General features: G+C 29.9%; 10 protein-coding genes, 2 long non-coding RNA genes and 2 other non-coding genes across 25 annotated transcripts in view; 7 read left to right on the forward strand and 7 right to left on the reverse strand.

Annotated features, from left to right (window-relative positions):
* The first annotated feature begins 1,947 nt into the window (after positions 1-1,947).
* LOC148227717 (cysteine dioxygenase type 1) lies at positions 1,948-24,047 on the forward strand. 2 transcript variants are annotated; one of them, XM_088202294.1, is made up of 6 exons: positions 1,948-2,065; positions 15,689-15,931; positions 17,104-17,250; positions 18,267-18,349; positions 23,533-23,702; positions 23,781-24,047. In XM_088202294.1, the coding sequence occupies exons 1-6, from the start codon at positions 2,037-2,039 to the stop codon at positions 23,814-23,816; spliced, it is 708 nt and encodes a 235-aa protein (XP_088058420.1). In that variant the 5' UTR covers positions 1,948-2,036; the 3' UTR covers positions 23,817-24,047. The 2 variants fall into 2 exon arrangements, with proteins under 2 accessions (XP_088058420.1, XP_088058421.1); XM_088202295.1 differs by lacking the exon at positions 1,948-2,065 and adding an exon at positions 6,491-6,632.
* Positions 24,048-24,831: 784 nt separating this feature from the next.
* On the reverse strand, positions 24,832-32,528 carry Cdk4 (Cyclin-dependent kinase 4). 2 transcript variants are annotated; one of them, XM_088202292.1, is made up of 9 exons: positions 32,496-32,528; positions 32,289-32,379; positions 32,064-32,205; positions 31,834-32,002; positions 31,634-31,769; positions 26,414-26,581; positions 26,174-26,334; positions 25,982-26,114; positions 24,832-25,057 (listed from the first exon to the last, which is right to left on the reverse strand). In XM_088202292.1, exons 3-9 carry the CDS (start codon positions 32,203-32,205, stop codon positions 24,962-24,964), a joined length of 1,005 nt encoding a protein of 334 aa, XP_088058418.1. In that variant the 5' UTR covers positions 32,289-32,379; positions 32,496-32,528; the 3' UTR covers positions 24,832-24,961. The 2 variants fall into 2 exon arrangements, with proteins under 2 accessions (XP_088058418.1, XP_088058419.1); XM_088202293.1 differs by having other exon boundaries at positions 32,473-32,503.
* Positions 32,529-33,665: 1,137 nt separating this feature from the next.
* LOC148227719 (5S ribosomal RNA) lies at positions 33,666-33,784 on the forward strand. The gene has a single exon (XR_015812156.1). It is a non-coding gene; the product is annotated as a 5S ribosomal RNA (ribosomal RNA).
* A 2,098-nt stretch (positions 33,785-35,882) lies between these two features.
* LOC148227720 (uncharacterized) lies at positions 35,883-38,088 on the forward strand. The gene is made up of 2 exons (XM_088201865.1): positions 35,883-36,154; positions 37,228-38,088. Exons 1-2 carry the CDS (start codon positions 35,986-35,988, stop codon positions 37,863-37,865), a joined length of 807 nt encoding a protein of 268 aa, XP_088057991.1. The 5' UTR covers positions 35,883-35,985; the 3' UTR covers positions 37,866-38,088.
* Positions 38,089-39,235: 1,147 nt separating this feature from the next.
* TRNAP-CGG (transfer RNA proline (anticodon CGG)) lies at positions 39,236-39,307 on the reverse strand. The gene has a single exon. It is a non-coding gene; the product is annotated as a tRNA-Pro (tRNA).
* Positions 39,308-39,889: 582 nt separating this feature from the next.
* pwn (calcium-binding EGF-like domain-containing protein pawn) lies at positions 39,890-73,450 on the forward strand. 3 transcript variants are annotated; one of them, XM_088202949.1, is made up of 15 exons: positions 39,890-40,084; positions 53,767-53,908; positions 65,280-67,049; positions 67,113-67,496; positions 67,566-67,692; positions 68,918-68,991; positions 69,065-69,378; positions 69,454-69,601; positions 70,540-70,618; positions 70,688-70,825; positions 70,893-71,018; positions 72,242-72,419; positions 72,541-72,760; positions 72,829-72,968; positions 73,163-73,450. In XM_088202949.1, the coding sequence occupies exons 2-15, from the start codon at positions 53,833-53,835 to the stop codon at positions 73,283-73,285; spliced, it is 3,897 nt and encodes a 1,298-aa protein (XP_088059075.1). In that variant the 5' UTR covers positions 39,890-40,084; positions 53,767-53,832; the 3' UTR covers positions 73,286-73,450. The 3 variants fall into 3 exon arrangements, with proteins under 3 accessions (XP_088059075.1, XP_088059077.1, XP_088059076.1); XM_088202951.1 differs by having other exon boundaries at positions 72,544-72,760; XM_088202950.1 differs by having other exon boundaries at positions 39,890-40,070.
* LOC148227723 (uncharacterized) lies at positions 46,734-49,144 on the reverse strand. The gene is made up of 2 exons (XM_088201920.1): positions 49,047-49,144; positions 46,734-48,756 (listed from the first exon to the last, which is right to left on the reverse strand). The coding sequence occupies exon 2, from the start codon at positions 48,740-48,742 to the stop codon at positions 47,012-47,014; it is 1,731 nt and encodes a 576-aa protein (XP_088058046.1). The 5' UTR covers positions 48,743-48,756; positions 49,047-49,144; the 3' UTR covers positions 46,734-47,011.
* A 3,031-nt stretch (positions 73,451-76,481) lies between the features above and the next one.
* Positions 76,482-85,982, reverse strand: LOC148227724 (uncharacterized). The gene is made up of 12 exons (XM_088202991.1): positions 85,747-85,982; positions 84,815-85,211; positions 84,612-84,752; positions 84,085-84,246; positions 83,850-84,017; positions 83,394-83,486; positions 82,991-83,329; positions 82,768-82,922; positions 82,506-82,698; positions 82,293-82,440; positions 79,416-79,525; positions 76,482-79,351 (listed from the first exon to the last, which is right to left on the reverse strand). The coding sequence occupies exons 2-12, from the start codon at positions 85,152-85,154 to the stop codon at positions 77,328-77,330; spliced, it is 3,873 nt and encodes a 1,290-aa protein (XP_088059117.1). The 5' UTR covers positions 85,155-85,211; positions 85,747-85,982; the 3' UTR covers positions 76,482-77,327.
* A 1,206-nt stretch (positions 85,983-87,188) lies between these two features.
* hfp (Poly(U)-binding-splicing factor hfp) lies at positions 87,189-96,709 on the forward strand. Of its 8 annotated transcripts, none has more exons than XM_088202994.1 (16): positions 87,189-87,274; positions 88,861-88,945; positions 89,206-89,784; positions 91,151-91,223; positions 91,468-91,539; positions 91,604-91,823; positions 93,233-93,436; positions 93,509-93,649; positions 93,876-94,037; positions 94,098-94,243; positions 94,304-94,552; positions 94,620-94,684; positions 95,620-95,780; positions 95,849-96,026; positions 96,095-96,272; positions 96,348-96,709. In XM_088202994.1, the coding sequence occupies exons 6-16, from the start codon at positions 91,708-91,710 to the stop codon at positions 96,455-96,457; spliced, it is 1,710 nt and encodes a 569-aa protein (XP_088059120.1). In that variant the 5' UTR covers positions 87,189-87,274; positions 88,861-88,945; positions 89,206-89,784; positions 91,151-91,223; positions 91,468-91,539; positions 91,604-91,707; the 3' UTR covers positions 96,458-96,709. The 8 variants fall into 8 exon arrangements, with proteins under 8 accessions (XP_088059120.1, XP_088059124.1, XP_088059121.1 ...); XM_088202998.1 differs by having other exon boundaries at positions 95,852-96,026; XM_088202995.1 differs by having other exon boundaries at positions 89,206-89,251.
* A 7,101-nt stretch (positions 96,710-103,810) lies between these two features.
* Positions 103,811-107,403, forward strand: Trissin (trissin). Its single transcript, XM_088202446.1, has 4 exons — positions 103,811-103,841; positions 103,913-103,957; positions 104,504-104,643; positions 106,936-107,403. Exons 2-4 carry the CDS (start codon positions 103,921-103,923, stop codon positions 107,092-107,094), a joined length of 336 nt encoding a protein of 111 aa, XP_088058572.1. The 5' UTR covers positions 103,811-103,841; positions 103,913-103,920; the 3' UTR covers positions 107,095-107,403.
* A 522-nt stretch (positions 107,404-107,925) lies between these two features.
* Positions 107,926-112,492, forward strand: LOC148227727 (uncharacterized). The gene is made up of 3 exons (XR_015811874.1): positions 107,926-107,960; positions 112,000-112,055; positions 112,302-112,492. It is a non-coding gene; the product is annotated as an uncharacterized LOC148227727 (long non-coding RNA).
* Positions 112,493-112,629: 137 nt separating this feature from the next.
* LOC148227728 (uncharacterized) lies at positions 112,630-116,691 on the reverse strand. Its single transcript, XR_015812055.1, has 3 exons — positions 116,567-116,691; positions 112,829-112,920; positions 112,630-112,767 (listed from the first exon to the last, which is right to left on the reverse strand). It is a non-coding gene; the product is annotated as an uncharacterized LOC148227728 (long non-coding RNA).
* A 3,570-nt stretch (positions 116,692-120,261) lies between these two features.
* On the reverse strand, positions 120,262-128,783 carry CCAP (Crustacean cardioactive peptide). The gene is made up of 5 exons (XM_088202026.1): positions 128,699-128,783; positions 121,134-121,222; positions 120,979-121,066; positions 120,836-120,885; positions 120,262-120,770 (listed from the first exon to the last, which is right to left on the reverse strand). The coding sequence occupies exons 2-5, from the start codon at positions 121,215-121,217 to the stop codon at positions 120,573-120,575; spliced, it is 420 nt and encodes a 139-aa protein (XP_088058152.1). The 5' UTR covers positions 121,218-121,222; positions 128,699-128,783; the 3' UTR covers positions 120,262-120,572.
* A 13,856-nt stretch (positions 128,784-142,639) lies between these two features.
* LOC148227730 (uncharacterized) overlaps positions 142,640-144,179 on the reverse strand; it is a 15,457-nt gene continuing 13,917 nt past the window's right edge. Inside the window, exon 8 of the mRNA XM_088202627.1 lies at positions 142,640-144,179. This exon is cut by the window's right edge and continues 103 nt beyond it. Within this exon, the coding sequence (XP_088058753.1) occupies positions 144,161-144,179 (19 nt within the window). The 3' untranslated portion in view covers positions 142,640-144,160.

Here is a 144,179-nt window from a genome sequence, read left to right on the forward strand (position 1 = left end):
ATATAAAATATAACATAAACAGAAGATAAAAAATAAATAGCCCCAAATCGTTTTGCATTCTGCGTAATTTCTTCTTATCGGAGCAGGTTTTTAGATCACCAAAGCAATGATAAATCCACCAGCCAGTTAGAGTAATAGAAAATCGCAAAAAAATATTGGTCGTTCAAATACTTTCGATCTTCCGAGAAAGTATGCATATTTTATAACATCTGGCACGAACACCTTTGGGAAGGTTTCTTATCTTAATGTCTTCTTTTATTTCTTAAGCAAAAATTAGGCGAGTTTAAGTGTTAAAAATGTATAAACAGTATTTTGTAATTCCCAGACTCCTATTAAATAAATCCTTCCAAGTAGTATGCACATTAGCCATGACCCAGCCTTTAAGTTAAGGCTGGTTCATGTCTATTTTTATAAGTCTGCATAAGTAAACAGCGGTTTTTTCACCATCTACAATGTTTTTATAAACACTGTTCGATATCATATTAACATTCATGTTATCTACATTCCACTCACATATTTGTAATTATATTCTTAATTTGTTGAAATATTTTTTTTTAATTATCTCATTATCATTTTTACTGTAAGAACATTATGTTTTTCAATATAAATACATACAATAAAATGATCAGTAATTTTTAGAGTTGTTTTTAGTTTGCAATGTATTCTTTTACTATCGGTAAAAACTAAATCTATTAATGTGCTCGTGTTATTTGTCCTTGTATTTTCGTAATCCAAATATATTTGTCCGTTTTAAAGTATAAAAATTCTTACATCTGTTCTAATTAAAATTCCAATCTCCAATTAAAACAGTATCCATAATTTTATCATAACTCCATTCTGAAATATTATTTATGATTTCCAATAATGAATTTGGAGATCTAAATCTTTACCGTGATGGACCAGTGTGTATTATCTTTATTATTTTTAAATGAATATATTATAATTAATATATTTTCTAATATACCTCCTGTATGTCTGGAATTAGAATCGCATCTATATATAATTCATGTTCTTTAATATCATTTGTGATATGTTTCTGTACATCCAAAAAGTAGCGGATATTCCTTTTTATCAAGTAATTATCTATCTCTTCTATATGTGTATCTTTATTATTATCACAGTTACACTTATTAATTAGGGTTTCCCATAATAATAACTACTGGATAAATACCATATATATTTGTTATTTTACATGGAAAATTCCTTGCCACATTCTTGCACAATACAAATATTTATTGCCTAATTATTTTATATGTGTTACATGGTTGATTCAAATTTTTATTTGACAGATATATTCTTAAAATGCTATGTTTCATTTCCCCTTTGGAACAAACATATAAAGAAAATTTTCAATGCATGTCTAACTTTATAGGATTCGAGCTATACAATTGAAGATGTTGAAAAATAAATAATTTAGATAACTATAATAAATATATTGGGTTTTCGATATTATCAAAATTAATGAGAAACTAGAAGATCTTTTATGCTTTACAGTATGAAAATCTCAACCACTTGACATCAAAAAGTTTCATTAACTGATTTTTGATGTGGTATAAAAACATAATAATAGCATAGTTCATCATTTCCGTACTTAAATTAAAGCGAATTTTGCTATATAAATCTACAAAAATAAACAAGAATAAATTAGATGACACTCCCAAAAGTATTTATTCACAATTTTTGACAATAAATATTATTTTTTGTTTTGAAAAAACTTATTCAAATAGTTATCGTTTTTTTAATAAGAAAAGAACATTAACATAAAACATCTGGTAACCATAGATTTGAGACCCTCTACAGTTCCATTTAATTTTACTAAAAATCGCGCTAGCGACTTCAATAAATATGGTAAAAATAAGATATTTTTGTAAATATTACGAAAATTAAACATTTATTCAGCGTTGCGATCCATGTTAAGAGACATTTCAGGCGCCGGCGTACTACTGATAGAAAAGTGAGGTTATAAATAAAGCTGGCTTTTACGACGCTTCGAAAATATCAGCTTTCCCCGCTCCTGCATAGCCACAAACATCAAGATGAGACTAGAAGAGCTAAATTGTCTTATGTGAGTATTAAATTGCATAACAAACATAATTTTAATATTCTAAATCGATTTTGACGTTTCTGTAACGTAATTGTAAAAACTGAACACCTGCTGCCATCTAACAGCGAATAGAAAAAATATTTTAATTTGTAAAGTTAATTAGTTTTACTATTTGTCTATAGATAAGGGAAAAAATGTTTATAAATATATTTGTCAACGTTGTCTATTTAACTAAATAATTGAGTTTAACCACAATGTAAGGAAATCATATTAGTTATTTTTATTTAGGGGAATTCCAATTGTTCTAATTTCAGTGTATGCACACATTCAGTTCAAGTAGTTAGAAAGGTTTTTAGAACTGTTTTGTTTTTAAGTAATAAATTATTTGTAGCTATACTGATTTTCTTCAATTAAAATGAGTCAAATAGCTCGTAAATATAAAAATACACTTATCTTACATAAATTTACATATTGAAACGAGTAATGAGTAGCCCATATGTACCAAATATATATTTTTGTCGTCTAATTTTAGCTTGTAAATGTGTGAACCGTTATTCACGTGAATTTTTATTTATCGACAATTTTACGGCCCGCATACATGACCTGCTAACTTGATAAAATATTTATGAAATCGTTTGTAAATGATGTGATTGAATTTTCAACAAAAAATACTACAGCACTTGTAGAAACTATGCAACAAAGGATAATACATAGTTTCATTGTTTGAGTAATTTTATATTTTTATAAGTAGTAATAATATTTTAATAAGTAATTACGAATTTATACGTATATTATGTATACTATAGTTTCTAAGAAAAAAAATCACATTTTATTTTATTGCCACTCTTAAATAACACAGAAAAATGTTTTATAAGTAAAATATTTAAACAAGTAGATACTTATTATTAAACTATTTATTTTATTTTGTATTTCAGATATACTGGCATTCAATTATTATAAAATAAAATTACAATATATGCAATTTAATTATCAATAGCAGGAAACATATGTATATAGGAAGTTATAATATTTATAAACATGTCTTGAAATAAATACTCTATATATAGTGATTATAATATGAAAAACTGATTTATCATTTCCTTTTGGTTAACTTCATTGTTAATTAAAAAAATAATCAATATGCTAACAAAACCGATGTTTAAAAAGGATGGGATCATTTTAATCTGAACTAATTATAACTACGTTTTTACCACATATTTGCTAATTGATTTCCTTGAAACGCTCAATGACACATCAGTAGAGCTTGTTTTTAAGCTAATATGTTTTCTAAGACCATATAGATAATGTGAATGAACGTGCTTGTTGCTTGGCATAATTTACGTAATCTTATAAAGCTATTTAATAATTTATAAATTATACAAATGTCAACAATTCACGACTGTAATACATATGTATTACATTTATTAATTAAATGAAAATGTACGTAGAACAATTGTCGCGATTTACAAATAATATCCTTAATTGTGCATTTCCGAAATTGGTGATGAAGTCATGTTAAATAATGACTTCAGTTTTAATCGGGGAAAACATGGGAATTTCTCTTGTGTATTAGTGTGTAAAAAATTATCTTTCATGTTGAAGAGGAATTGATGTATTTTATAATAATTGATGGAATTGGCTTTTAAATAAAAATGTATGTTCAATTTAAATGCCTGAGAATAAATTAACATTAATATGTTTTTTTTCAACTCGAAGAAAGTCTCTTGAACTATGAATTCTATGACGGTTTAATTTTTACAATAAATGTATGTTATTCATTTTCTATTTATAATCGTAAGCATAAATAATATAATAAACGGTTGCATCCATAAATCTTATCTGTACACTGATTAATTTAACTAAAACACATTTTAATCTGCATTAATATCAAATTTTCTTGCGAATTGTTTAAAAATTTAAGCTAGATACTATCAAAATTTCACGGAACGAAGTAAATAAGTCAATTACCTGACGATTACGTAGAATAAGATAAATTCATCAGTTTTTTGTTAATTTAAATTGGCAAAACGTTATCTGATTAGCAAAACAGATAACTTTTTGACAATTTTGCGATTATGTAAAAAAACATGCAATAAAAAAATTCCACTATATCGTATAAACTAATCTTTATAACAGTTCAAATTAAATATAATTAAGTATATTAGGTTACTCAAACATAGGTTAAACTATACTCTAATTATACAAAAGTATAATTAACTATTCATAAATGAAATATCATGATAAAAAACTTCTATAAATAAATAATATATAAAGTCAAAATTTATTTATAAAATACAATCATAAAATATTAAAAATTAATATTGTACATAATAAAACATTTTTTTTATTTTCTCAGATATAAATTGTACAAGTATAAATAGTTGAAGTGTCTAGAAATTGAATTAAATAGAATAGCTTCAACTATTTTTTAACTATTTATTTTTATTATTATACAGTATTGATAGTTCATAAAATAACATTAGTAAAATATCGATTTAAAATTATAAAATATAATTGGGCAAAAGAAGATCAATAAAACTTTTTAGAACTGATGTTTACGAAAAAAGAAAAATACCAAAATAAAGTTCAATTTAAGTTATTTATAAAAAATAATAATATTAAATATACAGTAGCATTTTTAGAACATGGCAGCTGTTTTTTTCCAAAAAAAATACATTGAAAGTTAATCGATACTTTTTACATACTGATATTTCATGAAAGTCTAATGATAACAAAAAATAAAAACAGAAAAGTACAGACAAATTCTAGTTTGATCATTTTAGGTAGATAATACCATTGTAATGCACACGGAAACCGTTTCAAAAAAGTACCTAAAAATTTGATAAAAAAACATAACTATAAAAAATAATTAGAAATAATTATATTTAGCAAATTTAAAAAAAAAAAAAATTTTATGTATTAAAAATTTTATTTTTCATAATAAAAATAGGCATTTTCATTAATTAACCACAGAAAATAAAATGCTTTTTATATACAGATTTTGGATGTACGAAAAATAAAAAAAATAAAATTAGAGTCTAATTTAAAGATTTTCTATCGACCAGTGATTATAAATACATAGTACTGTTGTAATAGACACGGCAACTGTTTTAAAAATGTACGTTGAAAATCTTACGCACTTTTTATTGAAATTTAATATAGTAGGCCAAAATCTGTTTTTTTTTTAATAATAAATGGAAAAAGAGTACGTACTTTTTGCTGATATTTAATAAACCTTCAATGATATTAAAAAAAAAAAACATAAAAAATATAGAGCAATTCCAATCCTTGATATTTATAATGGATACTGAAGCTGTTTTTTTTTTTAAAATGCAAGATATTTAATATTTAAATAAATCCGCTTAAAAAAATCAAACCTAGCAATAATTTACATTGCTATTTGAGACTTGTTATAAAAAGTAATATTAAAAAAAAATGTTTTTTTTTCATGTCATTTTTATCAAATACCCACAAAAAAATGTACTTTTTATACTGATTTTTCATAAACTGTTATTAATAACAAAAATAAATAGTCCCATTCAAATACTTTGTATCAATCAATGATTATTAATATATAGTACTATTGTAATGGACACGGCAACTGTTTTAAAAAGTACATCAAAAATCTCACTTTCTTTTTATTGATATCCGATATAAATAAAAAATATAGTGATATATGCTATAAACAATGCATATAAAAAGGACTATTCATGATTCTTTAATGCTAACAAATCATTTCTTGACCATTTCTAAACACAATAAAATTTGTTAAGAAATGTTTTTTAAAAAAGTTTGTGGGTCGGTGAAACACTTTTAATATCGCTTGTGAACACATCTGGCACGCGCCAAGTCAAGAACGAACTGAATTCGGAGAAATATTGTGTCAAATTTTAACGTCATTCTTAAATTCGGGTCAAAATATTTCGTTATACTGAGATTATTCTTCGTTACAATGAAAACATTTTGTTTGAAATCTTTCGGGAACAAATTGAAGATTCGTTATACTGGGAATTTCGTTATTTCGGTATTCGTTACAAAGAGATTTCATTGCATATTTTTTTTACTAAAATCGCAATTTCAAAATTTTCTTAGCTAAACTAGTTTCTCGAAAGTTTATATTAGAAAAAAATTCTACAGAAAGTTGTTGATATAAATAAATATAAATATTCTTAAGCTTTTCCAAGATTAAATTTAAAAAAATATTATTATAAATAAAATTAAATGTACATTAACAAAGTATATATCATCCCTTAATATTATTGTAAACATTACTAGGCAATATTAGCTACGCCGTAGTTTCCACAGATCCCATTTCTAAATCTCACCAATAAACCAATTGACAATAAACAATGTGTGTACTTTATTTTATAAAATAAACACAAAACATGCGACGCGATTGGTCAGAGAAGGTCCGCCCCTCCAGCGGCTACGTATAAGTAAAATCGAGCCACAACTCGTATCAAACTCGTCCTAGTTGCCTCCACAAGTGGTTGTGTTGTTGACCTTAACCAAATAGCTCGACACGCACCCCTATCGACGAATAAATCGCTACCCCATTGTGCAATCATCTCTCGATCACACCGCAGGGGTGAGTTTCACCTACTTAACTTTCTAACAATTTTCTAATTTCACTCATATAACGAACGATTTCGCGACCGACGTTTATATAATTAGAAAAATATGCGATCTATTATGCATAACTTGATTTTTGCTAAATTACTGTTTACGACAAACGCGAGTAATTAATGTCAATAGCTGTCACAATATTTACATCATTTATCGGGGGCACTTATTATTTGCTTTATGTAAATTTAATATGCAAGTAAAAGTTAAGCATAACTATGTTATTATCTTATGTTTGCTATTTTATTTTTTTTCGATATGAACTCTGATTTAAAAATAAGATTAGCTTAAACATATTTGTATAAGTTTGTGTACTTATCTAAGTATTTCGAAATGATTTATCATCATTTTCATTTCAATTACATTTTATGATAAGATCCCTTCGCGACAATATATGGAAAATGCGGCTGAGATATTCATCTCATCTTAAAAAATCTTTATATGCAACGTAATAGAAGAAATATAATTAAGATAAAAATACACACACAATTTAACCGAATACTCTATCTATAATTACAAATAGATATTAACTGAAATTTGTTTACTATTTTTTTGAGATTATATTTTAGAGACATAACACACGTGATATTAGTAGTTGAATATGAGCATTATGATTTTTATATAAATTTAAATAGAAATACCATATATTACTAAAGGTTTCAACGGTTTTTGTTACTGTGATAAATGTTGTAGTTTTAATGAGAATCCATTAAATTTTTCTAAAAAAAATATTTTAAAATTAAAATTAAAACATTTTTCCTTAAATAACAAGTTATGTATGACATACAATATAACGGGTTTCGTTTACACGATAACTGCCGTAGTTATCAGATTTTTTAACTTTTCTAAAGAATTCACTTCGTTCAAAAATTATATCTAAATTAAGTTTGTTAGCTAATTTAATTTTTTATTTTGTTTCAAAATTTCAGCTTTTTAAAAAATGTAAAGTGTAGGTTAAAAATGTTTTATAATATATTTATAAACTAAGAAAAAATATTAGGTATATGTTAAAATTGACAAAATACTTTTAAACATTTTAAAGAATATACTTGAATCTTACTTTTGCCAAACGGAATTTTTATATTTATAATAATTCAAATTGCTTTAATACTGAGAAGAGATATGAAGAAAAATTAAAATAAAATAAGTTCAAGATTTAATTTTTGCACAAAAATTCACTGTATTTTTGTAAAAATTATGCAATATTATAATTTTGAATTTTGTTGTAATAAGATATATTATTCTGGTTTTTGAATACAACATAATAAAAAACGCTGTTTAAGTTGCTTATAAAATTAATACTTTTTAATAACTAGCTGAATTTTAATGATTTTCTCAGTAAAGTAAAGGTACATACTTATGTTTAATTAGTGATATTAAAATTAATTTATATCGTTATTTTTATGTACAAAAATCATGGTTAAAACATGTGCTTACATTTTTAAGTACCATTATTTTTCTTAATTTAAAAATTTCATTTGAATTTGAATTTAAAAAATATATTTTATAGATTTTTTGGTATGATGGTATTTTTTTTTTAAATTTCAAAAATAAATTTAAATCACGAATGAAATATTTTTTTTGTATATTTTTATTTGAAATCAGATATATTATATTTTCTCTCTCTGGAAAAGCACTTTTTTTTTTAATATTTCAAAGTAACGAATTTTAAATTCATCTTATAATGGTTATGAACGTTGCTTTAATTTATAAAATATATTTATTTTTAAATCATTAACTGAGTTTTAATGATTTTTTAGTAAATGTAACAGATTTTAGTAGAAACATATGTTAAAACCATAGCATATTTTTTTTTTAATTTACATAAATAAACAAAAAAAATTAAAATTATATTTTAAAGAAATGTTTTTTTTTTTAAATCAAATAACTTGTTTTATATAATATACACTTTTTACTGTTTTACTTTTCTCTTGAAAAATAAATATTATTTCAAACAAAACTATTTTGAAAAAATCTTTGCATTTAAAAAAAAAAAATTAAAAAAAAAAAAATATTATCTAAAAAGCAGTGATTGGGCGTTTGGCATTTTTTTTAGAATTTTACTTGCAAACAAATATTCCGTACATCTTTAAAATGATACTAAAAAACATACATTTAAACTATATGACCAATAATTCATGTTCATCCATTGGAGACCAAAAGTTTTTACTTCTACACTACACTTTTTTGAACACAATTTTTTTTATTTCTACATCACTAAAAAGTTCCAGTAACGATAACTAGATAAGTTCGAAAGACTTATCCTCATTAGTCGTTTCTTAAAATTGTCAAAATTGAGGAGGCTGACTAGATATTGCAGTGATTTAAATATAAATACTTTTATGCTGTTTTTTTTAAAAATATTTATATTGGGATAATATATCCAAAAATTAAAACAAAACAGAGAAATAATTTATTCAATAATTTTTTTTTTTAGTTTTCTTATAACAAATACAGTAATATAAAACACAAGTAATTTTAAGTATGGAGCTGTATTAAATATATATTTTAACTAAGATTATTTTATATATATTTTTTTGCCATACGGAATTTTCATATTTATAATAATTTAAATTGCTATAATAATAAGAAACGAGTGAACATTTTTATGAAGAAATAAAAATAAAATAGATTCAAGGTTCAATTTTTGAAAAAAGACGAAAATTCACTGTAGTTTTTTAAAAATTTTGTAATACTCTAAATTTGTACCTGAGTACATATTTTTTGTAATAAGATATATTATTCTGGTTTTTTGTATATAACAGAATGAAAAATGTAGTTTAGGTTTTAACTATTTTAATCCGTTTTAAAAAGTCATTATTAATGTATAATAAAAGTACATACTTATGTTTATTTATTGCTATTAAAAATAACTAATATCGTTATTTATATATAAAATAAAATTCGCTCGATTTTAAAGAATTTACATTTTTATTAAATTTATTAAGAAATACTGTTATTTTTTTATAGAACAGATTTTTTTACAATACATTTTATTTAAATATATGAAAAGAGAAAATGGATTTTTAATAAACAGCATAGAAAAATAGTTTTAATTAGCATTTTTAAAAACAAAAAATACTGAAATAATACATTCAAACTGATATTTTAAAGAAATACATATTTTAGAAAGAAATCTTGTTTTTAAAATTACTGTACTGTATTTAGTAAAATAACATATGTAAATTTAAATCATTGAGTATATTTTTAAAATTTTTAAATTTACAAAAAAACGACAAGAAAATTGAATTAAAATTTGCATTTTAATAAATAATAAAATACAGAAATAATACATTTAGATCGATATTTTAAGGACTTATTTTTGATAATAATATTATTACTTTTTCGTTAAAATGGCATTTAAAAATATTTAAAATTTTATGTTTATTTAGATTATGTTTTTTTCCATCATCAATTGCATTTTAATTATGTTATTTACAAATTAATACTGTTATCTTTTAATAGTTATATAAATATATATATTTTTTTCAGTATCATTAACTGGATCTAATATAATTTTCCAGTATATGTTTATAATTGCGTGGTATAAATATTTATTTATACATATGTATTTCAATGCAATTAATTTATATAAAGAGGGTTTCATTCAAAATATTGTAAGAGAGATCTAATTCCATTATGTGTAAGAATTGAAGATTATATGATATTTTAAACGCGGCGATTGTGTGTTAAAATAAAATAATTATTCGTACTAAAAAAATCTATTAATATATTTATGACTAATTGACAAACTAAAAACTTGTATATAAATATACAAATATAAGTCGATATCATAAAAAGCTAACTAAAGTGAAATTATAATAAGCTAAGCAGTTTTCATTATCAATTTTCGTTTTATCAAAAAAATAATATAATTTATCTTTAACAATTTTGACTTGCCAATTACTTTACGCTTTACTTATCAATTTATATATGCCAATATTGTGCTATAATCTATAAATTAATTTCAGTTAATACGGTTCTAGATATACTTCCTGTAGATAACTAGATAAAATGTGTACTTCCTTTCTCCACAATCGTTCCTTCATCCTCGTCGATAAGAAGAATTTTTACAAAAAAGCAAAAAAATAAGCCAAAACCTACCAAACGGGTGTTTGCCAATACAACATAAATGTATCTTGTCGAGTCGCTGTTTATTGAACGACATTCCATTTTTTCACTCTTCGCTTCTATACAAAATCATTTCTATAGAGGATTTCCCACTTTTCTTCGCGTACGTGACAGTAAATACAACAAACTTTAATACATGCAATTAAGATAATATATTGCTAAAATAACATTATTTACATATCGTAAAATATTTAATTTCATTTAATAAACAATTTGTCGTTAAAAATGAGAATAAGTTTGACGTACGTCGTCCCCTGATATTATGTCATATTTTTTTGGCCTAATGACCTTCTTAACTAATGACGAAGTTAATCATATGAAACTGTATTACGATATAATAAATTCTTAGATTATTCATTGCTTTAAAGTGAACCAATGCCACAATACGCACATTTAATAATAGATAATACACAGAGGTTAAATGTTAAAACGTGTCATTTAAATAACTAGATTTGTTAACAATTCTTAACAAAATTGATGTCGCACAAAAAAACAAATTGTTGAATTGTATCTTCATAATTTACTTTATTTAAATAAATTATTTTTTCATTGGTTCTCAAACTATGTTAAAAATATTTGCATATCTGTATGTCTTGTATCCATATATTATAAGGAAGGATCCAGTAGTCTCCGAAGAGGGTTAAATTCTGGATTCCGGATGTAGAGGTGAATCAGGATTTAGCGTGAAGAGAGAAGCGGTTGCATCTGTCATTGATCGGCGACTCCTCTTTGTTTCGAGTTCATTGTTTTAAGTTCTTGAGATCATTTGGGTCCGATATATCCGTTTTGCACACATTCTCCCCCAAACTGGAAAATATAATGCTCGCCTACATTTTGCTACAATGGCCACTTACAGAGAACTAGTGGTGTAATTGAATTATTTTGGAATGGATGCAAATTGCTTGAAATTTATGACACCTGTATTTCTAAAATCAACCCCAAAGTTATATTGATGCAATATATAGTTGCACTTATCAATTGAAAAGATTCCAAATGGCTATTGTGTGCATCCATCTATTGTCACCTACGGTCTGAACTCTTGAAATTTACGCCAAAATTTGTATTAATATTTCATAATTTCTTATTTAAATCCAATTTTGATTTAATGAACGATTTTATTCTCTTCGGCAGAAAGCCTAAGCTAAAGCTCCATTAGATGTATCGGATCAGTGATCCCACGTATTTATTTTCCATTCCTTTTGATTTTTATTTGATGATTACTAATAAACCTTAATTTGATGAAGAGTATGCTGTCATTAAAACTTCACACAAATAATAAAGCAATATTTTGCTTAATGCTCTCCAAAGCATTACAATATTTATGACGTACATATGTACATATCCTAAAAGACAAAAGTCAATGCACAGTGCGACTGGTTAATTTTCATATATCCGCATTCCACATTATGAAACTTTTTGTTACTCAATACACAAATACAATATAATATAAATGCTTATGCTAGACATCAGAATGACTTATCGCAGTTATTTGATAAAATGTTATTGTACTACGATGTATATATTTCAATTGGGGTGCGCCCAGCAATCACATTATCATTTCAGTGCATATTCTTACTGAAGAGTTATAGTTTCTACATAGTTTTAGTTCAGTTTCAATTACCTAATAATATTACTTATATTAGTTCCTGTATATTAATTCATTCACACTTACTTAAGTTACTGATGAAAATATTAGTAAAATATTTTGTATTTTGCAAATATTATTCATTAAAAAAAATAATATAGTATATAGTGTCTCCTTGTCGTACATTTGTCATTCTGAAAATACTGAAATTTTTCTTTAGAAATATTCTTTTCTTATCATATGATTATAGTATCTATTGTGTTGCAGTTTCTAGACCATGGATTATCTTACCTGCTTATCTATGTATTCAGCTTTAAATAACGTTGTCCTTCTTATAAATTTTTTTCACAAACTTATACATACACACATATGCACATACATATATATTAACTAGTATTTATATAAGTATATTTTTTATTATTCCTCCTATACGATTTTTATTTGTGCGTTTTCATATGATTAATTACTTTCTTATGTATGTCTAAATCAAACATGGTGTTTCTCTTTTTATGCTATCATACGCAATCTACATTATCGTTAATATTCCTAAGTTTCATCCATTCTTTATAAAAAGTCTTTATAAAAAACATAAAACATCGAATCTAGCCCGAAAATATTTCAGTGAAATCATATCGAAATAAATTTTCACCGGTAGATATATATTTTCAGCCAACTCATTTCTCAGGTGAAAATAAGCAGAAGAAGTACAGACAGACGTCGCATCTCACATATTGCCCCAATGATAGTCTGCATTTCGGTATTTTATTTTTTTTAAATATTATACATATCCTTACAGATATTACTACGAACTTTTGTATAAGAGAGTATTGGTCAAAGTGTATCCAAACCGAATTTTGGTCAATAGAAGGGCGCAAAAACAATTATCACTTCTCAGAAGTCAAAAATCCACGTCAAAAGCAATAAAATCGTGTCGGCGCCGTCGCAGTGGGAACGCTCGGTAACGAGCGTTCCCACTGCGACGGCGACGGCACGATTTTATTGCTTTTGACGTGGATTTTTGACTTCTGAGAAGGGATAATTGTTTTTTGCGCTCTTCTATTGAGTAAAATTCGGTTTAGACGTACTTAATTTAATTCTCACTTATTGTAAGTCGTAATATTATTATAAAAAATCTTAATATAAATACTGGATAACCGAGCGTTCCCAGTGCAACGGTAACCGCAAAATTTTATTGCTTTTGACGTGGATTTTAAACTAGGATAAACCTTGAATTTTCCTAGAAAAATGTATGTCATTTATTGAAAAATACTATAAAACTATTCCCCCCCCCCTGGAAAAAGTTGTAATGACGTCTTTGCCCCTTTGTCCTGTACCAATGCGGTGTTCGCGAACATATATGGCACGCGAATCTGACGTCTATATGAATTCATACTAATAATTGATATGACAGCTTTTATGACATATTATATACCAGAACGATAAACCAGTGGAATAATCTATGACCTGAAATACTTTGTTTGCATTACATATGAATCCTAATGTTTTTAATTTTGTATTGTTTCTGAAGATCAGAATTAGGTTTTTCTAGATTTTCCTATTCTCATGGATGAATATCATAATGAATAATTAAAATTAATATACTGATATATATAATACCTTTAAGCTATAATAATATATATATGTCAGTAATTTACTGGTGTTTTTCTATTTACCATTCTTACCCCATTGTACCGCATTAGAACGGAGACTAATAATAAATTAATGATAATATGCTTCAAGCGCTTAATTATTGTTTTTATCATATTCCTAATTTTATTATATTTATTTATTAATAAAAATCTGGTCAACGGTGAATTGACCCGCACGTACACCAAATTCACCACCTTTCCGCCCTGCATCAAAGCGATGTTCGCGAACACACATGCTAACCTGCTGTCAAAATATATTAAACCTATCACGAATATTTTGGACAAGAGCTTCAATGTCATATTAAACAGTGATATGCTGCTGTAAATAATAAAGATATCATCTACATCAACTGCGTAAAAAATCAACTATATATTAAGCATTTCTTCCATAACCTCAATCTACAGCTTTCTTTGGTTATAAAAAGAAATTGATTTATCTCTGTGAAGGGATGGCATAAGTTTTGAACATTGTGATATTTATTTTTATTTGAAATTTTGTGTGAAAAAATTGAGATATAATTAAACAAGAAACGTGACCATTTGCGATATTTACCAATAAACTCTTATTTTCCTGTAGTGCTAATTGGACACGCAGTGCAATTTTTATAATAAAAAAATGTTTTTTAATAAACTCTTAACACAGTTTATAAAAAAAGACTTAAATTAATATACTTTATACTTCTTATTTTAAATATAAAAAAAAAATTGTTAAATTCTTTTGTCATTTAAAGAAAATTTGTTAAACGTTGCTGGATTATTACAATTTCAAAACTAGTGAAGACACCACTGTGCAAATTTCAATAACTAGTTAGATACTACATAGCAGGCCTGTGGAGTCGGACTCGGAATCGTAAAAAATCGACCGACTCCGACTCCTTTTTAACCCTTTCCACCCCGACCAATATTTTTTTAATTGTTCGTCGTGCGCCATGCGTTTTTATGTCGGTAATATGAAGTAAACAAAAGTTATTATGCACTTAATCAAATCCGACCGGCCGGCGTGGTCACACGTAATAACATACACTGGCGCGGCACTAATCCTAAGAAATATTATTATGATTATTATTTCTTTTTTGTTGTTATTTACATGAAAAATAAATAAATATAAATTTAATATCTAATCGAAATTTTTAAATTTCGATAAGACACAGTGGTGTCTTCACTAATTTTGAAATTGTAATGATCCACCAACGCTTAACCAAGTTTCTTTAAATATCAGTTCAAAGTCGAACTTTGCCGCTATATATAATTCATTGCTTAAACGTATACTGAAACATACAGCTTATTAAATACTATGAAAGCAAAACTTTTATACGGTGAGCTCCGGCGTCATGAATCTATCTTCATCTCCATCATGAGCTGTTACGCAATGCAGCTATCTATAAAATCTATTTAATGATATCCAAGTCACAGGTACGTACTGGTGTTTTAATGTATTATATTTAGGAAGTATTATTAAAGCGTTCGTATATTTTTTATGATATTTTTTGCCACATTTATTTCTGCTTTAATGCTTATTCGCTGACGTGTCGTAGTATATTATGTACACGTTCAGTTTTATGATAACAAGATTGACACGATGTGCAACAATGTCATGTTTTTTATGTACATTTTTACATCTGAAACCGTCACGTTAACGTGAAAACGTTATTGCAGCAACGAACTAAGTCGCACTTCAGCCACCACCAGAAGGCCGAAGATGGACATAATAGAGATACCTACCAACGACCAGACCATGGCCATTCCGGGCAAGGTGTCTAGTCTCGAAGAGCTGATACAAGTGCTACACAAGATCTTCAAATCGGAGAGAATCAACGTGGAGCAAGTCAAAGAGCTCTTGTTCAACTACAAATCCAAAGAGTCCGAGTGGAAGAAATACGCCAAGTTCGACAGATACAAGTAAGATTATTTTTTACTTACTTAAACCATTACCGCTTGGATGAAGATTAGAGTTTTGTGCTCCCGTAAAATTAACGTCTGACGCGTCTCTAACCTTAAAATTTGTGGCAGCGGTTGTTGAAATTTGTTGTCCCACTACAAAGTCTGAAGCAGTCGATTATAACATATTCTAGTTGGGTACAACGAGAATTCCCATATTTATTTTATTGCTCATATATATTTTAGATCAGTAATTGCCAACCTTTCGGACTATAAATTAATTTAATAATAAAATAAATCACATTTCTGACGTAATTATATTGAAATTTTTATTATTAAATATTAATTTATTACTTGTGAGAATCCTGTTATCCCGCACGTGATAAGTGCAGGTGTATTGAATAGCCAAAATTTATCTTAATTATGTTAAGTAATCACAGGATTCAAAAGTATTGTAAATTGTCCGGGATTCGATTCTCTTTCTGCCTCGTTATTAGTTGTTCGATAAAAGGAATGCACAGACGCAGGTAGTGGCACAGGGTAAAACATAGAATTGTGATTCACGTTGTTAATAATGGTTTTATTAACTTACATATCCTCAAATTTATTTAACAAAACTATAGCGAAATAGTGTAAATGCGACACACTTAGTTGTAAAAAGTTCAACTTTATATGTGATATAACTATACTACATGTAGATCGTGTAAATGTTCTACGATTATATAATATGAACAAAGTTCACAGTATTTTAGAGTATATACTAAACCTTGTACCAATTATACTGGTGTTTTTTTATGTTAAGCTCTAGCGGATTCAACCTTATACGATAAAATTTCCCTTATAGTCACTTTTAAAATGTGGTGTTCAGTCCAATGCAAAATCGCTTATTTTTCCTGCTGGATTGGAATAACAATAGGTTACTTGTTAAAACGATTGGGATTTACTGATTCAGTAGCATTATTTAATAAGATATATTAATACTTCGCAACAGGATCGACTCGTGGAACCTGTTCTTTGACCTTGTAGATTTTTAGACAACACACAAACACATATTAGATCCTTGCTAAAAAAACGTTATTGTGAGCACGTAGATAACAAGTTCTCTCATGCTATATTATAATAACATTTATGGAACTAGCTTGATTTTAATTTGTTTGTGTAACAGTATTGATGTTGTTGAATGTTTATGATAGATACACGAGAAACTTGGTCGACGCTGGAAACGGAGCCTTCAATTTGATCATTCTTTGTTGGGGAGAAGGACACGCCTCTCCAATACATGACCACGCCGATGCCCATTGCTTCATGAAGATGCTTAAAGGAGAATTGCAAGAAATAAAGTAAGTATGCATTCGACTTTTTAATGACTTGTTTCAGTATAAAATAAACTATTATTAAAACTAAATGTAAGAAAAAACAGAAAATATAACAAGTCTAAGTAGCAAAAACAATCATAGGATCGAATAAAATAATGTAATGAAATTTATCATTAGTATGCTATTATGCAAAAATAAATGGGGCTGTTAATAGTATCATAACTTTAGAAATAAAGTGCTACAAAAATGATTACTAATAATATATTTTGTCATTTACATAGGATTAAATGCGATTAACGATAAGCAATGAAACACATTTCTAAAAATAGTTCTTGTAAATATATGGTCAGCCAACCTGTTTAACCAGCATATTTCAAAGTGACGATTAATAAAAAATGTTAAAAATGAATAAATACATGCTTTATTCCCATACAGGTAACTTACGGCTCGCGGGCCGGTCATAATAGAATTTCCACAAATTATGCTCAAAAATTTGACGCCGCGTTTCCAAACTAGTCTTGATTTTTTTATTTATTAAAAATGATCTTTAGAGTACTAACATATAGAAAAATCATGAAAAATAACAAAAAATATGATAAATTATTTCCTTCATTTTGCTTTGTAGGTAAAGAAATGTTTAAATAAAAAGTTGGTCATATAATTTAATTTGTAAATGTTGCAAATATTACATTAAATCCTCATTAACTGTATACCCAAATAGAAATAAGAATAATAATGTGCCTAGTTAACCTAACCCTAAACATAAAACTATTTTATACATTTTGAAATTAAGATTTATCTGCTTTACATAATTCATAATATATTATGGCTAATATATTATTAATAAACATTTTAGCAGTGATTTATCATACGTATAGTTAACACGCCACAATAAATTCAGTAGATATTATTGTTATTTTGAAAAATAATCTTCGCAGAGCGATACAATCGTATGCTTGTTTTTATAGCACATGCCCCTTTATTTTATCTTGAAACGATGTCTATCGAAAGATGATTTTTCTTAAAACTTTGTGTTTCAGGTACAATTGGCCAGAAGGGGAAAACGACATGGAAGAATGTGGCAGAACCAGGATCGGAGTGGACGAAGTTTGCTACATTAACGGTAAGTTTTTTTCTGTTCAGTTATTTAGGAGAAGTAATCGCGAGTTCCTTTCGCAATGTTCCCAACAGTCGCAGTTATAATTGCGACGTCCGTCAAGAAACCGGTCGATGAAAAACGAGATCAGATAATGTGCAACGTAAACCAGATAAAATGTTTGCTTTTAATTTTGATTTATTACATTATTGCATGAGGTTTAGTTCGTTTATTGCCATGTTTTGTTTGAAGCGTAACAAACAATTGCAAAGTTGTGCTGTTATTTGTTTTTGAATAAAGACTGGCAAATAGTGACGATTGTTATTTGGTATTGAGACGCCAGATTGATGACGATGGTCGATGCGTGTTCGCTTATGGCCACCGTTGATCCACAAAAAACAGGGTTCGCGAACATATTCGTGAGCACTATTGATAAAAAATAGATGCGCGCACAAAAATATTAATTATTAAATATTCTTCAAAAATATTAGAAGGTTGAATTGAAGAGTTTTTCTTTTATATTTATTTATTGGAAATATGAAAATCATGACTTTGACAGATTTTTCCAATGCGTCATAATGCTTTTATTTATATAAATATTTTATACACACATGTAGTATAAAATAGATCCTTCTTCGCACGTGAATATTTTAGGTTCTTATGGAGACGCAATTTAGTTTTTTAAATTCTACAAAAACATTTATTTAATTAATACCTGCCAGATACATTGCATTTTCACTGGTAAAAAATATACCTACCAGTGAAAATGTATTCCGATGTGATTTCACTGAAATGACATACTTTAAAAAATATTTTCTGGATAGACTCGAAACTGTTATTTTTAGATTTGATTTTGAAGGATAACCCAAAAATTTCCGATTTAGAATCAGGGACCCCAATTCAGCTTTTTACAAGGGGGGGAGGGCAAAGTTGCCCAGTCAATACTCGTTTTTTAATATTTCGATTTAATTAAGATTCAAAGTATTTCATTAAATGACTAAATTTAAGGGGGGCAAATGCCCCTCCTCCTGCCTCTCCAAATGGCATCAATTCTATCAACACTTTATTTAAGTTAAAATTAAATTCGTAAAACTAGAACAATTGTGTAACTTCCCATTGTTTAATTATATGAAAAATACGTATTATGTGTATATTAAAATAAAAAAATCAATACAATTACTTTTAGAATGGATTTCTAATATAAAAAAATCAATAAAATTCCAAAATTATAATTATTATCAGTTTATGAATATCACTGAGCGTTGACTCAGAAATAAGCATTTAATAAATATTAAATGATTAACGAGGTCGAAGAATTTCGTATTGTGGCAACCCTGATTGGACGTAATGTTGACAACAATCAAATTGTGTCCGACTGTCGAACGATTGATGAGAAAACCGGTTAAAACTGGCGTAATTGCCGATAGGGCGCTCTAAATTAGAATCGGTCATGACGGCTAATTGCTTTGATTCACTTTCGAATGCAGTGCGAATTTGAATTAATGCGCCATAATGTTGCCACTATGTAAAATGCACACGTCATTGAACTAAAAAGGGGATATAGTTTAATTTTAATAATACATTATTTATAGTATCTCAGTTTATCAATGGAGTAGTAAAGTTGCCCCGTAACAACAAAATAAGATCAACGTGACAAATATTCGTTGTGTTGACCCCAGATTTAATGACACTATCTTGGCACATGCTTGGAAAACACTGATTGAACTGTCGATTGTCGATCGTATGCACTATCTATTGCTATTTTAATTGCGAGATTATATCTAATTCATAGCATATACAAGATTTGTTTATTATAATATTTTTTTAATTTTCTTAAATAAATATATTTGTTTTAATTGTCATCTCCTTCAAATAAGAAATATTTATGAAAAGCTAGATCGATGATTGATTTTTATTATCGTGTTTTTAAATATTATTCTATGGAGTTTAAGAACTACTGCTTTATAAATGGGTGACTAGGATCTATTTAAGAATGTATTCAATGTACTGTTCCTAAATTTTGCATTGATAAGACTATCTTGAAGTGAATATAATAGACCATTCATGTAAACGTCTTTCATATTTTTTTATACAGTCATACTTTTCCCCATAAGCAAAATTCCATGCACTTTATTGTTTTACGTATCACAGAGATTATGTGATTTGTTTTCGCTTTTTTTAGTGCGTCATTGTATTAACCTATCTATGTTTTGTTATTGTATAAATGCTATTTTCAAACAATTATATACAATATACATATGTATTTAGTCTTATTGAAGATAATACACATTTACTACAATAAGGTGACCAGATTTTCAAGAAATGTTTTGTTAAAAATATTTAGAACATTTTGTTAAAAAACAAAAAAAAAATACCAACCAAAATATTGATTTAGGTCAGTGTTGGTCAAACTTTTTATAAATTACATCCGAAATTAATATTTTTTTATATTATTAAAACAACAATTTTTTTACTGAAACTTTAAATTAATATGTTTTATAATGAACAATAGTTATTAAAAATATTTTATTTTTATATTAAATGTTATGTGTTTGATCGAATGTTGGTATTTTATTCCTACCGTTCCTGAACGGAGTACAATTTAACTTAAAAAATGTTATTTTTACAAGCAAATTTGCAGTCAGATAAAAGCTAATGACTAACTGATAATGCAGTATATAATTAACACATGTATATAGCGAAATGAGTTTCAGTTCCGTTCTTTCGAAGAAGCTCTGACGAGGATAATTGAGAACGAACCACGTTATCTTCTGAAACAAAGCCTCACTATGTTGACATGGATGTTAGTTAAGGTATTCGGCGCATGACTCTTGCAAGTTTGAAGAGGAACTTGATTTGAGGGAGGCAGATGGGGGCATTTGTCCCTCCCCCCTTGAATTTGGTCTGAAAACTCTATCATTTATTTAAATACCATGAATTTGAATTAAATTTATATATATATAAAAAAGTTTGTCTAGCCAAATTTTGCTCCTCATCTCTGGTAAAAGATAAAATGACATCCCTGATCCTAATCAGAAATTCTAGAGTTATCCCTGAAAAAAAATAAAAAAAAAACAGAATTAATCTCGAAAATATTTTTTAAAATATGTCGTTTCAGTGAAATCATACCGAAATATATTTTCACCGGTAGATATATATTTTTACCAGTGAAAATAACAACTTTTTTATACGTAGTAATATATGAGTAAATGGCAATAACTACTAACTAGACACTAGGCTAAGCTGGAATGCTATTTCCATTCCTCCCAGTGGCGAGTGAAGCATAAAATTAATTAGAACAGTCTTTAGGGAAAAATATCTCACTGCACAACCAATTGATTTTTTTAGTTTTCATTTTTAAAATAAAGTTTTTTAAGCGACGATGGCTTTCCGATGATGTATTAACTCACCGGACTGTTTTAGCTATATTTGTGGCAGTTATAGTGTAAAAAAACAACAAAAAAACATTTCATATTTTGTGGAAAAAGTATAAGTTGCTTACATGTAGTTTAAAATTTGTTCGATTTTTGTGGAAGAACTGAGGTAGTGGTTTCATAATAAAAAGCAATATTTTCGCTTTGGTATACCAATGGTTTGGACGGAGCCTAAAAATCATAGTAATGACGTCCTTTTATTGGTTTCGGAGTAGAGAAAAAGAGTTTGCTCCTTTTTTTCAAGAGGGTGATCTTGTTTTTTTGCAAATATATAGCTTTCAACATTGAATATAAACCTGACGATTGGAGCTTTTTATTGATTCATCAAAAATAAGTCTGAAAGCAGTACTCTTACAGAACGATAATAAGTATGCATCTTTGCCTGTGGGATATTTAGTTCATTTTAAAGAATGCTACGAAAATTTTGAGTTGATTCTTAAAAAACTTTCATATCCTGATCATATATGGACAATTTGTCTCGACGTAAAAGCAATATCAATTATACTTGTCAGCAGAGTGGTTACACCAAATTCCCATGTTTTCTGAGTGAATGGGACAGTCATGCTAGAGAGCAGCATTATATCAAAAGAGTATGGCCAATCAGAATTACATTACAGCCTGGAATCAAAAACATTGAGAGAGAATGTCTTATTGATCTGAAAAAAGATCTACTTACAACACTTCATGTTAATCTGATGAAACAATTTGTCAACGCTAGTCTAAAAGAATGAGAATGTTTTACATAAGTATATCTGTGACCAATTCCCTAGTTTGTCAGATATATGGTATTGATTAAATCTATAATAGTTTATATTACCTTTTAGATTTTCTTCGCTCGACATTAATTTAACGAAACATATGTATCAAACAGGCGCGGGCGGTGACATACTTTCCCTCTCGCTCGCTCGCGTGTGACGAGACGAGAGTGAGTGAGAGATAAGAGCATGAGATTCACATGTCTTTATTTCTCACTCACTCTCGTCTCGTCACGAATGTATGTTACCACCCACCCCTGGTATCAAATTATATATGAACATTTCTAAAACATATAATAAGGTCATAAGAGCAATATAATTTGTTTGTTATAATTAGTATTATAAGGGTAGTAAATTTAAGTGAAAATTAAGTTTAAATGCAAATGTGATATTATTTATTTTATTAACAGTGATGAAATATATTTTCAAATTCGTTATGCTACTAATTGAAACGTAAGATGAGTCAGTTTAGTGAGATATTCTATTACACAATTCATTGCAAGAATTTTTTTAAAAGCATGCTATTATATTTTATTGAACTGAATTCACTTAGCAACATAGCAAGATATCCTATCATTAAAAAAAAAAGTTAGTGAAAATGTTGTTATTTTCATTGATATACTTTTATTTAGTTCGTAGTGGAAAACAAAGACTTGGATTATACGATAAAAGACAATTATTAATGCAGGAGAGCACTTTTAAATCCTGCAATATCTGTTCACCATTAACTGCAAAACAATATCGTATTACTTGTAATCTTGTAACCAGTGGACATTTTATAAGTTTGTGTTAAAAATCAGTTTATTCTGGTTTATCATAATTTACAAAAAAAATATACATTGCATCTCACTGGAAATATTAAAGTTTATTTATTATATACGAAGGTTATCAAGTAGATAAAAGGAGTCATGTTTTTTTTTAAATATTGCTTTTATACGAACACTAACTGTGTTCAAGAACACAAAAACAAGAAATGAAAAGAGTTGATAATTTGGCATAATATGATTGTTTATCGTTCTAGATTCGATCGGTCTCCATCGAGTGGAGAATACTTCGAATTCAGACACAGCCGTGTCCTTGCACTTGTACTCGCCGCCGTTCGACTCGTGCCACATTTTTAATCATCAAACCGGGCAAAAGACCAGAGTTCCGGTGACGTTCTGGTCCAAATACGGAGAAGGAAGAGACAGGGTTAGTAATACACGAAATCTTCAACTATGTTGTAATATATTTAATGTATATGCATATAAACAATTTTCAATATTTCAGGAAGTACAAGACAGCAGACCGCCGGAGGACGTGTAAACTGTAAAAACATTTTTACAAAAGATATGACAAATATTAACATGTGGTACATATCACAATTGGTTTTAAACCGTTAAGTGCAATTACACGTGCCATACGCATATGATACATTATTCATATTATGTAAATTTATTGGAAAATGTATGCTTTTATTTTATATACTATTATTATATTTTTTAACTTATGAGATTCAACTAAATATATAACAATAAAAAAATATATTTATTGTCATTTGTTTTTTTTTAATGCGACTTTAAAATATGCACATATATAAAATATATTATAAACAACTTATATTGTATAAAGGCACAGATTTTTAATTCTAATGTAAATTAAGCTTATTTTTTTAAATTAAAAAGAATTGTGTACAACAGTTTTTAAATAATAAAATATCATAATTAGACAAAACGATTGAGATTGCCATATATTTATATTATATAAATTAAATAAATCAAAATTAAATTGTACGCATTGGTAAAATCATATTAATATTTCTTATACATATTAAATTTAATTTAATACGCACATTAATACTGGCTTCAATTAATATTATAATCAAAGGTATCATTTTTTAACTAGGAGCAGTCATATAGTTGTATTTATGCATCTTTTAATTAGACAATATTAATATAAAAAATATATAATATTATACAAAAGTACAATATATTAATGGTGAATAAATAAATAAACTCAAGACACGTTTTACTTGTGAGGATTCTTACATTATACTTTGTTAAATTAAAGATTAAAGGGTGTAGAAAACCTATTGTAATTTATCATGGTGATATTTTAAGTCAATAATTCGCCGAAGAAAGCACTTTTAGCAACAGGGGCGTGATTTTCTACGTTCCAGAAATCGAATATTATATATATGTTGATGTTTATTAAATAGTTAAATATTATTTACATGGCGAATAATCATCGACAAAGGGTTCGATCGTGATTTAAAAATAATATATTCTACACCCTTCAGTCCTTTATATATCACCTAGTAGTTAAAATGAAGTCAAACATATATAAACTAAACTGTATATTTATGGCGATTTGAACCAATTCCAAAAATCAGAATTGGTCATTAAGATATGTAATTTGAACGTGAGATCTACTTTATTGAGATCACTTAGTTATGAATTTATTTAATTGATTTATTGTGAAATTGGAATAAATCCATTCTCAAAATAAGGATCGTTGAAGCAATCTGCAGCCATGGGTCTATCGGTGGGGTCGAAACAAAGCATCCTCTGTAAAAAAACGAACATTAATGACTTACAGTTCCTAAGAATTACACTACATAACAAGATTTTTGCCATAAATATAAGATAATTTAATCAATACATAGAAGTATTGATTTTAGATGCATCACTATTATTTTATTATCATAAATTAACCAAAAATTATACATGATAACAAATCGCTTTATGCTCATATTTTTGCACAAAACAAGAAGACACATTTTTTAGTTCGATAAATAAATCAATGCTAGTTATACTTGTAATTAAACATTACAATTTAGTATTTTTTGCGATTCTACTACTGTCAAGAAAATATTAGTAAAAATTACTACAAAAGAAATCACACATAAAAACTTGTATCTAATATAACAGACACGTACAACGCCTTTTCAAATTGTATTGCCTAAATCTCCACAATTTACAAACAAATGTGAAATATTGATAAATTTAGATGTCATGAAAGTTACCATAAAAATAATTCAATTATATATAAAACACTAAATAGAAAAATGTTTAAATCTCTTTTAGAGGAAGTCGATACGATGGTTTCTAATAAATATAGAGAAAAAATAATACAAGTTACAATTTCTGAAAGTAGCATTCCAATGAATATCAAGAATCTTTATAAGCGTTGTTCAATTAGTTTCTTTTTAGCTACATAAATAAATCTGTCAGTTTGGAATTAGATCAAAAATTATTGAAAACTTCTGTGAATTTTATGTAATCAATTATGTTTTGCTCAATATTTCCCAATGCCAAATATCTAATCAAATTCTTGATAAAATATTAATAAAAAAATCTTGAAATATACGAATTTTAATGTAATATAAATATTATATTTCTATTACGTAGTAATAGTGATACATACACTTGTTCAGTCAAATTATTTTGTGGCAAAAATAGCTACCTTGATGTAATGACTATTGAACAAACCTGAATTAATTCCTTGGCACGTGGATCTATGTTGGGACATTTTTTAGATAAATCTCTCGGTAAGTAAGCTCGGAAATTTTCACGAGGAAGCGTATTAGCAGGCCACGATTTGGCGTCTGGCCGACCGATGACACTGTAATATATTTAATTGTTATTTACACAATATAATCAATTTGGATAATTTTTTACTACCTAAATATTTTATCTAGTTGATCAGCTTCCGAATGACCTGGAAACAACGTTTGCAGCGAGTGCAATTCATACAAAACTGCCCCAGCTGACCATATATCCACAGCGGAATGATATGCTAGTCCTAATAATACCTCAGGCGGTCTATACCACAATGTTACAACCTGAGAACAATACAAATCATAAGATAATCCACGGTTAAATAAAGTATAAATTAGATCGGATTAAAAAAAAATAACTTACCACTGTAGTCAGCTTCATTTCGGAGTCGTAAGTTTTGGCTAAACCGAAATCTGCTAGTTTAATATTACCGGATGATGTAACTAGGAGATTCTGCGGTTTTAAATCTCGGTGTATAATCCGATGAGAATGTAAAAAGTCAATACCGCTGAGAATTTCTTTTGACATGCTCTGAAAAAATAAATGATTGTTAGGAAGATATAAAATCACCAGATTACAAACACGTCAATAACATAAACATTACGAAACATCGCTCAAGATAATTTAGCATTTTTCACAGTAATATCGACTCAACCTGACTCATACGTGTAGAATTCGGTAAAGTAATTGGACTTATTTGGGTAATTTAAATCAATATCTTTAGAAGAAATTCACAACATTATTTGTAAATTAAAAAAATCAACCAGTATTGATGAATTGGATGTAAATATATTTAAAGAAACATGGGTAAATAAAGTACTGATAATTTAAAGATTGCTACTGTTATACCCATACATTAAATAAAAAATAGTAAGTAAATGAGACCAATTAAAAATAGCAATCAAACAATTAAAAGGTTTTTATTATTTCACAAAACATTCTGCCTGAACAACAATCGGGATTCAGAGAAAAACATTCCACTGAGACTGCAATATAAGTAGTGATAAATGATTGATGGCCAAGGATAAGAACAAAATCACTATAGCAGTTTTTTTGGATTTCAAGAGAGCTGTCGAAACAATAAACAGAAGTATAATGTTAAATAAGATATAGATTATAGATTTAAGTGAAATAGTTTTAAGATGGTTTGATAATTATTTAAAAAAAAGAAAGTAAAAAAATGCTTATTCTAAAGAGAAAATAATCTTATGGTGTACCACAGGGGTCCAAATTAGGACCATTGTTGTGTATAATATATTTAAAGATATATTTAATAATAAAGAAAAATGTAAAATACATCTGTATGCAGACGACACTTTAATTTATTGCATAGGTGATAATGTTAAAAAAATAATGTACGTAAACTATAATCTATTTATATTATTTATTTTCAAGAGTCAGTGCGCAATAACATTGTTTAACGCGTAATCATAATGTGCTCTTAAATTTCTGCCCCGTGATTGGTCGTTCACAACGAATCGATTCATCTGATAAAGAAACGACCAATTACAAGACAGAAATTTAAGAGCACATTATGATTACGCGTTAAACGATGTTATTGCGCACAGACTTTTGAAAATAAATATACTATAAATGAATGTTTATTTATTATAAAGATATGTTAGATAATAATATAAAATTAGTTATAGAAATAGTTTATAATATAAAATATTTAGGAGTAATTGTAGATAAAAAATTAAATTTCAAGGAACATTGTAAATACATCCTAAAAAATGAATAGAAAAATAGGTATATTATCTAGGATGAGAAATATGTAAGCAAAAAAATAATCTACAATAGTATTATAATGCCCCACTTGAATTATTGTGCAACATAATTATATATTTTTAATAAATTAGATAAAACGATGTTACAAAAATACCAAAATCGGGCAATGAGAGTAATTTTAAATAAAAATAGATTTACTAGTCGTAAAAGTATGATTGATAGATTCGAATACCTAGTTGGATATTTAAGAAATATTGAAGATTAACGTTTTAGTATTTTTATATAAGTTAGAAAATAATATGTTACTAGAGTATTTAATTGCGGGCTTATTTGCGAAAATTAGAACCTAAACTTATTTTTTTGTCTAATTTAAAATACAGTTTCGTAATGATAGTTTTTTATATTCACAATGGTAAAATCAGTAAACGATAAACTGTGGATCGCTAACCAATAAAATAAAAAATAAATTTATGTTTAGAATCATCAAATATACATATTTTAAAAATAAAATCGATACAGATTATGATAAAATAATAATGAAATATTAAATAATGACTTATTTTTAAAACTACAAATATCAATCTCTGAGACCTCTACTATAATTACTTTATTTTTAACACTTAATGGTCGATTTACGCGGAGATATTTGCGAAAAAATGTTGATACATCGTTACATATTTTGATCCCAATTTCTCATGCATCATATCAAAAACAATGAGCTATTTCAGTGACTTCCAATCGGTGTTATACATAGGTCCAAGTATTAGCAACAAACCTCATATTAGGGATTAATGAATATGTTCGAAGGTCTTTAGTAATAAAAAAGCAGGGACGTCATTGGGGACATTTGCCCCTCCTTAAATTTGGCTAGAAAAATGCATGTCATTTAATTAAATACTATGAATTCTAATGAAATAGAAATATTTAAAAAAACTGAAATGACATCCCTGATTCTAAATCAGAAATTCTTGGGTTATCCCTAAAAGAAAATCTGAAAAAAAACAGTCTCTAATCTCTCCCGAAAATATTTTTTAGAATATGTCATTTCAGTGAAATCATATCGAAATTCATTTTCACCAGTAGATATATATTTATAATAGCGAAAATATAATTTAACTGATAACGCTAATAAGCTGCTCTAAAATGAAACTAAATTTGACAGTTGCGAAACGTCCATTTGCTGTTCAAACCCAAACCTAACCTAATAAAAGTTATAAAACTAATCATATTTCAGAACTTTCATTAGGTGAAATACATATTACAACTTAGCCAACTTATCTCTCAGGGGAATAAGCTGAACAAATGTACAGACAAATGTCACATCTAGCATATTGCGCCATAGTTTGACTGTACTTCAATATTACACTATGTTTCATAAATATGATAGCTATTCTTATCGATATAACTACCGACTTTTAATATAAGAGTATTGGTTAAAGTATATTCAAAACAAATTTTGGTCAATAGGAGGGCGCAAAAAGTATTATCATTTCTCAGAAGTCAAAAATTCACGGCAAAAGTAATAAAATCGTGTCAGCGCCGTAGCAGTGTGAACAAGCATTCCCACTGTGACGACACGATTTCATTGCTTTTGACTTCTGAGAAAGGATAATTGTTTTTTGCGCTCTCCTATTGGTCAAAATTTGTTTTAGATGTGCTTTATTCGATTCTCACATATCGTAAGTCGTAATATTGTTATTAATATTGTCGGCGACGGCACGATTTTATTGCTGTTACACAGGAGAAATAAGAAAAGGCAGAGTTTAATCTTATGAATTAGTTGGTCTAAGTAAGCTTTTTTCATTCATCTTGTGAGAGAAGCATACAAAAGGGTAAACACTTGTTCACTTAGACATACTTATTTCCACACACACTGATAAACTATTCTACTGAGGACTTTTTTGAGGATAAACTATTCTATTGAGCTTTTGCTTAACCTGGAATTTTCCGCATTTAACACCGTTGTCCGACACTGACACCTGATTTAATTTGTATATTGGTATAGATAACTTGTGCAATAAAAATAAATACCAGAAATATCTAGCCAGTTTCTCATTGCCTAATAAAAACAAGTTCATGCTATATTTGTTGTTTTATGCTAAAGAAAATGTAAATAAAACCAAGGTTTCGCATACATATAATAAACTAGATAAACATTGCTAAATGATTCACTTATTGTGCCTCCTTTGGAGAAAATGTGTTTAGGATCCTTACTCATGTCAATCCCTTCGTAATTTATCCAGAAGCATCCGGAAGCGATCGATCAAAGACAATGTTGTTCTAGATTTATTGTTCCAAAAGAAGAAAAATTTGCCACCCGTACTTTCGAAAATATTTTTTTTTATAATTAATGAGTATTTTAATTAAAATATTTAATATATCGAAACAATAGATGTCGGGGCATTCGAATGTTTTGGTTTTGCTAATCAATAATCATGGTGAATCATGCGAGCGGTACTCGGGATTATTTTTTCGGTTAATTAATTAAAATAACAATAATAACGCCAATACGGGTATTGACAATTTTTTTCTCGGTAATACTGGAATTGAAAATTAATCCCTAATAGTGAGTATGCCTATAAGAGTACTGGAAGTAATAAAAGATAAAGGTGATGTTACTAGATATTATATTTTTTTAATTAAAAATGTGTATATATCATTTTTACTTTCTTAAATTACATAAAAATAATGTCTGGTTCAATTATTTTGGCACACCACTGTATATCTATCGGTGAAAATGTATTTAGACTTCACTAGTGAAAATATAATATCACTGAAAAATACACATTCACTGTAGCATTTATACATTGCATGTATTATGTAAATGTAGACATCAATTTAATAGCAACTGCCAGATAAATTACATTTTTACTGTTAAAAATATACACATACTGGTGAAAATGTGTTCCGACATGATTACACTGAAATGACATATTTAAAAAAAAACACTTTTGGGATAGATTCGAATCTCTTTTTAAATTTTTTTTGAGGGATAACCCGAAAATTTCTGGGTTAAGAATCAGGAACGACATTTAAGCTTTTTCCGAGGGGTGGGGAGGGCAAAAGTTTGCCAGTAAGTTGTAGTTTCTTTAATATTTCGGAAAATGCCCCCACATGTCCGTCTATCACCCAAATGGCGTCCCTGGGGATGAATAAATCCAGGACGTCTGGTCACTTCAGACTTGCAGCCTACAAGATGCAAACATAGTATGTTTAGCACTTTCTGCGCATCATGGCGAACAAGCCCAAGAAGCCAATGACATCAAATTTTAAACCCTATATCAAAGCTGTTTCATATATGTTAGGGTTGAAACGGAATCTTTAACTAACGACATCTCTTGATGTTTGTTTAAAAACATTTGTAAATACATATATTTAAATTAAATATTTTTCAAAGAATTAATGGTGTTTCCAATTATCACCACCGCGGAGCTGCCATCGATTTATCATAGAATTGTATGGAGCATGAACGTTTTTTACAACATACACCGAACATTCGACACATATTCTTACTTTTATGAATTAAAAAAAAAAATTTAGATATATAATATATATATATATATATATGTAACAGGGTATGTTTATGTACAAAAAACTCATTTCTTAATTTATTAAAAACAACGCTGCACGCGGATGTTGTATGGAATTTTTTTGAACAGGGCAAAAGGCAAAACTTTGTATTTTTGTTATAAATTATAAAAAATACACACCAATTTTTAAATATCTGCGGTATTTAAAATTTCATTAAAGTCATTGATTTAATTATATTTATAGAGAAATCGTTAAGTAAAATGTTTTATATACAATAGTATTTTACATAAGTAAAAATATTGACATAGTTTGTTAAATATTTACCCATATTTTCTCCGGAGCTATTCCGTTTGGACGCGAATTTTCTATATAAGAAGCCAAGTCTTGTTCGCAATGCTCGAACACCAAGTATAGTATCAAATGTGTGGGATTTAGCGGCCCGTGACAGACGTCTAACAATCTAAAAAGCAAATTGAATAAAAACGTTCACAGATCCGATCAATCGGATAGCAATAGCAACTCACTTGACGACGTTGGGATGTTGAAAGTTCTCCAATTGCTTCAATAGCGCAATCTCTCTCAACGTAGATAAAGGTACTCCGTCTTGAGACTTTGGTATTCTCACTTTCTTCAAAGCTACGACGTTATTGGGGTTCAGCAAATCTCTAGCTTTGTACACCGTTCCATATGCACCTGAATTATGAATAAATTTGATGAAAATGCGTTTCTATCGATCAATATAAACACAATTTACCTGTTCCGATGACATTTAACTCTTTGTAATTACTCATGGGTCTGATTAGCGCGTTGATCGGCTGTTCGCATTCGCCGGGTGGTGATTTTGGCGATGCATGGCCAGAACTGGCTGTGGAAGAACCCGTTACTTCATCGGCCATCTAATAATAATAATAAAGAGATCAAATCTATAAACGAATTTGTCAGCAATGCCAGATAAGTACGCTTTAAGCGATTTCCTTACGACGGCGACGTCTGTGTAGACTGTAGACAAACTTTCAAATTTGACATTTGAGGTTATGTATGTTATTTTGCATCTTGTTCACGTTTTAATACTAAAATGGTTTATTCAAATGTGAGATTATCACAAAAATGGAATTGTTTACACGAAACTATTTTTAAAATGTAGTCAAGCTAGTAACACATACAAACGAAAACAAACTATTTTTACCGGTAATAACAGTAGGTATACAGCGACGGGGCTGCCACTGATAAAAAACATTCATTCATATTTCCTTATATTTTATTTTGCAAAATTAGTAGATGTGTATTTTTATGATTTATATTTTTCAATTTTGCACTTATATATAACTTTAAACAGGGAGGCCCAAAAATATGGTTATTTCGTTATGGTTAAAAATGGTTATGGGAGAGCTACGTCGAAGCGCAGAATATTAATGCGCTTCCCAATTATTTTTCAAATAAAAGTATATTTAATATTTTTACTTTGTTAAATAAACTAACTTCGGTTTAAATAATATTTATAGCGATGGCCGAAAGATATAATAAAATCCGACGAATCGAAAGGTGTACCGTTTTTTTCGGATAACGAAAACGTCGTTGAAATGTTCGAATCAGACAAAGTTTATTGCAATTACGAAGTCAGTACTTTTCAAATTTATATTTTAAATTAGTATTTATTATAAAAGCAGCAATAACATATTTTCATTATTTACAGTAAAGTTCATATCAAATATGTCATATTCATCGGAGTGTAACGAAAATACGTATAATGTTAGTATGTTATCAACATTTTATTATGATCAAAATATGTCAAATATATATTATCTTGCAGGGAACTTTTTATATATCGAAGTCGTATAATTGAACGACATGACAGAAGGACGTTTATTTGCATAAACCCCAAAAGTCAGCGATAAAATTCGTAAATTCAAGTAGACGTCGTATATACGGATTTTGAGAAGGCATTCGAAAAAGTTTGTCATGGGTTATTATTAAAAAAATCGTCGGATGGTTTAGATATCATTTTTTTAATGTCATTATTAATTCCATACGTCCCGGTTTCACAAAATTTCCGAGATGACTTTTGTTTTAGCTGTCCCAGTTTAGAATTTCATGATTATGGTAAGCCTATGTATCATATTTACTTATAACGACTTAGTAGTGCTCCAGAATTTAGGGACGAAAGTTTTTAATTTTAAAATCGTTTTATTTCGTATTTTTTAAAACAAATTGAGTTAAAAATCGTAGATTTTTTTTTTAATTTGTTAAAATCGTACTTGTATTGCGAATCGAAGTCAGTTCAAATTTTCTACTTCATTTCTAAATATAATCACTTGATTTACTGATGCGTGTGTTTCAAAAGTAAATTACGGCTCTCGCCAACGACCATACCATGCTGAATGCACCGGTTCTCGTCCGATCACCGAAGTTAAGCAGCATTGGGCCTGGTCAGTACTTGGATGGGTGACCGCTTGGGAACACCGGGTGTCGTTGGCCCCTCTATTTTTTTTCTAGTACCACTATTTCATAAGGCATAATTTTATTACATACAGTATCATAATTTTGTGAACATATTAAGAATTTTTCAGTTTAGAGATTACATCTATGAAAAGTATATTGCTATAATATATGTACATATATTATGAGCAGTTTTGTTTACCAGCAAACGCTGAATTATTTTAAGATCTTCGCCCGAGTCTCGACTACCTCATAAAGAAAATACTTTTTTTTCGTATCTATAAAGTTCATTAATACACCTGGATGCTAGAGTTTCTATAGTTCTCGCTACTTTTTCATTCCCGGCACTCGATTCGCAGCTCTGGATCATTCCCGGGATCCCGAGTCTCGTGATATGTTGATAAAAAAAATTAAAATCAAATATTTTATGATTGTTTTTTATAAAGATTGTTCATTTTATTTCAATTAAATTTTTAATATAAATTAAACATGTATCGACAAAAAAGTACTATTTATAAATAAAAATACAGATATAATAATTTTTTAATATTAAAAAAAAAACATCTATAAAATCAAATTTGAATGAAATATATTGTATGTAAATATTTACAATTAATCTATTATATTACAAAAATATTTCAATTAAATACACACATTAAAACAATTTAAATAGCATTTTAAAAATACTGAAATGTTCAAATTTACATCTAATAGCCTGCTTCTCGATTTTGTACAGGTATTTCAACCAATTGAAAAAACTTTCTCTGTTTCAACTGATGTCGGTTTGATGGTCAACAGGGAAGCGAACAATTTTTGTAAAATAGTTGTTCGCTCTCGTATAGATTCATAAGCTTTTATTTATTTTTTAAAACTAAAAATATTTCCTTGTACATTTTTTCGTTGTGCTTTAACAGCTACCTATTTAATTCCTGACTCATTGTCAGACACTCTGTAATATCAATATCTGAATGTACAATAATTTCATTTAGTGTGCTATCCTTTGTAATTAGAGTTGAAGGATATAATCTCTTCATCATTGTTTCTCCATATAATATATAGGGTGTCCCAAAATCAACGAACGAAATTAAATTTAGCGAACTCTCTTCGCTGTGCATGGTCATTAGGCTTCAGTTGTTGTGATAATTTAATTTTGTAAGCATGGAGACAGATCTTTTGTGAGTATACGCTGTAAAGAGCTTCTTGAAATTTGCAATTCTTGTCTTGTTCCGGGATTTTCACCAACACTCTAACGCACTGCTGCGATATTGACATTTCCAGTCCAGTCTCTCTGAATTTTTCAATTAATCTCTTCGCAGTTGACGAACTTAAAACACTATTCCGACCATATTTTGTGTCAAATTTTCGAATTGCAGCCGCCAAACTTTCATTATTTTTCAGATATTGTTCAATAATAAAATTACGTTGTTGTATCATGTAACGCTTGATTTTTCCTAACCCTAACCTCTCAGCTGTCAAATTTTTTTTCAGGGTTGCCAACATTTACTGCACAAATGAAGGCAAATTCAAATCTTACGTTAATTTTAAAACACCTTTACATTCACCTTTGGTGCAACTTTTAAAATACAATGTATTATTTGATTTGAAATTTGTGTTAAAAATATTCATTTTAAATTTAATCTTTTTTCGATTTTACATTTTAATTCGTGAAACATTTTTTTTACAGAGAAGTATTTATTGCAGAAATCTCTTTCATTAAAAATTAATGATTACTTTCAGCTTGTAAAATATTTGTATCTCTTCTAAACTTCAATAGCGGTTTCTATAGGTTTTAATATGTCTAATATTTCCTTTAAAATATAAATATTTTCATCGTTCCATAATAACTCTAATTTAATATCGATTAAGCCTTTTTTGTGCACCTCTGTATAGGGTTAAAAATCATTTTTACAAGTGAATTCTACCTTGTTTTATTAATGTTTAAATTCTCATTTGACATAATTTTTCAGTATTATATTTTTGGCAGAATTAAATAATTTTTTACTTTTCTTATTTTAAATCCCGGGACTCAATATAAGCATTCTTCGGATTCGATGTATCGAAAACCCTATGTATTCCCGGGTTGACCCGGATCAGAAATACAACGCAACGTAAGTATCCGATACTCGACGACTATTGCGGTACGCTTGTTCCGAGCTACATACACACTCGCGCGTCGCCGACATTTTGTCGACTGTTCGGTGGCGCCAGTCTCGCGCGACCAGTCGTATGGTATCGTCGCTATGCGAGTCGCGATGATTTTAAAGATGGCGGAGCAATTGATAAATAAAAATTTTGTTTCTGAAGTGGAGAAATATCCATATTTGTATAATTATACGCTGAAAGAATATTCTAAAAAGGATGTTACAGAAAAAGCGTGGTCGAAAGTAGGGAAAACCGTTAATTTAACAGGTAATTAAATTTATAGGGATATTTTTACGATTTTTTTTATTAGGGTTACATTAAATTATGTAGTTATACAATGTTATTTTTTATTGTCACTGCATAAACCATTTGATAAGTAGTAAGTCCAAAGAAATAACTTTTGGCAGGTAAAAAATAATTGGTCAAACGTTAACCTATAAGTTGTAAAAAAATAGTGCCGTTCCAATTATTTTCAAAAAAAAAAAATGTTATATTTAACAAACAGCTGTTGTTATATTCTAACAATTTTATGAATTATGTCAGAATTTAAATGATGAAATGAAATGTTTTTATGATTGGGAATTTGTACCAACATGCACAACATTACTTATTTAGTATAATTATTTTGCAATGGAAGTGCTGCCTGAGGTTTCAGAAAGTAATTAGATAGTTTCTTATTCGGTATTTGGCTTAATATTTTGCCGAGGTTGTATGATGACAACACATGCACTGGTGAAATTTTCTTCATTTGTACGATATGGAATATCTTCTTCTACTCTTCGAATATAGTTATGCAGTATGCACACCGACTACAATATTATTAATTTTCTCATTAACAAATAATGTAACAAAGGGATTGCTTCATCTCCAACAAAATAAAATGGGAATTTACAATTATTGTCGTCATTCGATTGTGAAATATCAAAGCTGCCTCATTCAACAAAATGTTTGATTGCAGAAGAACGGAATATACCACCGTCACTGTTTCTGCTAGCAAATCTTGTTTCAATAAAAATAAAGAGGCCATAAGAATAATATAATGGATTGACTTATAATTTTAGTTACTAGATCCTGAGTTGGGTAACTTTTCTATTCTTACGTGCTTCCCATCTAGAGCACCTAAACAATTGGGCAAATTCCATACCAAATTATAGCGTTATGCTATTAAATACCATTGATTTTTATCTGGGGTTATAATAACCGTTGTTTCTGCGGCAATTTTTGCTACTGTACAATCTCCTCAAGCAGAATATAAATAAATTTGGAACCAGTTGCTAAATATCTGAAACAAAATAAAAACAGTAGTAAAAATAAACTAAAATTATTGTATTTTTTTACAGCACCTGAAGCAAAAGAAAAGTGGAAGAACCTTCGTTCTGTTTTCGTGCGAAACTTAAAGTCTCAACAAAGTGGGTCGTCAAATAAAAAGATATACTACTTGACAGATGCAATGCAGTTTGTGATACCGTTTATAAAAGCAAGTGCAGTATTATCCTGCAATTTACCTAATGCTAACCAAACCAAAGAAATAGAAGCCACAGTTTATAATGATAAGGAAGAAACAGATCAGGATGTATTACCTGCATCACCAACACAATCAAATTTATCATTAACCGAAGACCCTTTATTTACTCTATCATCAAATACATGCTCTTCACCATCACTAAGTCCACAATCAGAATCGTCTCAGCGTATTACAAGGCATAAAAACAAATTAAATGAAGTTGATAAACGTTTTAATGAATACTTAAAATATAAAATGAACAAAACTGATGACTCTACAAGTAACGCTAATAAGATGTTTTTATTAAGTTTACTGCCAGATCTAAATATGATGACACCAATACAGATAAGATCATTTAAACGACAAGCTATATGTTTGATAGAGAATTTACTAAACCAACCTACAAACGCATCATCCTTGCTGACGTCACAAATACCCAATACATTACAATATCCAAGCACATCATTCTTATAGACATCTTAAATACCCATCACAATACCATATCCAAGCATATCATCTTCGCAGACGTCACAAATACCCAACACAATACAATATATTCAAATAATTCAACGAACTCTGGGTAATTAAAATTTTAAATATGATTAAAATGCTATGGTCAAAATACATTTAATTTATAAGATTTATTATTGTATTTTGTATGTGATTTTTTTTAAAATAATAAAAAATTGTGAACTTACCTGAGTGTAATTAAAACCCTTTCCTGAGCTCTGACACATTCCCTCATGTGTGCGTCTAATGTGTATATGCGGAATTAGTAAATTCACTAAATATGTATAGCACTCTTTGGATATAGAAGGCTAGGAATTTAGCATCTGTTGCAATTTTTGTGCTGCAACAAATAATCTAGTTTATATTTCTTTCTATATAAGGATGAATCCATTATTTTGCTATATTTATATGAAATGAATTGCCCTATGCCTCCGTCACGTCAATGTTACCAGTGTAGATTAGGGTTTGACAACATACAAAAACAGGCTTAGAGATATGTTTTAACAGAAATTCAGGGAACCTGTACATACACAACAACATAACATATCACTTAATATAAGGTGACCAAATTTTGAAAATATCAAAAGATGACACTATAAATAAAAAGGTCATCATAGAATTTTTCGATTTTTTTTAATTTTTAGGGACAGATTGCTGCAGGAACTAAAAAAGGTCATTTCGAAAACTTGTTCAAGGAGTACAAAGCAAAACAAAAAGAGAACAACATTTTTGATGAGGGCAATCCTCAAAGGAGGACGTCTGGTCAAACTACTTAATATATTGCAAATACATTTTATATGACAAAAACTGTGAATTACTATGGGTCGATATATCCTTGTTAGAAGTCGATTCAGATTCGATAGTCGATGAAAAAATGCACCAATATAATTATTACACAGATATATAAAAACATTTAACATAAAATTATTCTTTGTCATATCAATATTTAGCTTGTTCGTGTTTTTATTTGGTAATAATTAGTAATCGCACGTATCATACATAAAACATTTTTGTAATATATTTAGTTCTGCTTTTTGAACGCAGATGTCACTTAATATTTAAAAATAATTATTTGTGGTAGTAAATCAAATTTTAATTATAATAATGCTGTAATATTTGCAATAATTATTTGTTAATAAATAATTATTTCTTGCACAAATTTTACGTGTATTGATTTTGTTGTCGGTAAAGTAGATTTCCGTTGTTTCATTGTATTTCATTCTCACTGAATTGCTAAATAATTATTATAAATAAATGTTTATATGAATAAATAACAAGATAAAACAGCAAAATAAAATAGTTTTCCAATAAAAAAAATTAAAAAGAAACCACTTGGGCTCGTCCGGGATTTGAACCCGGGACCTCTCGCACCCGAAGCGAGAATCATACCCCTAGACCAACGAGCCGTTGTGACTTCGGTCTTAAATTTGGACATCTGAGTTGAATGTTATAATCATTCTGTTTTAAAAAATATTGTTTAATTTTGTATTATTAATGATTAGGTCCTCATTATAAACTTAAAAAAAGACTTTAACCAATACTCAAACTTTTTGAAAAAAAAATATTTGCAATATTTAAGCAGCAAAAGTGCTAACCTCAATCGCAAAACACTCTCATGAAAAAAGTGGATAAAAACACAACAGAAAAGGAAAGAAAGTTACGCATTCAAATCTATTCATTCTCTACTTAGTAACCGGTCATTACCGCTATACAATACTAATTTCAGTATCCCAAAAGCGGTAAGCGACGTCCGTTTCGAAAAGGCGAATGCGCCTTTCGAAGAAGAACCGTAGATATCTTTCTCCATTTATTCGGACCGTTTATGTTTACTTACGAAAAGATGTAACCGCCAACACTAACAAGCGATTATATTATTTATATATCGTGTGCGTAAGATTTTTATTTCTATGTCGCAGTCAGAAGGTTTACCACTCTTGTAGTTGGAGGTGGAAAAAGTACCGCTACCCAACTGGTAACCTCATACCGTTGACATTCCACGTTTACAATCCGTCTTAGAAGCTCATAGGATTCTCGCAAGACGTTCTACAAATAGTGTATATTACGAATAGGATAGTTTGTTTTGCTGTGTTTGTGATTAATTGTGAAAGTGCCGCAGGAGGGAGAAGGAGAATCCTTTCAAGTGTTAAGTGCCAATCCTGGAATTCTCGTGTATGTAAATTATGGTAAATATTTACGAAAATTAATTGTTATCGATCGATTACATATTATGCCACTTTACATCCGCTTTTAACACATCTTTGTAAAGTATGACGGTGGATGGCGTTCACGTGTGAAAAATACACACGTTAGACATAATAAGAGTTTATAATACGATCGCGTTCCATAAAATTATTGCTCTAAATACATAAACTCATATGATTATATATGTATATGTGCAACAATAAAGCATATTATGGCCAAATTAAAAAAATAACAAACGTTAAATATGAAATTGGTCTGAGAATATAGTTGATTGAGCATTGATTTTAATTTATAAAGTTGAATCGATTTAAAAACTGGATTAATATTTCAAAAGCTTCAATCATAATTCGAATTAATACCAAATTAAAAGGGCAAACCTAGTATTTAAATATATAATTTTTGTTCTAAGAAGGCAATTTATTGAGCATTGATTTTTATTTAAAAAATACAAGCAAAGTGTTACTGTTACCCAAATAATATTTTAAATTGATATTTGATATTTTTATATGCACATGTAACACACCTATCTATATATTTTTTAATATATAAAATTTATACAAAAGGGTAGAGTATTTATATTGTTTTGTTTTTTCATTAATAATATATGTAGATCATATCGAATTCACTTTATCATAAGAAATTCTAAATTATTGCAAGCGATGCACACATGTTGTACTTTCCAAAATTCGTTTACTTTCTAAAGTGACCGTCGATCACATTGGTGATACTATTACAACCCCGACTAATCGCGATTTTGTGCTTTCTTCACCCCGCTCGCATCTCATTCGATTGTAACAGTAAATGCAGACATGAATAATTCATAAGTGAAAGAATTTCGCCCGTGCCATATTGTCTGCGTAGTTACGTGTACATGAACGTTTCCGCGACAGCTTCATAGAAGAATAAAAAACGTGCATAGAAGTAGTGAATGACTCGCGATCAACCCGGATTTTGCTACGTGTCACCGCATCGGTGAGTTTTGATCCATTGAGTAAAAAGTGTTAAAAATTATAAAATGAAATGGTGGTAATTTTGAAAAAATGAGATGACGCATGTTTTATTGATTCTTTTGTCTCCAAAAAATAAAATGGTTAATATTATATATTATATTACAATACAACTCAATACCCAGGTTTAATGGTTTAAGTCAAAGAACAGAAAAAATGTGTTAGACACGAATTAACTTTTTTTAAAAGAGACATTAAATATGTTCCTTAATGTTTAAATACAGCTTTTATATTTTTATATTAGATATTCTCATAACTAAATTAGATGAGGTCGGCTTTAGGTAGATTTCGATAGAAATACAATTAGATAGATTCCAATCTACCTTATTCTTGCGGCCAGTGCCGGAGGTATTTTTTTAATAGGTACAGTAATTAACATTATAAATGTATTTAAGATAATTTTCATAGAAAAAAAGCAGAGTACAAAAAAAAATATTGTAATTTATTTTTGCAACCAGTGCCGGAATGAATATTTTTCTTTGCGGATTTTTTTATATACATTATACAAATCTCAATCAAAGAGCGTCCCACCTCCACTGTCCCAAAGCACAACTGAGCATTAATTTAAAAATTACTTTTTATTTGTTTGCTAATTATTAAGTAATTTAGAAATATGAATTCAAATACAAACATTACTAAGCAACTAGCATCTTTTATTTTAAAAATGATTATAAAAAAAATATATGTTAGTAACATAGTTTTGATTATAAACAACTGATAAAATAATGTAAAATATTATTTATTTGTGAGTTTTTGCATCCAACATATTGTTAGAAAAACATATTATTATTTTAAGCATATCTACATATATTTTTTTTCTGTTCAACGCTAAAGTTTGACAAAAACCCTAAGTCGACTTTTGCCCAAAACGGCAGTTTTGGTTGTGTATTAAATTTTTAATTCTCACTAATAAAAATTACATGAATAAAAATCGTATGCGCCAAATGCTCACGAATTGAAACGAAGACAGATATAAATCCTCGCGGCGAAAGTGGCGTTCTTTCTACCTTCTCTAAATCTTTTAATTGTTACTCCTACAAAAAAAAAATAAGCGACGAATGTAAATGTTTCAGACGGATTTAATTTCGCGGTGGAAAATCATAAATTTGCAACGCGACCCAAATACACTCATGTGTTTTTTCGGACAAATCGAAAGTCCGATTTCTAAGAAACGGTTTGGCAACGAAGAATTTCCCGCGAGATGTCGATCGATCGATGCGTTTAATTGTATCGAAGCACGTGGGTCGTTATGTGGGTCGATGTGCGTTTTCACACGAGATGAAAAGGTTTCGCATGACTTAGGAGAATTATAAACATTCCGAAGAAGCGGAAGAAAATGGTGTTTCGTTTGACACTGTCGTTGTCGCTCTAATAAAAATATGATTTACACCGATTTATACAATATATTTTAAATGGGTTACAAGGACAGCAATAAACTTCGTTTTATTTTGCTGTAAAGCTTGAAGAGCACCTTAGCTTTAAGGCAATAACACTAAAGTTTTCTATTGATTAGTTAGAAGTTAGAGAAAGACCTCATAGCTGCATATAAGTGTGAATCATTAAACACTTACAATGAGCAGACGTTGTAACAATTATCTACAAAGCTATGCTTTCACTTCAATACATTCATACTAAAGCTTTACATATGTATTGATATGTAACAACGAGGATGAATATTTTTTTGTACTGCGACCTTGGGAATTCTTCTATAGACGCTCATCTGTAATTTCATGATAAATATTTACTATTTAAATAAATAATCTGCCCTTTCACTGAAACACAGTGGACTGTTTTTTTAACTAAAGCAAAGTCAAAGAACACACATTTTAATTAAACTAAGGTTTTGCATTTTCGAAACGCTTGGATAACGACGTCTTTCTAAATCAGCTTGAATCGTTTGTATTCTGTCTATATATCTATAGAAGATCGCTATGAATTGTTCTCTAGAGACAGTTATCAAAGTTCAGATATATTTTGTAGTTGTTTGTCATTGTGTTATTTGACACAATATAATATATTAAAACATTCGTTAATGACTATATTAAAACAAAATAAAAAGCGTTAGAAATATTTCATGATGTATATAATCTTTCATCTCTAAATATATATCCTATATCCCGTTAATTTCTGTCTATGCTGCACATACACCGTTAAGTTTTAAATCAATATATGAGAAAAATCAAAATGAAACCTCAGTTATAAGTCAATATGGCAAATCAAACATTTTACATTCTTAATACAATTTTATGTATTTTAATATCAATGATAATTTAATCTAAGTTAGGAATTCCAGAATATAAAACATCGTTTAACATAAAGTAGTTAGCACTATTACAGGTTTTAGGTTTAGCGCTTGTCTGAGTGTTGATATCACTTGAAAATATCGCTTTGCTTTGAAGCGCTCGCCATCTTAAAAAAATAATTATAATAATAAAAATATATTCAACATGGATCGTATTTATGTGATATATAAACTAAAACGCTTTCTAATTTCTTCTCATTATGTTATAGCCATACTTAAAATACAAATGCCATTTGGAATAATTATATATTGTAGATAATGAATTTAATTCTTACTTTTATTAAGAATATTTATAGGCATTGATTATTATTTATTTATTTATAGGTTTGACTTACTTAAAAAATGTATGATATGCAAATAATAAGTTATTGTTTAATAGTATTATTTATAATGTCGAATAATGTCCATTATTATAAATCAACGGGCACAATACTTCAACACATGCCTTTCGTTTACCAGTCTGTGACATTTCCGACTTTTCCCCATTGTCAGTGATCGGCAACAATGGCGAACGTTATCGTTAATTGTCGCATTTTTGTATCTACCACGAGAAAATACTAGTTCGATTGTTCAAACGACGAAATAATCGTCTCTAATCGCTAATCTCTATGCCGTTCCATGAAAAAGTCAATGAAGTGATCATATTTTATTTCTTTTGAGTCGCCTAAGAATAATACATATTTGATCAAGACAATGAAAAATATTTAAGTAATTCTGTTTAGATTTAAAACCATGCAGATAATTTACTCACTATTGTCACTATTGGTCATATTAAAATACTATATAAATGTCACAAGAATATGTTTTCGTCAATCACAATAAATATTTTGTTTTAATATACAACTTAATAAATTAAAAAATTACTGAAACTATTACCGAATATCTTTATTAATAATTATCTTATACATCGTATATTCTACATACGATTCTGTGGTTGTGCATAAATGCTATAGAAACGATCGAACTAATTACAGAAACTCATTAACGGTAGTTTTAATTTCTGGCGGTGCTTCAGTGAGTGTAGATAAAATGATCATAAGCTGGTTGTTACAATCTGATTAGTATTATGTTAAGTTGGTTATTATGGTATATTATGGAGTATTCTAATACAAAATCAGCCTTGGATCTTTGATAGCTTTTTATTCGCATTACTTTTTGTTTTTATTGATTGCTTTTTATTCATTATGTGTTTGTCTGCATCTTCTTATAAAAAATCTTTGATCAATACGAAACTATCACTGTCTTTTATTATGGTTTTAAGATTAAGAATAATGTTACTATCTATTGTATTGTCGTTGGTTCTTCTTCATAGAGTTTTTGACCATTAACGATCGTTTTTATATATTATGTTTTTATATATGATTAAAACATGTTATAAAATATTTTTTTTTTCATACACATACATATGATTATTTCTCATATTAGCTCATTATTATATTATTTTTATTTAAAATGTACGGCTTAGCTCGATTTTATTATCACGCTATACATCTGTGAGATTTGGAAAATCTAGGAAAACCTAATCTGATAAATAAAATGTAAAACATAAAAATTGTTAATAATAACTAAAAAAGATACACAATTTCTAGTTCACCTATTATTTTACAATAAAAACGATAAAATAAAATAAAATATCAAAAATGTTTGTAACGTATATATAAACAAATTTTAATCTCTATAATATAAAAAAATAAATAAAATAACATTTTTTTTACCGTAAGGGGAAAACCTTCACTTTACAGTAAAAAATAAAATGCGCACTCCGGTGATGTATACTCAGTGTACATACCGAAACGTGTTAAAATGAGCGTATTTCTATATAATATATGGTTTTATGATAGGAATAATTTGTGCCAACATATTTAATTTTCATAGAAGGCAGTCATTAATATTATAAATTGTTATTAAATGAAAAAAATAATACACGTTTTAAGCAATTTGCGATAGATGCAAAATTTTAAAGAAAATTACGTTTTTATAATTTTTCTCAAAAGTTTATTTTGAAATTTTGCATTAAAAGTATTGACTTTTTTGAAGGTCACTAATATTTAATGCAGGTTAATAATGAATATTTAACAACAAAAATAAAAATAGCCCTTTTTTAGACTATTTACATGAAAAAAAACAAGTTTTTTATAATACTAAAAATAAAATTGAACAATAGAAATAATGATTCATAATACATAATTCCATGTATAATAAGACTCTTTCTTAAGCGGTTTAGTTTTGCATAATTTTGCACAAAATATGCATTTTTTAAGCACTATAATGTTTGCGCTTATATACGCTGATTGAGATAGAGTATGTTTTTTTATTGCCTATTCCCAACGTTTAGACTAATGCGATGATTTTAGGGTAGAAACAGATTGTTTTTGTCTGTTCCCTTTCTTTTTTATGACATACACACGAACACAATTTGAACAACCGGAGCATAGGGCATTTTATATCCGGGTAGCAAATTATACCGATTGTCGGTACTTATAAATATGGTATAGCGTTCCATTGTATTTGTAAAAATACCAACTTTGTATATGATTCATTTGAAAAATGCATTTACCTATTACGTCTAAATTTCTGATTAATATTATGTTTGTCGACGCAACGAATACACTTGTTCGGTAAGTCGCAAATATGAATAAACATATTTAACGCGTATTCTTGACAAGTTAAGTTATCGTTCGACAGAATGAAATGTTTAATTCGTGTTTTTTGTCTTTAACAATCAAGAGTTTTTCTCTTTTTTAAGATTATTTAAACAATGGTAAAACTTGACTTAAATCATTCTGCTTTCGTCTTATGTTCAATGAAATTTTATTATTAAAACATTTAAAATGGCTTCAGAATATAGGAAATATATTGGGCATGACATAGATGCCTTTGAAAATTTTGCGCATAACATACATGTCTCTGGACTTCTAAAGGTTAAGCATTTTATGTTTACATATACTTAAATTTATGTTTGGTCTTGTCATAGTCGCTGATTCTGTAGATTAGTGGGTTAAAATAGTCTCGCGAAGAAGACTGACATAAACGTTTAGTTAGACATTTGCAAATTGACCTCTATTTTAAATTTTTTAACAGAAATAGTAAGTTTCATATTGGAGATGATGATAAAAATGGTAAAGAATTATGTTTCATTTAGTGTATTTTCGTCTTCGACCGAATAAATATAATAGGCATATTTAAGGTTTAATTCATGCCACAATTAATAATGAAATATTTGACATAAAAAAATGACACGATTCATTTCTGATCATGTAAGGTAGGTGCGGGCATTAAGGCCTAGCTAAGGGAGATTTGAAATAAAATAAAAACTATATATCGAAATCAACTAATTTTAATGTAAAGTATACCTATAGATACATTACTATAAAATAAAAACAAAAAATGGCAACTTTTGCCGTAAACAAAAACAAAATTAAACATTTTGTAAAACTCTATCTTTAGGCCTTATTATACTATGGTCGGGTAATAAGGCCTAAGGCTTTAACATACTATAATAATCAAAATATGCATCTTATATTTGGTAATTATGATCAATAATCATAGATATGCATTATTCATGCATGAATTCTTAAAAAAGCAACAAATTCCGTTGATTAACAGCCATCAGGACACTCAAAAGTGTCCGTATCATCTGCTGACAAACCAACGCACTCCTCGTGATACCACTTGCCGCATTTAGCACATTGCCTCATATCTGCCATCTTATCCTCTTCACAACCATGACAATACCAGCTCACTTGTTTCTGCTTAGTACCACTTCTACCTTTGAGATTCGACGTCTTTATTATATTCTTTTCTTCTTTGTTTTTGTCAAACATATTTTTAGTGACTGGAGTTCCCCTATAATTTAAGGCTTTTCTCCTAACGATTGGTGTTTTTTCAGTATTTTTGACTGGTGTAGGCATAAGCTGCTTAAATACTGTTCTTTTTATTTCAGCGAGAGGCACATGATCTTCATCATCGTCCGAACTAGAACTACCGTAAACCATAGGGTAAAACCTTCCAGGACGTTTGTTTGGGGTTTGACCAATTAATTCTTCTTCAATTCTTGATGTTGATGGTCCCGATGTTGGTGGCCTAGGGTAGACGAGATATGGCGAATTTTCTTTGTTAACATCGTCAGATACAGGAGGAGCTGGTGCCTCTGTCAGTAAAGATGGTGCAAAAGCTGTTTCTGGAATAGCCTGTGGATTCAATGGATACAAACCAGTTGCCCTGAAGCCGCTTATAATGTTATTATGGGTCATAGATTTCGACCACACATTTGAGAGAATAATATTAAATCTTGCCTTAGTGAGTTTTTTATCTGGGTTTTGTTCCATAAATGTTATAACTTCAGCATCCCAATGGTGCTCAAATGATCGAAAGACGGCTTTATCAAGCGGTTGGAGTTCATGAGTGGTGTTTGATGGTAAACAGTATAATGATATATCGAGTGAATCGGCAACTTCAACTATGGATAGGTCTAGGTGACAGGCTGCTCCATCAAATATTAAAAGGCACTTTCCTGTACTTTTGTACCGGGCTAAGTGTTTCAAGAAATCCTTGAAAAGTTCATTGGTCATATAACCCTTTGTAGATTTTTGAACTAATGTTCCCGGTGGAATGTTGTCATATAACTCTGGTTTCAGTCGTTTACCTTTGAAAATGATCATTGGTGGTATTGCAATGCCAAGTGCATTTATACATCCGGCGATTGTGACACTTTCAGCGTGTTCTGAAGACTGTAAGTGCACTCTTTTAGCTCCTTTCTTTGCTAAAACAGTTTGCTGATGATGGATCGTTAGACGGCAACCTTTCTCATCCATATTGTAAATTCTTTCAGGATGACTTTTCAAGTCCAAATTATCATAAACTTCACTCAGTCGCTTGAAGTGATCATCAACAATAAATTTATTAAGCTTTTGAGCTCTGGCAGGGTTTATGAATTGAGCTTTTCTTCTAGATATTTCTGGATGTCTTTTCATGAATGCATTAAACCAATCTTTACCAGCAACTTTATGAGATGGGTTGAACTTATGATTGATGTTATTAAGTTCGCAAAATTTAAAGACCAAGCGTCGGAGAATCAGTGGTGTCACAGGCAATCCAATTTCAGCGAACCTTATGATTCTGCTTACAAGTTCAGTTTCCTGGTCGTCACTGAGTATGGATTTTCGACCTAGTGTTTTTTTTAAACTGCCGGTCTGAAGATGATTTCTAATGGTTCTTCTGGGTACTTTATACCTCTCAGCAGCTTTATAGGTGCTCAGTATTCCTCTTTCTACCGCTCGAACAGCCGACACCAAGTCATTTTCAGACCACAATGCTCGTTTGGGAGGCATTGTGATTGCTGTCACTAAAAAAAAACAATAAACAGTTGTCATTACTTTTTATAACACTCCTTGCATTTTAAAAAATATACTAACTAAAGCTGTGATATTGATACAAAAAGGAGGATAATAAGGCCTACGATCAAATTTTGTAGGCCTTAATAACCACCGACAACATGTGTAAAGAAAAATAAAAATAATATGATTCGGATCATGATATTATAATTTAAACTTCTAAGGTCATAAAAGTATGAAATGATAGAAATCTATAAAGTAAAATAACATAATTATGTGAAATATTTCAAAAAATACTTACGTTTGTAACGGACGATTTTTTGTTATTAGTGTTGCGCAACCGCTTCCCACAATGAACGACGACGCACTGGCGAAATCGCGCGAGCTATCCTGTCGTGACACGTTTGAAGGGCCATCTTTGAGTGTTAGCTACTTATGTTTGTAACCTTGAGTGATTTAAACAAGCTTAAATTGGATTTTTATTACTTAGGCCTTATTACCCGACAGGCTTTATTACCCGAACCTACCTTATATGTATACGTGATAAGAAAACTGTACAAAACTACAGTTGAATCATTGTTATTTTTTGTGGTAAATATTTCATTATTAATTGTGACATGAATGATAAACCTTAAATATGCTTATTAAATGTCTTACCTGATTCTCTTACAGATTCGTGAAATATAATTCATTGAATCTACAATGGCAAATGTTAAGGCACATTTCTGACAATAGCATGTTAACTATGTAGCTTAGCATATTCTTGTTGTCAATTATATATTGATTGCTCTCAATAAAACTGCAATATAAAAGAATATCTGATGTATTATTACAAAAAATATTTCCAAATGTCTTATCATATCATATAATACTTTCGCGGACTTTATATTGCTAGGAATATAATATACGACATGCCGAAATTATCAGAGCTGATATGGCCGCTTCTCCTCATACACTTATACCGGTATAAGCTGAAAGAATTGGAGCGAGAATCGAGAATAAGTGGCGATTGCAAAACTTTTAATGACCGACTGGGGAAGTATCGCGTCGATCCGTTGATCTAGCTGCACTTTTGAAGCATTTCTGCCAAATTGTGACATGTATCCTAAAACCGGATTCGATGACGCGATGTTATTTAAAATGTTAATCGATATTACGGCGCCAATGTGTTACGTTAGACTCGTACCCTCATAGTGAAAGTTATTAGTCAAAAATCGGCAATCGAATGCAAAAATGAGGGTACTACTACCATCGCAGAGATAACGCAACGTAAACTTTCTATTTTATTGCAATGTCAATATGCGTATAAATAATATATTGTCGCGTTTTTATTCGAGAATAATGTTATGCGTCATAAGTTGTAAGGCTTTTTCCATCATATGAAATTTACAAGAATATTTCTTTGAATGAGTAATAAAAAGATTGACGTTCAATGAATGAATCGAGCATGAGCTTGATATCTAAAATACTCTTGTTTTTATTGATTTTCTAGATTGAATGTTATTACAATCGACTTATTTATATGTATATAAATAAAGTTAGAATTTAGTAATTACTACCAATATAAATACGTTTTTTTTTGTTCCCTATTTTTATATGGAAATTTATTGATTACATTATATCGTCAACAAATTATGGAGAGATTGATAAATCGTTCTTGTCCAATTAACTATCTAAAGTAATTCTTAACTTCTCTCACTCGAAGCAAAAGTAACGGAAATAGTGATTTATTGTATCGTGTTTGTGCCGAGACTTGAATTTTACATTTTAGCTCATATCTATGATATATGAATATAATCTTATATTTTCACCAAATACCGTCTCTACTTGCGAGTTTTCATAAAAATTAAATTTTCCAAGCATAATATTTTAGCTTCTGAAATATAGTGCACTCTAAAATTTAGTGTTATATTTGATTTATTAGATTATAGTGCATCTTTATATAAAGAGCTTAATATAAAGAAAACAAACAGTGAAAGAAAGCAAATAAATGAGTCATGTTACTTCCTACGTTTGATGCTTTTTCTACTTCAATTTTTTATACTCTTTCGTTGATTAATATATTTTTGATCTTGTTAAATAAAAAGTAATTAATTAAAATATATCAACAAAATAAATTTAGAGTTCTGTGTGCAAAACGTTTTTTTTTTAAAGTAAATATGGTATGGAATACTTTTGAACCATTAACTTTTTTGCTTAATAAATTTAATAACGTTTCGACTGATTCAATTTACTGTACAACCCTTGTTTTCAATCAATATTAGGGATTTTACCTTTTGTGTATTTGACTTTTCCAAGTTTAAAAAACTATATTGATTAATTAAATATTAAATAATATATTATATAAATAGTTTAAAAAAACAGTTTTTCGTTTATTTTTTTTTTGACGTTTCAATCTCTTTGTGTTATTATGGCTCAAGTCAAGTTCCTGAAAGAATTGTATTCCTGTTTGGAGGTTAGTTTAGTACGCTGTGTCCGTGCATATATACTATTTTATAGTTAGGTCCTTAAACTCTTCCAGCTCTCGATTCTCTATCCAATGTTTTGATTCAAGAAACGGATTATTTGTTATTTTACTAAATATCTAATATGAATTCCTTTTTGCGTAACGGCCATAATTCAAACAGCCATCGATCTAGCAATACGGCACCAGCCGCATATTTCACCGACTGTATCCATTACGCAAGTAATGTTGGTTCTTTTTGGCAAAGTGCATTTCAATCCGCTCAAATATGCGATCGACACGCGTGCTTATTTAATGATGATGAGAAAAATATTCTCAGTAATTCGCAAATAATTAATGCGATTACAGTTATTATGCTTTGAACAAACTATTACGAACATTTTAGCTTTCATTTCATGATCAAGGGCAAATGTTAAAAAATAACGTCGATTCGATATATTTAGATATTTACAATTCGATTATTTATAACAAAAATAACATATTTTTTACTTAAATTTTCAATCAGAAAACTGTAGCTAATTTTAAAAACGAATGTTTTGTAAATTATTTTTTTTAAATTGAAAAGACCCAATATTATTAGTAGTGACATAATCGAAAATATCTTTTAATTACAATTAATTGCCTTTTAATTACCTGCCTAAATTATTTATTTTTCATTGCTTATTCTGTTATTATTACTTTTTAATTACCTAACTAATTTCATCTACAAATTCATTTAAATTTACTGATTCTTGCGGCCACTTTTTATCGAAAAACAAGGTAGATTTATGCATGTGAAACTTTTCACGTTTATCTCAATGAATTTAAATAATTAAGTTATAAGCTATAAATTATAAATATTTAATTTATAGATTATAATCTTGTCCTTTATTTACTACTATTAGCTATAGATAATAGTTATGTTATAATTAATCATATAACTATACCCTATTTGGGTTAACACAGTCAGTTCGAGAGCTATCCATTTCATTATTATTCATAATTGAGTAAGCTTGGGTTTACTCATTTTCCATTAGCACTAAAACACACGTTCGATATACTTATCATTACTCCTATTTATATTTTGAACAAATTTATAGAAATTAAAAAAAATATTATATTTTTTATATTTATCAATCAATGTGAGTAATGATAAGTATATCGAACGTATATCCCTATCGTGTGATTTAGGGTTAATAGTAGGGGCGTAAACCCAAACTTACCATCTCTATCTCAATTATGAATAATGATGAAATGGATAGCTCTCGAACTGACTGTGTAAACGCAAATAGAGTATAGGTAAATTTATCTATATAAAAAAGTTTTTTATTTTATTATTTATTATGAAACAATTTTACTTCTTTACTTTTTTCACAAAGCTATGATTTTTTAATTTTTAATATCTGCTATTTTGAATCAAAGCGGATCAGGCTGGCTTATGATTTTTGCCGAGATATTTAAAAGGCCTCTTTTATAAAAGTGTAATGGTGATATTTTACATAGCTATTTAAAAAAATAACATTTAAAATAAATTAAATATCAATTGTGACCTCTTTTCTTTTTTTCTATGATTTTTTAACTGAGCTACAAATTTTCCATTTTTTGCTTAGTTGCATGACTTTTCTGATTGAAAATTTAATTGACTTTTATTGACTTTTCTTCATTACCGTTTTTAATTTCAGCATCAGGAAAAGTAGTTACTCTTAATTAAAAATTTAGGAGATGCTTGAATTTTTTTGAAAAAACTTTGTTTTATTCTGAATTTTAAAAAGAATTTGGAAATTTATGTAATAACTTTACATATAAATATTGGAGTAAAACTATGGTTCGACTTCTAGTTTTAAATGTCATTTTTATATGAATTTTTATGTTGAATTTTACATTACGATTTATCACTTAATTTTCTATATAATTTAATGTATTGCCCACATTCTTAACAGTAAATAAATGTAGTTAATCAGACTCATTTTTTTAATTATATTACTTTGTAAAATTTTCGTTAAAATTATGAATTTCTATTATTTTCAAAACAATTTACATAATAAAAATAGTGTTGAGAATTCCAGTGGTAATTTTATTAGTTTCATAAATTATATAAATATATAAGTAGCCCAAAAATAAATTTTGATTACAATTATTTAGATACACTTTATTTTTTGTTAATACAAAAAATACTGTAGTGTGCCCATAAGTTGTTTGTCTTTTTATGTACGGGTTTTTACCGTAACAGTAGTACGTACATATATACATACATATGTACATGTGTAGTAAGATAGATACCTCTTTGCGGGCAATAAAAATACCGTAACAATGAACCTATCAAAAATACGCGCGATTATCACTTACAAAATCGGAATTGCGCTTTCTTACAAAGATTTCAGATTTAATAAACATTAATATATTTATAGCCATAGAAAGTACAGGTAGTTAGAAAGTGTTTCTGAAAACACTTTTCGCCTCTGTTGTAATATTCAAATTATGCACGCTTAAATTGCAATTAAGACCAACTCCAAAATTATGAACATTCGTCGGCGCCATATTGAAGCTCGATTAAATTTGATGATTATTTATTTTTCAGATTTTGGCCATAACCGTGCGAATGATGAGCAGGTGATGCAAATGCGGTGACCCGGCCGCAGACAAAATGGAGGACAGGTGGTCCTTGGCTCGAGCCCTGCTTTTTGCAGTGGCGACGGCAACTTTAGTATCTTTAGTTAACGGTGAGTAATATAATTAATTTTGTATTCTAAAATTTAACAAATCACTAGTAAAATAGTAATTGGTAACTAGTTATTAGAATTACACGCAGGGACGTCACTTCAGCTTTTTCCAGGGGGAGAGGGGCAAATGTTGCCCTGTCAGTGGTTGTTTTTTTTATTATTTCGATTTCATTAGGATTCATAGTATTTCATTAAATAACATGCATTTTTTGACCAAATTCAAGAGGAAGCAACTCATTTCACATGGGATATTTGATATTACACTATGTTTTAAAAATATGATAGCTATCCTTACCAATATTACTATGGACTTCTGATCTAAAAGTATTGGTTAAAGTATATTCAAACCGAATTTTGTGTAATAGGAAGGCGCAAAAACAATTATCCCTTCTCAGAAGTCAAAAATTCACGTCAAAAGCAATAAAATCGTGACGTCGCGAGTTTTGTGTTCTGAGAAGTGATAATTGTTTTTGCACGCTCCTATTGAGCAAAATTCGGTTTGAATATACTTTAACCAATAATCTCATATCAGAAGTCCGTAGTAATATCGGTAAGAATAGCTATCATATTTTTAAAACATAGTTTGATATTGAAGTACAGAGAAACTATAGAGTAATATGCGAGATGCAACATATCTGTGTTTCTTCTTCTGCTTATTTTCCCCTGAGTGATTAGTTTCTTGGTGAGAAGTTTAGTTTGTATTTTGGACTTGACCTAATGAATGTTCTAATACTATAATTAGTTTCAGAACTTTCATTAGGTCAGGATGGGTTTGATTAACTTGTGTAGGTTAGGTTTGGGTTTTAACAGCAAAGGGACGTGTCGTCACTGTCAAATTGAGTTTAATAGACATTTTAGATTAGCATATAATTTTACTTCTGAGAAAGTTCAAAAACTATAATTAGTTTTAGAATTTTCATTAGGTTAGGTTTGGGATAGAACAGCGAATGGACGTTTCGCAACTATCAAATTGCGTTGCATAGACATTTTAGAACAGCATATAATTTCACTAGCGCCTATCAGTTATATTATTCTTTCGCCAGTAGAAATATATATTTACTGGTGATAATGTGTTTGGACTATACTAGTGAAAATATAATTTCACCGATAAATACACATTCACTGTAACATTTATACATCGCATGTAAATAAATTATGATGAGTATGTAAATGTATATAATATATTACTACATATGAAAAAGTCATATAATTGTACTATCACATGCTAAATAAATAATATTTTCACTAGTAAAAATGTATATCTACCGGTGAAAATGTATCTAATATGATTTGTGACATATTAAAAAAAAAATAGTCAATTTATTGAAGGAAACATTCGATGAAAGCATAATTTCGCGTAATGAACCTGGCTTCCAAGATCGTGTGATTTAACACATTTGGATTATTTTATAATATGTGAAGTCGCTAGTCTATGTCGATAAACCAGAGACGATAGACGATTCGTAAAGACGATGGACGATTCATAAAGTAGTAAAACTTTAAAAAATTTAGACGTTGGCGGCAACTTTGTCGCAAATTAATAAAGACCCGGGTCATAAAATTATTTAAGGGACAAATTTTAACAAAATACACAGTAAACGGTCATTTACGCGAGCGCGATCTCTGCTTAGATCTGCTTGTCCGTGTCCGATCCGTTCGTTTTGAGCACGGACAACAGACAGATCTGTCCGAGAGTTTTAACACAACACACTGGCGGATTTGTCCGTCGGACATCCATTTCGGACAAATCCGGCGGGCAGATCCGCCCGTGTGTGGCCAGCTATTGCTAATATACGGACCCAGCTGCTCGAAAAAGTGGTTGAAAATTGGACTTCCAGATTGCGCTTTATTCGAGCCAGTTGCGGCGCCCATATGCTCGAAATCATATTTAAACGCTAATGGTATAAAATTATCTTTCCAATAAAGCCAATACCGTGGCCATTACCATGATTTTTATGTTTTATTTCATTTTAAAGTAAAAAAAGCACTCTTTATATTGCTGCGTTAAATTCTTCATATTTGATTACAAGTATGTTTTATGTTCGAGAGCTTCGAATGCGTTAGATTAAAATGAAAATCCATGTTCATAATGGTATAAAATGATATCATTCATTTCAGTTCATGGGAACTAATGGTCTTGGTTGATGACTTCATGGGAACTGATGGTCACGCGCGAATAATCGCCATCTGGATATGAACTTCGTGTGTTTAACAAGAAGCGAAAATCACAGAACTCGCGTGGTAATGACCGCTGTTAGAGCCGAACCGAAGTTAATCCCTAACGGAACGAATTAATTTATTCAGCAGGGTGATTAACCTGGAGTCGGTCTTTTTAGCGCGATAATTCATTGCGTTCACTTCTTGGCGTTACTTTCGATGCTTAGCTGGAATCGCGACCATGTCCAATTGCCTGCAGTCGTTCGTAGGATGAATGGCAACCTAGTGTCGTCACTGACACCAAATTCCTCGCGACAGGTACGACGTAACTGTAAAACCTAGGCGTGATGGCGCTTTTGTCAAGCTAGGCAATGGAATTTGCGAAAAGCGGCACGTCCATTGTCATCGCCAAAATAATGGCGACTTTTCTATTTATGCTTTTTAAATAGCAAATGATCCAAAAAACAACTTGGAGTACAAAGCAGTTAGTCGCTAACGAGCGTATTATTCGAAAATAGTGTGTAGAATATTAGGGGCGAACTCAACAAGATGTTTTTTTAATAAAATACATATTTTGTATTTTTATTTTTTAAATCTCGAAAAAGAACACAGTAAAAATTAAATTTTAGAATAAATCTGTAAAGTTTGTATACTAAGAAAAAAAAATTGTATTGTACAGGGTGGGCTATAAGTTTTTACACTTTTAAAAATTCAGAGATGTTGGCTATCTCTTGATGAATATTCGAAGTTGGGTGACTGTAACCCCATAAAGAAATCGAGAGTTGCCAAATCTGGGGAGGGGGGGGGGGGGCATGGAATGTCACAATCAGTTTGTTAGGAAAAAATTCTTTCACCCACTGCAACCGCACCGACATGATTTTATTGCTTTTGACGTAAATTTTTTACTTCTGAGAAGTGATCTGAGAAATGATTTTGACTTATGAGAAGTTTTCCCCTTAGAGATGAGTTGGTTAAGTTTGTATTTTGTACTAAAACTATAATTAGTTTTAGAACTTTCATTAGGCTGGGTCGGGTTTAATTAATTCGTGTAGATTATGTTTGGGTTTGAACAGTAAATAGACGCTTCGCAATTGTCAAATTGAGTTTCATAGACATTTTAGAACAGCAAATAATAACAGTAATATTGGATTATATTATCGCTAGTAAAAATATATATCTACTCGCTAAAATGTATTTGAACTTCTCTAGTAAAATATATAACCTAACTGAAAAATACACATTCACTGTAACATTTATAGATCGCATATAAATAAATAATATGTATATATTACTATTTACTATCACCTCTCAGATAAATTATATTTTCACTGGTAAAAATATATATCTGCCGGTGAAAATGTATTCGATATGGTTTCACTGAAATGATATATAGTATTTAAAAAACTATTTTCGGGATAGATTCGAGACTGTTTTTTTAGTATTTAATGTAAATGACATGCATTTTTCTGGTCAAATTCAATGGAAGGGGGAGGCAAACGGCCTTATTTGCACCCCTCCCCAAATGACTTTCCTGTTTGAAGGAAAGTTGCGACATGTGACTGCAATAGGACAAATTTCTATCAAAATCTACAAAAAAGGATGCAAAAAACACTAAAATAAACTCGATGGTCATCCACTATCTATCGCCCATCATTCACGCGAAGATAACGGGAAGGGTCGTACTCTTGCGTCCGTTTTTGTATCGACCGCCGTTCAGTCACGTCCTGTTGTGTCCGACAATGAGGTCAAGGAGGAAGGTGCGCCGGTGACCGAGAGAACAGTTATGTTTTTTTCTCTCCCCGGCTGCGAGTGCACGGCCACTACTGGCCGACATTGCGGCTTCGCGGCCAACTCGGCGTGTGTCGTAATGGAGGTTGCGTAAAGTGACGCAAAACAATTCGGTCAGGTGTCGGGCACGGGCGGTTTGGGCGGCTTCTTTTTTCTTAGCGATGTGTTCGCTATGCGAGAACCGTTATCCGGCCGTGCGACCTATCGCGTGTGCGCATGCGCATATGTATGTAATCGAAATCGCCGCCGAATACTGTGGACTTGACCGCCATGAACTTGCGTATACAAACAATTTTATCTAGCAAATGGATCATTTTTTTCTTGAATACATGTGTCTTATAACAATTTTATTTCAAAACTATATCATATTATTTATAACATGCGTATAACAATTTATATGAATTAAAATCTTTTAAAACGTTCAGCTCGGCTTGATCCGTTTCAGTTCAGCTACTTCAGATTCCTCAATAAGCTTTAGTGTATGAACTTATATAATATCATCTGAACTAGTGTGAGCTATTTATTATTGATTTAATTGCTATCCATAACATCTTCAGCATCAACTACTAATCACCAAAAAAACTTTTATATTATTATTCCAATAATCTTTTACGATCATTTTATTGTTATGTTTCATAGCTAAATTCAAGTTTAAACGTTTTAATCACACTTCATTGGTAAATCAAATTTGTTGTATTTGGAGATGAAAGTTAAGAGTGTATCACTATAGGTGGGTTTTGAGAGCGGCAGTAACTCAAAGTGCGTTGGATTTCACCTGAAGATCTACTTTGATCTTGCTTTCAAAGCTTCAGGATTCTTTAATTTATATCTCAGAAGTGCATCTTTTGCCGTTTACATATATTTTTTAAATGTTTTTTTTCCAAAACAGCACCGTTTCGTCAACATTAAAAACGGGATTGGTATGTCCTCTATAATATTTTTTAATTATTCAGGGTAGGGGGGAAAGAGTGATTCAGTAATAGTAAATATTACATATAATTAAAATAATTACAAACTAAAAATATCTGAAAAATTGAAAATGAAGCACATAAATTCAGCTTGTCCAGTACCCGTACGCCACTCTACTGTGGTAACTCGTGATAGTGAGAAACACACAAATATTAATTTTATTAACTTTAAAATAAGCGCTATTGTTTTAATTAGAGAGTGCGTTTTAAAATTAGAAAATGTTTATTTTTCACAAGTTGACTTTATTATTTTCTTATGCCGTATTAAAAAAAAATGCTTTTTATGAAGCGTTCTATGAGAAATACGCTAAATATCTGGACTATATTTTTTTCTCGAATTATATATGCAATTATTTAAAACTGCTTTTAATGATAGCATATTATTTTTTAAAACGGTTAAATTGTTTATATATTTTATAAAAAAATTATATTGAATAAAATTGATTTTCATATAATTTAAGTAAATTTAATTAATATGTTTTAACACAAAACTATGCCACAAAATCTTTATATAATTAGTGACACCTGTTAAGGACATAAACATACTATATTCAACAAAATATTTGTCTAAAAAATTAATCCTTAATTTGAATATTTATTTTAAAATGAAACAAATCACACGTCGCACGGTGGGGTATTTGCTCGATCTGGGCGGCCAAAAGTCGATTATGAAAATTTAAGCGCAGGTAAAAAAAAATAGTTGCTCTGTAAAGCTGATAATTTACGCATAATAATCAACAATTCCCCCACTCCTTGCATAACGCTAGCGCCCCAATGATGGGTCGGAAATCAGTCATCCCTTCGAGTGCACGCATCGTTTTCTCGGCGTCGATTACATACTCGTACATTGGACAATTATTATTATTTTATTTGAGTACAGTTAAAAATCCAAATCATGGATTGTGATAAGGGCATGTAAGTGTTTCTACGTTTCATAGCTCTTTGTTGCAGTTGCTGCCATATTAAACACACAATATTGTTTTGGATAAGTACCATTTTTTAGTACTTTTTCCTATTTTTTTTTAAGTTTTGAGTTCATTAGTTATATTTCCCTCGACTTTTTAATGTAAATTTTATATACAATATAAAGCTTAGGTTTTTCTCTTTATGATACATGTAAATTTGGCTGCAGATTTTTGCGGTTTTTAACACATTGCATACCATTATTCTTAAAAATGGGGCGGGGCTTAGTCGCGAAAGTTAGGACCTAAACGTTTTAAACTATTATACGTCGTGTTAACGTCAAGTTTAAAATACAGTTTTATAATGATTGTTATTTTTTAATAATATGATCACCATGGTAAAATCAGTAAACCTCAAATTGTGGATCGCGTACTAATAAAATAAAATAATAATTTGTTTAGAATCACCAAGTATACACATATTTAAAAATGAAAACGATACCGAGTATGATAAAATACTAGTCAAAACTTGTTAAAAAAACAGCAAATATCAAACTTTGAGACATATACAATTTATTTTTCATTTTAACACTTGACGCGGCGAAATTCGCACGACCGTTCAACGCGGAATTCCTCTTTCTCGGGCCTACAATTTAAGAAATACTTATTAAAATAAAATTGCATGAATTATTTCGTGAAAAATATTTTTTTTTTTTTTTTTTTTTTTCTTTAATGTATTTTTTAACACTTATAATATTATATATTTGACTAAGAGCACTTATGGAATCAACTAAAGTGGAGAAATAATTTTGGCCGCCCATATCGGGCAAATACCCTACAGTGCGTCGGCGCACAAAAAACGCATCCTGTGTCGGTCTCTTCCACAAAGGTCTCTTCCACAATTCTTGAGTTTCTTATTCTTAAGTTTGGTTTTATAAATTAGTGTTGTGATTTTTAGAGCATATATTTAAAATACTTATATAAAACATTTTAGCGAAACACAAGTAAAAAATATATGCATGTAAAATCGCTTGTAATGATTTTTGTAACATGTCTCATTTATTAAGTTAAGTCATTAGTGACATTATTGCGTTGCTTGTGATTTTTAAAATACGATTAATTGTTAAAATTATTTTATTTTATATACATTTTTAGTATATCAAAGTTATTTAAAATCAGATTATAACAACCATATATAAGATTTTTATATTTTAATAAAATACTATACAACGTCTGTATAAATATGATGTAATATTCTATTTACTATAGAATGGAATTTGTTTTGTCGGATTCAGTCAATAACCTTAAAGAATCTTACATTTTCCCGTTAAATATTTTGATTTCTCTCCAGAACATATAATATAATTTGCCATCAGTTAACTTTACGATTATTTTGGAACTACAATACTTACAGAGTATTAAGCACAGATTGCCTTTGGGTATAAACGGTCTGAAGTTGTTTAGTGCGGTTGGGAGTCCCGCAACTCTTGGCCTGTCATTATTTATAAATGATATTCCTATAATAGTTCATGATTATTGGTCAATGAAGCGCTATTTTATGAATATTGTTTCTCTTTATAAAAGTGACCAGACGTCCCGGATTGTGCGGGATTGTCGCGGATTTGAGTTGTTCGTTGCATTGAACATTGCACTTTGACATCGTCCCGCATTTTTTTCAAATTTCCGGGATGATCTATTTTTCATGCATCCCGCATTCTAATCTAGCAAATCTGGTCCTTTACCCTTGATGTATGTATCATATAATGACCCAGTTACCTAAGAACTGTAAACAGTATAATCATCATCATAATTATCATCATCATATTTCTTAGAAAATTGTCGACTTTCCGCTGAGCACTTCATAACAATTAAATATTTTTATTATATCATTTTAAGTACAATTAGTATTATATTTTCACTCTTATTTGATTTGATGCATCAAATTAAACTGGATTTGGGGTTGTTGCACGACTGAAGACAAAACGAAATTTACTTGGAGTTCATAAGCAGAATTCAGGCAACTTTTTTGATATGAATAATATTAAATAATAAAATTAATGGAATATTTTTGTTAGATGCATATATTATAGTAATGTATACAAATAAGACATTTAAATAAATAAACATTTTGTAAATAAAATAAAATAATAATCAAATCGTAAAGATATTGAATAGTATGTATTATATTAGTGTTCTTTAATCGATTAAATATAATGAAAGCTATATCTGAATAATTAATTGATATCGTTGAAAATCCATATTTGACGTTAATGATTCTTATTTAATTTTATACGTTTATAAGTTACAGCTTTCATCTACTACTAACCTACTTGTAACTTGCATGTAGCTTAACATTATAATACATTTTACAGTTCGAATTAATCATGCGATGATTAATACTTGTAATTTTACCCAAAATTCAAGATTTACCGTGTGCTTAATTGTGCGTTTATTGGATTGAGTTGGAGAATCGTTTCAATCGCTCACGCGGCACTGCAATTTGGCAAATCACGACATAATGGCAACTATTATAAGTGTATACTCTGGGATCGAATCTCGGCGAATATACAATTGTACCACAAAGCGCGGAGAAAGTTTCTGCCGATCACAACAGTTCGGAGGACAGAGAAATCGCACACGAACAATGGACGGGCACAATTTCGCAAATGCACAATATGGTGATGTCACACCTAATACCTCGATCATTTTTTCTGCCATAATCGCGACACCTTTGTCTCGTCGTTGAACATCTGTGTTACGCAACTGTGGCAACTCAGCAAGGACGTCACAGTTTCGTAACCATTTGATTGGATCCTGTTCAATGCACACCTTTGATTATGATCTTTGATTCCGGATCAATAAACCTTTGGGCACTGACGTCAAGGCTGTGGCAGGCGGTAGTGAAAGTTCAGCATCCGCTTTGACTCTCAGCTCCGTGAAAATGGGTCAGATTACACTTGGAAGGTGGAATTTCTCGTGTTGGGTCATTTAGTTCAAGATTTTTGTTATGACCAATAACTTAATTTTATTGTTTAAATAACTTGATATAGAAACGCAAAGAGAGAAATTTTGTGATTTTTCTTTTAACGACACAAACACTAAACTAGATTTGTCATAGAAAACTAATTCCTTTAAATATATGTTTAATATTTTCTCCTCTTAAATAAAGTGAAACGATTCTTATTGGCTAAGTATGTGATACATATTTGTATTAGTTAAAAACTATAATAAATTGTACTCGAAAATGTAAAAGAAAATCGGAATTTGGATACAGAAATATTATCTGAGATCCATAATATAGTTTAACTTTCGCTGAGTAACACTGTCACACACGTTTTAACTATTATGTTGTTTTACCGATACTCACAGTGCATATTTAAGAATACTGATTCTGTATCCAAATGTATTTTTATTGCTGTGTCTTGCTTTCTAAAAGCTTGAAATTAAATTTAAAGTAGGCGCTCGGTAACGATCGTTCCCACTGCGACGGCGCGATTTTATTGCTTTTGACGTGAATTTTTGACTTCTGAGAAGTGATAATTGTTTTTGAGCCCTCCTATAGATCAAAATTCGGTTTGAATATACTTTGACCAATACTCTTATATTTATTTTAGATTAAATTTTATTTTAGATTAAATTAAGACCATCGTGGCCTAACAGGTTACCCCAATGCGCCACGATGGTCGAAAACAAATTTTAAATTTATAAAACATAAAAAAAAAGTATATATACATAAATATAAAAATACTTTAACATAACAAAAAAATTATAAAATATTAAAATTAAATGAAATAAACCGGATCAGCTCCTCGTAGCTGACATTAAATAGGTCAATATGTAATGCCAGCATATTAAGGAGCCGGATGGCCACAGCCATAGGCGAGTCGGCAAGTGCGGATGTCCTAGCCCTAACGGTCATCAAAAGAGGTCTCGATCGTGATTCTCGAAAATGTTCAGGAACCCAAAACTGGAATTCCTCGAGAATAGCTGGATTGTCGACAGCACCTTTTAGTAATTTAAAAAAATGCTTAGCGATATACAGCTTTCTGCGAGAACTCAGCGAATCATATCCCAACGCTCCTAAAAGAAAGGCGCTGGGATATAAGTACGGATAATAACCAAATACGGATAATAATCAAAAGTCTGTAGTAATATCGGTAAAGATAGCTATCATATCGAAATAATATCCAAGTGCAGACAAATTATGGAGCAATATGCGAGATGCGACGTCTGTCTGACTTTTTTTTAAAGTTGAGTTGACTAAGTTTGTATTTTAGACTATAATTAGTTTTTGAATATTAGGTCAAGTGTAGGTTAGGTTTGGGTTTGAACAGCAAATGTACGTTTCGCAATTGTCAAATTGAATTTCATAGACATTTTAGAGCAGCATATAATTTCACTAGCATCTATCAGAAAACTTTTTGTGCTACGGTGTATTTCGTAATACACGACCCCTATGCCAGCTATTTTTAGAATTAACAAAAAAAATATATGTCATGAGTTAACGACTTTCCAAGTACTCTTATAACACAAAAGGGCCTTCGGGTGCTGTTGAGCTAACTCAGTTTGCATTTTGAACTTGACTTAATGAAAGTTCTAAAACTATAATCAGTTAGGTCAAGTTGGGTTTGATTAATTCGTGTAGGTTAGGTTTGGGTTTGAACAGCAAATGAACGTTTCGCAACTGGCAAATTGAGTTCATAGCAGCATATAATTTTACTAGCGCCTACCAGTTGAATTATTTTTTTGCTAATAGAAATATATATTTACTGGTGAAAATGTATTTGGACTTCACTAGTGAATATAAGCTCACCGAAAAATACACATTCACTGTAACATCGCATGTAAATATATATTGATAAGTATGTAAATATTAATATTAATACGTATGAAAAAGTTGATATCATATAATTTTACTAGCACCTGCCAGATAAATTATATTTTCACTGGTAAAAATATGTATCTATCTACATAAATGGTATATTTTAAAAAAAATTTCGGGATAGATTTGAAACTGTTTTTTTTAAGATTTTATTTGAGGGTAACCCGAGAAATCCTGGTTTATAATATTTTTTTTCAGAGGGGAGGGGTAAAAGTTGCACAGTTAATTCTTAGTATGTATTTTTCTGGCTAAATGCTTCCACCTGTACCCCTCAAATGACGTCCCTGAATACAGATCTTATTACATATTGTCTAAGTCATCGATTTGCTGTATTTTCTAGGTGATATTAAGCATTAGCGATTCGTTTCATTTTCTTCGTTGTTGTCCAATTCTTTTAAGTATAAGCTTCTTATTTTCTAAATTTGCAATTGTTTGGTCCGGCAATCTTTCTCTCTGCGTTTGTAGGTGTAGCAAATTTCACTTCTCATTCGCCACATCTAAAATGGGTTGACCACCACCACCATAGTCTGCATCGGACGAAAGTGAAATTCACGATATTGTCACGCTCGCTGACGCATTTGCGAGCGCAACTTGGGATTTACCGCGTTGTGCAACTCCACCGTCTTTGAAACTTCTTTACATCATAGTAACTACTGCATTTTCTCTTGTTTCAGCTTACCAAGATCAGTATTCGATATCACAGATTTCGCCCAACTCTGCCAGCGACTTCGAACCGGAGCTCTACATCAGTGAAACCGGTGAAAATTTTGAAACTAGTGCTACGTATCATCAAGACATTTTAGAAATTAAACCAAGTGCTAGTTTAGACTCTTTACAATCGGACGATAGTGGAAAAGATGATTTATCTCACGTGCGGGTGGAACGATCTGCTGCTCCCATATTGCGCGATTTGCATAAAAAGTCAAAGTCGTACGATCCTCTCTTTTCTTCCAACAATGTAGAAGAATCGTTGGATTCTAATGAAGTGGAAGTGCATCATCATAAGTATTATAATCAAATTCAACCCACAAGAACGTTGCACCGTGCTTCTAACGCGGTCAACGATATGGCGTCTTCTATGACTCCGAGAAGAAATATCGAGGGTTCGGGGGAAGCCAGAGGGGTCCCCCGGGGCAGAGCTTTGACCCCGAAGGGACCCCAATCGATACCGATTGCGATGATGCCGCCGATGTCTGCTACGCCCCTCAGGTATGACTCTGTAGGCCGACAGTCCAATCCTGACATTCAAGATATTATAACAGGAATAGTCAAGTTGCTCAACGGCAATGTTAACGTCCAAGCCAACACGCAGCCGGCTAACGGTAGACCGATCAGACCTCCGAATACCAGAATCAACAATCGGGGTCCACCGAGAATATCGGACGTTCCGCCATTACCTCCAGATTTCGACACTCCGGGTCCGGGAGGACCTTCCCAAATGATGCCTCCGCTGCCGCCTCAACCTTCGACCAAAATACCTCCACCCTATCCCTTCGATAGACCTCCATCGCACGAGCACACGCCAGTTAGACCATTCATTAACGGTATACCCATTCCGGAACAGATCGTACCTATCACGAATAATCAAAACTACAGGCCGATCAGACCTCAGAGTATTCCACCGTGGCAAAGACCCAGACCTCCTAGACCGCCGCCGATTAATAGAAGACCAAATCCTAACCTTCCCATGTATAAACCTCAACCGTCAGCTCCACCGCCCACTCTCACGCCATACGACGGAATCGACGAGGCGTTTACGACCATACCGAAAACGGACGAAACTCTCATCAACCACAACATGGACGTCGATGATGAAGAACGCGAGGAAGAAACACCGACTCATAATAACGTCAACGAAGAGATCAATACGACAGTTAGCGATAGCGTTACTCTGAAGCCCATAACCATAATAAACGACGGCGAAGGCTTCGTACCGGCCAGAGATCCGCCGACATCTACTACGACAGAATCTACGCCAATTACAACTGTTAAAGAAGTAGAAGAAAATACTACAACTTCGACAACGCCTACGCCAAACGTAGAACTACATACTATACCAACTAAACAAGAAGTTCTAAAAGATTCCGAAACTGTCGATAAGAAAAAGCAAACGAATATTAAAGCAGAAAAAGAAAAACCAATCAATAAAAAACAAGAAGAAAAGAATAAAGAAAATGAAACCATTATCAAGAATAGTATAAAATTGGGCGAAGAAGATGCTATTAACGATCCAAGTACAAGTGTCATATTAGAACCGACACCGATATTAGAATCATCCATTATAGAACCGACTAAAGATAATACTACTGAGTTTGTAACAACCGAACCTGTGAGTATTTCATCTACACCCACTGAAGCACTACCAGAAATTAAAACTACAGTTAAAGCTACATCTGTAATTGGATCAATCGTTCCTACTAGCATCAAAACTCAACCACACAATCGTATGTTTTAATATATTATATAACAATAACCCAATATCTAATATTATTTTAATATTATTCCAGCAACTCAACAAGGTTTTCCACACAACCCTTACAAACCAAGACCAGGAATCGTATTAGACGACACCGAATACAGACCAGTCGGTGGTCAAGCTCCAGTAAGCTCAGTCCGCCGTCCAAAACCACCACAACGACCAGCTTATGGAGAAATATTCGACGTCACTGTATCTGCTATTCAAGGACCAAACGGTGGAGGTAGCGGTTTAGCTACAGTTCAAATAGAAAGCGTCAATCCTTTAACCGGACAATCAGAAGACATTATAGTGTCTCCATCTGGTGATCAAGGATTTGTATCGATCGATGGTAAAAGGACGTATCTTAATCTCTTTGGTGATTCTTCAACTTCAACGACAGTTCAACCTACGCCTGTGCAGAAATCTACAGTTGGTCAGTTACGCTTTTAAACTGATTGTTATGTTGAATGGGTTGTAGATTAATAATTTGATTGTATTTTAGCTGTTACTGGTACGGGATATGTGGTCCCAGAAGTGCAAGAAGCTCCTAGACCCGTGAGACCTCAACCTTCAAGACCGCAGTCTAATTCTGGTGGACCTCCGAGACGACCACAACAACCTCCCGTTCGGTAATTATTAAGTTTATTTATAAGAAAATATGGTTAATCCATGCGTAAGAATATACATTTGCTGTATTTTTGCTCCTATGGCAAAAACATATAAATATCGCGTTAAACACATATATTTGGGTACCGACTAGGGTTCTCAATTATTCATAATTTTCAACTAAAAATGGATAAGGTATTCGAATATATTCGTAATTTTTTTTCTGTTTTTATCGATATTAATTTATTTAACCAATTAGTGCAAAAAAATAATTAATTGCCGGTAAAATATTATTTAATTAAAAAATAATTAATGGTTTTTGAGGTAAAGGGTGGGCCTTTCCGACATTTTGTGTCATTAAACGAACGAATTCTTTGAATTTCAGTCATAGTAGATACGGACATTCTGTTCATTAGTGTTTTTCGAAGGCGTAAAAGCATTTTTTGTTGAAAAGGAGCATCTCATTATTTAGCATTTCGAAAGATTATGCATTTTAATGACCAAATTTAGGGTAGGGCAAATGCCCACCTCTGCCTCTATATCGTTATGATTAATTAAAACCGAGCTAGGTCGTACATATCTGGTATTGAAAATTCTCTATTAATGAGCTAATACAGCTCAGAGAATAGCTTATATAAAAATATCACCAGAATTAGGATCATATTGAATTAATTCAGCAAAATTGATGGAACATTTTAAATACATAATTTTATCGAATTTATTGTATATACACTAGCTAATAATGTTTGTAACGAATATTAATATTATTATTTAACTTCAAATAAAAATTTATAATAATTTGTGACGCATACCTGTTTTTAAGATAAGCATTAAGCGATAATAAAGGATGGGCCTTTCCAACATTTTGTTTCGTTCAACGAACGAATTCTACAAATTTCGGTCATAGTAGATACCGCCGACAAACATTCTACTCACAAATATTTTTCGAAAGCGTAAAAGTATTATTTTGTTGAGAAGAAGCGTCTGTTAATGAAAACTGTTAATGAATCTATCCGCTCGGATTATTATTATTATTAATTTATTTAGCTAATTGTTTATACACTTAACAAATACAGCCAAAACATACATATAAAATATAACATAAGCATAAGCAGAACTTAAAGAAAGACTTTCTTATTATACTTTATTTCTTAATGCACGAAGATGTTTTTTTATTCCATTGAGGATATCTTATTTCCAATATCTAATTTCTTCAAACCTTATAATTGTAATCAAACATATTTATAGGATTGATACATGCATAGTCGGAGACGATTCAACCTGTGATCAAACTCAGTACGAAAGATGCAAAACAGAATTTGGTAAGTTCACTTCATTTACATTTTATCCAAATTTATCCAAATTTTTGGTAATTATTGTGTTTTTTTTTTCTAGGTATATCCAGCTGCAATTGCAGACCTGGCTACGCAAGACACAATCATAGAGATCCATGTAGGAAAGTCGTCGCTATGGTGTTCAGTTTGAGAGTCGATAGATTATACGATAGGAAGATAGCGTGGGACGATAAACTGAGCAACAAAGAATCTGAGCCTTTCCAGAAACTGAGCTTTGAAGCAGTCAAAGCAGTTGATTCAGCGTTCTCGATGACGCCTTATTCCGACGAGTTTGTCAGCGGAACTGTGAATACGATTTACAAAGGAGATCCTACTAAATCTGGACAAGGCGTCTACGTTAATGTTACAGTTCTTGTAAGAACATAAATCTATTCTTTTTTATTATGATTCTTAAATTAAATATTTCATAATGTTGTTGTTATTGTATAGCTTGAAGAAAGTAGCGAGACTTTAAGAGGCAGTGCCGGGGCCGATATTACGAGACACCTGCTGGGTGTTATTCAGAGGAGGAGTAATAACATCGGTTCTTCGGCTCTCTGGGTAGAAAGACCAACTGGTAGCATTTCTAGATTGCACGGTAAGTCCATTATTGTGAAAGTAAAATAATGCATCAGGATAAAGATTGAATTTGTACGATGATTGTTCATATTATTTTAGAAAGTTTTAATGGTGTGTTATGAAAGTGATTGTAATAATTAATATTCTGTGCATTTTTTATAACTTTTACACGTTTCATATTTTATACTGATGCGATAAGTGATCTGTTTCTATAATATTACTGGTGGATATAAATAACTGGTTTTTCACTGTTATCGTTCGCCAAATTCCAGAGTAATTCTGGTAGATAGGAACAGCGAATCTGTTATTGTAGCAAGGCAGTGTTCACAAACTCACATAACATGCAACGTATGTTCATAATATAAGCACATTAGCGAATTTTGTAAATGTTTATTCTCACAATATGTCATTATTTATTGAACTTAAATTATATAATCTATTCCTTTTAACATACTACAAAAAAAATAATCGAATTCGATCCTAAATAAATCATTATACTAATTACTATACTATACAAATTTTATTTTTTGATACATAAAATGGTTCATCAAGCAACGTGTATCACTCAAACAAATTATTAGCAGTGTCTCATCAGTTACGAATCTATATATGTAGCTATACAATATTTAAATAGTATATGTAGCATTTTTACTCAATTTAAACTAAAAAATAAAATATTACATTCACTTTTAATCATTCCATTACAATAACTGCAAAAACAATGTTAAGGTCAATCATATACAACTGAGGGTTAAATACTTACTCCAAATAAAAGTAAACATTTATTAAGTCATTTGGGTCGTTACTGACTGATTAATATTTTAATATTTACATAAGCACTGATACAGTAGTTTAAGAATAATTGTTAAGAGACCTTCTTTAATTGTTAATATAACTATATATGAATTACTTTAGATTAGATATTTAAAACAGTTTATAAAACAATCAAACTTTCAGATCTAGACGAGTGTTCTACACCCGAATTGAACGACTGTCACGAAATAGCAACGTGCATCAACGTCTGGGGATCATTCAAGTTTGTTTTACCCATAAATTGTTCTGATTTTATCCGCTTTCATTTCATTAACGTTTGATCTTTCAATAGATGTGAATGTCCGGGCGATACGAGAGATGCTTGGGCTGAACAACCGAACAGAGCCGGACGACAGTGTCACACGTGTCCGCCTTCTCATTGCAATAACAGAGGCACTTGCTCGTATAGAGGCGGTCAACCAGTTTGCTCGTGAGTAATTTATCTTTATATAAATACAATTTTAATAAGTGTTATTATAAGTGACTTATGTTTACAGATGTACTGGTGCATATTACGGCTCTCAGTGTGAAGTCGACGGTGAAGTCGTAGGTGTGGCAGTCGGCGCAAGTTTAGCTGCTTTAGTAGTTATCTTGATGACTTTAGCTTGCCTAGTGATGTGGAGGTATTGAGTCATTACAATTATAGAGTAACAAAATATTAAGATTGTCATTAGTGTAGTACTAAAACCATACGTTAACATATATAAGATCTTTTAATACAAAATAGGGAAGATTTATATATAAAATTATATTCTGACTACAGTAAAGTTTACAGTTTTTATGCAAGTGCTTTTGGAAATGTTAATGGATGCCTGCTCGGACACGCAATAATATTTGTTTATGCCGATAGTGAAAAAAAATTGAATTTATAAATAATTCACGTGTCAATATGACCCCTATTGCATGCATGCCTTAAGTTCGTCACCCCTGCTCTGTCTATGAAACTCAATTTGACAGTTGCGAAACGTCCATTTGATGTTCAAACCCAAACCCAACTTAATGAAAGTTCTGAAACTAATTAAAGTTTTATAACTTTCATTAGATCAAGTACAAAATACAAACTAAGACAACTCATTTCTCACGGGATATTTAATATTACACTATGTTTTAAAAGTATGATAGCTATCCTTACCGATATTACTATAGACTTCTGATATAAAAGTGTTGGTTAAAGTATATTCAAACCGAATTTTGGGCAATAGAAAAGCGGAAAAACAATTATCACTTCTCAGAAGTTAAAAATTCACTTCAAAAGCAATAAAATCGTGTCGGCGCTGCCGCAGTGCGAACGCTCGTTACCGAGCGTTCCCACTGCGACGGCGTCGGCACGATTTTATTGCTTTTGACGTGGATTTTTGACTTCTGAGAAGTGATAATTGTTTTTTGTGTTCTTCTATTGGTCAAAATTCGGTTTAGATGTGTTTCATTCAAATCTCACTTGTAAGTTGTAATATTGTTAAAAAAAAGTCTTAATACAATATGGGGGGGGGGTATTCCCCCCCTTGAATTTTGCCAGAATAATGCATCTCATTTAATGAAACGGTATGAATCTTAAAAAATATTAAAAAAGCGAGCTGACTTGTTTACTTTTGCCCCCCCCCACCACCTGGAAAAATCTGAAATGATGTCCCTGAAACAATACCTTATAAAAACAGTAATATGGTCAATAGTATATATTATAACTGTGTAAAAAAGTACAAAATCAGTACTTATGCGTAGGTATTGCAACAATACCAGGCTCGGAATCATTATCATATATTTTTACTATGGCATTCTAACTTTAATTATAATACTTATTAAAAGCTTTGTTATAGATTGATTTATGTACAATATAATATTATTTTAGTCGGAGATGGTCACGCGAGCAGAAGAATGCCGCCGGCATGGGTTCGCCTGTTTTCGGCTACATGAATACCGGAATGAAAAATCCAAATCTTGGACAATCGCCATATCAAGTGACTCTGGAAGAACGGATGAGATGGGCGCAATTGGCAGACGTGATGGCTCAAGCTAATCACTATGCGGTAATTAAATAAATTAATATTATAATAGTATATGTAAATATGAACATAATTAGCAATTAAAGATACAGTATCCTTTAATAAATAGCACATGACTAAATTAGATGATTATTTTTCTGCACAGCAGCCAGAGCCTACTCATCCTGGTGCTCGTCCACCATCGGCAATGTACGGTGCTTATCCGACTCTATCGATGGCCGGAACATTGCCACCGGTTCCTCTACCAAGAATGGGTCTTCACATGGGATCCACTATGCATCTGGTTCAGCAGGATAATAATACCAACACACCATCGAGAGCCAACACTCTGAGCGGATTGGGAAATGCTTTCAGTGGTTTTTCAGGTTTGTGGATTTACCATTGAACGCAATGAAAATCTAACGAATCACACAATACAATTCTATCATTATAGGCATGTCTAATAATCACGGCACAGAATCGACGAGCTCGGAATCAGATAGTCACGCACAAGATCGAGCAGATCTTCTCGGATCGAGGAGCTTCCACGTTCCAAGGCCCAAATCTAGATCAAACGCAACTAATAGTATAGCTGTGAGTAATTAAAAATATTCAGTTTATTCATCTTGTTTGGCTTCTTATTTGTTTTACGGCACACAACTCAGGTAGTCAAATAGATTATAATAATTTTAATCTTTTATTATAAGTAAATTTTAGTATTATAATTTAAGTTGTATATGAACAAAAACAATACAAATCAATTTCATTGGTGATTTTTATGCTTTCAGAACCAATCGGGGATCTATTACGATGTCGATTATGAAAATGCTCCGGATCCGATCTATGGAACAAAAGGCATACCACTATCGACTTATACAATGAATAGGGGAATGCCATTTTATCGGCAATAATGTGAACGGATATTTATATTTTTGATTTACTATTATAAATTGCTAAATTAGGTTATGTCAATCGTCATCTAATCCAAAAATTTATATATTAAATCAAGTATAAAGATTTTTTTGGTATATGTAGATTGATTATAACCGATCATACCTTCCGAATGTTTTATTGAAGACTGAGTATTTTTTTATTTATATATTTTATATCTATCTGTTTTATTATATGATATTCAGTGAATTTGTGTAAAATATATTATTTATTGATTGTGATGAGTCATTGTCGTTGCTAAACCGCGTTTAATATAAGTAAGCTTGTATATAATTTAACGTTTAATATTATTTTATTTGTAAGTTGTAAATAATAATATATTTATATATACGAATCCATAGAAATATAAGCTTGCACGTAATATTTATATTCAGATTCACAGATGAGTTTCTTAATTTGAAATTTGTGATAAAATTGCATTTTTAAATATACGTTTTTTGCTTATGTAGAAGTGGTTACCATCAACGAAATGAAACATTAAACATATGAGATATAAATCCTGTAGATTGAATACTTTATAATAAATATGATAGTGTCACAAGTACAGCTCGTTATTCTATTAATTAAAAAATGTTTTTTTTTATGATTTAGAATGTAAAAAAGATCTTTATTTTAATTTATAAATATATTATAAATAAGAATGTAATTAAAATAAATTATTGATTTTATTATTATTGATATATATTATACAAAATTAATGTTTGTATATCCTGTCAGTATAAATAATATGATGACTATACCAAAATATCAAAATGACCAACCTCCTTAGACTAATAGCTTGGAACGCCAATGGTTTGCTTAATCATAAGCAAGAAATAAAAACATTTATAAAAAATGAACAGATAGATATTATACTGATCTCGGAAACCCACTTTACCGACTAAAGATACTTAGGAATATTAAATTATTATATATATCATACTAATCACCCAGACGGTACTGCTCATGGAGCAGCATATAATTTCAAAAAAAAACAAAAAGGCAATATTTTTAGTTATCAATAAAATTATAAACACAAAATTAATGAAAAAAGTTAAGAACTAATAACAAAAAACAGGGACGACATTTCAGATTTTTTTAGAGGGAGGACGGCATAAATTGGCTAGTTAACGGTCGTTTTTCATTATATGACATGCAATTTTATCTCTGTTTAAAATCCATGCTAAAACAATGAATTTAGCCTAATAGGAGAGCCCAAAAAACAATTATCAATTCTCAGAAGTCAAAAATTCACGTCAAAAGCAATAAAATCGTGTCGGCGCTGTCACGGTTTTATTGCTTTTGACGTGAATTTTGGACTTCTGAGAAGTGATATTTGTTTTTGCGGCCTCTTATTGACCAAAATTCGGTTTGAATATACTTTGACCATCACTCTTACATCAAAATTTTTAGTAATGTTGATAAGGAGTTATCATATTTTTAAAACATAATGTAATATGCACATGAAGCAATATGCAAGATGCGCATCTTGCATATTGAAGCCAGCTTCAGCTGGCTTTAGTGGACCAGCAACACGGATTTTGTCTACCTCGTTCTAGTGTTATTATTTTTTTATGCTTATTGAAGGATGTGCCAAAAAAATCTAGGTTAAATATGCCAAAGTGTGCGATATAGTGTCTGATATCCTAGGATGCAGAATTCTCGAATATGGCTTCATTGTCTGGAGCCCCAATGAAGCACACATTTGTTAGAGGATTTAGAAGAATTTTCTGTCTGCAAAAGGGAGTGCAGATTAAATCCATATTTCGGGACATTTATAAGGATAGGTGTGTTTAAATGTGTGAATAATAAATAAAACAATATTTTTATAATAATAATAATTTATATTGTTCATCATTTTACGAATATATCGAATTTTGACCTTACAGTACGATTATGTCTATCAATTAAGTGATTGAATAATATATATTTTTGTAAATGTATATTTATATATACATATATAAATATATTATTTACGATGGGTTATACACATAAATACATTGGTGCGAGAGCGTGAGCCTTTTTCAGAACGTTTCCATACAATTTTATTCGTTCTTCAGCCAATTCGTATCACAAACGCCGACTTATTCCTATTATTATTAACCTTATCATATATGTATATGTACTTACATATACAAGTTTAATATACATATTATATATATATTTGTTGAGATCATTATCTTATATGATTTAACAATCTACATACATGCTGTTAACACAATTTAATATCATAGTGAAAAAATAAAAAAATACATAATAAAAATATATATATTGTATGTATACAAAGAAATTATTTAATGTATATTGTTAATTTCGATTATTATACGTATTCGTATTAAAACTTGGTCTAATTCAATGGTCGGCGACCTTTATCGATTCATAATGAATTTATCTTCATTGTTGTTCCTCAGCACAATCTATAAAAGTCGCCAGCTGTAGATCGATCAAAATATTCTGGCGGACCATATTTTTACCACTGGTATAAAATTATAAGTTGCTGTTGTTACATCATAATATAATCATATAAAAATATGAGTATTCTAAAACTTATTATCAGTGTTATAAACGAAAAAAACTTAGTAAATAGTGTAAAATTGAACTACATAAAAATTTCAATACGGTTTATCAATCATATAAATTATACACGTAGAGGCACAAATTTCTGACTCGCAGTCAAATTTCCTAAAAATAAAAATTGCAAAATTAAATGTTTGTGACTTGTCTTCTTCATTATCCGAATTCTATCACATTTGCTAAGATTTACTTAATAAATTTTAAAAATACGCGCGCATAATATAAAAACTTTATAGCGCTGAAAAATTGCACGTAACGAAATGTTCTAATAAAAGAGAAACATTATGTAAATATATAGATGGGCGTTTCTCACAATGAACGAAAAAAGATAACGCGAATAACGCTGTTATCATTTAACTGCTATATTAAAATATTTAAAGACGTGTTCAACGAACAAAACGACGTCTACGCCGAATCGTATCTAAAAACAAAATTGGACTAGATCGTTAAATTTTTTGCCGAATTAACGTAAATTTTGGACTAAAAACAAAACTGTACCTTGTGCTAAAATATAATAATTAACATTGCATGTACATAAATGGCTGTGTTAAATTTAAATATTTGGCTAAAAGCGAATATATAGCGAAAAAATAACATAAATCACACGTCCTATGAGGACATGAACTAACTCGAATGACTTAGAGATTATTCGTTTCGTTTGCGTTCTATCTCTTCTTTAATATACTTTGACCAATCACAAACGAGCTTAAATTAATTATAAAATAAAAATACAAGCACAAAAGCAACATCTGCAAATCATGGCACTATATGACTATTGATGGTTATGAAAATTGCCATTCAACAAAGTTCATGTTTTAATACTTGTGCATTTAAGTCACGGAGTTAAAAAAATTGTTTATTTTCAAGTTTTTAATTCTGTGCAGTCTAAATTGCTTTTCAGAACAAGATAAGAAATTAAACTTGCCAATGAAAATTTCCGTGAATTATTCAAATTAAATAAAAATGGTTCTGAGAACCCCCTTCCCTCCGTCAGATAACATATTTAAGCCACGATTGGACAGGTAATAGCTGTCTTTGCTAAGGAAAGACGAAATCGTGCACCAGAGCCCACAGAGATTGCAAGAGTACCTGCAACAGCTCACTAAACACATTTGGTAAACGTATTCTTAAGGCGTATTTAAAGATTGATTTGACAAAGAAAAATAATCGGTGGTCATTACTCGCAATGACTTAGTACTCGGTCTATAGAATCTTAAACAAATTAAATTTTAAAACTCAAGGTCCTATATATTGCACAAGTATCCGTATTTAATAATAAAAAGTCATTTTTATAAAATAACATAACTTATAAAAAAATCAGCACCTGTTCATATACTGGCCCTGACTGACGAATCATTAATGTATAAAAAACATACAGCCATGTTTTGTAAAATATCAAAGTTAAAAAAATATTCGATTTATTGTAATATCTCACTTATTGCACACCATCTACAAACTATTTCCGAACATCATTCTGTCGTCGTACAGACTCAATCTGTTCGAGGAAGTTTTGGAAGCTCCTTTCGTCGAAGCTGTGCGCCTCACTCTCGAGTTGCCCAAACTACCTCTCATCCTCCTCACGGAAGGAGGCACATCTCCCGGCGTCTTAATTCTACTAGCTGGATCCTTGAGTCGAGTTAAATCAGCCGACGATGAAAACAACTCACTGACCAGCTCTAAAGAATGTTGTCTAGATAGATTATGTTTGATGCTCAACGGCCGGAAGCTGTTCGAATTCTTTTTAGCGAAGACTTCGTCAGTGTACGTTTCGTCGCCGCTGGACGTGTCGTCATTTTTGGTATTCGGCGGCTTACTAGGACCGTCTAAATCCAAAATACTGACATCCTCGTCGCTCTGTTTACAAATCGATAAACTCAACTTGCGATTCTTTATGATCGCATTATCATTTTGTAGATTCTCGTATTTACCCTTAGCACCGTATCTACCGCAGATGCTCGATATACTCTCCGTTGCTATCTTTGAAATACCGCTTCCGCTCTCTTGCAAAGGCAACGACGCCGATAGTGGACGATTCTTCTTCGGAACGTCATATCTCTGTCGCATCGTTATTTTAGAACCACCATTTTCAGACAACAGTAACATATGTTCATCTTCACTGTTACTAGAATAGTCGACTTCATTAACATTTGCAGTTTCATACTCTCCGCTATATGAAGATCTATTATACTGATTACGAACACTGTCCCTTTCGGATAAAATATTACTGTCGCAACTATATCGTTTCGGAATCGTCACATTATTTTTTTTATCATCAGACATGAGCAACTTATCGTCGATCTTGAATATCTTATTAGTAGTTATATCATTAGTGTACAATTTATTAGTATGATAATTTGCATCGAGATTTTTATCTCTTATTAGAGAATTTCTTTCAGAATTATTAGAAGACGTCTTCGGAACGATCACGGCAAACACTTGATTGTTTTGCTTAGACGTGGATGCGTTATTCGGTAATTCTCTAAAACCGGAAACGCTACATTGAGGAACTGTACGATTCGGCGGTGATAGCGTACAAGTTGTATTTTCATTGTGAATCCTATCGTTTTGCAACTTTATCTGATTCAGATCAACTCTAATATTACTCTCCTTCACCGACAAATCAGTCATATCGGTATCGTTAGAAGCGACGGAATCGAGGCCCGGTAAACTCGACGGCCTATCGTTATTTCTGACCGAGTCGTCTCTATTCAACTTATTAGCTTCTATGATGGAAGTTTTAAATCTTCCGTTCGAGTCAATCAATCCGTTATTGATCGGCTTTCCATTGGACAAGACGAGATTGACTTCAGTTTCTAAAGGCACAGGTTTACTTTGAGAGTTTTTCCTCTTGAATATCTTGGAGCCGAAAAAATCTTTGAAGCGCTTGCTACTCCAACGAGGTTGACTTACGTCTTGCTTAATATTACTGCGTTTTGCTGGATATCCGTAAGGATTTTCGCTGTGCGATTGAACGATTCCGTTCAAATCGCCGCTCACGTCGTTTTGAACGTAACCGATTGGTGTTACGGGTCTTGTCAATTGACGGAAGTCACTCAGTAGTTGATCGTCGCTTAAATTATCATTATGATTGGTTTGCAAGTTAACGTTTTGATTAGCAGCCCTATTGGCGTTTCTAGGTATGGTTTGTTCTTCAATTCTAGAGAAGTCTTGCGGTAAATTTCTGATACTCTGTTCAGGATTTACTTGTTCGGGTCTGATATAATTGTTCGAACCGTGATTTGATAAAGACAACGAAACGTTCTGAGGCATATCTTTAAATGACTTATCGATCATTTTTTCTGATTCGTTTTCACTGACCACAACTAGATTACGCTCCAAGCAAGGATTTCTACCTTGATGTGGTTGTAAAGGCATTTTATTTAGAATATTAGCTTGAAAGTCTATTAAGTTAGATGTTACATTGGAGTTTTTATCTTCGCATGACCCAGGACTATGCCAATTAGTACCTCCATCTGTAATGGCATGTAAAATATTTTTTATAAGCAATAATTATTTTAAAACAAAATTTAACTATACCTTGATTTTGTGAAGGTGGCCTTAGATTATTACTATTTATTGTAGGCGATGATGCAGGCTTCATATTTTTGAGTTCGGTCAATCGCTCAACGACACAAACAGCAGTCAATCTGTATTATTTAAAAAAAGCATAAGAAACAGATATATCTATGAAGAACGCTAAAATATTAAATATTTACTAATTAATTTTATATTGATTTACATATAATAACATACTGTATAATTTTATAAAATATAACAATATTAATTAATTAAATTGTTTTCATGAAATACATCATTAGTTTTTGTTTATAAAATTCCGTTTGTTCTCAAACTGCGTTCTGCAAAATATTTTGGATTTTTTTGGAAGCTATCACACTCGTCTTAATTCTGTGAAGTTAAATATTTATTTTTATGAATATTGTAAGAATTCGATCTTCATAATTAAATTATTTTTTTAGTATAAGTTTTTTTTAAAAAAAAACAGTGATAACTTTGAATGTATTTTAAATAATATTTAAATATCTAATTATTAATTTATAATGTTAGGTGAGTTTAAATATTTGACCACAATACTTCTTGCACGGACTCACCCTTTCCTATTCCATTGTAAAACATTTAAAAATATTCGTACAAATTTAATTTTTAACAAAAAAAAGGCTACGATAATTTTTTCGAGAAATTTGCTGATTTTTGAGACGATAATTCACAAAATAAAAATTTTGGGTTAACTAGGGCATGAGTTAACCCAAAATTTACGAAATCCATCAAACTGACAGGTTTTTTATTTATATTCTGATTTGATTTGTATCCGACAGTATTTTTGTTTTTGTTTTTTTACGACTTTTATATTTGAGCAATGCAAATATATTAACACTTTATTTTTATTTTTGGAAACTTCTTATTTTTGAAAATTTGGTTACTATATACCTATTTTTAATGACACCCGTAAATCTAGTGTTAAATAATATGATCTCTAAGAGGCCCTGCTGCTGTTTTTATGTGGATCTTATATGGTGTTTGTGGTTGGGTGATTTTTCTGGACACGAATTTTGTGGACATATTTTTTCGGAGTTTTGTGGACATTCGGAGTTACGACGAAAAAAAAAGTTGTAAAAAAAATTTTTTTTTTATGTCATATACATAATTTCAAGACTGGTTTGATAACTGTTTCATTCCAGAAGTAAAGAATAACTGTGATGAAAACGACATAGCCTTTATTTATTCTTGACAATGCTCCAGGCCATCCTCCACACTTAGGGGAATCACATCCAAATATAAAAGTGGTTTATTTACCTCCAAACACCACCAGCATTCTACAGCCGATGGATTAAGGGGGTATTGCTAACTTCAAAGTCCATTATTTAAGAATCACTTTTGCCCAAGCAATTGCAGGAACAGACAAACATCAGACATTGAGAGAATTTTGGAAAAATTACAACATCTTTCATGCAATAAACAATATCTCAAAAGGATGGTCCAAAGTAACGACGAATTGTATGAACGGCATATGGAACAAACTCTTAAAAAGATATAATGACAATATGTATTTTAATAAAGAAGGGGAAATAGATGAGATAGCAAATATTATTGTAAAATGTGCTCAACAACTTAATCTGGAAGTTGATAATGAAGATGTAATTCATCTTTTGGAAAATGATGTTGAGGAACTCACAAACCAAGATTTGATTGAGATTGAGGAACAACGAGTTGCAGAATAAAATGTAATGGAGCTAAAAGAATTAGATGAACTCGAAGAACCACCAAAAAAATTTGTGTTAAATGACATGGCTGCAGCTTTTAGCCAAATCAATGATGCTATTAAAAAATTTGAAAATATGGACAAAGACATCGATAGATCTTCGAGGGTACACGGCTTTATTCAGCAAGCACTTGCGTGTTATTATGACATTTACAGAGAAAAGAAACAAAAAACTGTACAAACAAACCTGGACTTTTTTTAAGAAAAACAAGCACTATCACTGCACTCGCTGAAAAATCTCAAGAATTAACAATGGATATCAGTAGCACAGATGAAAAAATACTCTAGATCAATTCTTATAAATAAATTATTTATGTAGATATTTGCTAAAAAGTATTTAGTTAACAACTTGAAGTCAGCAATAAAAGTGGTTTTTGTATTTCGCATGTATGCATTGTTTTTAATTATTTTTTGTATGATTTTCGACTTACGACCTTTTCGAGTTACGACCAAGGTGGTGGAACGGAACCCCATCGTAACTCGAAAACTGACTGTATATACAAATATAAATAAATTTGAGTTATTGTACATACTGTGTTGTTATTTGGAAGTTTTAAATAAAAATATATTTTTCTATTAGCGAATATTGAAAATATGATGATTTAAATAAAACTTTACAAATAGTTTAGAGCCACTAGTGGGTAGAAAAATACATACATTTATAAATTAATTTGAATAAAAACTATTTAGTGAGCAACCATAATCGAAAATATAAGCAAATAATAAAAACAGAAATATAAAAAGTTGAAGAAAAACTGGTAAGTAATAAGTAATATAGACACATAAAAATATAAATAATCTTTCAAAGATTTAAACTACAAAATAACAATGAAAACTTACATAAGGGTAAATGAAATTCGAGTATGTTACAATAATATTTAAAACAATATTAACAAGTTCTGCCACCACTATTAATCATATTTTATGAATTTGATATTGTAATATAAACGAGGTTCAATGTTATATTTTTTTTGCATAGTCAAGTTTCATACAACAAATGACATGGAATAATCGTCGCCCACGATCATGCATAGAATTTAATCGACACAGATTATGCGCGACCAGGAGCGAAAATGTTAAGCAATAATAAAATAAAATATTATTTTAAATGAAGTGAGACAAGTGGAAAATAATACCTAGCTTCAGCATCATGATCCCAGCAATCCTCACAAGTGTCTCTTGCCAATCGAGTGGCTCTTACGCTTAACAAACGTGGCGAAAACAGAGGACGAGATTTATGTCTTGCCACGACAACTTGCATCCGTTCCAAAGTCGGTTGATTGCCTAAAAATATAATTTCATGATACCTCCATAGTTTCTAATTTAATTTTGAACTGGTGGTTACTAACCAACTTCAGTTTCATATGGAAGAGCGTAAGGAAGCGGTCCAGGAGCACGATGTAAAGTCATACAACGCGATAATAACTCCCATAAAACTAGCGATAATGCATACACATCAACGGCACGTAAAGACGCTGCACATCTGCGTAAATCTAAAGAACCTTCCAATGCTTCCGGAGCTAAATATCTCAAAGTACCAGCCTAGAGAAACAAAATTTCATGTCATACTACAAATCTATCTGGATATATATTGGGAAAAAAATAACACACTTCTTGAATCCTATAATTGGGCTGCAAAACTTGCGATTTGTTATCGGGTAGCGGCATGGCCAAACCGAGATCTCCGATGCAACAACTCAAATCAGCTCTTACCATGATGTTGGTCGAGTTTATGTCTCGGTGAACGATACACGGTTTATATTGACCTGAAATTTATTATCATAGTTAATTAAAAATTATATATATATACAATACAATCAAATGTTATACATACCATCTTTATCAATATGCGTATGCAGATGAGCTAAAGCCGATGCCACACCCAGCGCCATGTTTGTGTAAGTCTCCCAGTCGAGGGTGTGATCTATTAAATAACTCCTCAAAGATCCTAGCGGAGCTAACTGCAGCACCAGAAGATGTTCGGGTGGGCCTTCAAACGTCGGCCTAGTGTCACAGCCTAAATATTGTAATAGATTCGAGTGCTTCATGTGAGGCATGCAGTAAAGATCTCTTTCGCGAGCCCATAATGCAAACTGAGACGAAGGTAGGGCTTTGACGGCTACAGGCATAGCGCCGAGTGATCCTCGCCACACCTTAGCATACTTTCCGGAACCTATAAATTTTATTATTGTTAGTATTAGTAATATAAATTTGTAATAAATTAATAAATTAATTACCAATATTATCGTGAAGTTTTAGATTATCGACACAAGTGGTACTGCAAGAGAATCCTGGTCCTCCTGTTTCGATATTGTTTCCAGGATCGCGAGCTAAGATATTGTGTTAAAACTTGTATTACATAAAGTTAATCTAATAATATTTTAAAATGTACCGAAGCCAAAAAATTGGCTTCATATAGCCAAACTAGAGCCAATTATTTGGCTTCATAAATGCAATACATTTGGCTCCTTATCTAAGCTAGACAAATAGTTAATTTTTGGGTTCAACTTCAAATTTTTTTAAAAAATGTTTTACATTTGTGAAGCCAACAAATTGGCTTTAGATGAACTATTGGAAGCAATTTTTTCAGCTTTATATCATATAATTTTAGAAACCACTGGTTAATGTATTTTCATCAGCATTTGAATAATAAGCAGCAGACCCCAGTAGTAACGTGTTAACATAAGACTTACTTTCAACACTCAATTGCTTCCCTTTCACTGTGTATTTGAAAATCTTGAAGGCCACTATGAACATGAGCAATCCAGTAAGGCAAGCACCGACGATAGTCACAATGTTTCCGTATCCCAATGGGAAATTATCAACCGAAGGATTAGCTGCAATGTCTGTCGCAGATATAACTAGAAAAATAACATGATTGACGATCAACCGTACATTTGATAAAGAATTTTAATTATGGTTAAATACCCGTCGAGTTCGACGACGAAGAAAAAGACACGGGAGATGCATTGCAAAGAGAAGATTTGCAACAGCAGAATTTCGTCGGTCTATTGGATCGAGGAGACGACCTATCAGTGCGACACTCAGAGCTGCCGCACACGTTTTGCTTATCGGACGATTCCCAACAACCTTTGAATTACGAAAATAAACATAGATAATAGAGCATTGATCATATTTGACGGTTTGTACATAAGTGTAATATGAAATCTTTAGATATTATAAAATTAAACTGTAATCGTCTATGTTGTATTTTAAAAATAGTTATTGATAAAATTAAGCAATTAAAAATATGCTTCACCATGTAATGCACCGGCTTACACCGCAGCATAGATTTTTTGCATTTAACATTTTCCATATTCGCATTATTTATATACAGTTCTAACTTCTTTCTGTTATCTATAGTAGAAAAACAATATTGAAAAATGTTTACCGCACACACAACATAAATAAATTGTTATGTAAAATAGTGAATATATTTGGGTCATTAAAGTCACCTTGTCCAAGAATAGTGATTTGCCCATTATGATCCTCGACCCAAAACGCATAGCAAAAATCAGTGTGAGGCGCACAGTGTTCCACTTGAATAGTGCCGATCTCCGGTACAGTTTCGTTGGTCAAAATCGGTTCTCTGTCGACTGTAAACCAAAATCATGTTATAAAGCATCGATCACAGTATTATATGTTCAAGATAACGAACCGTATTCCTCGTAATCCAGTTCGTCGTCGCCGTCATAACTAGCTCCATCAGTCAAAGCGCGAACTTTTTGTTCCGTGTGATATTTGTAAACGCATATCTGCTTGGCGTTTGTGGTGACTTGCGAGTTGCCATTATCGTTGCTCTTTTTCTTTTTGGATTTAGCTAAGTATGTTTCTTCGTCTGTTTTTCCTTCTCCAGAGTTGTACGGGGAAACGATATCGCCGACCAAGTTGTGAGATTGCGATATTATTTTATCGTCGTTTTTGGGTATGGATTTCGCCGAGACGTAGATTATATTGAATAGAATGCATAATATAAATGCAGTATTATTTAGTAACATTTTTTAATGTTTATTGATCAAAACTCTGCTTGTTCATTATTCTTTAGCGTTCAAAATCTGCAATTAAAAAAAAATGATATATTGTAATAAACATCGTTTAATTATGAGTGCCGTAATGAGTCTATTATCAATAAAACAATTCAAGATTAAAGTTTTTTTTTATTTATTTGACATCGTAATAAATTCACTAGAATTAAAAAACTTTTAAAAGATTGTGGACAGCCGTTCAATATCAAGTTGGCATGTTTGTAAATGAGTATTTTTCCAACGAGAATCTAATAGTAGTAGTTTTTTTTATTTATATACAATTGTAAATGACATTTTTGAAGTAGTAAGGTGTTAATAATAAATAAGTAAAATGATTATTTTTATGCAATGCCGCAAGTAACGATTTTACATTTGAATCGCTGATATCTAATAGACTGAAACTGGTAGCCAAGTGAAATTTATATAAAAAAGAAGTAAGATCAGAGATGTCAAACACCGCCTCCAAAAGCAATGACGTCGACTCGCAAAGCAATTAATGCTGAGATTAATGCAATTTAATCTGAGCGCATTCGCTTCGAAACGAGTAATGGGAATGCATATTGACCTGTCGACCGCGCACATGACGCAGCACAGACTCCGCGCTCCGGGCTCCCGGCCCCAGCATACAGCTCAGCCACCCAGCGCAGCGCCTCGCTGACGGACCGCAGGCGGTCGCGAGCTGCGCGAGAAACGCAGACGCCGCCGCCGCTCGACCAATCGCAGGCGAGCTTCCGTCGGAATGCGTTTCCGCGGCAGCTTGCAACGCGGACGTTGCCGCTCGTACGACGCTTATCGCCAGATAACGATTATTTCGCGTCGACCTTTCATCTTCATTTTTAAATGCTATCTCGTCAAACGTCGTTGTGAAATTGATATCTATTCGCCCACTTTTACACTAATTTCGGAAATTTCAAAATATAATATTTATCACTTTTAACAATTGGTACAAGTTGTAGTATAATATATACAGTCTTCCAAAACGCAAAAGGCTTTCATCACTTATCAGTAATACTGACCCATTAGTAATACTGACAGTGACCCTTGCAAGTGTAAGTGTAAAAACGAATTGGAACAAATTTAGATGTCTAGTAGAGGATTTAATATATCATTAAATACGGAAGAATAAATAGATCAAGTTGTCTCTTATGTCACAGTCGCTACACAAAACGCAACTCACGGTGCCATCACGCAACGTAAAGAGCAAAATGCCAAAGTTAATATTCCACTGTTCGTAAATGAAGACCAAACACAACCAATTAGGATGTACCTACAAAAAAATTCTATTGGCTACTAGGGAGAAACCCTCAGTTGTCATCATAAAACCGATATGTATGTATGGGATACAACTATGGGGTTCAGCAAGCAACTCTAATATAGATATAATCCAAAGATAACAAAATAAAATTCTAGGGGTCCTATTTATATTTTCATATAGGGTTTATTAAGAATTTTATATTTGTAAGCTCATAAAAATATGATTAGTTAATTTTTTTATACAAAGAAGTAGATCGCCACTACTAAAAGGTTGAGCTGCCCTGGTGTATATGTTTGTATATGGTTTGCTTCTGGCCAATCTTTTTAAGTAATATTAATTTGGTTGACTGATAGTGGTGGGTGGCAATTACACACACATTGAGCCGCTGCATTAGTATTTTTATTAGGAATTTATAATATTATAATAGTTTACAATATGTTACATGATAATATATGCGAGTGATTGGCCGTTATCTTCCTGTCGAGGTCCACCAATATAATGTTCTGCCCTCTACCACTGTCACGTTAGTGTTACCAGAGTGCCGTCAAGTTTTAGCCCTAATGAACGAATAAATACAAAGGTCCACACAATAGTAATATTATGATAAATGTGTAAAAATATTCTAGAATATGTGTTAAAAATAAATATTTATTTATTATGTTTCAATACGTTTTGTGTCGAAATATTTTTTTATTAATCTATTTATAATGAATTATTTAATTTGAAGTGGGCGATATGTTTTTTTCAGTGGCAACATTGTGTAGCGGAACGCTGCGCGCTGCTGTCGTTTGACTCCGCCCGCTTCTTTTTTGCCAACATGAACGGTGCCAGCGATTCTGTGAGTTATTCCTAGTCTAATATCCCACGTAAACTGTAAATATGACCTATTAAAGACGTTCAAATTATCATTGAAAATGCAACGTTTTCCAGAACAATTCTCAACCTAAACTATGCTCAGAATTGACGTAGGTCAGTACTGACCGAGATTTGCATATATTTTTGGTTATATCTTAATTTTCAGAAAAACCTTTTTAATTTATATTATAATCTAACTATATCTTCTACATTCTTACAAATGAAGAGTGTATATAAAATAAATTCACAATTTCCTTTACGTTTAATATATACATATATTTTTAATTTTAACTTCATTTTTTTAATTCAATTATTTTGAAAATGCGTGTTTTGTAATATTGCATTCAGTTTTATTGTTAATTTTGAAATAGCAATCCAAGTTTTGAACCATTTACCAACTAGGAAAATAAAAATGCTTGAAAAATGGGTGCCGCACAAATTTAAATAGAACAAAAAAATCGCCTATACTCGAATGTTATATTGTAATGTCTGATGAAAAATGTATGTTATAGTTAACCATTATAACTGAAAATACGCATTTTTAAACCTAGCGAAACCATTTTAGTTTAAAAATAAATTGATGAAATATTGACTCACTGATTTGGAAATCTCGCCAACAGATTATTAATCGTTTAAACATTTCGACAACTTTTCATTTGATTAGGTTTCCAATGATCAAAAATAGCGTAGTAACATTATCAATCTATAAAATGTGAAATCTGGATATGCACCAACGTTTTTGACCAGTTTTAGCTCTTTGGCATTGTAAATCAAATATCGGAAGTTTTAAAGTCATACAATTAGTTAAGCTCGTATTTTTTGGGTTAGAATTTTAATAAGATTATGTTTAGAATTTATATTAAATGGTAAGAATTATTTTGATAGATGGTCATAATAATTTTTTTCAGTTCGCAATAGTGTTATTGCTTATGAATCATTATTTTTATCGTTAAATTTTATTATTATTATATTATTAAAAAACCGGAGCAATTGAGCAGGGAATTATTTTTAGAGATATGCGTATTTAAATAAATACTTTGTTCCATAAAACGAATTCTTTGTGCAAATATGTAAGGTAAATCTTTGGAAAAGGATTCATTGCAGAGTTATTCATGGGGTGTTCACTGTTCTATTCAATGCTCGCTCGCACCTAATCTGACCAACAGTAATGCTCAAACAATTCGTTTTATGGAATAATTATTTTATATATTGCTCATTTAAATTGTCTTCTGAAAGAACGTTTTTTTATTTTAGTAAATGTTCTAAAAAAAATATTTTTTATTTTCCTATTATATATTTATTATTTACTCAAAAAAGAGATAAGAAAATAATATCGGTTTTTGAACAACTTGAAACATATTTTAGTGGTTAAATTATTGTATATGTAACATTGCTGCTAATTTGCAGAATAAAAGAGAGGTGTTTTGAATTCCACATGTGAAATAAAAACTCATATGTTTGGGATAGTCTTGTTCGAGATCAATGATATATCTGAATTAGATTCTTAAATGAGATAAATAGTTTAATTAATGTACCATTACAATAACACATGTTTATATATTACTATAGGTCGCATCTGATTCTGCACCGATAGCTCCGTTGCCTACTGAACCACCTCCTCTGCCGGATTCTTCGACAGCACCGCTGACGGAAGGCAAGTCGCTTAAAACTTATATTTCACTTCCCTTCTCTTTTTTTAGTGTACATAAAGTAATATCATAGCGTAAACGTAAGCGTTTGAGTTCTAAAAATCAGTTTTATAACTTAAGTTATTAACATTTTTGTCGATTTAAAATAAGTACGCGGAGAAAATGTGCAAAGATCGTTGTCGAATAGTTTACGGGTAGAACTTTGAATATTTGAGTATACAAAACTTCTAATAGAGGTATTTGTGGTCTGCTTGCGATGTTCCAGTGGCTGACGTCGGGCGACCCAGACGGCGTACGAACGACACGAGGATGTAGGTGTAACAAGAACCACTGTGATTGTAATAATTTTAAAAAAATACGCACGCACTTACACACCTTCCATTGATACGGAAACGTTTTGCTTAAATAGTAAGATTGTTCAAGAACTAACTGTGTATAAATGTTGTTATTAATTCGATGCGTAATCTTTATCGTGTCAAATTGTGCGATACGATAAAGATACGTAGAAAAGTAACGAGTTAGGTTTTAAAGGTGTCGACAAACGTAATGTTTTATTATTTAATGCTTTCAGTCTTGTATAATCTATGCCTGTTCCTTCTGGGCTGTGCGTATCTTGAAAGGCCGACGCGCTGAGATTAGCCGAGATCAAAACGACTACACCCGTCTTTTCTTTTTCCAGAAAACGACATTATCTCTGTTTTTTGCTTTCTGTTTCAGGATTGGCCAACTTATGTATTAAAACAATATAGATTTAATATTCTTTTGCTTTTTGTTTCAGGATGTAGTTGCGTATTTTTACGATCTTTTCTCCATGCGTATATGCGTGCTTATAGGTTGTGTGTATGTGCGTACATATGTGTATATTTGTGAAGAAAAGCTTCATACATAATATGTAATGTTTACGTGTATAGAAATTAAATAATCATATAATATAAAAAAAGTTGGTAGATCAGATCACTATACATATTATTAATTTAATTGTTTTGATTCATTGTAGACCAACGAATCTAGTTTATACATAATAAAGTTTAATTGCTATCTATTAAGAATACTGTCATTGACATGATTCAAGGTATCTACTGCATAATTTGATTGTAATCAAATCGTAAAACATTTTTTTGTTTAAATATAGCTATCAACAAACTAGATTTGTTGGTCACCCTAAAACTCTTTCCAATATTATGTTTTTAATTAAATGATATCTAGAGTGTATGAAATTAAGCGTATAAGTCGTAACATGGGTTTTTAATGTAAGTCGGAACAAACAAAAACATATTACGAGATATTTGAAAGGTAATGAAGTTGAAAAAATATTTTGCTATGCCATTGTATCAAAATGCATAATAATTGCTATTGCTATTGATTATTATTTCAAAGAAAATTGCATTAATTGTTTTGTCAGATTTTCATTCCATTTTTCGCATTCATATGAGATGATGAGTTTTCATTTAACTTGATTCATGCTCAGGTATTTTTAAGACCAATTTTTCCAACTTAAATCCCAGTTCTACAGTTATAATATAAATATAGCATACTATAACCAGACGTGTGTTATTCAATTTTTCTTTAGTTAACTGTGTTAACGTGTTAAAAATCAGTTAACTGTGTTTAAGTCTAACGAATCCCAACGTTGCATTACATAAAACGTTTCGTCCTCTTCTCTCGCTTTTAACCGATAAACGTCGCGAAACGTAGATTCCCATCACACAATATTAATTTATCAATTCATAATTTCTTGATAACAAAAATTTAATCAATGAAAAAAAGGCAACTTGAGTATAAACTTCGTCAAAAAACAATTAAGATCAACTTTTAAGAAAAATGATTCTGGACTGCTAAATTATCAACCAAGGAACAATAACTTGATTGAACTTATATCCAATACAATAATATAGAAAAATATGCTAGTGACTTTTACTTAATTCCATTTGCTTTAAATATTTAAAAATGATAAATACATTATTTAGTGCTAAAAAAATCTCTTAGTAATTACAATCAATGAGGTTTATATTACATTGTAATTTTGGGAAATATTCTTCGGTATTAATTGAACAAAAAATAAGTTAAAACTAAAGCAATACCGAAGGATAAATAACAGTTTTTCCGTTATATAACAAAATGAATAAATATATTTTAAGATGGTTAATACGAACAGTTTCCATGATGTTATTATTGATTAGGTCTTTTTTGTTTTGCTCTTGTGTTGGTAGGAGTGCTGAAGGTGCGCGTCTCCTCCCTTCGATCGCAAGGTCCAACTGCGCCGCTCGACTGGGAAAACAAAATGTACAAACGCACTTTCGTACATGCAAGACTATGTTGCATTAAAATTATTATTTTGCATCGCCCGTTGCATTATCACGATTTAACTTTGACACCGATAATCTAACCGTAGAAATGCTTTGATATGTTACGCGACAAAGTTAAGTCATGAAATGGGGTATTTTTATTTATATTTAGATTCATTCATTGAAAAACCATCTCCGATATCATATAAACATTTTTATAACGTTGCACATGGTTGTTGTAGGTGGAGAGATTACAACGGCTTACATTACTACACCAATTTATGATCTGCAACAAGTCGGAGATGTATATACAGGTTTGTATTGAAATATGCTTAATCTATGCGGGACGATATGATTAATGATTAATGCGAATTATAGGCCCGGGAGCTAAAAGCACATCGTTACCGGCGATTCTGGGTGGATCGCTTTCGCGTCTTACTTCAGAACAAGCGGACTGTGTGGCGAGAGCGAAGAAGTATGCTATGGAGCAGAGTATAAAGATGGTACTCATGAAGCAAACGCTAGCGCATCAACAACAGCAGATGGCCAGTCAGAGGACACAAGTTCAACGGCAACAGGCGCTCGCTTTGATGTGCCGGTTAGTGTTTTTATACTGTAAATTATAAATAAAACTATATGTGCCTATAATAGCTGAAATGATTATGAATTTAATATGCTATAAAACTTCTGTATTTCACAAAACTAGTGAAATCGGAATTTCATAACAACATTAAATCTCTACAAAACCTTCAGACACGCCTAGAAACAACACATTGCTATTGTTGTATTTATCCTTGGTAATTATCAGATGATCGCCGACAAATGGCCACCTGAAAGTTACTGTGCAATGTACCAAAGTTTGAATTAAACAATAACACCATTGGTCCTAAATTTGCTTTGTCTCCCATTTATACAAGACTTTTTTACTCTGTCCCTTTGATCATCATACAGCTAATCTCTACTTTATTAGCAAATATCCTTATAGTTAGGGTGACCATATTTCTCAGGATGCTCTGTAAAAATACCCCCCCCCCCCCCTCCTATATAAAAAAGTGTTGCACATCCAAAAATTTCACAATTTTTCCTTTGAAGAACCATTAATATCATCAAGGAAATATAATTTTTTTCAGAATGTACAATTCTTATGTACAAAGATTAATGAATGAAACATGAAGATAAAAAAATCATGTTTATACTTATAGCGCTGCAGGCGTTTTTTATTAAATAATTTTTGGTAGCAGTTTTTGGTTTTTTAACAATTTTTAATGTCAAGATTTTGCTTGAAATTATCTAAACATCCATACTTTTTTTAATTTTAGCTTGAAATTATTAATTGGTAAATTAATTCAGAAGTCAACTATAATTAGCTATTAATATTATTAGCATATCAAGAATATTTCTCTTTGTAAAAAATTTTTGTCTTCTAAACAGGGCTGTGGAGTTGGAGTCGGAGTCGACCGACCGATTCCGACTCCAACTCCACACCAATCTTTTTTTAATTGTTTGTCTTGCGCCATGCATTTTAAGTCGCTAATATGAAATAAAATTTAGGTTATTATATCAATTTTGGGTTGTCTCCCAATTATTCGGAAAAGTACAGTCAACCCCCCTACATAGAGATTGGGACTTCGTTTTAGGAATACTACGTTATAGGGGAGACTAGGCACCCATACAAAATTTGTGGTTAGGTTCTTTCAACTGTATTTTGTGAATTTAAAGAAATCAGAAAATAAAACTTTTTTTCCCATTTTTATGTATTAAATGTTGATGGTTTAAGGTTTATGGGCACCTAAAGGTGCCATAAACATTTGAGCTTAATATGTTTATTTAGTATAATTTAAGGCTGTAAAACACTTACATTTATTGAACCATAATATTTAAAAAAATATGGTATGAATAGATGCCTCCCCACACATTAATTAATTCGAAATTCCACTGTAAAAGGGTTAATATTTGAGAAAATCAAACTATATGAACGATCCTAATTTATGTGTATTTTTTTAACAGAGTATACGTTGGAAGCATATCGTTTGAGTTGAAAGAAGATACCATTAGACAGTCGTTCCTACCGTTCGGTCCGATTAAATCAATAAACATGTCTTGGGATCCTGTCACCCAAAAACATAAGGGATTCGCATTTGTCGAATACGAAATACCTGAAGCTGCTCAACTCAGTCTCGAGCAGATGAACGGTGTAATGATTGGAGGAAGGTATGTATTTTAAATTACAAATATGACTATCATATATATGATACATATATAATGCTAATAAAATACTTTTAGAAATATCAAAGTAGTCGGACGTCCGTCTAATATGCCTCAAGCTCAAGCCGTCATAGATGAGATTCAAGAAGAAGCCAAAAGTTATAATAGGATTTACATAGCCAGTATTCACGCCGATTTGACCGAAGAAGATATTAAAAGGTATGCAAGATTCTCTTAATAATACTTTATTCTAATGAAAAGTAGTGATGATCAAATTGTTGGAAGAGACGTTTTGTGTCGAGACGCCGATTTCCGGTAGATTTCCACTTTCAACGGCAATGATTATTCAAAAAGCTGATAAGATCTGAACGTCCTAAATAATTTAACGTTTCATTATTGCTTTTTTTTATGTACATATTTTTAACAAAATGTTTTTTTATTCTAGCGTATTCGAAGCTTTTGGTCCGATTACTTACTGTAAGTTAGCGTACGGTGCATCAGCTCATAAACACAAAGGTTACGGATTCATAGAGTATGATACGTTACAATCGGCGCTGGAAGCTATAGCGTCCATGAATCTATTCGATCTTGGTGGACAATATTTGAGGTGAGTTTCGTGGTTATAATGTGTAAAATGCATGTTTATTTAAATTAAATGCATTTATAGGGTCGGTCGCGCTATAACACCTCCGAACGCTTTGATGGGACCTTCGACTAATTCGATGATGCCAACAGCAGCGGCGGTAGCTGCCGCGGCTGCCACTGCGAAAATACAAGCTATGGATGCCGTAGCCAGCAATGCGATGGCTTTAGGTATGTTTTTATGAAAATAATGATATAGATGTTGTATTTACATTATTATTTTCAATACAGGACTTGCTTCATTACCTGTCGGACTTGGAACAAACTCGACTGGTATGCCTGTTTCTGGAATGCCAGGTGTTGCCGGCTTACCGACTGGATTGCCTGGTGTGGGAACGATTCCGGGATTACCAGGTGTTGCCGGTCTTCCGTCTGTCGCCGGTTTAGCCGGATTGCCTACGATGGCAAACTTACCCATAGTATTATCCAACTCTATAACTACAACTGCCAATGCATCACTACCAGTGACTGGGATACCGGGTATTTATAAAAAATCTACAAATGATTGACATAAAATAATGTAGGTGTTAATCAATGGTTTATATAGCTGCAGGTATGGCCGTTCTTCCCAGTGTCTCACCAGTAATTCCGCCTCCTGGAATAGCACTACCTGTAAGTAATGAACCATATTTTTTTTAGATTACAATAAACCTAAATAATAAAAAAATATATATAGTACTGCTTAGTTGGACCAGATCGGACAGTTTAAGTAAAAGCAGCTGCTTTTCTCGGGCTTCTAAGGGTCGTCTCAGTCTATTCAGTGTATCTCTATTTGATGCATGTTAGGTCTTTGTTCCAAGTCAAAAGCGAAGTGGTAGAAGTGTCTTATCGTATTCAAGTTTAGAGCTAGGGAAAATTCATCGCCCTTTCTGTCCAATACAATGGTTCGGGGCGGAAAATTTTTTTTTGTTATTGCCAACTAAATATCTAGTTAGACCTGTGGGCCCCATACTTTTTGAGAACTGGGCCAGATCAAAACTTTGAATTGCTTGGGGGGTCAGTATAAAAAAAATCCAACAACCAAACCAAGATGGTGCCTAAAAATAATTTATGTACAGAATCAAAAATAAAAATATGGCTAGTAATAAAAACTTTATTAGAATTACTTTTAAATTTTTTTAATTTAAATAATTAACATACAACAAAGCTTTTCTATCTTATTAGTAAGCGGAATGTAAATATTATTTCGCGATTAGTGAAATCCTCCGTACTTATAATATTATATTGACATTCCATAAAAATATCACAATTGTAAATTACAGTAGGTCCCCCAATAACAGGGTAAATTGGGAACGTGCTATTTGGGTGCGTGTAGTTGGGAGACTAGAAAATACTCATACAAAATGTTTTAAATACGTACGTACGAATCAGTCACGTGTGGTGAGATATCCTCCCTTTAGCTCGCTCACACATAAAGTAATGAGCACCCAAATAGCACGTCCCCAATTTACCGTGTTATTGGGGGGTCTACTGTATTTGCAGTTAATTGTAATAATAAAATTATTAATTACGATATAAAAGCACTAATTAAGATGTTTGTGTTACAGCAACGTCCGAATTTGGGAGCTGCAACTGCTTCGACGGTTGCTTCCGCTTTACCTACCCCTCCATCGATGACATCGACTACAGTATCACAATCGTCAATGTCAGTCAGTGTCGCAAATTCAAATTCTTCGTCCACGAATGGAAACAGTCAAGAAGTCGTGAAGTGAGTCATTCATTTATTGAGATGAAATAGTTGCTTTATATCAAGTTTTAATATATTTATGATCATAGAAGAATGGAAGCTGCACGACAACAAGAGCAGTTGCAATTGAAGTTATTAGCCGGCGCAGAACCACAAACTTTGAGTCAGCAAGAGCATATGAGCATCAAAGGACAGAGCGCCCGACACTTGGTTATGCAGCGTCTTATGAGAACTAAAGAATCTAGAGTTGTCATCCTCAATAATATGGTTAGCTTTTTATTTATTTAATTTAAGGAATTAAATCCGGATGATTCATTAATATATTTTAATTTTAGGTTGGCCCTGACGATGTCGATCAAAGTCTACAAGAAGAAATCCAAGAAGAATGTAGCAAGTTCGGCACTGTCGGTCGCGTTATAATCTATAATGAACGTCAACATGATATTCCCGCAGCCGAAGACGATAGTTCAAATATAATAGTGAAAATATTTGTTGAATTTACTACCATGGCTGGTAAGATTCAATTACTTTTAGCGGTTATATTAGATAATGCATTGACACTGAAAATATGGATTTTGTTAATAACAGAGGCAGAAGGAGCCGTAGAAGCTTTGAATGGCAGATACTTTGGAGGAAGGCAAGTACGAGCGGCGATCTATGACCAAGATCTGTTCGATCACGGCGATTTGAGTGGATAGGGGCGTCTTTGAGGACCCCAGGGGTCCCTCCTCTCTGAAAGAGTTATCAAGTTTTCTTAATTACTGATTCGTATCCATCACTGTGTTATTAAATGGTAATGTTTTCAACAAATTGAAAAATGTCTTCATTATATTAATAAAGAATTTAAGGAGCTTACGACGTATTCGAACTTGTTTATTAATTATATTAAAGAGAAAGCTAAGTAATCGGTATAGTTTCAGTAGATTATTTAACGTAAATTTAACCAAAAAGTGATATTATTGAATAAATAGTTTACAGAATTTTAAGAATTGTCATACTGGACATTTTTTTTGTATAAACATAGGTTTAAATTGCTGTTGTGAATATTTTGTATCGATGTTTTTTTAATTGCGCTTTCAATTAAAACCTTAAAATTATTTATGCAAGTATGCTTTGTACACGCAACGGCTTTGTTTTCTTAATTGTCTTATGTAAAATGTATTCATGTACTTTTTAAAAGCTGTGTATATAACGTAGATTGAAATTTGTAAATATTTTCTATTGAATGATTGACACTTTGTGTATGTTCAACGATATTGTGAATCACTACTGTAATATGAATAAAGATGAATTGAAAAAAATCGATTTTTATACCTAAATCCGAAAGAAACATTTTGATTAAAATATATATAACCTGATGCGAGGATTTTAGGCATAGGTTATTAAATATTCATTAACGGATCAAGTTTGATATATTGGTGATATAATTTCCTAGTATACGCGACAAAGGCAGCGATATGAGGTACGACCGTCATTTGACATAAATATGGCGTTGTTTTTTACTTCTAACGTTAATCGTAAATTATATTATAGAAAGCTAGTAATTTTTACAATATGTTATGATATGGCTTATCTATCTATATTGGTGATATTGTGTTTATGGTATGAATATATGATAATTTATGAATGAATAGCATCAACTAACGATCAGAATTTTATTTATTAAATTATGTACAATTTTAAAAATACAGTTTTAATAGTGCACACCAAAGCGCAGTAGTAGCTTAAAATGGCCACCGCTCTTTCAACATAAACCAAAGTAGAGCAGCTATCATTCATTTGGTTATTTGGATAGTGAAATCCATTGAAATTCAGTATGGGGATGCAAGTCTCATTCCAACAAGTGTACTGTTGGACTAAAAATTCCAAAACGGCGTTACATTTATCGACCAGTAGTGATGTGTAATTGCAGTGGTGAAGGCGTCGTGCAGAAATTTTTGGGTTAAAAAACGAAAAATTATCCTATGTGATCAAAAATATATTTTTATGTTTTAAAATAATGTGAAAGAGGTGATAATCTCGATAACAACAAACCAATAATACCCCGTGCACTCACACGCAAGGCCGCTGAAAGTGATCCCGGGCCCTGAGAAGCCAATAATTCCGGGCCTCATGACCAAAATGGCACTTTATATGTATTTGACATCGTAATATAATTTCTTGAATAAATAATAATAGGTATGGGCTAACCATTTTTATGCTACAAATAAATATAAAAATTAGCCAACGTTGCGACATATTTTCTAAAATCATATTTTATGCAAAATATTTTAATTAGGCATTAAAAAAATCTACTCATAATATTTAACAGATAATTAGTCGTGTTTTCTGTGCTGTTCAGTGTTGCCATATAGTGAATTTCCAGTCCAGGCCAAAAGCAATAAAAGTGTATATTAATTTTATAACAATATTACGAGTGAGAATCGAATAAAGCACATCTAAACCGAATTTTGACCAATAGGAGAGTGCAAAAAACAATTATCGATTATATATCAACACCATTTTATTGCTTTTGACGTGAATTTTTGCCTTCTGAGAAGTGATACTTGTTTTTGCGCTCTCCTATTGACAAAATTCGGTTTGAAAATACTTTGATCAGCCCTCTTATATTAGAAGTCCATAGTAATATAGATAAGGATAGCTATCATATTTTAAAACATAGTGTAACACTAAAGTGCAGACAAACTATGTTACAATATGCGAGATGCGACATCTGTCTGTACCTTTTCTTGCGCTTATTTTCCCTTAAGTGATGAGTTAGCTTAGTTTGTACTTTTGATTTGACCTAACGAAAACTTTCGGGTTTAGAGTTTTGCGTATTCATATCAAGTCGGGGTCCACCACTGTAGACTGTTTTTAACCTTGATGGGTGTGTGACTTCGCAGCCAGTAAGATGCAGGTATAAAATAGTGAGAATGTTATTAGATTATATTACATATTGCGACAGACTATGATGGGCGATATATATGTTTTCTCCGAACAGTGGTGGAGAAGCTGGCGCAGGGGTGCTGTCGGTGGAAGATCCTCAGAGGTCTTGCAGGTGGCGTGGCAGCGACAGTATAGAGAGGGTTGATACCTCTCTGCGACAGTGCTTGAATGGTGGAGTCCTTGTTACGATGTAAATGTTCATGACCATTTGGGTCAAATTGAGTTTCAAAGACATTTTAGAGCAGCATATCAGTTAAATTATATTTTAGTTAGTAGAAATATATATGTATGTATCTACTGGTGAAAATGTACTTAGACTTAACTAGGGAAAATATAACATTACCAAAAATACACATTCGCTGTAACATAATAAGTATGTAAATATATATAGTACTCAAATAAAAAATGTTGAAATCATATACTTTTAATAGGATCTGCCAAATAATTTATATTTTCACTGATAAAAATACATTTTTACTGATGAAAATGTATTCCGATATGATTTTTATTGAAATGACATATTTAAAAAATATATTCGGGATAGATTCGAGACTCCTTTTTCTAGATTTTCTTTCAAGAATAAACAAATGAAACTAAATGTATTATTTATTTATTTTGCTGCTTTTGTTTGTGTATATCTAGTGGTCAAATTACTGATAATACAATCTATAAAAACATTAAATTTATATAATTCACCTGGTGCTATTGTTGATTTCTCGTTATTTTTTTGCTTCTTCCTTAGAGATTCTTGAGTGAATGCTTTTGAAGGCAATGCTCCGCTTCTTTTATTTCTTGTATGCATAAAAAGCGCTAAAGGAACTTATACCTGAAATACATCAGTACATGCATTTCAGACAACTGTAATTTAGTTCAGATTCATTATTTTAGGTTGGTTTTTACTGTTTTTATAAATATATTCTTGGTATGATTATTTCCAGAGTTGGGTTCCTCAAGAAGAACGGGCCCCGGAAATTTGTCCCCTCACACCCCCCTCTCTCAAGGCCTGCTCACACGTGTCGGTACATCCCCCACGGCGAATGACCAATCACAGGGCAGAAATGTAAGAGCACTTATTCTAAAAATATTTTGGTTGAATTAATCCTTGTCATTATATTTAAATTAAAATAACTCATTAATATTAAAATAATTTAATAATAAATAATTTAATAATTGACATTAAGAAAAATAGTAGGTTATGAGTTATATATTCCATATTTTCTTTACGGAAAATTAAAGAAAAAAAAATTGTTTACTTCTGTGTATAACGTGTTCAGAAATCACAATCAGTAGGCAGAGCTTAACAAAAGCATTTCATCGATCCGCTTTTATCAAATAAGTTCATCATATATGTTTAAAATAATATATCATTGTTTTATCGATACTTTCCGGGTACAAATGTCTTTCTAAAAAGGTGCATATTTGAGAATACTTTTTGCGTTATTTCCAGATGTATTTTTATTGTTAAGACACAGCTTTCTAAAAGTTGAAATATAATAAACGCGATTTTGTTTATGTAAAACTGGCAATGATTATAATTTTTTTACCATTGAAAAATCTGAATATTTAAGCATTATAGATAGTTAGTTCATTGGTTAGAATAATATTGCTTCTTTTACTATGTAATTAGGTGCTATATAATGCAGAAGTCTCATGACGCGGCTTCAAAACACTGTTTACTAAAATAAAATTTATTTCTTATGTATTTTTATAAGATAAAGCGTTTTTTGCGGACATAATTACTGGATTACCATGAAAATATTTTTCTGGACTGGCTTTGTTCATTAGTACAGCCTGATTGTTTCGAAATTGTGGCCATTTAAAAAATAAAAATATTTTTTTAGCATGTGTTTTATATGTTTTGTACTTAAATTTTATATTTCATGTATTCCATTTTATGTGTTACCCGGATAATTAAATATTTAACTCATTAACTCTTTCACAATGATGAAATTATTTAAAAATAATATTTTTAAATAATAATAGATAAATATATTTTATAAGTAATTACTTCCACCGTATCAAGAAATAGATTATATCAATATTTTTATTTTTTTATAAAATTGTTGTAAACATAAAAATAAGTTATGGCGATCATATTGATTTTATATACGCGTCTTAACTTGCGAGGTAAATTATAGAATAACCCAAATGTTGTCGTCTCTTTCTTAGTTATGAAAGAATATTGCTGATCGAGATTTCTCTACACTGACTGTGATTTCTGAATCGAGTAATTTAAGAATCTTTTAATTGCGATTTTTTAGAAAATTAAAAGAAGTAGATTCTTTATTTATTTAGCTTCGATATTATATTATGTTAAATTTAAATTTGCTTTCTGAAAGTGTCGAAATATTATTCAACGATTCTACTCGAGGCGTAAAAAAAGTATGGCTTATTCATGGGAATAAAAAATCTCCTTTTAAATTTATAAACTCGATATTTATTCGTCACGAATTTCTTTTAAATGTAGATATACATATGTTAGTTAAATACTTCAAACCCCAAAAATAAACACGAATTAAAAAAAATCATAATTATATTATTAAATATTGAAATGATCAATGAATTAATATATATTCATTACTGATGCGAAATCAGTTTGATCCGCCATCTTGTTTCAAAAGAATGGCTACTAAAAATTAATAAGATAAAATGTATTTTTATTTTATTTTTTTACGTCATGATTTTTATGTCATGTTTTTATGATTCTCAGCTAAGTTCGTTAACTAGCTTGTTTCAAAATGGCGGTTTCAAAATATAATATAATAAAGACCTAAATTTTTAATTTTCAAAATATTCTATAATAAAGACCTAAATTAATATTGAATTTTACCTTGATACTGTGTTTAAATGTACTGATTTTTTTAATTATTTTTATTTAAAATGATATTTTATGCTTATTCACCAAAAAAAAAATTTTTTTAAAAAGCATTTTTTTACTGATTTTTACGTAAAGAGATAAAAAATCAATTGAACGACTTTCGCGTTCAAAGGGTCAAGTATCTAGGACTGCAAAGCTTTCTGACCAATCACAATTATGTAGCGATCATCCATCCAATCGCTGCAGTCGCTTCTTAAAACGGCGAAATAGATATACGCCTTTAAAAAGCGACATTCGCTTGATGGGCATTGTCCAAATCTTGTAGATCCAGTGATTTATTATATCCGTGACCGTTTCGCAACAAAGAAATAGTTTCTCAATGACGGAGAATATTTAAAATAAGAACAAAGTGCTATTTGTATGATTTTCTGGTCGTAACGAGGGCTTCGTGTGCGCTATTGTCTTGTTTCCTTGTTGATGAATGATCATTTTGGTCACAGTAAATTAACGCAAATTTTGAAAAAAATAACCTTTTAAACGTATGCATCTGTGTGTGGTCACCACACCTGATTTTTTGCCAATATATTTTCGGATTTTGAGGCCGAGGGGGTGTGACTTTGCAGTCTTAAAAAGCCGGTAGCAAATTATTTAATTAGGTACAATTTACTACAGTATAAAAATAGTCTCGTATCAAGAATGGGCTTTTGGAAGTCAGGTCACACACTTCTGTCTCAAAACCCAAAAGTGGTGACCCCGAGGTGATGTTCTCTGGATGATCCGCTGATGTCTCTGGTGTCAATGTGTGTCTCTCTTGTTCTGCCTCGAGTGCCGTTTGCTTATCTGCTGTTTACCTGAGCTTATCTGTCTTCTCAGATTGTTTCTAAAGACAGACGAGCCTAAGCAGAAAGCTGTCTGCCTAAGCTTGTCTAGTCTCTGACCGTTTCATAGCTTATATTATTTTTTCAATTGCAATTTCAAGGCGGCTATTTTTGAGGTCGTTACTAAAAGGAGTAGATGACTAAATAGTTTTCATCCTTATCTCTTATCACTGACTGACTTATGTATTTTATATTAGGCCTTTTGTCAAGACAAGCTTGTATTTTCTTTTCATAATATTTGAAATGATCGTTTGAATGACCTCAGGGTTGACGGTACAGCTGGTTGGAAGCTCCACAATATTTATTTTTGTATAATAATATCGAATAATTACTCATATATTGTGATTATCTAATTTAATATGCAAGTGTATTACGCATAAATACCTCAAATATGAACATTTTATTCGACATACCTATTTTTAGAGATATTCCCACTATAAAATTACATGTACACTCGGTGTACATCACAGGATGGCAAAGGTTAAAAATATTTTGTATGGTTATTTCTTTACTTAGTTTTGTTTATAATAATATTATTCAGCTAAATTGGTTAAATTTTATGATTATTTTATAGAGAGTGGGGCAAAGTTTTCGCACACGTTATTTTACATACTTAGATATCGAGTAAAACGCTGTTCTCAAAAGTTTAGTTATTTTTGATACATACCAGTTTATTAGTTATAATAATGAATAATAAACTCTTTGCAGAACCTTCATTATATCTATTAATAATTGTTGTCTGATTCTTCTTTTCCGGTTCAATTCAATGTTTATTTAGTTTTCATGATCGCAAAAATAAAATATTAAATTTATATGACAAATTTAAATACATACATAAAATATTGCATACTTATGCCCCACTTTGCTATAAAGCTCAATAAAAAGCTTTACAATATAATAACAACGATTTACATAACAATATAATATTCGCAATTTGACCATTCAGTTATTAAATTTTCATCATATTTTTGTGCCCACGACCGTAACGAACATAAAACCTCATGCAAAAATCAAGCTTTCGTTTATTATTCTAAACAGGTATCGAACTCTAAATTAAAAAAGTGTGAAAAATCGAGTGATTTTCAATTTATATTAATTTGTTATTTTGAATATTTATTGAAAAAGTTGCCTTTATATTGAGGTTTCAAAGATCGTGTTCTGCATATCAAAAAAGTCAGGCGCACACAACATTTTCACCAATACGTTGCAACTCTTGAAAGCTCGCCAGAATAAAGCATTTTATGATTAAAATTATAACATTGAAATAAATGTTTTTAACAGTATCATTGTTAATGTTATAACATAAAAATTTGAGGTAAATTAGAATATGCAATTTATTGAAAACAGCACCGGTTTATGCGAAAATGTTGTACATCGCTGAAAAACGAAGGTTTATAAGTCGGGAAATTCTGATAGCAGGTCCTCAAACAACAGGTGCTCTCCAATCGCCCTGGACAGGTACGGTGTCCCTATCGATAAATACGTTTTATTTAATAATCCATAAACAAATTTGTTTAATCATAAAATAGATAACAATATGAAGTCATCCATTGTGGTAGTGCTGTTTCTAGTAGGTGAGTTCAATTTAAATTATCTGATTATAATAGAATTTCAATCTAGAATCTATGTATATTTTTATTTCTTATTAAATATTTGTTAAAATATTCTGGTAACATATGATTTTTTAACTAATAAAAAAATATGAAAACGTTCGTATTTAACATGTTTTATCTTTCAATAATACTTCTACAGGTATTAAAAATATTTTGGTTTAAAACTACTTTCATTGACATATTTTGTATTTTTTTCAATATCCTCTTATTTTTTTCAAACCACCTTAAAACCATTTAAATTATACATAAAATTTATATTTTTTTAAAGATTTTATATCTTTTTACATTGTATTAATTAAAATATTTATTTATAAAAATTAAGCTTTTGCGTAAGTTGAAAAATGGATAAAATCTGAGCAAATTTCTACAAAAATTTCAATTTTCTTTTAATAAAATATATCATATAAAAAAAGTCATTGATTTCATTTCTTATTATATATAAAAAAATTGATACTGAAATGTGATAAGGTCGTTTGAAAAATAGTGATGCATCTGATATGCTTTCAGCGTTTATCTGGGCTTCAGCGCAATGCTGTTTGGAGTGCGGCGAAGAATGCAAACAGCTGTGCGGTACGAAACAGTTTAAAGCTTGTTGTTTCAATTACCTAAAGAAGAGAGCTGCTCCTCCCTCGGGACCCGATCTTAAGGTACGTACATGTCTTTTCACTTAAGAAATCGAGCTAAGAAAACAAAGTGACGATCGCAGTCTAATTTTTTTTAAATCGAAGCACGCACTCCCACTGCTCAAATAGTGATTTCAATTGGGTCACTGAAAAGCAAAATTCTTTATCTAGCCTAAAGTAAATTATTCACCACTCAAAAGATTTGAAATATACGTATCCTATTTTAACCCTTTTGATGCCAGAACTATTAAGGTGGTATACAACAAAATGTCCAATTCGCTCTTTTTAAATATATATTTTATTAAAACATTTTATTTTTTATTGTGGATTGTCAGAATGAAATAAAACATATTTTATACCATTGAAAATACTAAAACATAGTATACAAAAGCATCTCAGTGCCATGTTCTGTGTTATTAGTTTTATCATTTGCACAATTGTTAGGAAAATGCAAACCTATAGAAACTTTCATACATGTTTTTGATGATATGCCGTCAGCAAAAAAGTAACTTACTTTTCACTAAAGTCAATAAATCTCACTCAACATAGATTTATAAATCTCATTTTTTTATACGGGAATATCAGTAGCATCAAGTTACATGTGTAGGCTAATGAATCGACGTCCTGGCACTAAAAGGGTTAAGCAAACCATATTATTTTTACTACACGACAATTGCCTATATTACTTAAAAAAAATTATATATAATATATACATATGTATGTAAATATATTTTAATTACTTGGTTTAATCTGTGTAAATACTTATTGTATGTTTATAATAAAATTTAAATATATTTTAATACTATAAAAATATATTTATATTTTAACATGGTTTTTTAAACGAATTTTAACAATTTATTTCAGAAATAAAAGAAATAACTCGTATAAGTCACACGCTTTAATTTTATTATTTTAATCTTGATTCGAGTCTTAGTTTAAGTGTATGTTTAAAATTAAGTTATATGTCAGCGTTTTAGCATATTTACGACAGGGAAAAAGGAAGGAGACTAACATCTCTACTTTCCAACGATCTATTGCTCCAAATGATTAGGGATGGAACTAGTTTTTTTCATTAAATAAATATTTTAGTTGCTGGAATAGGTGCACTTCGTTGAAGATCGCTCAAGTTTGGCTACCTGCTTGCTCAGAGACGTTATTTTATGAATTGCCTGCACGATAAATATCGGTTTAGCGTTAATCGATTTCAGCAAAGAGATGCAGTTGTTATTTGTCCTGTGAAGGTTGTTTAGATTATTTTATGACCCATTTAACCAGGGCTGTGGAGTCGTTTAAAAAAAACACGACTCCGACTCCGACTCCGATTCCGACTCAAAAAAGTTTAATTTTATTAGGTATTTTTGATGTTTTTCTACGCGTTTTATATTCATACGCTATACACATTCATCATTACGAAATTAAAATTTCATAATTTAAAAAAATGCATTTTATATAAAAAATGTTCGGGGTCGCTCATTTTTCACGACTCCGACTCCGACTCCAACTCCGGCCAAAACACCACGACTCCAACTCCGACTCCGACTCCACAGCCCTGCATTTAACTCAATCTAGACGAAGCGGGGTACGTTAGTACCCCGTGTTTTAGCCATGTATTTTTAATTTATAATATTATTACAATAATATTTTATTGCCAATCGTAAAAAATAACAACTAATTAGGGCATAAGTAACGAATGATCCAAACCTATTTTTGTGTTAGGTTAACAAGAAAATAGTCAAAAATACTACTAATTTAAATGTTTTTTTATGCGTATTTATAAAATAATTGGCAATAGATCACAATCACAAATCTCAGCTTTTATTTTTCGTAAAATAAAATAAAATATAAAAGTCCGCATATTGAGATTTATTTCAAAGTTCTTTAAGCGTTTCTAGTTTTAAAGTCTGTAGGGCGAGTGAGAATTTAATGAATATTTATTTGAAAAATATTTAAAGCGCAATGGTACTTTGTTTTCGTGGCGCAGCTCTAAAAACTAGTCTCTTTAATAGCGTTTTACGACGCGTGGCTTAGTGAACCATACCAGACAAGTCGTCTTTGAAGTAACTCAACTGCCACTATATTGCTCAGTTACCTTTCCTGGCTTTTATCTTCTAGCAAAGTATTTGAAAATGGAATTCGGCTGTTCGAATGGGTAATTAGTCGTACCATAAAATTGCATTATTTTTTCTCGTCTGTGTGACACATGTCGGCCGCCAAAACGATTTTTTTTTATTATAATTATTCAACATTTTCATTAAAAAGTTAATGAATACTTATTCTAAACAGTATCTTATTTAAGAATATTACTGTTTTTTACAGCTGGAAGTATCTTTGGCAAACTCAGCCATAATGAGAGGCTTGAGCAACGGTCAGATATCTCCATACGGGCAATACTCGCCATTGGCAGCTGTATTTGGACGTCAAGCTAGAATAGTTCCATCGGAGCAGGAAAGGCTTCAACTTATCTATGACGCCTGATGGTTGTTGGATCCGGCCTCCTTGGAAACCTTGTACGACAACGCCGATGAATAAATTTTAAGACATCTTTTTAACACAATAAAACACTCAATCTAACTCGTTCTTATTGGCTGGAAGAACGATGAATAATTAGGGTTTTATTGTGCTTTTTACAATGATCATCTTTATCGTTTTCCAAAATACAAAAAAACGACCTATTTGAATAAATCCATCGGTTATTTATTATAATATATTTAATATGTATGTACAAAGCGTATTTTTAGATTTTGTGTATGTATAGATAAATAAAAATCAATTTTATTATTGAAAGTGTAGTTTTATTTACTTTATTGTAATTGAAAGAGCTTAGTTTACTGTCTGACTATGTAAAAAGCTACTAGAGTTATTCTTTTCCGTAAAAGTTCATAATTTAAAAAAAATATTGGACCTGCAATTTTATATGCTTATTTGGTTTAAGGAACATTAACATTATAAGTATTCAATAAAACTTCAAACCCAGCAAATATTTAATTCAGAATCTCAGTAAATGCTCCATAATTGTAATAAAAAGACACCAAGGGAGAATTAAATCTCACTTATAATATAAATAAATAATTTAATGATATTTTATAAATATATAATATGTATTTGTTAATTCTAAGTATATGTCTAATATCCATAGTAAAACACTATAAGTGTTTTACTATGGATAGTTGCATAGTAAAACACTATAAGTGTTTTACTATGGATATTATATCATGATTATAAATTAATTGTTTCGTCATGGTTATTATATACGTATTTAATGGTAAATATGATCTAATATACAAAACGAATTATATTGATTAGTACTCAAACAAGAGGTGCTATTCAATCGTTTTGAACAAGTATGGTAACACAATCAATTATTGCATAATTTTATATAATAATGCACTAATAAATTTGCTCTGTTAGAAAATATATAGATAACAATATGAAGGTTTTCGTCATTATAATGCTGTGTTTAGTGGGTAAGTTTAGTATTAACTAAACAATTTTATTATCCCTTATTAATTTTATTTATTTAAATTACATAAAAACCATCGTAACCTTACAGGTTACCCCAATGCGTCACGATGGTCGAAAACAATAAGTGTATTATTTCAATACATACAGCTTAAAGATCACTTCTCGTGGTTTCAATTGTTTTAATATTTGTTGTTAAACTGACGAGTTGAATCTTTAATCTGAAAAATGTCAACAACCGGTTCTAAGGAACCGGGTAAGCTGGCTACCAACTCACCACTGACTATATATACTAATAAAAATCTAACTCTACTGAATAATACACAGTAATTTCTATAATGTTTCAAAATTTAAAATAATCTTTTACCTATTTAAGAAAAGGTCAAATAAAAAAATAATGTTGTGAACTATATATGGGATATGTGAAATTTTTTCAGGTCTTGTCTGGGCGCAAAACGATTGTGATGCGTGCGGCGACGATTGCAAGGCACTGTGCGGCACGAGAAGGTTCAGAGCTTGTTGCAACGATTTCATGAAGAAGAGGTCCATTCCACCAACACCACCAAAAGGCAAATAAACCTATATCAACAATATTGTGTGTATTTTAACAAACATATGTATAATACAAACGATAAGGAAACCAATCAAATAAAATAAATTGGTGTAGATTTTGTTAATTAATATTATCAAGTTTTTGTTTCTTTTGAAATAATAAAACCAAGTTTGCTATTAACGTAATGCTGTTAGACTATGTTTTATATTTTGAAACATAGCTTATTAAATAATTAAGTGACTAAAGATAATAACACTGAACAAAAAAAATCACTGTAGTGGGAAAAGTATATATCATTTTTCCACCGTTACGTAATAAAGAAACAAATATAATTCGTGATTAATCGGACAGAATGTTTTTTTCCACTGCTGTTACCAGTACTTGGGCCCTACGAGTCCAACCCAATGGGCGGGCACCCAGATTTTGACGGCCGGATGAGCGGGACCCACCCCCCGTAGTACTACATATTTTAATGGAGTTTCATTAGTATATCTCCCGAGCGTGGGATCGGTCTCTAGTGCTCCCGTTAACGATCTACATTTCATACAAGTAACAGCGCCACCCCCCAATATCTCTGAAGGGTGCATATGCTGCCTCAGTCGCAGCCTCGGCCGTCGGTCTCCCTGCTTGCGTTATTTATAATCAATAGATGTCACTGCAGCTGGGGCCGGTATGTTTTTTAAATAATAGCACATTTTTATAAGTAAAAATTCGAGTTTCGCTGCTGGGGCTCGAACCCGCAACGTCTGAGACGTTACGGACTACGCTATTCCATCCTTAATTCGTCCTTTTATTCGCATATATAAGAACAACGTGTCTGCAACATCGTAAGCCAATCGCTTTTTGAAAAGATGGACTAGGGTTGCTGCAACGAAAAGAAAAAACTTACCGTCAGATTCAACATCTAGAAAACATTTAGTTCCGATAGTGCTGTAAAACAGGACTTACTAGATTTCATTGACTCTCGATTGCTAGACTCTTGAGCAAACAACCACTGAAATAGATGCATACTTCAATGAATAAAACCATTCCTTGTAATTATAAAACATTAACAATTTTTTTTCCTACAAATTTTATACTTGATGACCTAATATTTTTTTATTCAAATAATAGCAAAATTTTAACCATGCCAAATATCATAGTAAAACATTTATTAGTCATGGTTATAAATTAACTGTTTAGCTATGGTTATTATATGTATTTAATGGTAAATATGTATATTTAATACAATAAATAACGAAGGTTTATATGTTGACGAATTATATTTAAGCAAGTATGGTAACACAATAAATTATTATTAAATTTTATATTTCAATGCATTAAAAAATCTATTCTATCAGAAAAATATAACAATATGAAGGTATTCGTCATTATAATGCTGTGTCTATGTGTAATGGGTGAGTTTAGTATTACTTAAACAATTTTACATAGCAATTTTGCTTAGTGAGGAAATACACGACGATATATTATATATGAAACGCTTTCAGGTTTTGTTGGGGCACAAAATGATTGCGATGCGTGCGGCGAAGAATGCAAGCCACTGTGCGGAACGAAACGGTTCAGATCTTGCTGCTTAGATTATCCTGGAAAAAGGTCCGTTCCAGTGCTGGAACCTGATGAGGTACGTAACTTGAGCGAACAACTTCTATCTTCTTCGATATCCTCTGCATTATTTTTGTCTTCTTCAACAGGATTTTTATCAATAATTGCTATTAAATCATTTGAATGTAGAATTAGCTCATTTTCAATGAATTATTTATTTACAAAAAAATATAAAAATAATTTAAATAATATAACAAAAGTTTTTCTGCGTTCTTCAAAGTTCTGAGAATTTTTTCATCAACATCTATAGTAGATATCAGTTGGTTCTAATTTAATAATACTAATTAAATTACCAATACAGTTTGATAGATGAATGATTCATGAAAGCCTAAATATAAACAGATTTTTATATTTATTGTATATCACATTTCAGCTGAACGTCTAGCATGAGAATCTCTACCTCGTATTTTGGACTATGGCGCACGACTATAAATACCGCTGATAATGAATAATTAGGGCAGATACATTTTTGATAATGTGTGTGTACAGAGAAATAAAAAATACAATTTTTAGCACTGAAAGTACACTTTATTTCATGAGATTTCACAGGACAATATTTTTTCGTTTTGAGGTTGTGAAAATAAATGTGAGCTTATACAATATATGTAAATAGATCGATCATTTTCTGACATTTTTACAGCAATCATTGGACGTACTACTTAATTAAGTATTATTTAATTTATATAATATAATATATTTGCATAAATTAATAATCGGCGTAATATATAAAAGGTAAAGGTAAGACAAGCAAGACGGCAATATAATAAATAAAGTACACATCTGTGTTGTCGTGTCCTTAACTTTCCTTTTACGGTGCAAAAATCTTCGCTTTGTGTTCGTGCACAAAGGATTAATATAATTATGTACTTGTTACAATTTTAACTCTTTTTTAAGACCATGCTGTAAGAATGAATAGAGGTTAATTGAGAAGGAACTAACCGTTGGTTCAGTGAACGCCAAGGCTTCCAATTTTTACACACATACATTCGCGCGTACTAGAGCCGAATCACAAGAAGAAAATCGCACGAAAATACGATTGTGTGTTGTATTTATTTCTATCTGTGATGCAATAATGGTTATTCTCGGGAAACGGGCGTTCTTCGGCGAGTTTATACAGAGGTAACAATTTTACATGTAAGAAAAATTAAAAAAATTTTTATATAGTGTTACAAATTACATACATATAAAAGATAAAAATTTCCATATATATAGAAAATATACACATTTTAAAATACAATTAATTAAATTTTAAAAATAAAAATTTAAAATAAAATCACGGTTATGTTGGAAATAAAAAGTCTAAGAAATTACAATATTAGTATTGCTAATTTTTAAAATAAAAAAATAATAACAAAGAATATTGGGTGCATACTTTGTTGCAATTATTAACATGACTTTTTAGTAATAATAAAAAAATACATAGATTGAATCAAGTCTCACTTATAATATAAATAAATAATTTAATGTTATTTATAAATATATAATATGTATTTGTTAATTCTAATTATATGTCATGGTTACACTTATTTGTCATGGTCATAAATTAACTTTTTAGTCATGGTTATAATTTACGTATTTAATGGTAAATATATAACATATAAAACGTTGTTTATTGCTGAAAAACATAGGTATATAAGTCGACGAATTTTATTAATTGGTACTCAAATTACAGGTGCTATTCAATCGTTTTGAAATCGAGGTATGGTAACATAATAAATTATTATTTAATTTTATATAACAATGCATTAATACATCTGCTCTGTTAGAAAATATATAAACAACAATATGAAGGTATTCGTCATTATAATGCTGTGTCTAGTGGGTAAGTTTAGTAGTAATTAAACAATTTTACTATCTATTATCTGAACTAAATAAATTTATTAAATTTTCAATCTATTTAATTATTAAATTTCATGAAACACGTGATAAGAATTTCATTGTTCTCTTATCAGTTTAAAAACTATTTAATAAATAGTCTATGTGCAATAGTTTATTTTGAATGGAAAATTATATTAAATAAAAAATATGCCTTAGATATATACATGATGAGATATGTGAAATGCTTCAGGTCTTACATGGGCAATAAATGACCAACAAAAGAAGTCCATTCCTAAGGATATGGTACGTAACTTTAATAAGTGATTAACAACATTTTATTATCTATAAGGGCAACGTGTCGCAAATAATGATTTAAATTTATGAAATAGTTTTTGTGGTTACCATTTGTCATAAAATTGCATACTACAGCACCCTGCAATCGTTTTTTATCATTCAATACGATTTTTATCAGTATTTTTCATCAGAATGTAGCATTATTTCTTCGTCAAAATATAGGGATAATACATTATTAGTGTATTTAGCCAATATCTTAAAAACATAGTGAATTTCTGAAACATTTTTCTTTAATGTTTATTAGTAGAAGTCAGTTAATTCTAATCTAATAATAATTAGATTATTTTTAGGATCATGTGTTTGAAAAATTATGCTTTCTGTATCTACTAGCGATCCTTCTCTCATGTCTTGAAAACGAAAACCTAAAAATAAACAGATTTTTACATTTATATTATATTTCAGCAATAAAATAAAAATTTCTACCTTGGATTTCGAACTATATCACCCATATTTTTTGGAATTCACTGGTTAATAATTTTGAACAACGCTGATGAATATTTTTTCGTTCTTATTGGCTAGAAAAATAATGAATAATTAAGACATGCATCTTTTTGATAATGTGTGTGCATGAAAAAATATAAAAGGAAAATACATTTTTAGCGTTGAAAGTACAAGTTGTGAAAATAAGTGTAAGCTGATTCCAAAATCGTCTTTGCTATTTAAAACAATATACATAAATCTAGCACCTTCTGACATTTTTACAGTATTTTTGTCTAAGCTCTTTCATTGAACGTGCTCATATTTTTTTCGTACAATAGTAATTAGTCGCAGTAAATAATGTTTGCAAATTTAGAAAGTCATCATTTAAAACCACAACGCTATTGTTTTCACTACAAAACAAGGCGTTATTTTATAGTGAAAACAAGATAATAATGAAGTTTTTTCTTCAAATACAATCTTTATTTATCAAAACTAGTGTGTGTACAAAATAAGAAGCAAAATCAATGTCAGGTATGAAAAATGGTTTTGTAGCTATATTATTAAAAGCAAAGTTTACCCCATTTAGTGTATTTTATTTACCTTCTGTATTAATCCATAAGTAATTATTAAATGACATGGTATAATATTTATTAATTTTTTAACATTTTTTTAATGTGCAGTTGGTTAATAATCACGAAATACTTGAAGAGCTTCCATCGAATGTAGCTGGACAATTCTGCAACGCGTTCTTAGGTAAAGCAAAAAAATACGAAAGCTAGTCATGGATGTTTAAATTATTATAGTTAGATAAATTATTTAGATTCTTTTTAATATTTTTATGAGCTTAAAAATATTTTTAATTATAGGATGCCGAGATGCACCAATCACTAAAATACCGAAAAAAGGTTAATTAATTGACACCAAAGTCAACCTAGCTTCCGACTTAATCAAAGCAGAGGAACGGCTTTCCCTGATATTGAAACATATCTACATGATACTATCGACTCACTTCTAAGATCTCACCAATTTGGCAGGAACGTCTATTATTATAAAACAAATAGTTAATAAACATATGTATATTAATCTTTTTGTCATCATCAAAAGCGACTACAATGGTATTGCTTATTAATAGCCACCCGGAAGACATACAATTGCTATATTTGATGGGTTGTTTCATAATATATATGATTTAACAATGCGTTTAAAATTATTAATAAGTTTAATACGTTAAAATGCGGTACTAGGCAGTAAAACTTTTTCCTGAATGATCTATATTAATAATTATAAATGATTATGTGAAATATAATTTATAACCAATAGATGTCACTGCAGTTTTTTTATAATAGCGCATTTTTTATAAATAAAATTCGAGTGCCGCTGCCGGGGCTCGAACTCGTAACCTTAGAGTTACTAGTCTGAGACGTTACAGACTACGCTATTCCGTCCTTATATGTATATGTTTATCTTAATTTGTAACTCATATGCAATCATTTGATCATTTTTCTTAATATTTTAACGAGAAAGTAATTATAAATCACTATATACAATAATTAGTATTTTTCAGCTAATTTAGGGATGCAAGATTTTTGTAACACATGTATCGGAATAAAGGCATTTTCACCTAAAAGTTAAATTAGATTATTTACAAAATATATTATACTATTCGTTTAAGTATACCGTCAATAAACAACATTTTATTATTCTAACTTTATGTTTATATGAATTTTGTTGTTCAGTGTCACCGAGAAATCGATTTAAGTTCTAGACGAGAAGCAGTAAACATGTCTCAAAAGATCCATCATTTTATAAAGATTGATCTCACGAGACACTTTCCTTGAAACATCGAAGGTGTTGATTGGTTGGAATAACTGTTGGGTAAAACTATAAACAAATAAAGTATGTAGCATAAATTTTAAGAATTGTGCTTTATAAACATACTCTCGATATTTTTTACACATCACGAAAGTTGTAATCTAAAGGTAAAAACAGGTTTTTATATATTTTTAGCTGAAGGGTTTTGATAAATATATGAAAACTATTTGTTTAATGTTTAAAATATTCACAAGTGATTTCCAAACTAAACCACATACATATGTATATTCGTTATCAATACGATATACTATTCTATAATACTTTATGTAGAAATCTCATATAAGAGATAAGCTAATTCAAAGAAATTAAGCTACTAGAGTTTTTTGCTGTAAAAGTAAATAATTTGAAAAATAAATTTAAAAATTATTAGATATGCTTCTTCAGTTTAAGGAACATAAAATCGTAAGTATTCAATAAAACTACAAACACAGCAAATATTTCATTAAGAATCCCAGAAAATGCTCTATAGTTTATCTGCAGCTAAATTTTGTAAAGTGACTTAATTTCTATTATTGTAATAAAAAAAAAACACCAAGAGAAAATTAAAGCTTACTTATAATATAAATAAATGTTTTAATATTATTTTATACATATATATTTGTTAATTTTAATTATATGTCTATATATATATAATATGTATATATTTATAAATCGAGATATTATATTGATTGGTACTCAAAAATAGGTGCTATTTAATTGCTTTGAATAAGTATGGTAAAACAATAAATTATTGCTCAATTTTAGTTAATAAATCATTTAAAAATCTACGCTATCAAAAATTATCTTAATAATAATATGACTTGCACCTTGTATCCGTTGCACTGCCCTGGTGACCGCCTCTATGTGTAACTGAAGGTATAAAATTGAGAACACGTGTGCATAAATTTATATAGTTAGGCTAGGTTAGGGTATGATAAATCGTAGCCTAACCTAACGCAACCTAACTCAATTCCTTATAAAAACAAATTTTGCATGAAAATGATGTTGATATATGGAATTTAGCAAAAATTAAGGACAAGATAACTTCCGCTACTTTGATTATATCAGCATAATTTTTTTGCCAAAAAATAGACCTTCTAAACATTTTAGATATATTTGTTAGCCATTTATATCCACCATTCAAAAAATAAAAAAAATCATATCTTCGTTAAAAAATATTTTCGAGAAAAAAGTAAAAATGTTTTATATTAAGAATAAAAGCAAAATAAAAATTTAAAAAAATGCTTTTTTTACATTATTGTCAATTATTTGTTTTTAAGACACGATCACTGCCGCAGTTTAAAACATTTGAATTTTTTCTAAAAATAAATTTTGAATTTATTTATGCTCAGTTTGTTAACCATGTTAATTTTTTTTATTTTTTAAATGAAAATTACGACCCCTCTTATAATATGGAGCAAGGGTGCCTTGCCTTAAAATGGCGTGTTAAAACTTTTTACAGGTTGTTAGTCTGACCGAAATACTGTAGCAGGTAGTTTTAGCCGTAATTTTGAAAACTAAACAAAAGAATTCATCGTTTTTTATTGCTCAAAATGGGATTGCATGTTTTATCGTTCAGTTTCGCCTATGCGACCTTTATGTACAGTTGCGCGATTTCGGCCTTTATTTGCCGTTATTTTTTTTATTCAAAATTTGAGTTTGGTGGCGCAGAGTGATTCTGTCATTGTGCTTCGCGATTTTTTTTACGGCCATAGCGCTCGGGCGTACAAATTTGGTATCGTGTAGTGCGGACGCGTGTAGCGGTGCCGGATAAGCCGGAGCCATCCCGGATGGCCGAGGCGCAAAATTCGTATCGTGTGTAGCGGACACCTGTGCGCGGGCGCCGATGCGCGGTGCGAGCTGTCACTTTTGGGGTTTTGCAATAATTACCTCGGTCTCCTTCGCTGTCTTCGCAGGATGAGCGATCTTTGTTAGTTGGCTGGCACTGAATTAGGACTTCCGGCATCAGCTCCTCACGAGATAGGCTTGTCTCCAACACTTGGGCGACGGAACACTACGGAGCGTCCGGAGACGATCCGTACCGCTCGGCCGCTTAGCTTCAACCAATGCTGTCTCAAGTGGGTGAGTTTATACATTATTAGTTAAACTATTTTACTATTTATTATCTGAAATAAGTAAATTTAATACATTTTCAATATATCTCATTTTTAAATTGCATTAAACACATGAAAAGTTTTAGACCAAAACTGACTTAAACGAATTAAACAAATTTTATTTATTTTAAATATTTAAAATATTTTTTTTTTTAAAAATATCTCGTATGTACGTATTGCAAAAAATTTAGTATTTTGTAGTCCCCCAACTACACGTTTCGTGTTATTGGGCGGTTACTTCACATAATAATACATATTAAAAAGGTCACATGATAGAATTATTAAGTGAAAAAATACACGATGATATATAATATCAGAACTGTATAACTGGAGAGACAATACTGATTACGTTTCAGTCTTTAATAAACAAAAATAGTTTTAGTCAAGTTCTACACCAATTATTGATTATTATTTAAAAAATACTTTTTATATATTACAATAGCGCAATTGCCTAGTGTCGACCCTGGTGACGTTGAAAAGAAGAACGTTTATTTTAGCAATTTTTAAGATAGATATTCAAGCAGTAATAATTTTAATGCCTGCACTACACTCTCTGGAAGTTGGCCATGGTTGGCCGAGGACGGAGAATATAGTGGGTTACTTCGGTGCTACTTTGGTCGAGTTCAGTTGTGCCCGCTCTAAAATCTCTCGGAAGTTGTCCGAGGTTACCGAGAACAGGAGGTAAAGTGGGAATAATTCAGTCGACTTTGCCAGCTTCGCGCGCTTCCGAACATTGTCGGCAAACGAACCGAAGTCAAAAAAAACGAAGTTGGAGCTGCTCTTTCGAGCGCGAGTAATGAGATACTTCCCCTTTCGCTCTCTCGCGTGTTAAGTGACGACAGTGAGAGAGATAATGATATGGTTTTTCGCAAACTGAGATAGAACGAGTAACTCAGTTCAATTTCAGTATGCACGTAGGCGTCCTATGGTCAGCACGTATGTCGAGCGCTGCATCGTGGTTACGTGGTCAAGTTTATCGGGGCACTTGAACATAGTCTTACTGTAATCTTTGAATATTTTAGGGCACCAAAAGGAATTAATTATATTTTTGATAGTATATTCTTCTAACATATATCGTTATTATATTTTTTTTCATATAAAATTAAATAATTAATAAATAATTAGTGGTACTTGATTTTGCTTAAAAAAAGTCGTTTCGAATATCCTTATGTATTTTCCTAGATCGATTTATATAAATGTCACACCATAACGAATTCTTATTTAAAATCGATGGCGACAAATTCTAGGATAGTCACAGGTGTGGTGTTCGTATTCTGAAGTATCATTTTTATGCCTTATGGCATTTTGCAAAAGCCGACAAAGATGTTGCGTAAATTGAATGTTTACGACCGAAAAGTTTTCACTGATATTGTATTGGTGAGTGCCCACATAAACTTTTATAATTATCAGTAGCGTAATTTTAATAATATTACAATTTAAAAATTGCGATTATTTGGCACATTTTTCTATCGCGCGCAAATATGCCAGCTGTACGTGACAGAAGCCGCCGTCCGAACGTCATTCACGACCGCCGTCTGGACGGCATATGAAATTTGCGGCAGTGTCGTCGCTTACTCGTAGTCATAGGTCTCGGCCAACTTCAGTTGTAACTTCGGTTCGGACAACTTTCAGAGAGTGTAGTGCAGGCATAAAGGTTTCTCTATAGGTGACTTTACATACATAAAATATTTTGTAGTATTATTTCGTAGCGTAAGTAGCAGATTCTGTAAATGCCCCGTATGTGGCTCTTGGCATTACAATCGCGTAGTCACTGAGCCCCGAATGTGGTGCGTATTAAATATGCAAATGGTGCAAATGTATTCGGACTTCACTAGTGAAAATATATCTTCACTGTAACATTTATACATTGCACGTAAATAAATGTATATATTACTACGTATGGAAAAGTTGAAATCATATAATTTTACTAGCACCTGCTAGATAAATTATATTTTTACTGGTTAAATATATATATACCAGTGAAAATATTTTCCAATATAATTTCACTGATTTAAAAAAAAAATTTTCAGGATAAATTCGCGATTGTTTTTTTAGATTTATTTTGAGTACACTGTTTTTAGATTTTTTCGGGGGGGGGGGGGGGGGGCAAAAATTGCCTAGACAGTGCTCATTTTATTATAAATAAAATAAATATGAAAAGTAAATATATAAAACGTATTTTAAATATTTCTTTTAGTATATAAATATCTCTATGTAATATATTATAATAAAGGAACTCCTGCGAGAAATATTTTGCTCTTGCCTCAATAAAAGTTTTAAAGCTATAATTGGTTTAAGAATTTTCATTAGGTTAGGTTTAGGTTTGAACAGAAAATAAACATTTCGTAACTGTTAAATAGAGTTTCATTGATATTTTAGCGCAGTAAATAATTTCACTAGCGCCTATTAGTTAAATTATATTTTCGCTAGTAGAAATACATATCTACTAGTGAAAATGTATTTGGTTTTCACTAGTGAAATCATAACTTCACTGAAAAATACACATTTATACAGTGCATATAAATAATAATAATACCTACGTATGGAAAATTTGAAATCATATAATTATATCATCAGGGTTAATTTGTAATTTTTTTTTATATAAATGTTTAAATTAAGATAAAATTAATCAACATTTTGTTTATCTATAGTTAAATCTCCATTAATATTTACAATATTTTTTTCTCATTTTATAATAATTTTGATATTTTTCCGTATTTTAAATTGGTTATTATTAACATTATTAAGCATTTCATTATAGTAATCTATTTTTATTTTTCTTCGATAAGCAGATTTTTTTCTAGGTTAAAATAATATTAGGTTCTAGATTCCATTTATGATGACAAATATTAATATATTTAATTAAGTTATTTATTATAGATTATCATCAAACCATGGAACGTTTTCTATTGTATATATATTTATTATCTAAAGGATTGATATCTACTTTAACATGAAGCGTTTTAATTTTATTTATAAAATTAATAAAGTCTTCATTGACATTTTCTTATAATTTAAAATTGCAAGATTTTATTTTGTTTTGTAATTCTTCTCCCTTTAATTGGTTTCCGATTGTTGGCTATTTTTTTAATATTATTTAGTCATTTTATAAGCAATATATTATGCTCATTATACATTCCCTTCCGCTCGCTAGCCTGTTAAGTGACGAGTATTTAAAACAAGTATTTTAAATTTTTCTCTTTATAAATTTGTCATACGACTGTAGATCATTCAAGAAAAACCTTTACCTATAATTGTATAATCTATCTATTTTGATACAATCCGTCCAATGAAGCAATAATATATCTTCCGGGTCACCTTTAATAAGCGATACCATTGTAGTCGCTTCCGATGATGACGTATCATCGGAATGTAGTCGCTTCCAAGATACGTATCACGATACTTTTGGTGTTACGATTCTTTCTTTGTGTATTAAAGATCATAAATTAATTAAAATAATGATTGCGATTGAGTAGGTTTTATTATTTCTGTCGTACTAGGGATTTATGTACTAAAATTGTTAACAAATACTTTGCTTAAACGTTTAATTCAAATACTCTTACAACACTTTTAATTATTAATATAATGAAATTTTTATACAAAATAAACTAAATAATAATATGTTTTAATAACTTCATAATACTGATTAAATACGTACCATTTACATAATAGATATTTTTCAACAAATACAAAACAAAAATACAATATATTAATGAGTACGATATTTTAAAATTATTTATTAATTAATTGAACTTTTTTAGATAATTATTCGTCTTGTTAGTTTACTGCATATTCATGGAATTCATCGATAGAGGGTAAGGCAAGCTCTTGCTCAGTTGTCTCCTCCTCATTAGCTCTGCTCCAGCTTCTTGGATAGCTTCCCAAAGTTTAGCCTCTGACATTATTTGTCTTGATATATCATCGCCAGCTGAATCTGCCGACATATCCAAGAAAGACTCGATGGAATCGTCCATAGGGATCTAAGTATAAAAGTATAGTTTTTATATGTTATATTAATAAATAAATAATATTAATTATTATAAACCTTGCGAATCTTCTGCTCGAGTGGCGGCGATGACCTCTTGCGACCGCATCCTATAATTTAAAAAATATTAAGGAGAATCTAAGTAATTTATCCTGCTACAATAATTTTAATATCCATTCTAATTTTTGTAGTTTTTGACTTACCTGTGAATGCGTTGCAGAATGGCCTCTTGCGTGGTTCAGATACAATCTCTGTAGGAAGGTCTTCAAGTCTGTCGTAATTTCTGCCCAACTGAACATTAATACATATATTTTAAATATCATTAGATATTATATGACGCTATTCAATAATTACTTACGGATCTCTGAGATGAAACAATCCGAGGTAACAGCGCGAAGCAAGTTACCAACAGACATGTGAAAATAACTGTCTTCATAGCCATGTTATCTATAATAAAAAAATACAATTTAAATACGTCTTATATTTGCTTATTATATATATTTCATTTCATTTAAACTTTAATTCACTTCTGTGAATTTTGGTCTATTGAAAAAAAAATAGTACAATGTAAAAGTTTTAAAGCGAAATAAATAAAGACATAATTAATCAAAGCGCGCACAATGAAAGTAAACGTTCAAAGGCGAGAGAAAATTAAGTGAGATTTCGAAAGGGATAATTGAACCGCAAATTTTAGACTCTTGACGTTTTAGTTAAAATTTCCCTTTTATTGCTGTGCTACGTATGTCAGAAATAACGCTGATTAATTATATTTATATGACATAAATCGTTAGCTTCCAATTAAACGATTGGACATATTGTGTATCAGCTTAAAAGGTTGTCAAATATATTAGTTATTAAAAATACTCATTTAACTAATTTCAAATGATAAATTGGATTATTCATAACATGAATAAAAACACTTTATGTGATTAAAGTTTCGGTTAAAGGTTAAGCAATACAATTATAAACGAAAAATTAGGTTATTAAGTATGAACGAGCAGGTTTTTTTTTATTTATACATTAGTTTGTATAATCAGTCACGATAAAAATTGTTAAATACCATGATCCCAGATATTATAGGTACTAGCTATTAACTTATAACACTGATCTATCGACATAGACCATCAATAGTTTCAATATATATAATATATTCAAATACAATTTTGGCAACTCCTGGTATATACCCAATAAAGATATTCATATATATGTGTTTTCCTTAACCTCTCTATCATTTAAAGTGACAGGCGCCTTAATTGTATTAAAAGTTTGTTCAGAAGCGCAGAGAAACACCCACATATGTAAAACCTGAGAGGCACATAATAATGGATTCCAATAAGAATGTACGATACTGTTCCTTCAATATAGACTCTTTTGATTAATTAGAATTTACGGCCCCTGATTTATTTGTGTGGGCCACTTGAAGAGACTAGTAAATGACAACAATATCAATCAGAACATTCATACTAAAATAATAAATTTGGAGCCAAAAAGCTGTATTATCGTAAAAATATATTCTCGCGAATTTCTTGCGCTCTAGAATATCACTTACTCAAATCAATGTTACATGCCAGATTTTACGAATACATCTACACTTGATAACTTGCCTAGGGCAGTAATCATCCAGCTTCTTAATACGCTGTCATTGTACGTCGGACTGTTAACCTAAATAATACATCGCAATTGTATATTGCGATGTATTATTTAGGTGGCCGATGAAGGTTTGAGCTCTGATAAAAGTAAAAGCCGACGATTACATTGAAAAGGTTAACCTTGTCTTCGAATCGACAGGTCATCGATGGGGTGATAACGATGAACATTGGCCATCGACGTGGTGATAATGCCCACCTTATCGCGTGCGTTTTTCCAATAAGGCCCCCAGCGGGGGCAGAGTGGTGCGTCGGAGTGGCGAGCAGCGGGGCGCTGCGCCCCCGAGCCATTGCCGGCCACGACCTACACGATTCCCGTTTTAGTCCGACACGACAGCGATAAAGACTAATAACCCTTCTCGCACAGCAATAACTGTTTCCGCAGCTGTTCTAATTTCGATTGTGGGTGCTTCTGCATTCTTCTCGGAACGAAGACCGATTGACCTTATGTGCTCGCTCGATAATGGCTATTATCTCGATGGCCAATCATCCCTTAAAACAGAACGACTCTTCGGAAAGTTTTCTTTTGCTTGGACTTCTTTGGGATAATTCAATGCATATACATTTCTTTTGTTTTGCATTTACATTATTCGAGGGCCTCGTTTCAAGTCCTTTTTATTGCTAACGTGTATGTTTTATATTGAAAATCTGTTAGAATAATCAGATTGTATTACCAGTTTCAATTACTAATTAGTGAATAAATAATATCACGGATCTTACTTATGATAAATGCTGTTTCATTCAATTTACATTTAGTTAAACGTATCAATAGTTATTATATAAATTTTAATTAAGAGCGCTATATGTTTGTTGAGCGCAAAAAAACTCTTTGAGTTTGAAACATATAGATTCTCATTAGATTAATCTCAACTAGGGATTCCGTTTCGAGACAACTCGGAAATTCAGAGAATCGAGAAAAAAATGAATACAACTTTATCACTAAAAATGTTCACAGAAAAAAGAAGAAATAGGCAGCTCATTGGTTTAAAATATTTTTTACAGATGTTCTACCATGTTGCCAATTAAAATTATTTTCGAAGTTACTCTCATAAAACATATTTAAATATTAGGGAAAATTGATTAGAACGACATTTTCTAATTTAGATAGTTCGGAATCATATACAATAATAATTAATGAAAAAAACATTAATAATCATATAGACCACCACAATATTTTTTTAGTTAAAAATTATACATGTAGTCGACAAAATGAATTGAATATTTTGCAACCAATCAGATAGCGGGCTCAAAGTCTAAATTTTCTATTTAAATATTTGCTCACAATTGAGCCAACATCAACGGAAAGCGAGCGAGTATTCTCACCCGCAGATGTAATTATACAAATACTGTTTTGTATATATGTAAATAAAACTGCGTTTTTTATAGTTGTTATATAAATAATAAATAAATATAATAAAATATATGCCTTTAAATATTAAAAAAAAAAATGCATTTATTAAAAAAAAAAAATTTAATAAAGCTTTATTTAACATATTTTTGTACTTTGTCCTATCATGTGTCATCTGATGCGTTTCGTGAAATTTAATTTTTGTATTTTATAAACTTATTTTGATATATTTATTTTAATAATTAGAATATTGTAATATAATTATAACTTTAAAATATATAATTTTAAGCATTATTTTTTTTTTAGTTTGAAAGTTTAATTTTTTATTTAATACAATAGAACATTTATTCTACAATAAAAATTAGCACAAAATATCAATGTTAATTAATCAGTGGTTTGTAAATTAGCGTATTAAATCTACAATCATTGTATTATTATTGGTAGAATACAATCGAAAAATCCATGACCCATTCAAATAGTTATATCTTTAAAAAAATAATTATAGACACGATTAATAATATTATTATATAATCTTTTATTAATTTAATGTAATTTTTTACTAAATTTATTGGTTCAATTATTAAATAATTATTTTTAATCAAATAGTTTTTTATTAAATGATTAAGCATTTATCGAAGGGCACATTAGAGCAGAAAATCGCTGAATTGGGCTTTAAAGGCTAAAAAAGCCTCTTTTATCCACAACAAAAACAGAATAAGGGAGCCTAAGTAAATTCAGATAAAATTATGTCTATATTATACAGTAATGAATGGGAAGAAGTAAATATTTATTTACCTAATATTAATTATAGCACAAATTCAGCTTTTCTAATCAGATAAATTGATTTTGAAATATTAATTAAAAGGAATAGATTTAAAAAGTTTCACTTTCATGTAACAGTAAAAAAAACAAAATTTTTGTGACGATTTGAAGTGCAATTATCTGTTTAGGTCTGGAACCCCAATACTTTCTAAATTAACCTATGAACCGAATTAAATATTTAAATGTAATAAAAATACTATAGTACCTTAAATAGTAGAAAAAACATAATAAAATCAGTCTATTTTTTTATAAATATTAATAATCTACCATCTTCCATGGCCTTCCAGTTCTTCTAAATAAAATTCCATAAAAAATGTTTAAGACGTAATGAATAATAGATTAATATAAAAAATTAAAGAGATTAGAAATTTGAATAAAAAATTAATAATTTTATACAAAAATGCATAGAATAGGTAAATTAATGCCGTTTCAAAGGTTAAGGGCAGTTTCACTAAATACTAGATTAGTAACTATGTTTTATGCAGTAATTAATAATGTATGCGATAGTAATAAATTAGTTGTGTATAAAAGATTTTATTTTATTTAAAAAATGACTAACATTTTTACTTATGTGATTGAGGGATTATTTAAGGATATTTAATTAGTATTATTTATTGAATTTTAATCAGTGATTTTAAGTTATATATAAACAAAATAGGTTTTAACTCTATCTTATGAATGTGTGGAATATATTTTTGTATATACTTTTTAAGAACAAATTGTATTAATATCAATTACATGTTTTTTCCATTTCCCACAGAATGATGTGCTTAATAGCTAAAAGGGCTAGATCTTATTTTTTTCTGAACGAAAAAACTTACGTGTATAGTAAGAAAGTAAACAAATAAAAAAGTAAACACATTTATGTAAATAAGCATATTAATATTTATATAACTTTTGAGTTACGTGAGTTTACACCATTAATACTAGTGAAGACAATATATTTTAAATATATACTGAAAGCTTAGTCGTAGTTAAACTACGTTTTTTTAAATATATTTAAAAAAAACTTAAATACGTATTGTAGTATAAATTAGTTAAAAGATTTTCTATATATTATATTTTCATTAACAGCTAAATAAATATTTTATTTATAATAAATTGTTATATTTAAAAAAAGTTATTCTAAATATTTTGTAGTCAACTACTAACATAAAAATGTTATAGTATTTTATAAAAAATAGACTATTTCTTATGGTAAAAATGTTACATAAACAAGTAGTTTAATGTAACTTGTGTATTTCAATATACAATTTCGTAATTAGAAAAAGCTAGAAATAGATCTACTATCACTAATTTAATCTCTAAGATGCAATAGTAACTTGAAAAACATTTGAACCCAGATCTTTCAGGTATTTGGTTATTAACTTTAACTACTGATTAAAAAAAATAATATATTGAGTATTTTTTCATAATAAAAATATATGAAAATAATAAATACGAGTTATATGTTATTATAATTTGCATTGAGAAAGCTCAAGGGAAAAAGAGACATGTATTTGATTGACACATTGATAGACTGCATATGTTATGTCTATATATATATAAAGAAAAAATATTCATCTTAAGTTATAAATCATTATTTAAGTATATATCATTAGTTTCGAGGAAATTGTTAAGATCTCAGTTTATTTTAAATAAACAATCTTTTAACGACGTGGTTAATTCATTAGTAAGAAGGTGTATATGTAATTTGAGAGAAGAAAATTGAACGTTATTCAAAGTACGTTTTGAATTTTCGTTACAGTAATGGGTATGCTATTTTTGAATTATTGTAAATTCCTTATAAATGTGTTTCGAAATAAATTTAACTTAAAATTTAATTTAGAATTTTTCTCAATAAATATCAATTTCTTGATGTTAAGTAAAATGAGATTTATACAATACATATCTATAAGTACTTACATTATAAAAATAATTTTCATTACCAAGATACAGTAAAATGTAATAAATAAAATAAGTACATAGCTTTTCACAATAATATAAATAGTAACGTCTATAATATATATATATTGCGTCCAGCTATTTTTGTTTGTATGATAATATCGCAAATGTATTTACTATTATATAATATATATATTTACATATAAGAGTTCCATATGTGGAACAATCGTCTGACTTTTACGAGATGAATTTTAATAAAGAATCGTTTATTCCTAGAGCCGGAAAAGTGCTGCGTGAAATTCTTTAGAAGTATGGAATGTGAATTTTTATGGATAACTAAGTGCTTGCTGTCGCTCAGACAAAATCTAGGCCTGCCAGTAGCTGATTCGAGCTACGTGCTCATAATCTCACGCTATGCACTCGAAACCTTGCATATTTGATAATAAAACTCACACTAATTATTTGTATTTATGTGTATTATGCATTATTTTTTGGTCAACCAATTAAAATATTTATTTATCAAAATTATTTTTGATTTTGCTCCATTTAAAATTTAAATATTTCTAAAATTAATATTATTTATACCAATGTAATGATCGTTAGCAATTATTATGAATCATTTTGAATCATGTTCGTCATTATTATAAAATTACAATGCAAAAAGTAATTTATAAAATACGATTTAATTGTGTCATAAAATTATATTTTAAGCCGTAAATCTATGATACTAAAAATGATAGCAATTCAATAAACTCTTGAGTGGATTTATTATAATCGCAGTAGTATTAGTAATAGCAAATAATGCTTTTTAAAAATTTAACACTCTAAAATTTATAAAACGATAGCAAAGAATTATTTATATTTTTTTAAAAAACCTTTAATAAAATTATCATGTAAAATAATTTTAAAATCTGTTAGAATAACTATATTTAAAAAAAATAATGCAATGAAATTTAAAATAAGATAGTGGAGAATTATTTTATAATTGTTTTTTAAGGCTTTATAAAAATCAATGTTAAAATAATTAAAAAATCTGGTAAAATAACTTTTTATTTTTACTGAAGATTTAATACAGTGAAATTTTTAATTAGATTGCAAGGAATTATTTCATGTGTGTTTTTGAAAATCTTATTAAAATACAAGGCTTTATAAAAACTTCTAATTCTGTCGAAGACATAGATAGTGTTTAGCAAATGTTATCTCATGTAAAAAAATTGTTAGTTGTATTTCTGGTTAGAAATAGTGTGAAATTAATGCGTAATAATAATACGAGTAATCAATAATTTTTTTGCAAATTTAATGGAATTTAAAAATGGTGAAAATGTATTATTTTTATCTAGTGTACAGTACATAATTATTAAATATTATTGAGAATAAAATCATTAAAGAGGCGATAATCGATAATATAATTTCACTGCGGAGTGACGAATTTATTGACATATATAAAATATTACTGGCATATAACTGCGAAATAAGAGATATTTTTTTATATAGTCAAAGAAATATTAAGGTATTTATTTAAACTTAAAATAAAATTATTGTAACTATAGAAATATCTAAAACACTTTTCATGAAGTCCAACATATTTAAAAGCATAAAATTTGATTTTACTTTGGAGAAAAATTAAATTTTTAAGAAGCAAAATTGCACAAAATTAAGCTAATAAATGTATAGTAAAAAAACGTTAATATATATGGTTTTGAATATATCTGATATACAATGGTATGCATTATAACATATTTAACCAAATAGTTATATGTATCTTACTTTATTTGCCATTATTAAAATTTAGTTAGTAAAATTAATTTTCTCGAGAAATTAAAATAGGGTTTAAATGCAAAGCGAAAAACTTTTCAATCATAAAAATATATTATTCTTTATATATTAGGAGTTGAAAAAAATTGTAACAGCATTTTATTTATATATTCTCTATTATAAATTAAACTTGATTAATGCGTACAATAAAAAAATAATGCTAATATTCAATATTGAAAGAAATCTTTGGAATTAAAAATTCAATATTGAAAGAAATCTTTGGAATTTTTATTAAAACTGTAAATGATTAGATTCAAAGCAGAATTTCAATACATTATGTAATCATAAATACACAATACATTTATTATTATTTTTAAATTTAGAATAAAATTAATTGTAGAATAAATGTATACCATTCGTTGTAAAATTCAATATTAAATTATTAACCACATAATAACTATCTCTCACCTTTGATCAAGCCTCTCTGGAACACCAACCGGAAGCTCGGAAAACGGCGGAAGTGTAAGAGTGTCGTCTCGCGTATCAGCCGGTGCGGTCGAAGCGTATGAGAACAACAACGTCCTGTTTTGCCCTTATATACAAAACGCGACACCCAAGGGTATGGGGGTTGAATTCAAACACACCCACACCACTGCACAGCGAGAGCGTGAACGTTTTCTCTGTTAAACGAGGGCAGTTTTTCGGACAATTACGCCTAATGGATTTAGGCACGTACGTGAAAAAATAAAGCCCTCCTATGAAGTTTTCAATTAAATTGGCGGCGAAGGTGAATTTGACAGGGCGTCAATCGAGTTATATCATTCACACGCTCGGATTAGGTACATTTTTTACTGTTTTATTTTAAATCGAGCATTGAAAACAACGGGGAGCTTACTCTTTTATTTGTTTTATATTACACTATACTCTTTTTCCAACAATGATAAAATAACTCGATGTAAACGTAACACGCTGATTTCAGCTGTTAAGTTACATTAGGTGTAATCGAATTTATTTTTCCTTAACAGAATATTTTTTATAAACTGTTTTTATGGTAGATATACGTATTGAGTATATATTTTATTTAAATCTATATTTTTAACTTTAATTTGTAATTAAAAAAAATTAAGTAGAAAAAATAATGTTTCTACATATGTAAAAATCTCAACAAAATTATTGTTTTTATTGTATTTTTTATGTATTACAATAACTATTGCTAATGGGTTTTTTTTCTTGCTAGTATTCTTCATTATCATAACGCATTGAGAAAACCTGTCAATTATTCGTAAAAATATTTATTAGTAAAAAAATAAATAAATTTAAAAAAATTCGAGTCTGCTGCTATGGTTCGAACCTGCGGCTTCTGGGTTACCAGTCTGATCCATTACGGACTACGCTATTCTGACCTTTGTTGTTGTGTTGATAATGTTTACTGACTTGTTATAACGGAAAATTTAAAATAAATTAAAATAAAATATAACTGGCATCTATTGATTTTAAGTTATAATAACAATTAAAATAAAAAAATAGTGATCTATTTTATAGTCTCCTATCTATCCTATTGCAATGCCTTACATTTACATAGAATTTTAACGAAATATTTTCACTGATAAAAATATGTTATTATTTATCACTTTATTACTCTTCAATATATTAAAAATATACTGAAAATATTAATTGTAAAAATATGCCGTTTCCAAAACAACACACAGCACATAGCAAAAAAATAATATTAAAATGATTTCGCGCGGCTGTTTACTTGAAACATGTTTAACATACCAAAAAACTATATAGCAAATTCATTTAATTTAATCTTATTTCTTTAGTAAGTTTAAAGTAAAAGTAAGAATATAGTAAGCATACCAGAATTTTATCAGTTAATACCGTTAACCCGTATAACGAATATCGATCTTCCTGTGTATAAGATAATTTTAAATACTGAAACAGTATTTATATTAAATAAACTTCCCTTAAAAAAATATTTCTCGTTATACTCAGATCAAATCTGAAACTATTTTACTTTTAGTGTGTGTAGGTTTTTTAAGCAACGATTTTATTCAATAATAAAATTTATAGTCGATATAAAACAACAATAAAATATTATGATTTTAGATAAAAGTTACAAAAAAATGTCATTAAATTTAATCGAAGTAAAATTATGCTTATAAGTTATAACTATGTAAAATATGATAAAAAACTAAAATAAAATATATTCTACTTCAATAATTTATAATTATAATGTATTACTTAAAATATGTCTCTTTAAATTAAAGCATAGTATATTATATTTATTTATGAATATACTCTTTAAAATGAGCTTAGAGTATTTTGTCAAAGTAAAATTGTTACCTTTTAGGAAAGATTATCAGTGGGTACAAAATCTAACATATATTTGTGGTAAATGTCATATTGTATTTATAAACAAATTTGTATTTTAGTAATATTGAGAGTCTATTATTAACACAAGTCTAGTATATACTTTTATTTTTGTAGAACAAAAACTCAAGGGCGTAAAATATACAAGGGCGTGAAAATTGCGTTTTATATATAATAAGACAAATGTTTATTTGACTATATATTATTTTTAATTGAAATGAATATATAAATAATTTCAATGCACCGACTTAAAAGGAAATTCAATAGAAGATATTGTTTTTGCTAAAGAATAAATAGTTCTCTTAAGAAAACCATAAAATTTATTATCACATTTATATCACAATATTTAAAAAAATAGAAGGTTAATCTAAGAACACTTCACCTTTATATAATATTTTCTTTAATAAATTATAATAATAAAATAAACATGCAATACCCCTCGATTATCTAGTTAATATTTATAGCAATAAATAAAATGTACGTTTTTAGAAAAGTGTGTGTATAAATTATCATTTAAAAAAATCAAAACCTTTTCTTCTCTCCATAAAAACGTAAAGTTTCTTGTTACGCTTTCCTACTATACATACATATATTCAGGAACATAATTTCAGCTTTTTCCAGAAAAAGTTGGCTAGTCAGTGGTTGTTTTTTTTAATATTTCCGTTTCATTAGGATTCATAGTAATTCATTAAAGGACTTGGTCTCTGTTTTGTCTACGTCAAAAGCAATAAAATCGTGACGTTACCATCGCAGTTGAAAAGCTCGGTTATCTAGCGTTCATATTAAGACTTTCTATAACAACATTACAATTTACAATAAGTTAGATTCAAATAAAGCATAACTAAACCGAATTTTGCCCAATAAAAGAGCGCAAAATACAATTATCTCTTCTCAGATAATCAATGAGCAATCGTGCTGGCGCCGTCGCAGTGGGAACGCTCGTTATCGACACAATTTTATTACTTTTGACGTGAATTTTTGACTTCTGAGAAGTGATAATTGTTTTTGCGCTCTCCTATTGACCAAAATTCAGTTTGAACATACTTTAACCAATATTTTAATATCAGAAATTAGTAGTAATAGCGATGAGGACAGCTTTCATATTTTTAAAACAGACAAACTATGATGTGACGCATGTCTGTACTTCTTCTTCCGGTATTTTTCTCTGAGAGATGAGTTGGCTTAGTTTGAATTTTGAACTTGCCCTAACGAAAGTTTTAAGACTAGGTTCGGTTTGGGTTTGAACAAATAGACGTTTCGAAACTCTCAAATCGAGTTTTATAGTAATTTTTGAGCAGTATTTAATTTCACTAGCACCTATCAGTTAAATTATATTGTCGCTAGTAAAAATATATATATCTACTGGTGAAAATGTATATTGTTGAATAAATCGTATTAATTAAAATAGTTTTAAAATGGTTTAATAATTATTTAAAAAAATAAAGCAAAGCTAAAATAAATTATGCGTATTCCAAAGAAAAAATAATATCTCACGGTGTACCACAGGGGGCTAAATTAGGACCATTGCTGTTTATATTATATATTAATGATATAAATAATAATATAAAAACACGTAAAATACATCTGTTTGCGGACGACATTTTAATATATTGCATTTAATATGTTTAAGTTGTAGATAATTTAATAATGAATTAAGTATAGTATAAATATGATTAAAAAATAAAGTTAAATATATGTTTATTAATTATAAAAATATGTTAGATAATAATATAAAAATAAATATAGATAAATTTTAAAGAACATATAAACACCAAAAACATTACTGTAGTATTATATTGCCCCATTATAGTTATTGTGCAATAATTTTAGATATGTTTAATAAAGTAGATAAAAGGATGTTTCCAAAATTACAAAATAGAGCAATGAGAGTAGTGTTAAATAACATTAGATATACTAGTTTTAGAAGTATGATTGATAGATTGGAATGGTTAAATGTTTAAGAAATATTGAATAAGAATATTTTAGTATTTATGTATTATATAAGTTAGAAAATAATATATATATAAATATATTTAATACTAGAAATAGAGATAATTTGGTTAATGGTCAGGTTGCTGGTACACTAAAGCCTGCAGACAGTGATTATGCATATACTTAACAGGTGTCAAAATATGATTCGATGCATAATTTATCACCCGCCTCGATACAATTGAGACCTTAAGAATTCTACTATTATTATTTTATGTGGTCTTAAATATTATTTCATATACATATTATATCAGAAATTTACAAATATTCAACCTTGTTCAGCTGTGTAATTTCATTTAAAAACTTAAATCGAAAAATATTAAATATAATTATATAAACATCGTTGTATTAGTATTTTATTTTACATATTTTTTTAATTAAAATAAAATGTCACATCACAAATAACTGTAAAACGATGACTGACATTAATCAAATTGACCGTTGTCCAATTGACGCGTGAAATTGAGTTTTTTTAAATATGTATTATGTTATAAGCATTTAAGGCAAAAAAATAATCATGTGCTCATATTAAAATGGTATATTTAGGTGAACTATTGTTTTATTATTCATGAAGGCTTTGAAGTTAGTTGCTATTACGTATGAATAATATACAAATCCGCGTCACAGTTTCTCCATCGTTTGCGTCACTCATTGTGTAATATGCATATAGATACAATAATTTTATCACATGTCCTTTGAGCTTATTAAATAATATGTTATGTTTTTTTTATCGCGTATTTTTCAGTGCTAATATCGGTTTTATGTAATGTGTTTTCAATGACACATTTTGTATATACTTTAAAACGTCTTTATAAAGTTGCATTTTAGCCGACGTGCACACTATGCGTTTAATTAAAAACTTTGCCTTCAATTTAAGACCGACCTCAAAATCAAAGTTTCTAGATTGCCACGACAAAATCATTGTCGAAAATAACACACTTAGACGAAAAGTTATCCACTCTATACTTACGATTCGTCTCATGAATAGATAAGACTCGAAACTACTATAAATTCGCTTCGAAAACAAGAGCTAAATAAAATTCCTCAATAATAAGTAATAATAGTTTTATCGATTCAGTGGTAGCATTGTGTGTAGAGACAATATAAACTGTATTAATATCGCAGATGGAGACTTTTAATGGTTGAAAACCATGTCGCCTTGCAAGTGCTTTTCAACGTCACTTTTAAAATATGCATGTAAATGGCTATAAAATATCAGTTCCATAGTGGGTGTTGGATAATAGCATTTCCAATATACAGCTAAACATTTACATTATATATAAGTAGGGTTGTAATAATGTTGTATTCACATGGTTCACCACATTTAAATTAATAGTTAATTTTGCGATCACGCTCATTGTTTTCCAATAAACACTCGTGAGTTCCAATTCGAAAGAATCTGGTGAAAGTTCTTGATAGAAGTGTACGCCACATGTACGCCATGTACGACTTGTCAAGATAGGGAAGGTTATTTTTCTCCGCCTACTCTCAATGTTTGGAGCAATGCGAAGATTTTGGGGTGGAAACAGATTTATTATTGCTTTAACTCTTTTAAAAGAATACATTTACGGAATGGTTGTACATTTAATTACTGTAATCCGACTTGTAATCTCTTGGCAATACAGTATCACTTATATGTTTATAGCTCATTTTACGATGCATTTACGAAATTCATCCAAATCTTAATAAGTATACTAGTTCTGAAAGTCTAAAATACTTTATTTATTTTGCTTGTAACACATATTTGAGACTTTTTTTCTCACGGTCGAGAAATGTGGTCCCTTTAATATATACCGCATAAGTTTATATTTTTTCTACATTTAATCATCTTAATATAACATTTTTTTTAATATACTAATAATTGTATTTATTATTTAAAATACTAATTAACCTACATATATTTTAATTGTATTATTTTATTCTGTATTTTTTACTGTTTCGGGTTTAGCTATAATTTTAAATTATACACAAGCTTTCTTTATACTATTTATATGATCACTCATATATTTATAGTTAAGATAATTGTTTCTAAAAACATAACTTAGGTGTCGATGCTTGGCACATTTTTTTAAAATATGATGTTATTACATTTTATGTATTTAATTAATCTGCAGATTATTTTTTAATATGATTATTTTTTTTATAATCTTAGTAAATAAAGTGAAATTTTCCAAATATCACTACAAAAAAATCTGAGTATTTTTTGTAGTGATATTTTTCATTTCTGGTCGACAATTGATACGCAGTAATTCATTGTTTATTTTGTTTCATTATGTTGTTTTTACAAAATTATTAAGTTTTATATTTCTAATTACAAAACAATAAGATTAATTATTTTTTTGTTAATTTTCACATTTTATACAATTATTAGATAATAAGTTTGTCATGAAAAATAACAGTTATAACATTATTATTTTGAAAAAAAAACATTTTATTTATTTAATTAATTTGGTGCTTTGATTTGGGCTTCAGATTATTAATTAATATGATTTTTTAAATTTTTTTTTTCAAAAAAATATTATTTTTTATGATATTTTTTATTCCTGTTTGATAATTTATACTCAGTATTTCATAATTTCTCTTCTTACGTGTAGTTTTTTACAAAAAATATTAATTTTCATATTTTCAATAATACTGAACAATTAAATTATTTATTTATTTTATTTTTAGGTCTTATAATTATTAAACGGCTTTTTTATGAAAAAATTCAATGTTTTTCAAATATTTTATCTAGAAAAAATTATTTAAAAATACTAAAAAAATGCTTTATATTATGATAATTACACAACATATTGTTTCTATAAGTTAATTGCTTCTTAAGAACATAAGTGTCGATGTTCAGTTCATTTAGTGCTTTATAATATTATATATATTGTATAAATAAAAGTGAAATTTTCAAAATATCGCTAAATAATTTCGTATTATTTTTGAGCATTTTATATATTTAATTAATTCTGTCCTAATATTTAGGATCCAGATTATTAATTATTATTATGCTTAGATTTATTATTATCTTGAGTAAAAATAGTGTAATTTTAAAAATATCACTACAAAAAATCTCAGATTTAGCTCATGTAGTCAAAATATCGCTACAAAAAAAAAACTCATTTTATTTTTTACAATAATATGATTTTGCTACATTTTTTAAATATAATTAATTTGCTCCTAAGATATCGTCTCAAGATTAAAAAAATATACGATTGATCATCATTTTTATAATCGTAAGTTAAAAACTGAATTTTTCAAAATATCAATACAAAAAATGTTTCATTGATAAAAAATATTTTAATCAATGAAACAATATGCAATATGTTTCACTCAATAGCTATTCTTAAACGTAATATTTTGTGGACTTCATGAAGCAATCGCAATGGTTTCGTTTATAGAGGGTCACCCGGAAGAAATACCTACTCATACTTTGAGAGGCGGAGTTTGGTAGCTTTTTTCCCAATTCGCCTAAGCTTTTAATGCACTTTTATTGCTCTTCAGTTTCAACTAAAACTAAAATAAAATATTCGAAAACAAAAAGGTTCAGTCTCTAAAATGATTTATATGTTTCTTATGTATCTTTTCTATATCGTTTTCATAATTGAAACGTTTGTTGTATACTACTTATAACTTATTACTTACGTTTAATTTTATTTTTTAACCGGATCAAACTATAATTCACATTAACTATTTAGCATCCATTTAAATGTATACCTTTTGAGAACGCCTACGCTAATTTTTTCCCTGTAAAATAAACGGCAGAGGTAATTGATTAATTTTTCTTCGGAAACGCGATACGGCTTTTAAAACAACATGAAAGCAAGGGCTTCGTATCGTTAATTGGTAACTTCTCAGCGACGTGGTCCAGTCGCGAAGTTTGCAGTGAAACTTTTCCATTGACAGATGAAAAAATCAATTAGCAATTATCACACTGCGACCCATTTTTTATGGAATCAGTTCATTAGAAATTGGTCATTTCAAAGTAATTCAAACCGAGATGAATGGATCTATATTTACTAAGTCTAGGAAAAATAGATTGAATTGACGCATACGCGACTCGTAAAACGTGCAGTTTACGTAATGAAAGTTGCAACGTAATAACTAACGGGAAAATGGAGTGACGATGAACGATTTAATTAATTGAGCGGAGAATAAAAAAAGTTGTAAGAAAATTGTATCAGTTACGGAAAAAGCTAAATTTGTACAGTAATAAGACGCGATTTCATTTTGTAGGTCTTTGCAGGCCTTTAATGAGAACCTTAACTGGATGAGGTATAAATTAATTATTTATTTCTGAGATTTTTCACATAAAAGCTCTTTAAGCTCGTGCAAATTCATATTCATGTTAATGTTATTTTTAACTGGATTGCATCACAAATCAAGTTATAAAGAAAATAAACTATGAAGCAATTTAAATAAACCACGAAATCGTTTGTAACTGACGATTTTGTTTCAGATTACGAATACGAATTCATTTAGAATGTTACGTATCTGATGTTACGTATTGAAATCTGGTTACGTATCTTTGAATTTTTATATATATATATATATTATATATCTGTTTTTCAGAACAGTTTTAAATGGATTTTTTTGCACATGTTCTATCTCAGGTTTTTCATAAATGTTTAAGAATTATAGAGAGTTTATTTTATTAGATACTTTAGCTTCTAAATTATAATTGTGAATTCTCTATCAGGTTTTTAATTTTATGAAATTTTACTCTTTTCTAGATTATAATAAAATGCTCAAATAATAAGTAAGTAGTACAATTAAAATTAACCTCTCTTAAAAATGTGCTTAATTCATTCATATTTAATAATTTCAAGAGGATTCACTACATTAATTGTCTATCAATTGTAGAAATCACACATGTGACTTTTTTATGCGTTTTCGAGTGTGTATAATTTTGTGTTAGCGTTTAGGATGAATTAAATCATTAGCTTTTATTATTTTGCTATCCTCTTAAATTCAGATCATTATTAGTCTTTAAATAGCTCACTAGTTTAATCCGATACTTCAATTAAGCATTTATATTTTGATTGTCAATTTTTAATATACGAACATAATTATTATTAATGCCTGTTCCATGTGTGATATAACTAATACTTGAAGTAGTCATATGTAGATTAGTATATCCTAAGGGCACATATGTAAATATATTCCAACATAATCCTTTTGTACACGTTAAGTTGCTATTATATTTCGCGATCCCTTTATATGTCACCACAACCCTTAGTTTTAGGAACGCCGTTTTTTTACAACGAATTTTACCGTTCCTTTGTATCATCGCTCTTTATAACTCATAACTCTGGATTATTATGTTAATTTAATATAGTATGTATTAATGAGCAAATTTAAATTAAAATATGCACCTAATTAATGGTGTTGTTATAAATAAATATTAAATTTAAAAAAAAATGGTTTGCCTCAAAATTATCTATGAAATATGAAATAATCAACGATTATATACGTATTCATATAATAATCTTAAAATATCTAAATAAGAAATTTAATTGTATATTTTGCGTGCATTTTTCAATATCGGTATTTAACCTATTTTCTATGCAGTAAACATTTTTCTTACCATATTATTTTCATTGTGCAGACAAAATCATTCCTAGCTTTTCGTGAATCTCATACAGTTAAATACATATATGTATATATAAAAGGGAGAGTGCATACATTTACAATTTTAACTTCAATTCCGTTTCGCAACAGAGAAATATTCTATCAATGCATCGGAGAATATTTGCGTGTCATTTATATTAAACACTTTTTTCTGGACGTAACGAGGGCTTTTGTGTGGTCCGATCCTTTACATTATATTGTCTAGTTCATCCGGATAATCATTCATGGTTACGGTAATTACTGCGCGAGTTGGAAGAATATGAACCACTACAACAAAAACAAGCAACGTGTGTTTATATTTCAATTTATGTTTAAAGTGCGACAAATTACTTTTAGCCACACAAAATAAATTCACACTTATAAATTTTAAAATATTTTAGATGCATTGTTTTAGTTTCGTTGATTTTTATATTATATTCTCTTGTTTTTATATATCTATAATTATCCACAACAACGTTTACTAACAATAATTAATTGACAAGTGTGAAACGTAAATAAAAATTCAAAGTTGATAAAAGTGCGACTTGAATAAAAAAAGCTTATAATAAAATATTAAGAACCATTGAATTTGCTTTATCAATAAATAAATAATAGTGTAAATAAAATAATACAATAAATAAAAATGATGATAAATGTGAGACGTAAATAAAAAAGTTACCTAAAATATTGAGAGCCACTGAATTTACTTTTTATTACTAAACCAAAATTTACTCTAATATATATTAGAAAATAAAATAATCATAATTTGATAAAAGTCGGACTTAAATGAAAAAAAGGTTATAATAAAATGTTAAGAACCACTGAATTTGCTTCATCAAAAAATAAATAAAAGTAGAAAATAAAAAAAAACTTAAAATAAAATGGTGAAAATCAATGAATTTGCTTTATAAATAAATATGGTATAATAAATAAATATTATACAATAAATTAAAATAATATTATTTGGAGAAAAATAATAATACGAACGTAAAAATAAACTCACTCCCGTGACGTATTATATGCTGAAAAATTACTCATTTTGCAAAGGGTTAAGTAACTCAAGAAATAACTAATATGACAGTTCAAGAAACCGAAGCTGTTTAGCTTTCGTAAAAGAAGTTCATGAGAACTTTAAAGAATATAGACTGCATTGAACCGGATTTTAAAATCGATTGACTTTGTCACCGCCTTCTAAAGGCACAGTGGGCACACATCATGAAGCGACGTGGACGAAAACCGTGTTGATGGTCAAATGTGATTATGTATATGTGAAGAACTGAACAGGTACCGAAGGCAGATTGGATTTTCAATACATGATTCATCGAGTGACAAATTGAAATTACCGAAGGGGAGCTCAGATACACGAAGTATGTATAAACTATTAAATATATATCATTATACAGACAAAAAATCACATATCAAGTCCTACTCGCCTTATATCATATATAACTATATTTATTTGGGAACCGTTGAATCAAAAATGCACGATTTTACTACTGTTTTTAAATTTGCTGATTTAGATTATAAATGTCATATTTTAATAAATTCTAAAACTATATTTATAACCCCTTATTATGCATTACTCTAAGATCTAATGCCAAAGTTAATGTTCCGGCTCGTTTCAGCCTATCGGGCGTAATCGTTCTTAGCGTAAGATTGAGCCGGAACGGCGTTCCGGCTGGTTTGCTAATTACCTATGTATATTCCAGGAATTTACATTACCAAACAAGAGATCTATTGCCATGTTTTATTTACGATTAATAGCGATATTATAGTCAGCATTTATTTAGCAGAATTTAACTGATATTTTATAAACGGAATTTTTATATAATTTTATTTTTTTATTTGCAATAAATATTTTTAATTAAAATTTAATTGATATTAATTCAAGACACGAACTAATATTTATCTTATTAGATTATTATTTACAATAATTATCTTATTATAGTATATTATAAAGAGATATTTATTTAATAAATGCAATATTTAAAATACGTTTTATTTATAATAATGAATAATATTATTAATTTTAAATTTACTTGAGAAAAAATATCCAGACGTTATGATCATAGAGTTGCCAGTAAAAAATAGATCTCCAATACGTGTGGACTACAAAGGGTTAACCTAATTTACTTTCAATTCAAGAAAATAACATGCATATAAAGAACAAAGTTAATATTTTGCTATATTAGTTAGCAAATGAAAGATTCCTTACAAGATTGGTAGAAACCATATTACCTACTATGTAGTCGAAATTATTTAAAGTTGGTCATGGTTAAAACAGTCACCTATAAGATTGTAGTAGCAGTTTTATTTCGATTTGTTAACATTAATTAATCATTACTACATAAGAAAGGGTTATGGTAGCAGTACCTATTTGGCATATTAAAAATAGTTTACAGCACGTGTTTTTAATAAAAACCAAACGGAAAATCTATAAAAGTAATATATAGTGATTTTTCTTTGTTTTAGTTCTTAGATTTATTTAAAATTATATATTAAGAAATAAGAACGGAAAGTAACGTCTCAGACTAGTAACTCGGTGGTTGCGGGTTCGAGCCCCAGCAGCGGCACTCGAATTTTTATTTATAAAATATGCGCTATTATAAAAAAAAACGGCCCCAGCTTCAGTGACATCTATTGGTTATAAATTATATTACACATAATAATCTATAATTATTAATATATATGGCACCGATTCCTAGACTTTCAGTCTGGTGGTTAATACTTATTTGTAGGTATTCATTATATCTGATTGAACCTGATTTTAATCCAGAAAACAGTTTCGAATCTATCCCGAATTTTTTTTTAAAACATGTTATTTCAATGAAATCATATCGGAATACATTTTCACCGGTAGATGTATATTTTTACCAGTGAAAATATAATTTATCTGGCAAGTGCTAGTAAAATTATATGATTTCAAATTTTTCATATGTAGTAATTTACATGCAATGTATAAAAGTGAATTATTCGGTGAGGTTATATAATATTTTCACTAGTGAAGTCCAAAAACATTTTCACAAGTAGATATATATATTTTAATTAGCGAAAATATAATTTAACATATAGGCACTAATGACATTATATTCTACTCTAGAATGTCTATGAAACCCAATTTGACAGTTGCGAAACGTCCATTTGCTGTTCAAGCTTAAACATAACCTAGACGAATTGACTAAAGCCAACTTGACCTAATTAAGACCCTTAAAGTAATTATAGTCCAAAATACAAACTAAGCTAACTCATCTCTCAGGGGAAAATAAGTACAGACAAAAGTCGCATCTCGCATATTGCTCCATAGTTAGTCTGCACTTGGATATTGCACCATGTTTAAAAATATGATACCTATCCTTACCGACATTACTACGGATTTCTGATATGAGAGTATTGGTTAGTGTATATTCAAACAGAATTTTGGTCAATAGGAGATCGCAAAAACAATTATGACTTCGCAGAAGGCAAAAATTCACGTCAAAAGCAATAAAACCGTGTCGGCGCCGTTGCAGTAGGAACAATCGTTACCGAGCTTTCACTCTAATAATAATATTACAAATTAAATAAGGAGCATATAAACAGAATTTGGTCAATAGGAGAGCGCAAAAAACAATTATCTTTTCTCAGAAGTAAAAAATTCACATTAAAAGCAATAAAATCGTGCCGTCGCAGCAGGAACGCTCGGTAACAAGCGTTCCCACTGCGACACTTGAGTTCAATGTTCAATGCTTGAGCTCGCTACGAGTGAAGCTCACAAAAACATCACAGCCTACATTTTTGGTTCAGCCCAGTCGTCACCTTCTCATGCAGAGCTATCAAGGACATTTATAAATTATTACACAAAAATTGTTTAGCTAGAATGACTGTATTAATTAATAATAAACAGGTGTTTCATAAATTAGTATATCAATTATATTTTGAAACAGTTTTTGGCAATTAAATAAGCATATATTATATTTTTTACTTAATATTTGTAATTTATTGCTATTTAATAAATGATTTCTTTATTCAGTTTTTCCTGCTTAAAATACAACTCTGTTATTAAAGCACTACTTGATCTTTTTTTCTCCATTCTCACGCCTTGTTTGCCACTGTGATGCATCTCAATGTCTGACTGAAATCTTAGCATTATTTTAAAGTTGTAATTTTCGACTTCATCCCAAATTTGAATTATATATGTCAATGTTTAAGAAAGTGTTTAACTTATTTGTGAGCTATTTTCTTTTAGTAATGAATGTTATTTGAACAGATTTAATCTTATTGCCTCTTGTTTGTTTTCATCCATGATCTTAGGCTCTCCTGCATATATTTAGATGTGGCTACAGGATTTATTAATAATTATACAAAAGTCAATAAATCTCGCATTTTATATTACCTACTCGATATATTGACATTAACGTTTCACAAGCGACTTATTTGATACTTTCATTTAAAGGTATCAATGAAAAACCAGTCTTCATTTAATTTTGTATTTATTAAGAATATATGTTTTTGTTTTATATTTTTAATATATAGAATTTAAAATAAAGTTAGGCCAAATCCCAAAATAATTTACACATTTTTAAAATACACAAACATGTATAAATATATATATATTTCATTATAGTACAGTGATACCTCAGTTAACCCTGAAAATTAAACCACTTTACAACGACCTTGTCATTGGGTAACTCTGAGTCTACAATAAATCAAAAGAAAACAATAATTCTCTATCATATTTTACAATAATTATTATTTCTAATTTATCTATTACGCATGTTTTACGTGATGAAAATGTTAATCGAGGTATTTCTGCATACATAACCGATTAATGAAAAATATATATATATAATTTTTATCTAATTCGAGTATTTAAAAAAAATTAATACCAACGAAAATCATCATAAGAACAGTTTCTCTTTGAACATTAACAATTTTACACAGAAACGTATATAATAATAGGAAACAACGAGTAGTCCATCATGTACGATTCTCGTTGACGATTTAACACACATTTTCCACATTTATCTAAAAAAGAAAAAAATAAATAATAATGAACCGCTATTTACATACACTCAGTTAAATTAAAAATCTATTTCGAATATGCAGCAGCTTTGCTTCGCTCTTTGAAAATCTCTTGTACTGACGCAATTGTATTTTTAAGCAACCGTTGTCTCAGTCGATTAGGTTCTCCAGTCTCGTTATCGTATATAAAATTGCAAATAAAACCCCAGTTTTTTACATACATTACTATGTACATAGATAGATAAACGATACCATGATTATACATATACAATATACACACGTTATCAACTATCATAAAATATCAATTTCTAATAACGACAAATTTAATTATGCATCTTTAGAACATGCAGAAATCAATAATATTAAACAAAGACTCATGTTTTTACGTGAGTTAACGTTATTCTGACAGAATACAACGACAAAAGTAAATTTAAGTTTAATCTATACGTAGTAATTACAGTTATATAAATATATCTTTATATGTTAATGTAACGCAAACTTAAATGAAATGAAACGATCGATAAGCGATAACAATCGAGGCAAAGGTTAAATGCTCGATCGCGTATTAAATTACAGATTAAATAACTCGCAACTTAAAAATTACTTTACAATCTTACTAGAACCGTGTCCAGTGTGCGATGAATCTATAAAAATCTCTCGTCCATTATGTCATAGGAAGGATAATCATACAACGGACGGAATTTATAAAAAAAATCAATTTGGTTGTACCAAAATAAAAATACTGCAACATCGGTACTTTAAAGATTGATCAATTATCAAAGCTATAAAATTAACGAAATGATCACTTAAATAAAAAAAATATCACAATTTACATCAATACTTCTGACAGAACAGTCGACGGCTTCTTCATATTTTTTGTGATCTCCTCCATAACAGTGTAATATTCTGATTCGTATCACAAGTCAAATTTCAGCACCAATTACAATTACACACATAGGGTATGTGTAAATTTTATATAGTTTCGTTAGTC

This window comes from Plectrocnemia conspersa, unplaced genomic scaffold (genome assembly GCF_051122295.1).
Source record: "Plectrocnemia conspersa isolate PC_06_02 unplaced genomic scaffold, ASM5112229v1 ptg000013l, whole genome shotgun sequence".
In the NCBI taxonomy this organism is placed as follows: domain Eukaryota; kingdom Metazoa; phylum Arthropoda; class Insecta; order Trichoptera; family Polycentropodidae; genus Plectrocnemia; species Plectrocnemia conspersa.

What these genes read in the sequence shown, in the direction of transcription:
- LOC148227717 (XM_088202294.1), top strand. Translation starts at nt 2,037, where the DNA reads ATGAGACTAGAAGAGCTAAATTGTCTTAT. An exon ending in GCCAAGTTCGACAGATACAA is followed by an intron (nt 15,932 to 17,103) that starts GTAAGATTATTT and finishes TGTTTATGATAG; the next exon opens with ATACACGAGAAACTTGGTCG. An exon ending in ACGGAGAAGGAAGAGACAGG is followed by an intron (nt 23,703 to 23,780) that starts GTTAGTAATACA and finishes TCAATATTTCAG; the next exon opens with GAAGTACAAGACAGCAGACC.
- Cdk4 (XM_088202292.1), bottom strand. Translation starts at nt 32,205, where the DNA reads ATGGCCGATGAAGTAACGGGTTCTTCCACAGCCAGTTCTGGCCATGCA. An exon ending in TAGCTCCGGAGAAAATATGG is followed by an intron (nt 26,582 to 31,633) that starts GTAAATATTTAA and finishes TTATTTTTTCAG; the next exon opens with AGCATGTCAAAAGAAATTCT. An exon ending in CAACTAGATAAAATATTTAG is followed by an intron (nt 26,115 to 26,173) that starts GTAGTAAAAAAT and finishes AATATATTACAG; the next exon opens with TGTCATCGGTCGGCCAGACG.
- LOC148227720 (XM_088201865.1), top strand. Translation starts at nt 35,986, where the DNA reads ATGCGAGTCGCGATGATTTTAAAGATGGCGGAGCAATTGATAAATAAA. An exon ending in GAAAACCGTTAATTTAACAG is followed by an intron (nt 36,155 to 37,227) that starts GTAATTAAATTT and finishes ATTTTTTTACAG; the next exon opens with CACCTGAAGCAAAAGAAAAG.
- LOC148227723 (XM_088201920.1), bottom strand. Translation starts at nt 48,742, where the DNA reads ATGCCTCCCAAACGAGCATTGTGGTCTGAAAATGACTTGGTGTCGGCT.
- pwn (XM_088202949.1), top strand. Translation starts at nt 53,833, where the DNA reads ATGGAGGACAGGTGGTCCTTGGCTCGAGCCCTGCTTTTTGCAGTGGCG. An exon ending in GGCGGTCAACCAGTTTGCTC is followed by an intron (nt 70,826 to 70,892) that starts GTGAGTAATTTA and finishes TTATGTTTACAG; the next exon opens with ATGTACTGGTGCATATTACG. An exon ending in GCTTGCCTAGTGATGTGGAG is followed by an intron (nt 71,019 to 72,241) that starts GTATTGAGTCAT and finishes ATATTATTTTAG; the next exon opens with TCGGAGATGGTCACGCGAGC.
- LOC148227724 (XM_088202991.1), bottom strand. Translation starts at nt 85,154, where the DNA reads ATGTTACTAAATAATACTGCATTTATATTATGCATTCTATTCAATATA. An exon ending in TCCATATGAAACTGAAGTTG is followed by an intron (nt 82,441 to 82,505) that starts GTTAGTAACCAC and finishes TTATATTTTTAG; the next exon opens with GCAATCAACCGACTTTGGAA. An exon ending in GATCATGATGCTGAAGCTAG is followed by an intron (nt 79,526 to 82,292) that starts GTATTATTTTCC and finishes TAAATAATACAG; the next exon opens with ATTGACTGCTGTTTGTGTCG.
- hfp (XM_088202992.1), top strand. Translation starts at nt 87,254, where the DNA reads ATGAACGGTGCCAGCGATTCT. An exon ending in CAGCAATGCGATGGCTTTAG is followed by an intron (nt 94,244 to 94,303) that starts GTATGTTTTTAT and finishes TTTTCAATACAG; the next exon opens with GACTTGCTTCATTACCTGTC. An exon ending in AACAGTCAAGAAGTCGTGAA is followed by an intron (nt 95,781 to 95,848) that starts GTGAGTCATTCA and finishes TTATGATCATAG; the next exon opens with AAGAATGGAAGCTGCACGAC.
- Trissin (XM_088202446.1), top strand. Translation starts at nt 103,921, where the DNA reads ATGAAGTCATCCATTGTGGTAGTGCTGTTTCTAGTAG. An exon ending in GGTAGTGCTGTTTCTAGTAG is followed by an intron (nt 103,958 to 104,503) that starts GTGAGTTCAATT and finishes ATATGCTTTCAG; the next exon opens with CGTTTATCTGGGCTTCAGCG. An exon ending in CCTCGGGACCCGATCTTAAG is followed by an intron (nt 104,644 to 106,935) that starts GTACGTACATGT and finishes TGTTTTTTACAG; the next exon opens with CTGGAAGTATCTTTGGCAAA.
- CCAP (XM_088202026.1), bottom strand. Translation starts at nt 121,217, where the DNA reads ATGGCTATGAAGACAGTTATTTTCACATGTCTGTTGGTAACTTGCTTC. An exon ending in TTGTTTCATCTCAGAGATCC is followed by an intron (nt 121,067 to 121,133) that starts GTAAGTAATTAT and finishes ATTAATGTTCAG; the next exon opens with TTGGGCAGAAATTACGACAG. An exon ending in TCGAGCAGAAGATTCGCAAG is followed by an intron (nt 120,771 to 120,835) that starts GTTTATAATAAT and finishes TTTTATACTTAG; the next exon opens with ATCCCTATGGACGATTCCAT.